This window comes from Notamacropus eugenii, chromosome 3, assembly GCF_028372415.1.
Source record: "Notamacropus eugenii isolate mMacEug1 chromosome 3, mMacEug1.pri_v2, whole genome shotgun sequence".
Classification (NCBI taxonomy): domain Eukaryota; kingdom Metazoa; phylum Chordata; class Mammalia; order Diprotodontia; family Macropodidae; genus Notamacropus; species Notamacropus eugenii.
In genome coordinates, this window is record NC_092874.1 from 52,645,203 (window position 1) to 52,757,375 (window position 112,173).

The 112,173-nt window shown below is 39.2% G+C and overlaps 2 protein-coding genes and 1 non-coding gene across 12 annotated transcripts; 2 read left to right on the forward strand and 1 right to left on the reverse strand.

The window, feature by feature from the left end:
* Positions 1-7,264: 7,264 nt before the first annotated feature.
* On the reverse strand, positions 7,265-106,343 carry CFAP69 (cilia and flagella associated protein 69). Of its 9 annotated transcripts, XR_011976651.1 has the most exons (26): positions 105,928-106,343; positions 99,859-99,921; positions 97,969-98,034; positions 94,783-94,892; positions 91,504-91,580; positions 82,646-82,744; positions 80,007-80,156; positions 79,708-79,885; positions 76,667-76,790; positions 74,561-74,609; positions 74,256-74,377; positions 72,033-72,249; positions 67,205-67,369; positions 63,785-63,897; positions 62,931-63,049; positions 61,468-61,549; positions 59,182-59,374; positions 54,337-54,474; positions 49,092-49,168; positions 46,204-46,401; positions 44,535-44,621; positions 43,039-43,143; positions 23,599-23,710; positions 19,622-21,449; positions 15,368-15,495; positions 7,265-8,009 (listed from the first exon to the last, which is right to left on the reverse strand). XR_011976651.1 is itself a non-coding variant. In XM_072651525.1 (24 exons), exons 1-24 carry the CDS (start codon positions 106,219-106,221, stop codon positions 21,679-21,681), a joined length of 2,973 nt encoding a protein of 990 aa, XP_072507626.1. In that variant the 5' UTR covers positions 106,222-106,343; the 3' UTR covers positions 21,664-21,678. The 9 variants fall into 9 exon arrangements, 8 of the variants coding, with proteins under 8 accessions (XP_072507626.1, XP_072507625.1, XP_072507630.1 ...); XM_072651525.1 differs by lacking the exons at positions 7,265-8,009; positions 15,368-15,495; positions 19,622-21,449 and adding an exon at positions 21,664-21,713; XM_072651524.1 differs by lacking the exons at positions 7,265-8,009; positions 15,368-15,495; positions 19,622-21,449; positions 23,599-23,710 and adding an exon at positions 30,928-31,457.
* FAM237B (family with sequence similarity 237 member B) lies at positions 7,631-9,071 on the forward strand. 2 transcript variants are annotated; one of them, XM_072651539.1, is made up of 2 exons: positions 7,631-8,028; positions 8,474-9,071. In XM_072651539.1, exons 1-2 carry the CDS (start codon positions 7,631-7,633, stop codon positions 8,541-8,543), a joined length of 468 nt encoding a protein of 155 aa, XP_072507640.1. In that variant the 3' UTR covers positions 8,544-9,071. The 2 variants fall into 2 exon arrangements, with proteins under 2 accessions (XP_072507640.1, XP_072507641.1); XM_072651540.1 differs by having other exon boundaries at positions 7,631-7,993.
* Positions 93,265-93,383, forward strand: LOC140497860 (5S ribosomal RNA). The gene has a single exon (XR_011964871.1). It is a non-coding gene; the product is annotated as a 5S ribosomal RNA (ribosomal RNA).
* Positions 106,344-112,173: the final 5,830 nt, after the last annotated feature.

The window sequence follows — 112,173 nt, forward strand, 5'->3', positions numbered from 1 at the left end:
AGCATGCTGAATTGTTCTTTCAAACAGTAGCCATCAGCAGTCCCGGACTCATAAAGACTACCATTTGTTAAAGATTCCACCTTTAAGTGAAGTTAGAAATTTGGAATTGGAACATTGGTTACACTCAATCTTTTGGTCATTTCAGATTCTGTGGTCCTATATCTGTTAGACTACAGCACTTTCAACGTGTGTCTATGATGTGGGGGGTTTTCTCTTGTATTTATGCACAGTTTAATTGATTTTTATTTTAGGTAAGAAGATGGATGTTCTGGTACCTTACCAGTACCTTAACGCTTTGATGTAGTTTAATTTGCCCTGTCCTTCTGGAATACTTAGCACTTTGGGGTCATGAATCAACTCATAGCAGTAGAAGTTTTTACAAGGACATAGGGGAAAAGACATGGAAATAGAAAAAGATAATGACTGCAGAGACCTGGAGAGCTCAGTGAGCTATGTCCCATCAAGCCTGGACGGTGAAGGCAATGATGTCTCTCTGATGGCTGAAGCATCACAGTAGCCATGGCCTGGGGTCCATGTTTGTTCCCATCCTTCCAAACAAGAACAATCAATGCAGCTCAAAGAGCAAGTGTGTAGGGCACCCAAGGATTGATTTCATGATCATTTGAGGCATGGAGAATGATCAGTGCAACCCCAAACCCGCTCCCACCTACCTGAGACACTGCTGTGAGTGACTGACTAGTTTACCTATCATAGCACAGAGTGGGGAGAGATTGATTAGATTCCAGATTGTGGGATGAAAGAGTAGGAAGTCGGGGGACACATTGGAATCCATTTGGGGGTAAAGGAGTGGAGAGTAAGAAAAGACAGTGTAGTTCAGCCTGGGAGGGTAGAGAAGATGATTTGGGTATTGAAATGTAAGTGATTGTTTTATGCTGTTATCTGTTGCTTGATGCTTCTTGAGATAATCATGCTTTTCCCTAACCTCATTAAACTGCTTTGCTTTACAATATGAAGGACAAATAATCTGTTAACATAAGAAGAGTGAATTTCCCCTGGGAGGGGGGACTGAGACAGTGTGTAACATGTTGAATTGAACCTGCATGTAGGAACAGGCACAGAGTGATCTGGCGTGCACACATAAAGAACCTATTACAAAGGAAAAAGGATGCAGTTGATAAGCTTTGATTTTATTTTCTTTAACAAAAATCCATAAGATGTTATCTTTAGTAGTTTTTCGAAATTCCAAGAAGACAGAAGAACATGGAAGGAAGAAACCTGGATATATGAACTTGGAAAAAAAAGATTAAAAGGAGTGACTTTTAGTCTCTTTCCAGCAGAGTCTCTCCCCCATATACATAACCCTGAAACCTTAGCCCCTAAAATACTTATGGACAACTACAAGACATTTCCTAGATCCCAAATATCCAACTATCATTGTAAATATTTATTGGATTCATTTACAGCCTGCATTAGTTTTTGTTTTTCCATGCGAAACTCATGAGGCTAAGCTTCCCTTTTTCCATCCTTTTAGGCCTACAGATGATGGCTAACCTCTGAACACGATAGGGATGAAAATGATTCCTAATACAATGAATTACCCTTGTAAGATCTGTCTGCTTGTTCTTTCATTTGTCTTTAATCTCTTCCTTCAAGCAAAATAAGCATTATTTTTCAGACTAAACATTTTCCCTCTTTCATTGTTTAAAACTTCAGTGCTTTCCAAATGTTGTCTACTTTCAACCTTTTTAAGCATCTGTCCAAATTTCCATTTATTTTGACTTCTATACTTGTCATTTTTTTCATTTCCCATAGGTAGTGTTTAACAGTCAATATTCAACAAGCATTTATCAGGAACCTACTCTATAACAGGTACTGTGTCAGGCATTGAGGATACATAGACAAGAAATGTAATAGTTCCTGCCTTCATGGAGCTTACCTTCTGTTAGAAGGAAACAGTACATGCATAGAGAATTAGATACAAAATATACACAGAGCAGATACAAAGTAATTTCTGGGAGGGAGCAGTAGAAATTGGAGGGACAATCAGGATGGGGCTGCTGAAGAAAGTGGCACCTAAACTAAGCCTTAAGTGAAGCTAGGAATTCCATGAGGTAGAGGGAAGGAATGAGAGCAGTGTCGGCAAGGGGAATGAAATGTGCCAAGGCATGGAGCTGAGAAATGGAATCCCATGGAGGGAAATGGCAGGTAGATCAATTTGACTGGAAAGTAGAGTGAAGGAGGAAAGGGATAGGGACTGGACTCATTGATTTCATAAGATGACATAAGGAACTTCCAGATGAGGAAACTATGAATACAGGTTGTCTGCATCTTATATATAGATTTCTATAATCCTTTTTTTTTTTTTTTTTTTTGGATTCCTGTAGTCTTAAAAGAGCTGCCTAGGACCCTGAAAAGTTAAGTGACTTGTTCAAGGTCACAGAACTGGTATGGGTTGGAGGAAGGACTTGAACCCAAGTCTTCCTGACCCTGAGGTCAGTTGTCTATCCACTGTGCCATGTGATGAAGGAGAACAATATGAAATAAATATAGAAAAGTATTAATTTATTAAGTTCCCTTAATACATTTATTTGTTTTCTACTGGGAATACAGCTTTTATAACTTTATTTCCTACTGTCTTTAACTTCTCCCTAAAGGTCCTTAATTACATTTGTAATAATGGGGTACTAGAGTAATTTTTCAATTGTTTTAAATTAAAGTCATTTAAAATGGAATCTCTTTAAGAAGTTGAGTTATTAGTCTTAATTCATAGCCATAGATCATTTGAGCTGTAAGGGACCCTAGAGGCCATTTACTTTAACCTCTTCAAACTGATTAGGCTCAGAAAAGTGAAAGGACTTGTTCAAGGTCTTACAGCTATTGAGAATATTTTCATAAGTATTTAGTATTACTCAGTCAATAGTATTTATTGGATGCCCACCGAGTGCAGTGCTTTCCTAGATCTCCTAAGTGGGGAGTTGAAAAGAAGTAAACTCTCAAAAGTCTTCTATGTCAATGGAAAAATGGAATTAACAGAAGTATGATCCAAGGATGTTAAAATACTTGAATAGTGACATGGGCAAAAAATGATAAAATAAGAAGGAACAAACATTTATTAAGCATCTATTATGTGCTAGGAACTATGCAAAGCACTTTATAAATATTATCTCATTGGATCTTCCAATCCCATTAGGCAGATACTATTATTATCCCCAATTTATAATTGAAGAAATTGAGGCACACAGAGGTGAAATGACTTGCTCAGAATCACACAGCTAGTAAATGTCTAAGCCCAAAATTGAACTTAGGACTTCTCGACTTTCAACACATTGTCCACTCTGCCACCTAGCTGTGTTGGTCACTAGATTAGCTATTGACCTAATTAAATGTAGGCTATTTCTGAAAGTCATGTAGGGAACACAATGTAGAGTTTTGATGGAGGTGAGTGTTATGGTTTGTCTCAAAAAAGTAAAAAAAGACTTTTAGGGAGAGGAAATGTCATTCATGGGCTATCAGTCAGTTAAAAACATTTATTAAATTTACACTCTAATCAATGCCCTAGGAAAGAAAGGGAGGGCATAGCCTGCAATCTAATTGAAAGATAAAACATACTTAAAGAGGCTGCCCAGGTGAGACTTCAACAAAAGCTGAATATCTGCAGAGGTTAAAAAACTGATACGTTGGAGGATAAAGGGCAAAGCCTTCAGATACAAAATAGATATTCAGACCCCAGACAAGGCAGATGATTTGAATAACTTAGTTGTGTATATAGATACCAAAAAGACAATTCATATAACTGTCCCTAGGCCCAAATATAGATCATCCTAAGGCAACATAGAGTTGTTTATAGAGAGAAGGGGTTTTTGAGGAGGGCAGGAAGAATTTGTTGAAAAAGAGAGGTGAGTCTTTCATGCGCCCAGTCAGGTCTAGTAGCCATGGAGCCTGGTGTGGAGCCCACTGAGTGACTTACCTAGCCAAGACACTGAAAACTGATTCAAGCCTAGTTAAACTGTTGAGTGCTTTCTGAGGATACTCTGGAAAGAGATAGTATATAAAAATCGTGCAGTTCCCAAGTGGTCAGTTTGCCTCTGCTCACATTTATCTCCAAGATTTGTGATTTGCTACCACTGTACTTTAGGCTATTGCCCGCTCTTTCCCCTCTCTTCAGCTATGAATGTATTTGTGGGAAGATGTGCTCTCAGTGTTGTGAGTAAATTGTATTTACTGTTCTTTCTATATACCATTACAGTAAATAACTATGGTTAAAATCAAATCTATCTACCGACTGATTATTAAGGGAAGCACAACTGGTTGGGGCTCATTAAGATAGTGTTTGGGAGGATAATTGCCTACAGGGTTACCCCTAGAACTCTGGGAGTAATAACAGTCACCCATGTGGGGCCAAAATTGATTACTGATAATGTGAGTTGGGTGAGAGGCAGGTGGGTTTTACACATGTGACAAGGTCAATGGCCTTTGCCCTGCATTCCTGTCACTACGCTAAGAGCCTGGGACTCCCTTCAGTGGTTGTGCAACTCTCTAAGACTATAAAGTTTTTTTTTAAATCACTTTGGTTATCTTTTGTTTTTACATCACCATTTTCCCAATCTAGTCTCCTCCCCAAGAAGGGAGGTAGGATGCGGCCCTGTGATTTCTGGACCTGCTCTTTATTAATGCATCATCTTCTTTGCAACTTACAGTGTCAAAGTTTAGAATAGTGCCTTGCACATAGTAAGAAATGTTTATTGCTTGATTGGAGAGCTACCTGGAGCATTGAGAGGTTGTGATTTGCCCAGTGTTGCACAGCCAGTATGTGTCGAGAGAGGCTTGGAATTAAGGAACTAAGGTCTTCCTAGCTTCCAAGATGGCACTCTTGTCACTGGATATGTTGCTTCTCTCATGTTATAATTAATGAAAGAGACGTGGGAGGGGGAGAAATCAGTCCATCAAAACTAACACATTAACCAAGTTTAACAATACATGCAGTATTCCACACCCATAACCCCCAACCTCTTTAAGGTCAGTCAAAAAGCCTTTATTAGTGACCTACTGTGCTGAGCTTGAGAGACAGAGAACAAAATAAAGTGTGATGTGTTCCCTCCAAGACCATAAATGATAAGACTTGTCAGTCTGCACTGAGGTCCTACACAGGTACTTCACGTCACCAAAGAAATCACAGGAACGTAACCAAAATATATCCGTTGCTGACACATTTCAGCTAGGGCTGGGAGGCAGAAGATGAAAAATAAAACAATCATGTAATTAGTTCAAAAATACCCAGGCACATGGGGGAGAGCAAACGGTGCGTCTGTGTATGTGTGTGTGCGCGCGCGTGTGTGTTGGCTGACCGAGTTAGCTGCTGAGATTTCCAAGACTGGAGTGGGAGGGGAGGGGAAGGAGGAGAAAACATCTGGAAGGATAATCAACCTTATCCGGCTGGAATTTCAAGCAAGTAACGGTGCCCAGCACTGGTGGATGTGTCCTAGCTGAGCACGGGACATCTACAGCCTGACTCAGCCTGAGGTGGGTGGACGATGCTGTCCCCTAGTAGCCTAGGTGAGCCCAGGAAGAGGGTGGGGCCTGGGGAGCACTGAGGCAGAGGAGGCGGTAGGGGTTGTCCTTCTCCTTTATCTGCTCTCCAGCGCTAGTCTCCTAGAGGGCACAGAAGCAGACGGAGGTCCAGCGGGTAAGGTCTGACCTCGCTGTGCTGGGAGTAAGACGAACTGCTTCTGGACTCCTCGACTCCAGGTAGCTGGTATTTTTCAGCCCTTCCCTGTTCGCTGCGGTCTCTGCGTCTGCAGCCGCTACCTCCCCACCAGCTGCCCTCCCGCCGCTCCAGCAGGTACCGCGCCCAGGTGAGCGCACGGAGGCGCGCGCAGGTAGAGCAGAGGTTGGGAGCACTGCAGAAGTCCTGGGCATCCTATAGGGCTGGAAGGGAACTTAAAGGTCATCGAATCCAACTCCCTCAATTCCAGATGAAGAAACTGGGCATCATGAGATTAAATGACTTGTCCAGTTTTATACAGGTAGTAATAGAATGAAAATTCGAACACAGGTCAGTTGCCTCCAAATCCCTGGGCTGTTATGAATAGTTTTAATTGTATAATACCACCTTGGGGAGGTATAGGTAAAGTTATAGCGGGATTCTGATTCAGGTTATAGGCCAGATCTTGGGTTCTTAAGTTAGAGTCTATGAGCTTGGTTTGTTGTGTTTTGGTTTTTGGTTTTGTTTTTTTTTTTTTTTTTGATAATTACATTTCAATATCCTTGATTTCCTTTGTAGTCCTATCTATGTATGTTAGCTTATGCATTTAAAAATATTATTTTGAACCAGGTCTATAGGCTTCTCAAGAGTGCCAAAAGGGTTCATGACACAAAAAATGCTAAGATCCCCTGGACAGAATGGTTCCTAGGTGCTTTCCAATGGTGATCACAAAGGAGGGGAGACACTTTAGCTCCAACTAAACTGGATTCTGCTTTTTTCTTTCCAGAACATGGAATTAGGGAAGGTACTACATCCTTCTCTGCCTGGGTACTGATATTTTCTTGGGGCAGGAGGGAGAGATTGCTTTCAGAAGCATTATCTTCATCCCGATAAGACCAAAATTGGAACCTGGCAGGTATCCTGCAAAATTCTAGGTAGTGTGAAATGCTAAACTGAAATTTATTTGAGAAGGAATCAGATGTGTAGCCCTTTCTCCACAGAAGTGGATGTGGGTGTGTTCTATGCTTTTCTCCCAGAACTCCCTCTCTTTCCGAAGACCTTGAAGGTTTCAGTCAATTTGTCATCTAATTTATCTTGGGACATCATGGGCATTTCCAGTTTTCTAGTTTTATTGATTTTTTAATTTTTAGAAGTCTGGGATTTCTCTGCTTTAAGCTGATTTAGAGATATTCTGAGATAGTCAAAGAAAAGAAGGCAAAGAAACATTTTTAAGTTTTTCCAAGTCCGAGTATAGGTAATGTATCCAACACTATAATTTCCTTATAGATCAACTTAGAATTATTCTCATTTCATTTATAACTAGAATGGAAACATCTGCAGGTCAAAGACTATGTCTTCTACTCAAGTAGTACATACTTTCCAAATCCTTATTGAATAGGAAAGAAGGAGCTTAGGCAGTTTAGAAACTAAAGAGTTAAAAAAAAACCCAACTATTTGAGATCCTATTCCTTTCCATGTTACTGAATTTGTGACATCTTGAAAAACCCTTTCCTTCTAAAATTTATGACACTATTTCATCATATAAAAGTATTGCTCCAATTGAAATGATTGCTTCTTAAAGGAAAAGTACAACAAAGAACCTTAATCTATTGGATTTTAATAATCTATAAATAGTATTTAGTTTAGCAGTTGGAATAGAGTTGTAATTCTATTTCCATTTTCACAGAAATTTTGAGACTAGACAATTTCACAGAGGAAAATACAAGGAATTATGTAGGAGGTAAATTTGGTCCAATTTTTAAAGAAATCAATCTGTATGATATATTGATAATAAATTTTGTGACAATATCCTTAATTAGACCATGCATACAATTATACATTAGAATTAGGCACAGTATTTGTATTTTTAAAATAATAAATCTTAGAATGGGGAAATAAATTTCATGTCATACTTCATTATAAAAGTAATAGATTATTGTTTCCCTGTAGGTACCTTGTTTTTACAGCATGGGCTGTGTCTATAGAAGATGGTGGTGCCTACAGCTGAGCTGCATACTAATGATGAACCTGGTCACTGCCAATTTTGAAATCCAAAAGCAAGCCCTTGCAAGTATCAGTTCAGGAAACCTGGAAGAAATTGACCATGAATGTTGGGAGCTTTGCTCCATAATGTTGATAGAAATGAAGAAACTGAAGGTGGCAAATACCGTTCCTGGATTCTGGAACTTTATGATGTTCCTACAGAAATCCAACAGGCCCCGCCATTATAATATCTTCATCAACTTAGCTCAGGATTTCTGGAGTATGTATGTAGACTGCGCACTGTCAAGGGCTCATGGAATGGGAAGAAGACAACTGGCAACCCCTCAGGTTTATTTCGACATTTCTGTGGAAGATAGCAGGAAGTAATTTTGATGTGTTGTTCCCATGAATAGTAATAAATTTCAGTAAAAATGTTTTCTCCATTTGACTCTTCCCCCAGTTTATCCATTAAATTAAAAAATGTTTCCTTACGGAGTAATTTAATTTGCATGGCTTTGTTTTTTACATGTCTGAATTTGTATCCTTGAGAAATTATCTTTAATGTTAAAAGGATTTGGTTTTAACTGATCTTGGTATATATGTTGGTAGATAATTCCAATGGTTCACTTATTTTCTCTAACAAGTACTGAATGAGAAAATCCTGTTATACTGTTAGCATTTTTATCCCATTATATTTATGTAAATGAATCTTTTTTTAAAAATTCAAACAGAAATATGTTTAGGTTTGGGGGACTAACTCAGGAATCTAATGAAGGGTGGTCTAACATCAGCAAGGATCACTGAACTTTTCCCTCTTGTCTTTTACAGGGTTGGATTTTACAAAGCATTGGTTCTAGAAGCATGGGGAAGAAGACTGTTAAAACATCAAACAGGGTGACATCTACAGTGAGATGACAGCTTGCTTCCTAGCAGGCAGATCTGAGCTGTCCATGTTCCTCAGTATCTTTTCATGAGTCCTCATGTTTTCTGACAGTATTGATATGTGAAAAAGTATCCCAGAAACCATGAATTTCCCTCCATTTAAAAAATACAGGCCATGAGCACTTTTTCCTCCAACCTCTCTTTGTTCATTTAGCTCTTTGAATTTAATATTTGTGTCCTCTCAGGTAACTCATTAGTATTAAATATCTTTATTTTTGGCATGGCCTTCTTTAAATGGCATCCTTTTGTTGGATAGAGAACCTTTAACTGCAATGGAAGTTTGATGTATTTTTATACATTCATCAATGAAGCAAAATGGCAATTGTTCTTGTATGAAATATTGTGTGTTTGAATATTCATGTCAAAAGGAAAGCCAGTTTTAAATTTAAAAAAGAGATCTCTAAACTTAAAGGCCCACGTGGTTACTGAAGCTTGTATTGTATCAACTGTTTAGTCTCGTGTATTAAAGAACTTTTTTATGCAATGAGGACCGTGAATTGTTCTTTAGGGCTGTGACTGAACTTTTTATCAAGGGAGTGTGTGTGGGAGGGGGAGAAAGGACGTGAAGGAATTTAAGCAAGAAGGTGGAGGAACTCTATTTAACTGGCATGGATAACATGCGTGAACCCCTCACAACCTAGCCAAGCTGCCTTTCCAGTTTTCTCTTCCTTCTTTCCTTCTTTTCCTTCCATCCTTCCTTCCTTCCCTCCCTCCCTCCCTCCCTCCCTCCCTCCCTTCCTTCCTTCCTTCTTTCTTCCTTCCTTTCTTTCCTTCTTCCTTCCTTCCTTCCTTTCTTTCTTTCTTTCTTTCTTTCTTTCTTTCTTTCTTTCTTTCTTTCTTCCTTTCTTTCTTTCTCTCTCTCTTTCTTTCTCTCTTTCTTTCTTTCTTCCTTCCTTCCTTCCTTCCTTCCTTCCTTCCTTCCTTCCTTCCTTCCTTCCTTCCTTCCTTCCTTCTTTCTTTCTTTCTTTCCTTCTTTCCTTCTTTCCTTCTTTCCTTCTTTCCTTCTTTCCTTCTTTCCTTCTTTCCTTCTTTCCTTCTTTCCTTCTTTCTTTCTTTCTTTCTTTCTTTCTTTCTTTCTTTCTTTCTTTCTTTCTTTCTTTCTTTCTTTCTTTCTTTCTTTCTTTCTTTCTTTCTTTCTTTCTCTTTCTTTCTTTTCTTTCACTTGTTGAGACCAGTGCTCTATCTACTGCACCACCTAGCTGCCCTTCCAGCTTTTTTTCACATTATTTCCCACTATGCACACTTCAGTAGAGCCAAACTGGCTTTCTTACTGTTTCTCTTATCTCCCCAATTTGTACCTTTGCACTGGCTGTCCTTCATGTTTGGATCAGTCTCCCTCACCTAATCTCTCATAATCCTGAGATTCCTTCAAAGTTCTGTGCATTACCACCTTCTACAAGAGGTTTCCTGATCCCACCAGATGCTAGCACTTTCCTCCCCAAAATCAACCTGCAAGTTTCTTGAACACAAAGATGGTTTTCAATTTTGTCTTCATATACCCAGAACAGCGAGTTACCATCTAGTAGGCACTTAAATAAGTGTTTCTTAATTGATTAGCTACATTAGCTAAGTTTCCTCCTTGTTTTTATGCACAAAAGACAAGAAACAATTAGCATTTGTGTTCTCCTAAGTGGCAAATATTTATACTTTTTAATTGTAAGAAGGAGAAGCAGTCACTTTCTACACATTCACGTCCTTTCCAGGTTACCTAATGAGACATTTTGGCCCTGGGACAAGTTTATGGTGGGGAAAATGGTGGGAGTGAATGAGGAAGGGTGGGATGGAGCAGAGGGTTGATGTGGTGGCAAATTGAGAAAACTGGGGAACTAAAAGTCCAAGGAAGTAGAAAAGGGTCTGGATTTGGTACGGGGTGAAAAAGACTGACTCAGGTACTGAACTAAATGGGCAAGTGGGAGCATGACGACAACAAGGATGGAGACAGGATGGAGTGAACTTTGAAAGAAGTAGTGGGGATGAAGGAATATTCTCATTCTGGTCTTGTGTGTCTGATGTACGAGAGAAGGAGCAAGCCAGTACTGGAGAGAATACTTAGAGAAATGATGTCCTCAGGAATAAGCTAGGTTTCAGAGATCACCAAAAGATGTAAGGAATTTTAGAAAAAGGAGAACTCTAGGGTCATAGAGTTAAAAGCTTATCATCAAGTTCATCAAGTCTCCATTTTCCATATTAGGAAACAGGCTCAGGGAAATGAAGTTATTTGCCTAAAGTCATGCAGCTAGTAAATGTCAGAGCTGGGCTTCAAACCCAGCTCCTCTGACTCTTCCTACCTCCTATAGTAGAGAAAGGATCCACAAGATAAAACGGAAATGAGGGAAGGAGAAGAGGGGCTAGAGACCACAAGGGTTGAGTTTAGGTAAAGGGATTGTAGGTGTGGGGTGGGGCAGAAGAGGACCAGAGGGCCTTTGGTGCTGAATCCTCTCCTCATGGATCTGTGCTCTTCCTGGTTGTTCTAACTTAGGTCGGGGCAGACAATCTTCCCCACCTCCAAGACAAGTCTAGAGTAGTAGAGAGGTGGAATGGCTATAGAACCATTGGAATAGCTGCCTCTAAAATGGGAGCCACTTTGTCATATTAGCCTAAGTAAATACTAATCATAATAACTTAAGTCTTATAGGTTTTAGGTTTATAAAGCATTGTGTTATCACATCCAACAGGTAGAATGAAGTTCTTGTGACAGATGAAGCAATTAAGGTTCAGAGAAGTAAGTGATTTGCCCCTATTCTCAAAACTACATGTCAGGGACAGGACTAAAGGTAAGATCTCATTCTGGACACCTGTTCTTTGCATTACCCTACCTCTGATGAAGGTAAAAGAGATATTGTTATGGCATATTAGACAAAATAAAATTTATGTTTCTTTTTTTCGTGGAAATCCGACTTGCTTCCTTATTTTGTTAGCTGGTGTACAAGGCTATGTCCTGTTCTGAGAAAAACATTTCCTCCTAAATTGGGCCAAAGGCACAGAGTAGGGGTTGAGATGAAGCCTAGAAAATGTAATTATTTTTGTTTTTTTAATGCTGTGTGGTTGTGACTTCTGTGACTGTCAGGGGATGCATAAAGTACATCTCGTGCTTTTGCTACATCCTACCGAAAGGCATGTTATTTTTAGACTGAATGACTCTGGTTGCTTTTTTCCAATGATCAGAGATGACATTGATTAATAGTCCATCAATTGAAAGGTTATGATGAAATCAATTTGGAACTTCTGAGTAATCGAAATTCAATATAGGGAATTGTATTAGGAGATTGGAGTTTAGATTTTGTCCTTGACACTATTTTGACCACCCTACCCCTTAATACTCATTGCAGGAAGTTAGAAGTCCAATTGTTCTGCTCCAATATAAAGGTCTTTCTTTTGATCTGGACCTTTGATTCTATTTCATTGGGGTGGGAACACCTTCTATCAATGAGACTAAGTGAATTGCTCAGGGTCACACAGCTGGTATGTCTACAAGACTGGACTCAAACCCAGCTCTTCCTGACTGTGAAGCCAGCTCGCTATTCACTATACCAAGCTGTCCCACAGAATGTTCTATATTCAAATGTATCTGTGATTCTACTAGTTTAAATGTTCCCTCCAATGTTTTAGGCCATGACCTATCCATGCTCACTTGTCTTGTAAAACTCATTTCCTCCCATGAGTCTACCACAGTCTACCAAATATCCTGGACACATTATTTATTAAAACATGGCTTTTAGAACTATGTTCAATGAATCAGTCTAAATAATAAGTGATTCTTTAGTGCCTCCTCTATACCAAGATCTGTTTTAGGGTCTGGGAGTCAGATCCATTGGATGAAGCTATCTCGTCTCTATTGAGATACAATGTGGGAGCTGGAAGGCATTGGAAAGAATATTGAAGCCAAATTTTGCATTTTACAAATAAAAAAAACTAAGATCCAGAGAGAGAGAGGTGACTTACCAAAGCCATATGAATGTTAGTATAGGAGATAAGATTTGAACCCATGTTTCCTGACTCCTAAGAACAGAGCACATTCCAATGTATCAGTGGGCCTCTGAATGTCCAGTGTTCATATTTACTAACTGTAGAAAGCTGGGAAAATCACTTGAGCTCTTAGGTGTTTCTACTTCTTTTGTAAAATAGAGATATTGCCCAAATAGGGATTTTTATACTTAATACTCTCTATCTTTCAGGGTCATTGTGTGGAAACTCCTATAAGAATGTGAGTTATTGCTATTGAACAAGGTCTCATAGCTACTCAGAGTGCCAGAGTCATGAAAATAATCCAGGTCTTTGCTCCTTTTGTCTTACCACATTTCCCTAAAGACACAACTCTGATGATATCACCCTTTAACTCAAAAACTTTGAATGATTGCTTATTGCTTATCAAAATAAAATTTAAATTTCTTATCCTGAAATTCAAGACCTTGCATGACTGGGCTATGACCTTCCCTACTAATTGAGTTTTCTACCATAGAGGCCTTCAGAATATTTGGTGAGTCCACAACCCACTCCTATCTTGTTGCACACTTGGGAGTATGTGGGTAAGAACTACATAAGATGGGCACGGATGGGGTATAATTTAATGTATTGGAGAGAAGTCCTAAAGAGATGATACCATAGATTCATGTGAGTATAGATCATTATCAAAGTAGCATAGTATTAGAGGGGGCAGAAGACTGGAATGTGATAGGTGGCTCAGTTAGGTTTGGAGGCTTTCAAGCTAAAAGAAATTAGAGTGAAGGCAAGGAAAAGGGAAGGGTCTGGTCATGTTGCATTTATTTATGGATGTTTAAAGGAAATGATTTGAAACAGACTCTGCAGAAGATGGTTTCTACTGTTGATGGGTCCTATGAGGTTGCCCATAGTAAGATTAGGTCAAAATGCAGCTCAGGACAAGAGGCTTTAGAATTGGAACTGCCTGGAAAATGTACTTTCAGAAAAACAGATGGTATAAACTAGAGAAAAGTAAATCAAGGGCAAAGGAAAGACTTCCAGAGATTCCAGTTCTTTGATATGACCAGGAAAGAAACCATGGAGGTGATTTCCATGGTCAGTGTAGGATGGTCAGAAACCAGAGAATAATTCTTTGGGGTAGAAAGAGGGAAATGCTTTCCTCATCCATGAGGCCAAGGACCAGAGAAGGAATCATAGGCAACCTGTGTGAATGTAGAATGGAAGTGTGCTGTATGTAGCCAAGGCCATATCTGGAGAAGACAACAACTCAGTTCTGGGAGGATTTGACCAGACCTGCCAGTATTGATAGCCCAAATCTACCTCAGGTCAGGAATCTGAGTACCTCTATAAAAACAAACATTTTGTAATTTGTACCCAGACCCATTCAATTGTAGTGTATCTGTACCCTTTCAATTGTGCTGTCTTCCCTCCATTGATTATTTCTTATTTATGCTTATTTGTACACAGTTATTTGCATATTGTCTATCCCCACTAGATTGTAAGATCTTCAAGTGCAAAGACCGTCTTTTGTCTTTCACTGTATCTCCAGAGATTAGCACAGTTCCTGGCACTTAGTAAATTTTTATTGATATGGGTCAGTGTTCGTGTCCATCCTTTGTTGCCAAAGAAGACCATGCCATGAGAGAAATAATGACATGCACCTGACTTTGTTTTGAGTGAGGGAGGGCTGTGCAGGTCACCAGCCTCACTTCTCCTCCAGAGTCATCTGAATCGTGACCAGATATTCATCAGGATGACTGGAGATGACCCAGGATGAGGCAATTGAGGTTAAGTGACTTGCCCAAGGTCACACAGCTAGTAAGTGTCAAATGTCTGAGGTGAGATTTGAACTCAGGTCCTCCTGACTCCTTCACTGGTGCTCTATCCACTGCACCACCTAGCTGCTCATGGGTCAGTATAGTAGATAGGGAACATGGATGCCCTGTCCACACAGGTACCAGCTACTTGATCGCCTAGGCCAGGGGTGGGAAACCTGTGGCCTCAAGGCCACATGTAGTCCTCTAGGTCCTCAAGTGCAATTCTTTGACTGAATTCAAACTTCACAGAACAAATTTCCTTAATAAAAGGATTTGTCCTGTAAAGCTTAGACTCAGTCAAAAGGCCACGCCCAAGGACCTAGAAGGCTACATGTAGCCTTGAGGCCACAGATTCTCCACCCCTGGACTAGGCTCAAATGATTGAGATTTTGGCAAAGGTCTCAGAGCCTTGAGTGTAAGACAAAATTTCAAAAGGACCAGGTCGAAAAGACCAAGGTCAAAAGGCCTCCTACTGGTTCAGAATCACTCTCTCAGAGAAAATTCTCATTTCTTTATTATATCTCCCCATACTTTTGTCTCCATGTTGTTCAATGCTACTGTTCTTCAATATCTTTCCTCCTGTTCTCTGGCATTCTGTTGTGCTCTCTGGAACTTCTGCTCATCACTGAACAAGGTTCCTTTCATCCTGGATCTCATCTTTTCATCATCCCCTGTACCTGTGACTGCTTATTCCTATACCTGAATGCTTTTTCTTTGATGTCCCCTGACACATGGGGTCAGGGAGAGGAATAAGCACATTCCTTGCTTCCCATTGCCATGTTTAAACCCTTTGTTTTTCATAATGGCTCAACAACTTCTCCTCCCTGAATTTCACTCCATCCATTTATTTCATTCATTCATTTCTTTACCACTGTGATTTCCCTGCCTTGAGGAGTTGAGCACCTAGTTTATGGTCTTCCCTCTAAAGATGAAGAAATTGCAGATCAAGGTGGTGACTTCATTTACGCAGCATTAAACAGACAGAGTACTAGACTTAGATTCAGGACAGTTCTAGAATGGGCACCTGCTATTCCCTGAATCAATTTTCTTGTCAGATCTTCATCTCAGACTGATTTCTCCTTGGATGGTTTCTGTGCCAGCTGTTTCCCTTGCTGAATTGTAAGGAGCAGAGGCTTGCCCATTCTAGACACCCTAGAAATGAATAAATGAATGATGCACTGAATAAATGAATGAATGAAAATGAATAAATGATCAATTATTGAGTAGACTGTTTCTTATTTCTTATAGTGTTTATAAAGAATGTGAGATAAAGAATCTTATCCCATCATTACCAACAGAGAAACTAAAGTTGACAAGTTCACAGACAAGTGACTAGTTCTAAACATCCACTGTAATAGAGCAGGGAATGGTCCTGATGATTACTTATTGAGTCTCTTGGGCAGATAATTAAAAAAACCATCATTCAGAAGGGGGCTACAATTTCTTTCAGGTTTGGAGAGGCTGAGAGTTTCCTTTAATCTAACTCTGTGTTTCTTGCTCTGTCATTATTTCAACATGCTTAGAATTGTGTTACTCATTGAGGCAATAAGGGACAGGGGAACAGAAAATTACATCTATACCAATGAATAATAGGAAATGGTGATGGGTTTATTAGAAGGCATTATTTACTTCAATACTCCAAGGATCTGTAATTTTTTCCAATGTGGGAGCTCACTCCATTGACTGATCAAAACCTTTCTGCAACTGACTGTATGCTCTTTGAAAGTTACTGTGGCCAAAACAATTCATCATCTTGTCTTCTTGAATGTAGGCTGGTGATGAGTCTCTCTGTACTTAGTGAGGGTGGTCCCTAGACCACAGATACACAGACCCTCAGTGGGTGACTAATACCTCATCATAGGGTCAAGATGACCTTGAGTTCCTAGGGTCTTTGCCAGCAGAAAGCTAATCAGTCAAGAGAAAATTGTTAAGCTTGTGGTTTGTTCTTCATTCTGAAGAGGACTGTGACTTCAGAACCTTCCTGATGCCACGACTTGCAAGTGAATTGGATTTAAGTGAGGGAGGGCTGTACAAAGTCACCAGTCTCACTATCTCCTCTACGGTATTCTGGGTCCAGTGACAAGATATATTCTGATCTATATCTTGAGATGATATTGGATGCAGTGGGAGACCTTGGCCTTTTAAAGTTAAGGTCCTTCTCAAGTCTCAGTTTGACTGAGGAAATGTGCATTCAATGATTAAGGCTAAGTAAGAAATTAGGCAAAGAATTCCCTCTTTTATGTAGTTAAAAAAAATCAGTCTGAGAGGAGAAGATCCTCAGGGTTTCTGGCCAAAAAAGAACAATTGCCATTTACACTCACTCTGAGCCATCAGGGTCCAAAATTACCAAGTGAGGCTTGGGCTGGGACCTATTGTTGGCCAATCAATGAAAGCCAGAGTGACCTGGGTTTAAGGCAAGGTCCTTAAAAAAAGAAATATAGCCCTTAAACCTCAAGCTATCATGCGGTTGAGGTCAGGGAACCATAATGTTGAAGTTTGGTGTGCTTGGGACCCCAAAATGCCAACACCTGGGTTCTGCCCAAACGAATTCGACCCAAGTCTTCTTTCAGCCAAAGTAAAACACAGTTTATTAAAGATTTGCCATTTTGGGTTGACTTAAGAAGCCTTACTACTTGTAAGACTTGTATTTACAAGTGGGCCAGATAGAATTTGAGCTAAATTGAATCTGAGCCAAATTGAATCTGATTAACTTCATGGAGATAAGAAGCATCTTATATACAGAAAGACTGTGTGAGGGATCTGGAGATGGTCTAGTAGTCTGGGATGTTAGGAGGAGGGGTTTAGGGAAAGTCTTGAGGAGGAGTCTAAGGAGGATCTTAATGGGACTAGGGTGACTACAGGTCAGAACCAAGAGAGTGGGATTTTAATGTGATCAAGGTGGAAAACTGCTGGAGGCAACTGAGGAGTTAGACAATGGAAGGTTTATAGAATCAAGAATGGGAAGCAGTCAGAGGCATTCTGGAAGTAAGAAACAATGGAGGATTTGGCTAAATGAAGGGTAACAGATCAGATTAAGTGGGAAGATTCAAGGAGAGTTCAAGGGAGTTCCCAGAGTCTGTACCCCATCATTGCTAGGTTGTAGGAACTGAAATTTATGTTAGCATCCTTTAGCACCCATCTCCTGTTCCCTTAATGTGGGTGCTAGCTTTGGGGTCCGTCCTTAATGCTCTTCTCTTTTCTCTCTAGACCAGAAGTTCTTCACATTTTTTAATGTAATGACTGCTTTGACAGTCTGATGAAGTCCAATATTCCTGTGGTTTGTTACCTACATTCATAATTGGAGGAAATGCCAAATTTAAGATTTGTTGTTGCTGCTGTTCAGTCATATCCAGTCTTTGTGACCCAATGGATCACATAGTTCATGGAGTTTTCTGGGCAGAGATTCTGGAAAGAGTCTACAGTAGATTAAGACAAACAGGAATTAAGTGACCTGCTCAGGTTCACACAGCGAGTAATTACTGAAGGCTGGATATGAATCCAGGTCTTCCCGGCTCTAGGCCCAGTCCCTCAGAATTCATCTGGTCCAACTAGTTGTTCATCTTTCATTTTTGAAGTAGCCCAGTGGCATCATGGCTGATGTCTTGACTTGCTCATGAATTGCAAAGTCAGCCTCACTATCTCTTCCTGGGTCACTGAAGGTCAATGGCAGGACAAAATTCAAGACAACTGGTGATGGTCCAGGATGCAGTGGATGTCTTTGGTGTCTTCAATGTCTGACCAAACCCAACCAGTACCTCAATAGGTCTGTTAGAGACACACTTGACACACAAAAATGTATCAAGGAAAATTTATTAAAATGGAGTTCAGAGGAGGGAAGGCCTTCTACGTTCAGTCTCTTGAATGAATGAGTAGTTTCCAGTATGGCTACCAGAAGACTACAACATGTTCAGAATAATGGAAGCTTCTAATAGTGTTCCAAATTTTGGATTCAGTGAGCCAGCATCCCCTGGACTTCATGTTCTTCTCTCTGATAGGCTTTCCCTCAAACAACTCATCATGCCTGTGCAGAAGTTTCTGACCTTTACCTGACTGTCCTAGGTCACAACTCTGATCACCCAAAACTGGAAACAGAACTTCCTTGTTTCCCACAAACTCCACCCTTTTTCTCTTTATTAAAATTTCTGTTTCCACACCTAAATCCAATTAGCACCTCTTTACTTTCTTTTTCCTACGAATTCTTCTCTTCATGTATCTCCCCTTTATATGAATATGGGAAGGGAGCCAAGTTGACTGACATATTGACAAATTACAAGGGGGCTGTCTCCTTTCATAAGTACAGATACAGAGACTCAGAAGAAAAAGGCAATTCAACTAATTGTCCTTTTAGAAGTTCCATCTCATATGGCAGTCTGGGGAAGAACATCATCTGATGCAATTTTCTGGTCCAGATGCTCGTTCAAGTTGTCATCAGCACAGTATCTCAGCATGTTGTCCCTTTTATTTTCTTGTAGAAATTCAGATGTCTACTTTCCTATAAAACTGACCTTAATGCAATTTTAGATTACTATTCCTAAGGTTTATACTCTTATCACTCTTACAAAATTAAAATTGGAACTTTGGCCAATTGTCATGTTTAAGAAATTCACACTGGAGCCCAGTTTTTACATTTTACAGTCCTTCACCATTTATTTCCTCCATCAGGAGGATGAGATTTCATTAAGAAATTAATAACAGACTTCAGTGCATACAAAGATACAATAAATAATCATTTTTAACACAGTACATATCATATCATAAGACAATTCCAACTTCTGGTCATGTGATGCTTCTTTTAAAGCATTTACAATATAGACCACAAACCATTCTTCTTTTAACATTAACCAAGACAATAATGATAATAACTACGTATGCTAATCTCACAGGCCCTTGACCTGATTATCTCCATACTATTACTAATAATTAAAGGATCCTAACTTATTGTTGTTGGTCTAAAATCCTAAGCCTAATATCTTAATTTTGGGGGTTAACTTCAGATGTTCCCCTACCAACGATCTATTATTTAATAGATATGGTATTATGCTTACAAAACTTTTGTTTGTAGGAAATTGCCACTAAGAGTAGGGACATTTCAGGGAAACAACATCTTCCTAACTTCATGTCAATTCCAGGCAGGAGTAAATTGTCAACTGGCATTCAGCCAGGCTTAAAGTCTTTCATGCGTCAGTGGGGAAATTGAGTCAGGAGAATCCTACCTCAGCTCAGGCTGAACAGTTGTTTTCCCAGCCTTCCCATGAGATAACCTTTCTGTGGTTCTTACCAGCATCTCACAGGCTCACTGGCATCATGGATCAGGGGCTCAGACCACCTTTCTTGCTATCCACACCTGGAGTTAGACTCAGAAGAACAGTCAGTTAATAGTCCCATAAAATCTTAAAATAGCAAGCTCCAATAATCCGTTTCAGATATAATTTCACATAGGTGAGGAACATTTTTAAAGAAAGCAAGTCTTAAGTAGCTTGCATGCCTTTCTATACATGTTCTAGTTCCTGATTTAATAACAATCATAATATTGCTCTAATAGATTTACATCTGCTTTCCAAGCTTCTCTATCCCTTTCTAACCATGCTCAGTCTAAAAGAATGACTTACACATATGATAAGTTTGAACACTAACTTCAACTTTTGTTCATGAAATGAACTCAAATCAAAACAGAAACATTTAACTTTTCCATCAGTGCAAAATATTACCAGAGGTTACCTGCCTTTGAAAAACTTAGACTGAAATTCTTTTTCCCAAACTGAAGATGTCTCTGATTTAGTCTCAGTAATTTGATTCAGTACATTGTATTTACCCAATTGATCTTTGTAACATGTCAAGAACTTATATTCCAAGTCAGGACCTTTGTCCCTTAACCCAAAAGAGTTTTAGTTCCATTTGTCTAAAAGGGTCTTGGAAAACCTCACCCTGAAAGTTCCTTGGATTTCCCCACTTGAACTGCCTCTCCCGAAGCCCATAAGCTTTTCCCTATCACTATGCCTAAAACTCTGTTCTATTTTCCATCCTTGATCCTGTCAGTCCAAATCATCAGGCTACCAGCCACTTCCATCAAGGACATGCCTGAAACCCCCAGACCACCTGGGGCCACCTCCAGACTCCGTCCTCAGTTCTTCTGTAGATAAGATACATCTTGTTTTAGCATTATAAATGCTCAGATTCCCTAAAACTCCACCCAATATTGAGAAACCTCAACAAACTTTGACTTTCTTTGGCTGAAAAAAGGCTTGGATTGAATTCATTTGAGCAGGACCCAGCATGTCACCATTTTTGGGTCCCAAGCACCCCTAACCTCAACAATTCCATACCATTACAGTTCAACTTTAAATTCCAGTCTTGTTCTTTGGAACAATGATTCAATATCACATTTATACTTTGATTTCCTTTCCTTTATCTAATTATTCCCGTAACATTCAGAAAGAATGTTTTATTTCAGGATTTTATCTTTCACAAGATTTTGTAGAGTACTCATTTATCCAATTAATTGAAAACAGTAAGATTCCACTAGGTGCAATGCTCTTACATCTTAAACTATCTGCTTTGATTATAGAAACGTGACATGAAGATGAAAAGCAAGACTCTAATTAGAGTCTAAAGCCTTCACTTTATAGTCAGACTCAGAAATAATCAAGTGGGAAAACATTCCTTTTCAGAGGAACACAATGGGGAAACTGAGCCAGAATGATACTATCCCAGGCTGAGGACAGAATTGTCCCCTTAGGCAAACTTCTGCCTGTAACAGTCATATTTCTCTTTGGTTAGAACATAATTAGTAATTGTCCCAGAGGTCTTTGCATCAGAGGGCAAGTTTCACTAATCAAAAATTTTACCCATACTTACATCTTAAAATTTGTCCTAAAAACCAATCACTAGAGATCATTTATCACCAAAACAAGTTCATTATTTAGGAACTCCATATACAAAAAGTTTACACTTTACATAGCGATTACAGCTTTAACAAAGTGAGTTCACCCGAGTCTGAAGTGCCACTGCTTGCTAGAAGCCTCAGATGCCATAGCAGCTTGGGTGAAGCTTTTCAGGCTTTTCCAGCCTTAGAGGCCCAGGGTGGGGTTGGCATCCCTCCTTTCCTTCTACAACAGAAAAGAGTTAACATCTTTTCTCTGAGGAGTTATGAGTTCAAGATTAGATCTTTAAAAGTCCTTCTGTAATAATGACTGGATTTTGAAAGTGAATGAGGAGACTGCCATGAGGCTGTTTTAAAATTTATCACAGAGCTTCTTGGAGTCATAAAACTTCTGGTCTCCTTCATCTTGTCCCTTATCTTCCAATCCCCATAAAACCCTTATATAACAAAATAGCTTACAAATATCGATTTGATAGGCCTTCCAAATATCCTGCAAAAAATTTTACAAAACATTTCTTCATACGATAAATATTTTCTTCTCTTAAAAACAGTTTACAATTTATTACAAAACTCTCTTGAACCTAATTGACAAAAATTACAAGAAAAGATCTAAAACCAAGGCCTTTGCACATTTACCGAACTTCCTTTCACAAGCATACTTTTGTAAATGCTTGATTTTATAAAAACAATTTTAGTTAAAATTACCTTCTTAATAGCATAAATAAACTTTTTAACATAATACATCCTTAGGTGGAACAGTCTTAAGAATAATAACCATATATAAAAATACATGCATTTTTTTCAAGGATTCTTATTTTCTCAATGAGAATTCTACAACAAAGAAATTCTTACATAGAATTTATAACAGCTTTTTAACCAATTCATCATTAATTTAACAATGCAATTCCTAATATAACAACACTTGGATAAATTACTTTTTCAACAATCTTATTACAAACTTAAAACAAGCCACTATCCATTCACGTGAATGCATTTCCACGTCACCTTGCATAGAAATTCATCTCCTTACCACCATGTGGACCCACTCTATCAACCTGATGATCATTTAATATAACTTTCTTAACTACAGAAATTTGCTCAAGGTCTTCAAAACTCTCCCCAAATATCTCACCCTGCAGTTCGTGTCAGTTGGCTTTATGATAACTCAGACAACTTATTCCTGTAATCAGAGCTTAAAATAATGGTAAATTGTAATTCCATAAAGTTTTAAATAGCAAATAAATACTGACTTGCTATCCTTTCAGATAGTCATCTCAAGTTTGATTGAGTTATTAACTATTAAATCAAGTTAACAATAAGATAAGATAGCTCATAAGTTATTACTTTTTTAACTCTCTGTAGTGGAATCCCATCCCAGCTTAAAAAAAGCAAAGAGGTTTAAGGCTAACCTTACGGCTTATGTCTCACAAGCTTGTTCATTCTCCCCTAATTATACTCACTCTGGAAGAATGAGATACTTCAGAAATTAAATCTTTTTAGCCAAGATTTCAAATGGAAAATCTACCATTATATAGCAAACACCAGCATTGTCACTGCTTATGACCAAATATAAACTTGAAATTATCAAATTTCTATCACATCCTTCTAAAACCCCGACCTATATATACATATATGTGTGTGTATGTATATATGTAAAATAACAAAATCAAAATTAAAACATTGCGTACTATTACATTAGATTAATATTGCATCTAACATATGCCCATCCTTGTGTCAAGAACTTCACAGTCATAAATGCTAAATAACAATATCCTTTTCTGCTTAACCCTGACAGGAAGAGCATCCTCAGATGCTGATCTTTATTTCTTCAGGGCAGATTTTGACTTGAATCATATCAAATCTGGATTTATAATCACTAAGGATATACATTCTAGCCATTTTTTTTCAGTCAAGTATTCTTGTTGCTTAAGAGAAAACTTCCCCTGAAGAAACACACGTATTGGCCATTCTCAGCTCTGAATAGCCTTTTCTCTTCTACTTCCTTAAAGAGCTGAAACGCCATTTTCCAGCTCCCCTTCCCCCTCCGAGGCTCATCAGGCAAGCTCTCCCTGTCTCATTCCAGCTTTTAAATCAGATTGGGGGAAGGGAGAGGGTAATCTCCTGTGGTAAAGAGCACATAGATGATTTGCTGTTCTACCCACATCATTCTCCCTTGAGAATTTCAGGCTATATGTTAAGAAAAGCATATAAAATTTTACAATTACACCTGTTGTCCTCAGGTTAGCTTAAAATATTTCAATATTTTTTTGATCCAGGCAGAGACCTAAGGACGCTGACAGGGCATTGCCAGTCTCCCCAGGCAGAAGCCTTCATAGTTTCAAAAGATGTAAATCATTGGCTGCCTAAATACTCACCCTCCTTGTTTTCATCCTTCAGAATCTGGAGAGAGTCAATGCTTCCAAAAGAAATCACCGAAATTCCAAAGTGAACTTGCAATTTTAAACATGCTCTCTGGTATCGGATACACTGCTCAAATTCAAACATAAAGTACAGAATTTAGCTTTGAGATCTCATCAAATCAAAATCCAGTCCTTCACTGCAGACTGTCTGAAGCTTATTTCTTCTTTTTTTTACTTGCTAATACAAAAGAGACTCTACTTAGGGCAGGTAGAGAATGGCCTGGTCCACCCCTATCTGAGGGGAAAAGATTTTCCCTTCCCTTATCTTTCTTTCAATATCCAAAACTTGGCCAGAGTTTAAAATGCAGAAAGAAAGATTTTTTTTTTGTATCTCTCTCTCTCTTCCCTGCCCCCCCAATCATTCCTCCAAAACTGCTATGGGGGGAAGTGGGGGAAAGGGAAGATAATGGGGAAGTCTTGCTGGATGGCTGCATTTACAGTCTAACAACACTTAACAAACACACACACACAGACACGACATTTAACAAAGCATTATCAATTTCAAGTTTGAATTCAGACCTGTTTCTAGCCAATTTTAAGGATTAAATTCTTCCCTAATAAGTTCACTCCAGCTTCCAGGACAAACAAGAACTAGAGGTTGTTTGTCTATTCTGATACCAGATGACTTAGGAAAATGCTGGTTGCTATTGGTACTAAAGTCCCTGGGTCCCAGCAACCAGCATAGTCCTTTTGACCTGGGAGCATCCTTCCAATATCCCCAGGGGGCTCTCCTTCCTGCCATTACTGGCATTTGCTGGATTCTGTCCAAGTTCTCTTGTTAGCTTTAGGGCCAGCAAGGAAATTCCTGGTCAGGGATAGGATCAACAAAGAGTTTGCCACACCAAACTTCACTCCAGTAAAAGATCGACCCAGAGTGCAAGTTCCTGTGGTGACCTGATCTTTGCCCAGTATACTGGCTCACTTGGTGTACCGGCTAATTTTGCTCCACAGCTCCTTTGAACTCTCTGCCTATGGTCCAATGCTGCATGCTTGAACTGGAATATATTTAACTTACAGGGACTGTAAAAAAATTTTTTTTTTTTTACAGGAGTGCTCCCTCCATATTTCCTCACTCTCTCAAGTCAGCCAGTTGAGCTCCACATTGGGCACTAAATTGTTAGAGAAGCACTTGACACACAAAAGGCATCAAGGAAAATTTATTAAAATGGAGTTCAGAGGAGGGAGGACCTTCTATGTTTATTCTCTTAAATGAATGGGTAGTTTCTAGTATGGCTACCAGAAGACTACAACACGTTCAGAATAATGGAAGCTTCTTAGGGTGCTCTGAATTTTGGACTCAGTGAGCCACTGTTCCCTGGTCATGTGACTTCATGTTCCCCTTTCTGATAGTCTTTTCCTCAAACAGTTCATCAGGCCAGCAAAGGGCCCCCTGTAATCTCTTTATGATCAGTTGTTTGACCCCCTTACCATCTCTGGATTGAGAGCTCCACAGGTTGCTTCTGCTGTGTGTGGGTGTCACAGACTTCTCTTGCAGACCTCTTAAGTTTTCTTAGGCCAAAAAAATGTCTCATCCTGGCATTTTGTTGGTTCTGATGCAATTCAATTTCAGGCATTATTTTAAGGTTTTTTGAAGGAAGATGTTGAGATGGGTCTAATCTGCCATCGTGGCTCCCTCTCAACATTTTCAAGATGATAGGGACAACACTAGACAGGACCTCAAGGCTTATCTAATCTAATTACAGGTAATGAAACTGAGGCCTGGTCATAGGGCGTGAATTACTCAGTTACACAGCTGCCAGCAACAGAGCTCAGTTCCTGGGATTTAAAATCACATTCTCTTTCCACCATATCATATTGGCTTTGATGCTTACTTTAAACATTTTGTGATACATCCTCTCTTTCTTGTCTTCACTCCATCTACTCTCGATGTTCATTTTTACCCGATCTCCCATGTACCAGTATGTGGGTAGGATGAGACACCCCACTGAGAATTGTTCTGGCTCTCAAGTCCTTCGGGCAGGCCAGCCCTAGATGCTGTTAAAAGATTCTTTGCACCTGGATCCTGCTTCATTTTCCAGTTGAGATGCAAAGCTCAACACCTTTTATATATTCTTAAAAGAACTAAATGACATTTGAGGTAAAAATAATATAAGATAGGAAGTGTTCTTCTTGATTTGCCTCCAGTAGAACATTTTTTCAACATCACCTTTCCTTCCCCCAAACTGCAAGTGGATAATGCAGTAAAGGCTAAAAAGCCCCTTCCTCCACCTCTAAATTCCTTATCCTTTTAATCTGTGCTCCTTTCTGTTAAACTGCCAAAAAGAGAATCTTATATTTCTGCCTCTGCCTCTTTTCTGCACCAGCCCTTACAATACAGCTTCCATACACATCATTCTGTTGAAATAGCTATTTCCATGGTCACTAATAGCCTCTTTACTGGAAAATCCACTGGTCTTTTTTTTTTTTCTGTTCTTATCCTCCTAGATCTCTGTGGCATTTGATAATATGGATTATCACTGCCTTATGAATACTCTCTCCCTTGACTTCCATGATACTTCAGTCTCGTAGTGTCCGACTTCTCTGATTTTTCTTTGGCTTCTTTGTTGAGACCTAATACTCTCCCAGTCTCTTAAATTTAGGTATCCTCCAAGGTTCTGTCATTAAGTCATCATATGAGGATTAGTTGGAAATGCTGGAGATGTGTAGCCTGGAGAAAATGCAAAGTGACATGCTAATTTTCCTCTGGTATTTGATGGGCTGACAAAGAGAAGAGGGATGTGATCTGTTCTGCCTGGCTCCAGTGGACAAAAAAAATCGATGGTTGCTAAGAGGCCAATTTCCTCTTACTGTGAGGAAAGATAATTCCCTGAAAATTGGAGCTGTCTGAAAAGGGAAAGCGTTGCCTGGAGAGATAGTGGCCAGTCCCCCTCCTTAGAGGCAAGATGACCATTTGCCACGTTGGTAACTGGAATTAAGGATGTGACAGCCAAGGACCATAAGAAGCAGAAGCTGTCCTGGCCGGGGATGGTGGGGGGAAAGCTTGAGGACTCTGAAACCCTAGGGTACAGACATATACATCAGACCAGTCGTCAGTGCATTGTGAGGGAAGGGCGCTGCTGAATAGTCATGAGCTATTAAATGAGCCTTGTTTGGCTCACTAACCAGGTTAATAATCTTTTCAGAATCTGCTTTTTCACTGGGACCTCTACTCACCTCCCACCCCCACCACCCATCCCCCATCATGCCCCTGACTTCTGCCTCATCAATGCCTGGCAAATTGGCCTCACTTTCAGGAATTGCCTGCTCTTTAAATCTTGCTTCTTTACCCTCTGAATTTTTATAATGGCATTTGTCTCCAGATAAGCTGATTTTTATTGGACTCTGAGTGTTTCTTATAAATGAATGGACCACACTATGTAGATATGTGGATTCTATGAGCCTGTCTGTGTCTGTGAAATACATGCATATGTGTGTTGTTTATATATGCAAGCATTGGCTACATATATATGTGTATACATATATATGCATATCACACACATATATACATAATACACATATACATGTAAATGTAGTGTGTGTGTTTGTTTGTAGCCAAAACAGGGTCTGTTCCACATAAAATTGTAGAATAGGGAAAATGTCTTTGGACCCTTCCACTTCTATTTCTTCCATTCCTTTTCTCTGCCCCACCCATGTTTCTCATGCTGGCAAGATATAAATCTATGGATCTACCTGACTGGGTAACTTTTAATTCTTTAAAATCTGGGATACTGTGATTTTATGTATCTTTGCAAATGTGTGTACAGAAAGAAGGTAGCAATACTCCCTCTGCATTCTGACCTGGTTTGACAGTGTTGGGAGTATTATATTCATTTTGGGTAGCATATCTTAGGGAGGATGTTGGCAAGCCAGTGCATGTCCAAAGCACAGTTAAATTAAAGGGACTCAGGGATGTTGAGTCTGAAGATTATTTAAAGAAGCAGGGGCATACTAATTTTTTTCACATATTTGAAAGGCTGTCATGGAAGAGAAATGAGATCTTAGATGTATTAAATTAGTTTTTCTTCAGAGGGAAGAATTAATAGCAATATGGAAGTCACTGAAAGTAGATTTTTGGCTTGATACAAGGAACACTTCCTAATAGACCTGTCCAAAAGCAGAGTGGGCCTTCTCGGAAGGGGGTTAAATCATCATCACTGGAGGCCATAAAGCAAAGTCTTGGTAACTGTTTTGGTGGGATATTGTAAAAGACTTCTGTTTGGTCATACATTAGACAATATTGTCTTATTTTCTTAACTTTTCCATAACTTTAGAAAGAAAGAGTCTTCAGGAAAAGGATAGTAAGTTTTCTTGCTCCAAAGGAATTCTACAGAATATAGTTCACTCCATGGCTATGACCTCCAATGGTGTGGTCTGAACCACCTTCTGAAAAATCTCACTCTACTTCTAGCATATTAACAGAAAGTAGGTAGAGACATGGCGTGAACATAACCCTTTTCCTTTACAGAGAAACAGTTAGAAATCTTTTCATACTAAAGAATTGGTCACTGAAATGAGGAGCTGACAAAGAATGCTGAGAGTGATGCTGGCTCTCTCTGCAACTGAAAGCTGATGGGCTTGTCATGGGAAGTCATCCCCTGGGTGAAGCCAAGATGGCAGAGTAGAAAGACACACATATGCAGGCTCTCCCCACACAGCCCATAAAATACCTATAGAGAGGGACTCTCAACAAATTTTGGAGCAGCAGAAGTGGAGAACAACAGAGTGGAGATTTCCAGCCCAGGGTGACCTGAAAGGCCCACGGGAAACGTCTGTTGCACCTGACACAGAGTGGAGCCTAGCCCAGCTTTGGCCACACGGTGCAGCTCTGGGAGGAGGACACCTTGGGGACGGAATACCCAGCCCCAGCAGCAGCGGTTCACAGATCCCTCAACACACAGGCGCCAAAGGTCAGTGATGGGTTTTTTTAGCTGGCCAGGAAGGGAGAAGGGCCTTCCCATAGCTCCGGCCTTAGGCAGAAGCTGAAGAGGCCACATTGGGCAGGCAGCAGCAGTTCCCATGGCAGCCCCTACAGCAGCCCGCATCCATTGTTGGATCATAAAAACCCTGGGGGCACCGAGGAGTTGATTATTACCTCAGCCCTGTATAGAGGCCCTGAGGGAGCTGATCTTTATCTCACACTGAATGATGGCCTTGCCCCCACAGCTTATCTGAAAATCAGCCCCCAGTGCTGGCTTCGCAGATCTAGAGGCCAGGTGGCTGCAGAGAGGAAACTTTGCTAAGATTCTGGGCACAAAAATCTCTCCCTGTTCCCAGACCAGTGTACATGCTTGCTTGTGCCACCTTGGAGGAACTGAGATCTTACAGATCCCCAGAGTATACCCTAATCTTGACAAAGGACCCAAAAGTCAAGTTACTGGTTGGGAAAATGCCCAAAAAAGGGAAAAAAAATAAGACTATAGAAGGTTACTTTCTTGGTGAACAGATATCTTCTCTCATCCTTTCAGATGAGGAAGAACAATGCTTAGCATCAGGGAAAAACATAACAGTCAAGGCTTCTGTATCTCAAACATGCAAAATAAATATTCAGTGGTCTCAGGCCATGGAAGAGCTCTAAAAGGATTTTGAAAATCAAGTAAGAGAGGTGGAGGAAAAACTGGGAAGAGAAATGAGAGAGATGCAAGAAAAGCATGAAACACCTTGCTAAAGGAGACCCAAAAAAATGCTGAAGAAAATAACACCTTTAAAAATAGGAAGTCCACCTTCACCCCCATAGCTAATCAATTGCCAAGTCTTGTTGAGTCTTCCACTACCACCGTTCTCCTCTCACTCAAATATGCAGCCCCTGGGTCAGGCTTCTCACCTGGTCTCCTGCGCCAGCCAGCTTTGACTCTATCACCTTCAGCCTGACCTTCACACAGCCATCTCCAGAATACTCTTCCTCAAGCCTAACTTTGCCATGCCATCCCCCCGCTTAGGTACTTTTGGTGATTCCATGTTGCTCAGACTGGCATTTGAAAGTCCTTCACAGTCTGATTACAGTTGATTTTTCCAGACTTATTTTATATTACTATCCTTTATATTCCAGACAAACTGGTTCCTTGCTTTCCTTGGAATTTGGCATATTCCACCTCCTACGTCCATGCTCTTACACAGGCTGTTCCACATTCACTCATGTTACCTCATATAGGGAACTGTTCCTGATGTCCCTAGTTGTTAGTACGCTCTCTCTCCTTGACCAACCTGCACTTCCTTATCTTCATAAATGCTATATTCTTCTAGGGGTGGGGAACCTGCAGCCTCAAAAGCTCATGTGGGCCTCTAGGTCCTCAAGTGCAGTCATTTGACTAGATCCAATAAGAGGATTTGTTCTGTGAAGCTAGGGTTCAGGCAAAGGGCTGCACTTCATGATATAGAGGGCCACATATAGCCTTGAGGCGATAGGTTCCCCACCCCTGTGCTAGCAGAATGTAAGTACCTTTTGATTAGGAACTGTGGTTTGATTTTGGGTTTTAAAAAATTTTGTCTTTGTATGTAACGTGATGAGGCAGCTGTGTAGCTCAGTGGACAGAACAATGGATCTGGAGTCAGGAAGACTCCTCCTTCATGAGTTCAAATCAGGTGTTGGACACTTACTAGCTCTGTGATCTTGGGCTAGTCTCTTAATCCTGTTTGCCTCGGTTTCCTCATCTGTAAAATGAGCTGGAGAGGGAAATGGCAAAACACTCTCTGTCAACAAAACCCAAAAAGGAGTCATGAAGAGTTGGACATGACTGAAAAATGACTAAACTTTCTAATGCAATGTCACAGGCCTATTATTAAATTCTTAATAAACCCCAGCTTAACAAATGAATTACATAGTCCTATATACTGTGTTGTGGCATTAGAAATATATTTTTCATGTGGTAGTTCTTATTCAACTCAATCTCCAAATGTGGATGAACTGCTTACCTTATGTAAGGACCCACAGGAGTAGCTCAAGGAAAAGACTGCTGGGATCCAAGGGGGAAATCATCACCCTGCTTGCACCAAGAAAGGGGAGAAGAGGCAAAGATGTATCTCACCCTGATTCTGAGGCTGAACGTCTTGGATGTAGTTGGCAGAAAACTTGTTGCCACTATGCATCTGGCAACCTCATCTGGGTCATGACCCTGGCCATATCCCATATCCCTCTTTTTGGCTGTTTGATTCATCTCTGCATGACCTTTGTATTTGGTGCTTTCAGTAAAGGGGAAATGTGTGTCTATGACCCAGACCCCTACCCCCCTACCTCATATGGAGAAAGAGGGGAAAATCAGCCTTTGTATGTAGATTCAGACAACAAGCTACTTTCAAAATAGTTTATTTTAAATTGTTCATCTAATGACAAATATTTCCTTTTATGGCAAGAACAATTAACTACCATATTTCTGTCATTTAGTTTTACACAGCATATTTATTCAGCTAGAACTTTTAAAAGACTGTCAATAAATTCCTTAAGTTTTTTGATGCTACATGTTATTGAAATGTTCAATCACAAAATATATTCATAGAACATGGTTAATTACACATATCCCCCCAAACCCCATACAGTACTTTGCTAGAGACATAATAAAATATTCTAAATGCCAGAAACATTTTGCATAAAAATATATTTCTTCACTAGAAAACTAGAAGCAGTATGTATTTTTTGAACGAGTGTGATGTTACAGACGGTAATAACTTTTTGGCTTGTCTTCTACTTTAATTTCTTTGACTCTTTGCAAAGCTCCTCCTCGAATAGGCAGCCTTTTCAAGGCAATGTCTGTGTCTGCTAGTGGTCCCCCTAGTAAGTACACAGGGGTACTTTCCACAGTTACCACTTCACCAGTGGGAACCTAGAAAAAGGAAATTCATTTTAATCTTTCCAAAGGAAAAAGCCCAACATCCTTCAGTCCAATTCTGAAGATTATCCCCAAAATATAATATTCAGATTGTCTTCAAGATGTCCCATTGTATAGTGGCAGGTCAACGTGTCAAATGGGGACACACCACTTAATGTTTAATGTGTCAGGAATCTCACCATGGGAAGTCTGGCAGGCTGGGTGGCAGTTCTGGTTTCTAGAAAAGTATGGTAGGTCAGAAGACAACACAAGTATCAGTGAGGACAGCACTGCTTGAGCTCCAGACCCCAGGAAAAGTAGGGCCCAGGGGTGGGGAATCTGTGGCCGTGAGGCCACATGTGGCCTCTAGGTCCTTGGGAGTGGACCTTTTTGATTGAATCCTTTTATTAAGAGGATCTATTCTACCAACTTTGGATTCTGTCAAAAGGTCACACTTGAGGACCTAGGAGGCCATATGTGAGGCAGAAGGTTCCCCACCCATGTAAGATGAAGGATCAGGTTCAGTTGGAAGAAACTCTTAGGCTGGTCAGTTCAAATGGGCTATAATTCTTTCAATCCAATAATAGTTTTACGAGTTAGAGAATTTAATATTTCTTTAAAAGTATGCAATATACGCTACTAACATTGTTTTGGATATTGTATCTCTTTATGGACCTAAGGTAGTTCCCCATTCTTATTTTTTTCAGCATTGTTCACAGCAGGGGTGGCTAGTATTAGCCCTAGCTGAGAGACATTAAGTGATTTATACAGAATTATCATGTACATCAGTCATCTGACACCAGAAACTCTTGTCACTACCCTTAATGTGCACAATGAGAGAGGAGAAGAAATGCCTCTGTGTACAAAAGGGTATTGTAAACACAATAGAGAAATGGTTATGTAACGTGAACAGTAAAAGAAAAGGAGAAAAATGAAGAGACGAGTAAAAGGAAAGGAAAAGAAAGATGTATACATATAGTAAGGAGTAATAGTGCTTGCCAACCATTGTCCATAGATTTCTTTTTTTGATGTTTTCCCCTGAGAACAGTTTCTACCCAGTTTACCTTGAAGAAGCAGAGATGACTCAGCCAGAGATGAGATAGGTTAATATTTTTTATCTGTAGGTCTTAGTCAATAATCCTTGGGTTTTCATTAATCCACTAAACATTTACTGGGTTTTTATTGTGTCCATGGGCAACCAATAAATAAAACACACATAAAGGGTGATTAGGAAGTAGAACACACAGTGAGGCCTCCAGGAATGATCCTTATATTGCCCATGTTTCCATGAATTACTTAGTTTTCATCTGATAACTGTGTGAGGGATGTTTTTGTTTTTTTCTTCAATGTACTTATTTCAAATGTATTTATTATTTTCATGTAAGAACTACCACCTTAATGTGAATGAGTAGATCAGAGTGCTCTCCTTCCTCAAAGAGGGAAGGGGAAGCATGGAAGCACTGGATAGAATAGGGGGAAGAGTCTGAGGAATCAGAGGTGAGAGACTCCCCTGTTTCACCATTTTGTGTGGAGTCTCTTGCTGTCTGCCTCAGCCTCTTGAACCTCACTTCTGACAAGCCGGACATGAGCTGGCTGTGGTGCTTCATGGGAAGTCCTTACATGGTCACTCTATCAGGCAGCATTTACTGTGCATGTGGTTCACACATGGCACTTCACTGGCCACCATGTCAGGACGCCCTTGCTCTTGTTTACAATTTCAGAATCCTGAGGCTGTTCTTCCACTATTTTGTGCAGGGAAGAATCTAATCAGACTTTTTAAAAATTTTATTCAGTGCCTGGGTCTGTCCACGTAACCCAGGCTTGAAGTTACTCTGGGCCTGGTCCCACTGCTGATGCACATGGGAACTCTGACTCACTCTATTTTGTTTCATTCTTCCTTAGGCGAGACGGTGGTCCCCTATTCCTAGCAGCTCACCAAATCGATGCCAAAGTGACTGCAAACATCTGGCTGTTTAGAACTCCTGAGATGGAAAGATTCACCTGGGAGCTGGGGCTAAAGCTGTGCACCCCCACACCCACATAGTCTGGGCCTCTTCTCCATAGTGTAAATTTTACCTCAGACAAAGTCTGGCTGTTGTTCCTCACTGCCTTCATAAAAAACAAGCATTTATTAAAGCAAGGCACTGTGTGAGGAGTTGGGTGTATGATAATAAGTAAGGATAATCCTTGTCCTCAAGGAACTTTGAATCTAACAGTAAAATGATGACAACATGAGTAAGCAGATAAAGGCAAAGAAAAGGTCCAGAAAGAGTGCCAATCATGACTCCAGAAGTCTGAGGAGTGAGGGAATGATGTCAGCTAATGGTGAGTGGATCCTCAGTGGGCCTTGGGGGAGGAAGGGCAGAGATGGTACCTGAACCTGGCTTCCCTTCCTCTGGAAAGGGCACCTCATCTACTTAACCAACCACAGTGCTTTCTTGGCAATGTCCACTCTGCCTACTCTATCCACTCAGTTCATCATGGAAGAGTAGGCTGGCTATTTGTGTCCTCCCACAAAACACAACGAGGGAACCTGAATTCTGCATCACTCTGAATTCTGCATCAATAACTCTTTGTTATTTTTTTGTGGGTTTTTGATGCTAAATATATACGGCTTATGAATTTTATTTGTGAAATTTGTCAAAAATTAAACAAGTCTTGTAACCATGATCTTATGGCAGTCTTGTGACTAAGTTTAGACTTTGTTGCCATCCATTTTATTGCCTAAAACTCTATGAGTTATAACCAACTCCACTGGCAGAAGGTGGCGATAAAGCAAAGTTCCCCAGAGGGATGGGTCTTGGAAATAGTGTGTTCATAACAGGATTCAGAGAACCCTGGGAAGATCCACACTGATGCAGAATGAAGTGAGCAGAACCACAATTTACACACTGACCAAAGGGTGCAAAGGAAAAACATCTAAAAGACCTCAGAACCTGGATCAGTGCAGTGGCCATTCATGACTTCAGAAGACTGAGGAGAAGCATGCTTCTCATTTCTTTGCAGAGAGGTGACAGAAAAAAGCAGAAGAAGGAGGCATACATTTTCAGGCAGAGCCAAAGTGTCGATTTGTTCTGATGGACTCTAGTTACAGGGGTGGGCTTCTTTTTGAGGTGAAGGATTTGTGGGGAGAAGAATACAAGAAAGAAAAGAGTATCAATGAAACATTACAAAAACACACAGAAAAGAAAAATAGCACAAGAAGGAAGTTCAGAGAGGGATAAGACATAAAAACCCTCCCAAATTTATGTAACTTAAGTCCCCAGGTTTATATATAATCCTCTTTTCTGTTTTTTACTTAAATATTAATGTTTGTTAAATTCATAATGAGAAAGGATATTAAAATAAGAGGAATGTTGATTGAACAGATAAAAAGAAACAGGGTGACCATAGGGAAAATGAAGTAGAAAGATAATGAATTCAGTTTCCAATATACTGAATTTGAAATGCAGGTAAGATATCTAGGTGGAAGTGTTGTCTAGGTGGTTGGAGATCTAGGTTTGGAGCAGGAACATGAGGTCAGGACAGCAATATTGATTTGGGATCATTTATATATATGATAGCTGAAGCTGTGGGAATGGCTGAAATTGACCAGGGGTAGAATGAAGTCTGTGTGTGTATATGTATGTCCTTTACTGGATTGGGAACTCCACAAGGACAAAGATGGAGCCATTTCTATTTATACCTCCCCCAACGTCTAGTATAATCTTTAAATACAGTAGGTGGTCAATTAAGGTATACTGAATTTCTAAATCTCAAATCAACATATATAATGTGATAAGGGATCTTTGTTAAAAGAAAGTTTTCTTAAGACAAGGACTATTCTGTCCCTCTTACCTCTCTGAAATATCATTTTCCTCTGGGTCTGGGGTGATGTTTTGGGGAGAGGGAGACTGGCAAAATGGTCTCTGTTGATCCAAGCACACATAAGAGGCTGACTGTCCTTGTCCCCTCATCATAGACAGTGGGGCTTCATATGGGTAAGAGTCCACAAGAAAGTAAAGAGAAGGATGAGATTTCTTTGTCAGGAGGGTGACTGGGAGTGAGCCACCACTGCATCTGGATCGAAATCACTGGGCCTCCATAATGTAGACAAGAGGAGCTGGGACATTGTAGAGGCCACTGCTGCTGCAACCCAAGTCTACAATAACCAGTGACTGAGATTGCCCAGGACTGGTGCTGTGAAGGTGATTCTGATTATGGTGCAGAGATGGGATCAGGAACCACGACAAAAGGCGATCTGTGGTGCTGAGAGTGTCAGCAGTTGTGAATACAGCTGGACTGGTGAGTTCAGAAGGTAAGACTGATTTCCAAAGATTTTTTCCTTGTTTGATTCAGAGACAGGGTCTTGAATTCACACACCTCTTTTACTTCTTTCCATGAGCTAAGGATGCAGGTGTTTCAGAGTTTCCTCCAACTGCCCCAGAAGACTTAAGAGGGCAAGCAGGAGCAGGGTCATGAGAGGGCCAGAGGCAGATGGATGCACAAAAGCTCTTGACTTCTTTTCATTTTTTCACAATGTCCAATCACAGGGCATCAAGGCCTGAGGATGTGGGTGGAGTCATGATGACAGGAAATCCCAGAGGGATGGGATACTAGAAGTATATGGTTTCTACAGCAGGTAAACGCACAGAGCTGTTTTGTATTTTCAGTCATATTTCATTTCATCTTTCAGTTGAATTCCAAAGCTGATCAGCACACCTCCACTTGAAGACACAGATTTTTGAGGAAAGCAGCTCACATGTCTATAGACTAATTGCCCCCTGAAGATCAGTGGGAATATTGCTTTCTTGGAAGTCTGCCTCACACACATGACAGAGAGTTTCTGAAGATACTACTGCACTAGTGACTGAAATAGAGGACTTGCTGGTGGGCAACTCCTACAATGTACTCCTTTACTACAACACTGACTTTCTGTAGGCTTAAAAAAGGCAGCATCTGAGCCACATGATCAAGGTACAACAGAGAAGCGGCTATAATGCCTACAGACATCACACCTAGACAGCTTAGAAGATCTGGTGGCCACCCAAATCCTAGATTTTTTCTGGACCATCTGTTTGCCTAGGTTTTTAGGCTTCACGGACATATGTGTAGAAAAAAAATTAAGTTCCTGTCTTAATGGAGGTGGTATGAAGCATCCCATTCCTTTGGAGGCCTTTAATGTGGTGGAGAGCTGAATGTTATGTTGATCCCACATTTTATTTGTTAGTGTCCCAGAATCTTGATTGGCTTTTAAATAATTCCCTACTAGATAGAGCAGGTACTAGAAAAATCAGTATTGTCAAGTATCTGATAACCTGCTTATTATGATGTTTGATTAATCACCTGTGTAAAACACATGCAGGGGAAGAAATTCTGAGCTTCCTCATCTGACGCCAACTATCCCCTTACTTTGTTCTCCCTAAGAAACCCTTCATACATTCCCATTGTTCACGTACACTGTCCTTGTCTGTTTGTAGTATACAACTGGTCATTTAATCTCTATCCTCTCACTCCCTAATTCGTCTTATAAGTAGTCTGATTTCTCAAATCACCAAAAAGACAGGATGAAGGGACTGATTCTCTCTAACTGAGCCTCATTCTACTTGCCTGATTACCTTTAATATGCAATGACCATTCCTCCAAATTTTCTTCATTTTCTCTATTTATGATGTTCTTAACTCTTCTACGCTTGTATCTGTTGGCACTACCTTTCAGCGGTCCTTCCCTTTCCATTCCTCCATTCTTTGAGGGATTCATGGCAGGGTTGGCCACTTTCCCCGCCCCTACTACTTTCTCAGAGCGATCTCTACTGCATCAACTATTATTTCCACAGAAGTGATCCTCAAATCTCCTGTTTGTTCTTTTTCAAATCTTTCTCAGGCTGTTATTGTTCTGAGATGCCTCACTACATCCTAACTCATGAAGATAAAGGCAGAAATCCTAATGTTTCCCTAACTTCTCTGTTATTATTGATGCCATCATGTTTCTGTCTGCTGAAAATAATACTTTAGGTTCCCTTCAGACTCACTGACCAAGTCAAGTGACTTCTCTGTCGTAAAAAAAGCTCATTAATTTGCCTTTATGTTTGTTCCATAATAACTTCTGAGGAAGTGATTTTGACCAAAATTGTTTCATCATTAAGGACACAGATGTGTATCTTTGGTTCAATGGGACCTATCTTGCAATAAAATGGCAGTAGGTAAAATGTTCATATAAACATATCTTCCATAATTTTTCATGGGTTTCACTTGAAAATTGGCAAGTGATGGTTATAAAGACATGTGACTAGTTCAACGATTTTTTCCCCAGACATCTGCCAAACTTTGCTGCTTCTACTTGGTTTCTGCTAAGTACAGCAAGGCTGACTCTCTTTTTAGCATTCACATGCAATCAACACCATTTTTCCTTGTGGATAGTAATAGCTAGCACTCATAAGGCATTTTACAAATATTGTCTCATTTTATCTTTACAATAAACCTGGGAGTGAGCTGCTATTATCACTCCCATTTCACAGATAAGGAAACTGAGGCAAACCAGAGGTTAAGTGACTTGTTCAAGGTCACAGAGCTAGTAAATGTCTGAGGCTGGATTTGAATTCGGGTCTTCCTGACTTCAGGCTTAGTGCACCATCCACTGTGCCAACCAGCTATTATCCTGGTTGTTTCTGAACACCAGTTTTCAGTGATATACACAGAGATGAGTCTTTGATGCCAACAGCCTGGACACCATTTCCACTGCCACACAACGTAATCCCTCCAATTTTGTTTTTCTTGACTGTGCTTCATGTACATCCTCCATAAAGGATCCTTCCAGTGCTCTGGAGCGTTCGGATTGCTCATCTGTCGTTTCTCCTGTTCTGACTCGTTGGTGCACCATGCTTCCTTGTGTGTACGTACTTGATGCTGTGTGACAGTCACCACTGGTAACGTGCTGTGGCCCTTTCAATGTCGAGATCACCTGAAATGCGGGTTCTTCTAAGTTCCTGGTGCTTTGTTTGTCACAGTCACAAATCCTGCTGTTAAAGAGCTGGGCTTTTTTTGGGAAGTGAGCATCTTAGAATCACTGAAAAGCATTTTGCAATTTTCTAAACATGATTCAACCCAAAGGTATGTGTGTATGTGTGTGCACGCATGTGCACATGTGTGTGTGTGTGTGTGTATAGGGGAAGCTTAATGGCAGGGTCCTTAATTAGTATATAAAACTATAAATGGAAATGAGATTAACATCTGCATTCTCTTCTTTTCCAACTTTGATTCAAAATGAAGGTGAAAGCTTTACTGAGGAGGGAAGTCTTTTTACTTGCTAAAAAAAAATGCTGCAAAGTGTGTTGGAGTAGAATGAAAGAAGTGGGACGAGCTGCCTGATTTCCTGAAGCACAAGAGATAGAACGGGAACAATCGAGCTACATGTTGTATAACGGTTCTGGGCTATCTGGGATGATTTGGTCACAGTCCTGTTGGGTGGTAGGAGGATAACTCTGAGGACTGATGTAGGGCTCTTCTACTTTCATTAAGCTTTAATAAATACCTTTATGCCAAACATTACTTCTACTACTATTACTACTAGTAATTTTTTGGATGTGTGTTTCCCCAAATATTATCATTACCAAGAACAAGCAATCAAGAGAACAATAACTACCAATGCTTATCCCTATTTTCATTTCTTCAATATCTTTAAAAGGATTGTTACACAAAAACTGAGGACATCTTTGATGAAAAATATGATGGAATTTTGAAAATAATTTTCTACAACAGACTACCTTCAGTAAATTGCCAGAAAAATGTAGATAATATTGTTTGTTGATTATAAAAAATCATTTGACACATTACAGCAAGATGTAGCTAGTCACAGAGATCTTCCTCCAACAAGGTGTCTCCCATACATAATTTAAGACAAGACTAGATTCCTTGATAGACACATGAGAGGCAAATGTGATCCACAATTCTCTAATTATTAACATGAGGCAATGCGCAAAAAGGTAAGTTATTTGCTTGCCAGCGTGTTTGCTTCTATCATGGAGAACGTTTGGTTCTGAATCTAAACACAAGGAGGATACCATATGCTCATGTCTGCAAATGGTATTGTACATAAATGAGATTTACTACCATTCAAATGAATTTGATCTAACAATCTATGCAGAAGACGTGAGGTCGATGATGAAGCCCTATCTGTCTAGACACTAGCTGGATGTACAGTTCATGCAACCCGCTATCGTGGACAGACATTCCAGATGGATGACGAACAGGGCCCCATACTGAATAGAGGAAAGAAAGTAAACGACCTTCACGGGAAAAATTACACAGTAGTTTTAATGAGCCCAAGCTTTTTCCTAAAACAGAAACTCAAATTCTTCTAGGTAAAGTAATTTTGCAAGTTAGAGAAATTAGACAAGTTAGAGAAAAGTTGATGATCTATGTTGGTAAGTGGAATTTACTTCCTATGAACTCCCTACACTGACCGAATCACAGGAACAGACAAAAAAAATCTCCAGGGATTCCTGCTTTCTGCCTATCAATCACAGAATGTTGCAGTCTCCAAAATCAAAATTTCAGATCAAACAAAAGGTAGTACAGACATGTATGACAGTATAGATAGACTGCAGAATATTGCCAAGGATAAATTATTTGCAAATGTTATAAAAGATATTATTTGAGATATACAATCAGAAAATGAGGTGAGGCACTCATGGAATGAATCAAAGATAAAATATGGAGGGCTGGCAAGCTGCATTTGCACCCAGGTAATAATAAAGGGTCAAGAAAAAGTCTTGGCACACTGGGTTGCATCACTCTCCCTATGAAGGAAGGACATGGATAAGAGTCAGACAAGATAAATCACGAATGGGTTGAAATCTGAATCCCTCACAATGAAATGCCCATAGACCCATTTATATATTAAGCAAAAACATTTTCCCCTACAGTGATTCTGACCAGAGGCTTTGAGGGAAGTTTTTGGGTGCCTAACCATCAACAGAAGAAGGATGCTGACAAATGTAGCCTGGAAGACATATATCGTACCACAGTAATGGCAAATGGTTAGGAATCCCTTAGCAGGATCCAGAGAAGTGTAGCCCAAAGCTGGAGATGCAGGTAGAACAGTGGGTGAAGTTAAGGTCTTCGAGAAAACTTGAATCTCTTTATGCCAGAGGAGATAAAATGGGAGATGGATCTGAGTCTGGATGAGGCCAAATAATTGGCATTTGTAGGATAAACTGGAAAGAGAAACTATGCCCAAAATGATACCTTACGTATGTCATCCTGGGTCATCTCCAGTCATCCTGATGAATACCTGGTCATTGAATTCAGATGGCTCTGGAGGAGAAGTGAGGCTGGTGACCTGCACAGCCCTCCTTCACTTAAAACAGAGTCAAATGCAAGCCATGTCATCATTTCTCTGATGGCATGGTCTTCGGCAAGGGACAAACACACATATACATATGCATGTATATACACACAAACATATAAACACACACATGCATGTATGTATACATACAGGTGTAAACATACACATACATATGTGTATATGTATATGCAGGTCCTATTTTTGATGGCAAATATTCGGCTGTACTCCACCAACAGAATGCTTTTCCAACTTGGATTCAATTTGAAGAAGGTGTGAATATGAAGATGAAATCTCTAGGTAAGACCCAGTTTACTGACAGCTTAAGATGGGATTACAAAAACTGAAGAAGGCTGCATGTTTTATGCTTTCACCAGTTTTCAAGTGCTTTTAAAAAGTCAGTGATGGGGATGGGGTGTCTGTAGAGACCTAGGCAGTGAGCCAGCTTCTTAAAGACCATGCCAGCAGTTATCTGCGCTGGCAGGCTCATCAAGCTGGAAAGACTCTGAGGAAGGGCCTAGTCATGGTGATCTGTCTGCTGGCAGAGGATTCGCCTAGTTGGGGTTTGTCACACTGGCTGTAGGATGATGAATTTTTTGGCCACAGCAACTCTTGAAGAGTTGTTTCAAATTGCAGAAACATTCAAATCGATGTTGGTGGAAGGAGAACTCATCACAACGAAACCACAGACCTTTGAAGTGCTGGGCGTAATCACTGATGTGTGGAAGCCTGGAAGACAAAAGCTCTAGTGGGACTAAATCCAGGCTCCTACTCCTAAAGCTTTGCATGCATTCAGCTTTTTCTTGCCATGTGATATTAGACTACAGAAGATTTTTCTTGCATCAGTTACATGACTCTTCTTATACTGAACTCTCTCTGTAGATATGGATGTGTGTATATACCTTTGTATACATGTGCACACCCATATATACTAAGTATATACACATATATTGCACTTGGTATCACTTTGCAGGTGCACTCATCAGTGGTAGCTTTTGTTTCTATGACAACTGTTCACTTTTAAGTGGTTGTGGTTTCAAGTGCTTTTAGCATTTTTTGTTGTGATTTGATTATCTTTTGTTGTCTTTTTTTTTAGCTTTTTGGTCTGAGCTTCCGAAGTATCCGTGAGAAAATTCTGTGTCAAGTCTTCCTGGTTGACGTGTTTCACGGAAACATTCTGTTGAGGAGCTGGGTCTTTTAAGGCCTTCTTTAAAGCGCTTCGCCCATTTGGTTTTTGTTCTATTTTTGCTGCAAAGAGTTTCCCATCACTGTTTTCCTGTTTTAAAATGTGTACACAAGGTTTTAGGAATAAGGTTTTGGGCTATGTAACTTTCTATTGTTCTATAAACGTGGGTATTTTTCTAAATATTTCCCTGCTTATACTTGTAAATATCTTTTAGAAAATGTATTTAGTTCAGTACTTTAATCAGTCACAAGTATTGTAAATATTCCAGCACGGTTTGAGGTAGAAATTATAAAAATGCAATTAAAGAGAGAGCACCAACCACTAAATAAACACTTGGCTGAATCCTGGGGCTGCAAGGACCGCCTGATACTTAAACGTCTCAAAATCACTAACAGGAAACACTGGATGAAGGTGTGCAGTAACAAGGGAGTGACGAGTACCTTTCAGGAGACTGGGGCTCTAGCTCTGTGAAATGCTATAAAGGCCAAACAGTGGATTGTGTTTTTCACATGAGAGGCAAGAACAGAGGCCTGGAGCTTTTGACTAGTTAGTCATACCTAGGAATGTCAATTTGACAGCTGTGAGAATGATGCATTGGAGGGGATTAAGATGAGGATAAAATCAGCGAGTGAATGTAAAGCATCACCTGACTGCAAGCTATGGATAGTATTATTGTTACGGTACATGACATGTCAAAAGAAGATAGCAAGGCCTGAGATGAGATTATTTGGGGTGGGAGGAAGCTAATCACCATTGTTAAGATGATGTGCCTGTTTAAAATTCTGCTTCTGCATCATCAAAACTGATTTTTGTTTCCATGGGCCTAGGTATGATATTAATAGACGTGTTATAATAGAAGAAAAGAAGTCATGCACACTGATTCCACTTCCATTTCTATGAGACCACCACTAGCCCCTCTTGTAATCTGAATCTGGGGTGGTGCTTCAGAGATAAACAAATCTGACTTCTGTGAGATCAAAAGAGAAACATCAGCAAAGCTTAAAACTGTTCAGAAGTTAACTGCTAGCTTGTTTGTCTAAATCTATGTAAAAGAACAGGTTCCCTTGCATTAAGGGAGAAAAATCTTACTGTTATATTAAGGCCTTTGAGGTCCGTTGAGTGAATTATGGCATTCTGTGGGTATTCTTTGGTTCTGGAAGACTCAATAGCCTTTTCCTGAAGCTTCTTTGCTTTCTGAAGATATGGAAAAGTTAAAAGAGAAAATAAGACAAATTTTTACAACAGCAATCACGTTAGCATGCGTTCAGAATGACAGAAAGACTATATTTTATATATGTCAAGTTTATTCTCTGGCTGTTCATTCACATCTGGAAGTTTTATTTACTTTCTAAAGGCATTAGGATTTTATTGGAAAGTTTTATCTTCAGTGTATTAAATAAGTCTGCAGCAATCTGGGAAAGTTAATGCCGTTTGTAAAGATGTCTGACTTGAAAATCAAGAAATAGGTTAGGTCAAGGGGTATCTGTCTTGATTCATGGAATATGGCTGTGTGAGGTTTTGGATTTAAATCTACTAATGCAGATTTTTATACTATTTGGCATAAATTTATATAATTTGCCTAAAGTTAATTAAAATCTAATAAATCAATATAATTTGCTGTAGTCATATTAAAACTCAACATTCACTGGAGGAAGTGGGGGAGGGGGAAGGTAAAGACTGATCTTCAGAGCTGAGTACTGACTCCTCTGGATCGCTTCTCAAAACTGAAAGAACAGCTGGGGATGATTTGCATCTAAGGTAGGAAGGGCTGTTCCCCAAGCCAGGTACACTTGGTCGCTCGGTGTTACCTTATTGCCTTTTTTTTTTTTTAATGCCAGAATTTGGACTAGGCCTGTTACTTTTAGGCAGGGATTTGATGCTTGAAATCTCATAGCAGGAGAGAGATTTGCAGTGTTGCATAGTGTCTCCAAAAATTGAATGGAAAAGGTGTAAAAGAAAAGAAAGAATGCACCTTTCTGAAATTGGGGTTGCTGCCTCCCTTACTTAAATAAACTCAGTCATTAGTCTGAATTGTGCCACTTGCCCTTAGTTTTCAGAAAGCAGAAGTGAAGCGAAGCTCTGCATTTTGGTGTGCCGATCAGCTTTTCCTACAAGTCCCTTTACCGTGTTTCATGGAACACTTTCTTTCTGTGATCACAGAAGTAACCACTAGTTGGGGAAGCAGGGGGATACAGAAGAATTGTTCCCTAGTCTCTACCCCTCACCTCAATGTTTTTGCAGAAAAACCAGCCCACTGATGATGGATGCAGGAGCATGACACAGCTGAAACATAAATATACTCTTTCTGTCCCTCATGCCCTCTCACTTAATGCTTTTACCATGACTTGCCTTCTGGTCTCTCAGGGTCACTCATGCCATTTGTATTCCTTCTGATAAACACATTCTATGAAACTCATGGAACTTTCTGGTGAAAGCCATTGCTAGAAACCTGTTATGTTCTGGCTCTATTGTTATTTTATAAAAATGCTACCAGAAATATGAACAAAAATTGCTTTTGAAATATAATTAGTCTTTGAATGAAGATAATGGCTTCTCAGGCTAGCAGAATTCTTTCAAGACCTTACCTTTAGAGCTTTAGCATTTGATGTTCTAGTCAAGAATTTTGCCCACGATTTATTAGCCATGTCTTTTTGCTTATGAGTGGCATGTATCTGTAATGAAAAATATTTGAAAAATATTAAAAATATATGCATACTTTAAAACAATTCTGTATGTGGGAAAGGAATACGGTGCTCGGTATTTGAATTGATGATGAGATATTTATTTAGAAAGCCCTAGATTTTGAAGGAGGTAATTTTTTCTCATTAAAGTGAATTTTCAGGCAGTTTATAAACTGGCTAAAGGAACCATACAGCTCAACATAAAAGACAGAATTCGTTTTGCTATGAAAAAAACTCCTTTGCTTTCTGTAAGGCTAAGATTTGAAGAGTTCACTATTTGAATTGTCAATTAAAAGGATATCAATATAAAATGACATGATTATTTTCATAACAACTCTGACTCTAAAGCAAGCATGATTACTCAGTTTTTTCCTTCCACTTTTGTGTTTGTATCCCTAGAGCCTGTCACATTGTCCATGTGCTTAATAAATGCTTATCGAACAAAGATAATCATATCTTCACTTTTATGTAATACTTTCAGGCTTTCAAGCACTTTCCTCAAAACAATATTGTGAGCCATGTAGTACAATTATTATCCCCATGCAGAGAAGAAACTGAGTTTCCTCATTTCTTAAGAAAGAGATAAATGGCTTTCCTAGGGTCACCAAGCTAATAAGTTCTGGGGTCAGGTCTGAACCTGCTCTTTCTGGTGTCGCACATCGCCTCCTTCTGAGCTTCTCACAGCAGTCTGGGCACAGCCTTTAATGTGTATTATATTGTTTCTATACACAACTAATTCCCCTATCATAACTCTATTCCTTAAAGATAGCTCTGGATATCCACGATTTAGGAGCATAGAAATTCATTCATTCATTCGTCCAATATTCATTAAACTACAGGACATCAGAGCAAAACCAGGGAGCTTAACAAAAGATTCGCCAGTTGAACAACTCATAAAACTAGTAATGGTATAATCACAGAAGATACATTTGACTAGTTTCACCTTAAAATGAAAACATTCCTTAACTACTCAGTTAAAGCATTTTATATATTTCTATGACTCTTATAACTCTGGGACTGTTGGTTGGTAACAAATGTTATTCTCCCAATTGTATAAAAGAATCAAAGCATATGCAGTTAAAATGACTTTCAGGTCATGCAGTGACGCAGTTAATAAAAGAACACAAAGCCTATGAATCTTAGGCAAATTCTGAGAAGTCTCGAATATCAGCGGTATTCTAGAAGTATCTGTGGTTTCACTGCCAATGTGGCCCATCATTCATTTATAGTAGGTCCTGCCATGTATATGTGCCAATATTGTCTCTATGGTTTATGAAAGGCAGGAGGTCCTCTGAGTTCTGATGTAATACTGTACCCATTAATTCTACTTCCATTTTATAAATAAAGAAAGTAGAAAATTGGAGTTTAAGTTACAGTTTCTTTAGAAAATGAAACTGATTAGAAGTATTGAAATGAGTTTTTCACTCCAACGCTTTCCCTTCAAACCTGAGGGATTTAGAAAAAAGTAAGAAAAAAAAGGAACCTTCTTATACATCTTAAATAAAGCAGCTTTGTACTGATTGGCCATGTCTGAGATGAGAATAGCCTTTTACTTGCAACCTCTCTAGCTCACCTTTATATATGCTTTCTGTTCACTGTGCATGTCTTGGTTTCTCTGGCTTTCAACCATCTCGCTCTGCAGAGCAGCCACCATTTTCCCGATGTTTTCTGAAGCTACTGTAATAGTTTCCAGTGTGGCTTTATCGGCACTGATGGGTCTGAATCGTTCAACTCTTAGTTCTGCATTTATTTCATTCCATATTTCTCCAGTCTTTTATAAGAAATTAAGCCTTATGATGAGTATAAATAAATGTTGGACTTTATCCCATTTGATTCAGTAGTACTACATTCTCATTCAGATTTTCTTCTATTACCTCTTGGGAATGTTAGGTACTTTTTATGGTAGTTACAGATTAGTAGGAATCTACTTGTAACAGAAGGGGTGTTCCATATTAAATGGTTTGCATAGAGAATAAGGGAATAAGCCAATTTAACCATAGCCTCATAACTATTACCCCAAACTTATTGCTATTGCTTTCTGCTTCATGACCCCCACTATTTTTTGAGTTGGAGTAGCAGCCAACCTTCTGCCTGGCTTCTGTTACCTTGTTTCCACTTCCCAAGTCCCAGGTGAGACCTGGACCCTAGGCCAAAGGCAGGCAGATTTAAAAATGATCATTAGAGGGGGATCAGCACTCTTCTGCTATGGAGAAATGCACTTGTACCTAGCAGGACGGTAAATTATTCTAAAGCAGAATAAACCCATTACACTGCACTTGTTGAGTATTAGAAAATTACTTAAATTAAGATAAAATCACATTAACTCAGGAAAGGAAAGAAATTTAATTCTTCTAAAATTGATGGAGAATGGATAGAGAAGATGCTGCTTAGATTTGTTTAGGAAAGAAGGAGAATGTTTACAGGAGCCAAACAACTTTCTAGTACCTTAGGAGTACTTACTTAAAAAAAAACAAACCCTAGATAATAAGAAAGGGGAAAAAATAAAGAAGTCAAAGTCTTTAATTGGTGCTCTGAAGTACATACATTATTTTTATCTATTCATAAAATAATGAATGTACATAACTGTGGAAAACTTTCTAGAGCTTAATTCCATTACTGACTGTTCAAAAGCATTAAAAAGAAAAAAGTACAGGGATATATATGAGCACGAGCAAAAGTCACTTTTCAACGTACGTGTCAAAAGATTAGAACAAAAAGTTCTCAAAAGGAGAATTGTACACTATGAAGAGCCCGTGAAAGAGCACTCCAAAATCACTACTGATGTGATCAATCAAAATCATATCAGTCCTCTTTCTCGTCCTCCTCCTCCACAGTCAAATAGGTGAAGTGCAGAGAGTGTCAACCCTGAAGCCGGGAAGACCTGAATTTAAATCTGGCTTCACATACTTACTGTCTGATCCTGGGCAAGTCACTTCACCCTGTTTGCCTCAGTTCCCTCATCTGTAAAATGAGCTGGAGAAGGAAATGGCAAACTACTCCAGTATCTCTGCCAAGAAAACCCCAAATGGGGTCACGAAGAGTGAGACATGACTGAAAAATGACTGAGTAACAACAACGAAGTCCAAAGGACACTGAAGATCCACCTCACACCCTGCAAATGGGCAAAGATGACAAAAGATTGGAATAGTCAGTGTGAGAGGGGTTATGGGAAGAGAGGCACCACAGCACCTTATTGTTAGAGTTGTCAATTAGCACAACCACGTTAGAAATAAACAGGAAATTATCTGAAATTGAACTGAGATTGAAATCAAATAAAATGACTAAAAGATACATACCCTTTGACCTAATATTCCATTTTTTGTTGTCATTGTTCAGTAGTGTCCAATTCTTCATGACCCCATTGGGAGTTTTCTTGGCAGAAATACTGGAGGGGTTTGTCATTTCCTTCTCCAACTCATTTTACAGATGAGGAACTGAGGTTAACAAAGTGAAATGACTTGCCCATGGTCATACAGCTAGTAAGCATCTGAGGCCAGATTTGCAATCAGAAAGAAGAGTGTTTTCTGACTCCAGGCATGGCACTCTATCCACTATACCACTACCTCTCTCTAAATATTCTATTATTAGTCTTATACCCCAGGGTGGCCCCTGACAACAGGATAGTCCCCATGGATATACCAAAATATTTATAGCAGCACTTTGTGTGATAGCAAAGAGTGGGAAACAGATGTCATCAATTAGGGAAGGGCTAACCAAACTGTAATACATGAATGTAAGGAGATATTACTACGCTGTAAGAAATGACAAATGGGATAAATACAAAGAAGCATAGGAAGATCTCTATGAACCCACCCAGAGCAATGTAAGCAGAACCTAGGAAACAATACACTCCAGGACCACAAGAGAAACAGAAAGAACCACCAGAAAAAAAAAACTCTAAAGTGAATGTTGCAAAATGACTAATAAGCTTGGCTTGGAAGAAGGGGTGGCAGGAGGTCCAGAAGTGTCACACACTACCAATGTTCTGATTTCTCTATGTTCCTGATCAGTTGGGTTGGTCTGTTCCCTCTTCTTCCTCTTTTATTTTGGTCTTTAATGAGATGGCTCTCTGAGAGGGGTGGGGAGGTATATTTTAGGAAATTATGGAGATGTATAAAACCCAACATATCTATGAAAAACTAATTAAAAACACTTAACTAAGCCCAGTCTTTGTCATTTTACCTTTTACATGTTAATATTTTATATTTGTTTACATGTTAATTCTCTATATCCTTACAAAAACCATGAATCTGAATGAAAAAGAACTAAGGTTGTCCTGTGAAGAGGATGTAAATTAGTACAGGTTATATTTTTATAATAATATCAAATATCCTATGGAAGCTAACAATTATGTGGTACATCCATAATGCCAGCATCCAGTACTCACAGCTACCAGTGGGTTTCTTACAGTGCTTGTTTTTTTGCAGCACATCAATTGTAGGATCATAAGAAGATACTCACTTTAAAATCAAGATATCTATGTATGACACAGAGTGTGACAAAATCTTCAGCGGACAAGCCTGGTAGATTTTCAAAATCTAAATGAAGTTTATAAAATAGGAATTACTTTAACAGCATGGAAGACATGAGAAAACACATACTTTTCACTGAAATGAATGCTGGTAGCTAACCACTTCTGGCCTCAACTCAATTTAACACCTTACTTCTGTGACTGACTGCTTTCTGCCCATGAATCTGTGCTGATTAGCTGCTGACAGTTCCTTATTTTACAGTAACTGTGGAGAGAAAAAAGTCTTCTTTCTGCTCGGTGGTTCAATTTTTAAAATAAGAGAATGTTTCTGAGCTATTTTAGAAGAATCTGGACAGGGTGTGGTGGTTTTATTGTATCTTCCCAGTACAAAAAAGACTTTGTTGACTAATATATCAGTCAGTCTAGGGACTCTAGGAGTGCTGACCTTGGGATTAGAAAAGCTAGAGTGGAATAGGTGTTGTGTAACTTAATGCCTGTGTGACCCTGGGGCCCTTACTTAACCACTTTGGGTCTCAGCTTCTTCATAGGAAAAGTGAAGGAGTTGGATCAGATGACCTCTAATGCTCCTTCCATCTTTAAGTCCTTAGACTTAGTCCATGATTGTGATTCCAAACAGGATGACCAGTTCCCTAGGTGGTAAGTAATCTTCAGTGGCATGGTTACTACTTTTCTCTATTATTATGACTCCTCATTCAGAATTGAAAAATTCTCCCTAATTGAATGGGAGATGCTTGAGTGCAGGGCCTATTCTGGAAATTTCCCTATAGAAGAAGGCTGCCCCAGTTTAGCTTCTGCAACTCAAAACAATGAATTAAATGTGCACTGTTGATTTATTCACATATTCAGTTGAATGCTTGCTGGCTACTGAGTGTAGGAGTGGAATAAAACAGAGTCCCTGACCTCAAGGACGGAACAATCTATTTGGAGAGGCACAGTAACGCAACATAAGGCTGTATATAGTTTGGCCAAATTAAGATGGAGACTGGCTAGATTTGCTCAGTGCTTTACATGTACATTATATCATTTGATCCTCCCAATGAGCTGGTTGGGTAGGTACTGCATTGGAAAATGGACAGTATTAATTTGTAATAGGCCACACCTGCATAGCTCTCAAATAGTATTCTGCAGCTGAAGAGCAAGAGAACAGAAAGGACAGTGGGTGAGATCCAGGTGCTTAGGACCTGCTATAGCAGCTGAAAATATAAAGAAAGGAAGTCTAGGGTGATGGTCAAAGTACAGTAGGAAACCATAGATTAGAGTATGGTGGGTAGGGAAGCAATGATGAAGGTAAAGAGTCTATTTTATAGATACTGGGAAATAGGAGAAGAAAACAACAAGAGAACTGCAGTTGAGGATGTGGGAAATGAACTTGACATCTAGGAGGCAGCAGGTGTGCCCAGGAAGGCTGGGGAAGTCCTTTCTCCCTTATGCTGTTCCCTGAAAAACGGAAGATGAGTTAGAAATCCCACCAGAAGGGGGCAAATTTGACCTCACTGAGACTTGGGGTGATCATGCCTCTCACTTGACTTGGAAAGCATCCTGTTTATTTAAAAGAAGCAAACTAGTTCCAAGTTTGTGGCAGGGTAGACTATTCTATACTGAGAAGAAATCCTTGTGTAGTTCATCCTCCACAATTGGTCTTCTGATTAGCAAAAGGGCAGGTGTGACTAGCTGGTCCCTTGGTCCTTATGTTTGGGGAACAGTGCCAAAGGGGATGGCCACCACACCGAGGAGCTGCCCACTCAGAGGAATGTTAGGAACCAGGGGGCCAAGCATGGTGAAGACTGGAGGGAGTAGAACAAGAAACAGTATTGTGCTGAGAGTAATACAGATCACCTGAACAAAAAAGGGGAACTAAATGAAGAGTTAGGGAAGGAGACTGCAGTCCCAGCAGAGACTTTATTACAGAGTAGTGTGGTGGCTTTCAAGTATCTGGACATTTGCTGAAGCTCCCTTGCTGCCATAGGCAAAGCAGCTAATAATTTTCTGAACTGGCCTTACTGTTAGTCTCATCTCTCAAAAGGTGCAGGAACCAAGAAGTTGAAATTCTATTTGGATCTGATTTTCCAACAAGGAGGAACTATTGCTGGGATGAAAACAGTGGTAACTTTGGGGGGAAGAGACCACTGCACATTCCAATTTATTATACAGAAGAAAAGGAAACTCAGGAAGAGTTTGGTGTGCATCCTAGACTGCAGGAGAACAAATTTCAGAGTTCAGAGAAAAGACAGGTAGAATTCTACAGATAAAAAAATCAAGAGAGAAAGTTGGCCCTGGAAGCTCTCAAAACCGAAAATCCCAAGACACAAAGAGAAACAATTCTGATGAGAAGGAAAAGGGAGAGTTGTCTAAGGAGATCACTGTGGGTAGTCTTCCTGTAACCTTACTGGGGAGGCTACCCATCCATTCAGGGGGAATGGACATAAATATTAATAAAGGCTTTCCTGATTTCACAATAGCTAAGGTATAACGTCTGAACTGGAAATGGCAAAACAAAATAGTCTGATGGAGAATTAAAATAGAAAATAAGCAAGGAGATAATAAAAGAACACCTGGAGAAGTTTTGTCACCAAGCTCAGATGAACTACATCACAGCATACTGAAAGAACTGGCAAATGTGATCACTAAACCATTGTCAAGGATCATTGAAAGATTCTGGACAAATGAAGCCATGCTATATGTTTAGTGAAGATCAAATGTCATTCTGCTTTTCAAAAAAGGAAAGTGCAATCTGCAAACTGGCGGCCAGTGACTCTGATTTTAATTCCTGGCAAGAAATAAATAAATAAAACATTAAAAAAAATAATTGTTCATCAATGCCTCCAGATAGAGGCTCAGAAAACAAAGCACCAAAAATCTGAAGCCTGAGACATTATCCCCCACACCCCAGGTACAGAGGCTGACTCTAACATAAAGTTAACAGTGAAGAAATAGGCCATTTAAAAATAAGTAAAAAACCAGACTGTAGATAGCTACTTTTAAAGCTTAAGAAAAAAACTGATCACAAGTCCAAAAAGAGTGACTGGAAGAGCTTAAAAAGAACTTTAAAAATCAAATTAGAAGGGTTGAGGAAAAATTGGAAAAAGAAATGAGTAATGTAAGAAAAGAAGGAAATCATGAAAAGAAAGTCAATTAGAAAAAGAGATCCAACAACTTACCAAAGAAAATAACTCCTTAAAAATTAGAACTGGGCAAGGGGAAGCTAATGACTTTATAATACATCAATAAATAATAAAATAAAATAAAAAGAATGAAAAATAGAAGAGAATGTAAAACACCTCATTAGAAAAACTGAAAAACAGATCAAGATACTATGAGAATTATCAGATTACCAGAATATTATTATAAAAAAGAGTCCAGAGACTTATGCAATAAATGACTTCAATAAATTATTAAGATGTTCTGCTGTGAAAAAAAAAATAAAGAGATGACTGTGGATGGTCCACACAAGGGAGCCACTCAGAAATTTAGTTTAAAAAAGTGTACAGAAGATGAAAACAACAATAAGCATGGCATGGTCCTGGAAGTTTGGTGGCCAAGTGTTAAAGCTCATAATTATCTGAAGCTGGAGAGAAAACTAGGGAGAACAAAAAAGTGGTGGCGGCAGCAGTGGTGTTCTTTTCTATCATGGAAAAGGAAGAAGATAAGGAACAGAACTGCTGATGTGGGCAAGTGAAATGATTATACCAACTGATGACGGCAGGAAGGCAGAGCAGTTCAGTTCTTACTGTGCTTCTGTTTTTCCTGCCAAGAATGACCTTCAGACAGGCAAGGCCCAGAATGGCTAAAACGGAGTTGATTTCCAAGATAAGTAAGAAAAAAGCAAAAGGGAACCGAGATGCTCTTGATGAAGTCAAGTCACCTTGCATAAGATGTATCCTAAAGGGGCAGGTGTGACTGCTGATCTATTGTTGATGATCTTTGAAAGGCAAGAGAGAGGGAGAGGGAGGGGGAGAGAGGGAGAGGGAGGGAGAGAGAGGGAGAGGGAGGGAGAGGGAGGGGGAGAGAGGGAGAGGGAGGGAGAGGGAGAGGGAGGGAGAGAAATGGAGAGGGAGGGGGAGAGAGGGAGAGGGAGGGGGAGGGAGGGAGAGGGAGGGGGAGGGAGGGAGAGGGAGGGGGAGGGAGGGAGAGGGAGGGGAGGGAGGGGGAGGGAGGGAGAGGGAGAGGGAGGGGGAGAGAGGGAGAGGGAGGGGGAGAGAGGGAGAGGGACGGGGAGAGAGGGAGAGGGACGGGGAGAGAGGGAGAGGGAGGGGGAGAGAGGGAGAGGGACGGGGAGAGAGGGAGAGGGAGAGGGAGAGAGGTACTCTAGGAAAGAAGAAGGGCAAATAGCCTGAATTTCATAAAAGGGAAGAGAAAATGGAGTCATAAAACTATATCTTAGTGAGCCTGACTTTGATTCTCAGCAAAATTCTAATGGATATCATTAAAGGGATGGTTAATGAATATCTAGAAAAGCAAGGAGTAATCACAAAAATAACCTGTATAATTTTGAAGAAAAACAGAGCTACAGAATACTATTTTCTTTTTTTGATCATATTTGGTGTCTAACATTTCATCAAAGCATTGGACAAAATCTTGAATGCTATTATTTGGAAGACGTAGAGATGTGGGCTAGGTGACAGTACAATTAGATTGAAGGGGATGTGACAGAGAAGCACTTCATAAGAATTTACTTTCTAACCACTGTGCGAAGGGTAAAGTGAAACATTCCTTGTTTTCAAAGAGCTCATATTCTAACTGGGGGAGATAACAAATCAGGACAGATGGAAATTAGTTGGAAGGACCACATTCACATCAACAGGGACTTAAAGGGAACTAGGCCCATAATTGTTAGGTGAGATTTTGGTGGGATGAGTAGGAGGTAGGGGGAGCAAGAGAGGGAAATGGGGAAGGCAGAGAAAAGGAGGAGAGAGAGAGAGAGAGAGAGAGAGACAGAGAGACAGAGAGACAGAGACATACAAAGAGAAACAAAGAGACAGAGACAGAGGCAGAGGCAGAGAGACGGAGAGACACACAGAGAGAATGCAAGCAACAGCAAATGAATGGACAAATGTTAGGCTCTTCTTGGAAACCACGTAACTGTAGGGATGGCAGGGAACAGAGGCACAGGTAGAGCAGTTAACAAGTTACTGGGCCAAGATATAAGCTCCATGGATTGTGACCCAAATGTCTTTTATCACTTGGCCATTTCCATGAGTTTGGCTAAACTCTTACCTAGTTTGCCTAATACAGCATAAATTTTTGCTCTGATATTTTCAGAGACCTCCATGATTGAAGTAGTAGGACAGCTGGCAGGCATTGGAATGACTTTTTGTTCTTCTTGAAAACTAGTCATTAGAGGTTTCTTTGCATCTAATGTTGAATATCATGGAAAATAAAACAAGAGAAAGAGTTACAGTTATTAGAATAATTATCTACTTTACAATGAATTGTATTTAATAGATTAATAACATATACTGTGAAGAAAAGAAAATTTTAAGTCTATGTTAGAAACACGCTTGACACTTCGTAAGGTATCAAGGAAAATTTACTGCAGCCGAGTTCAGAGGAACTGAACACTGGCTAACGTGGGCCCTCATCTTCTTTCAGGAAGAGGGAGCGCTGAGTACAGAAGTGAGATGAGCTATATACAGTTAATTCAAAACAAATCCTCCCATCGGGGGAGAGATTGGTCCGTTCCCCTTCAGGTCACTACCTCTTTACACACCCCTTACATGTCTCCTTCACAAGTTTCCCCTTCCTTCTCTAACATATGAAATGTGCCTAATTTTGTGCTTTTTCTCCCCCATGGGCAGAGAAGTTAATAGGCAAGTAGCTTATTAGGCAAGCACAAAGAAGAAAAGCTTTCTCCTGGTTCTTCCCAGTCATTTTTCTGAACCACCGCAGGCCAGATTGGCCCCTATCCTGATTCTGTGGTTTTCTGAAGGCCACTGTCTGTCTGCTGATTGGTTGAGTCCACCTGTAACCTGCTAACCTTCTTATTATCTGACTTACTCTCAATTACTCCATCAACTAACAACAACTTCTGTAGTAATTTAACTCTTTGCCATCTCTCACAGTCTATATTCTTGTTTTTTTTCATTGTTAAGGAGAAAATTTGAGAATTTTCAGTTTCATTCTTTAATACATGAAACTGATTTCAAAATGATTTTATTTAAAAGGGCTCTTCCATAGAACTATCTATCCTAATTTTGAAACTTATTAAATAATGTCAGGTTAAGAATGACAATCTCTTCTTGTCTATTATGTACTATGACATAAATAAAATTATTCTGTGATTCAATAATTCAAAATTAAGCACTAATAAAGAAGAATAACTTGTTATTTTAAAAGGAGGAACTCAAAGTTTGTTTAAGGAAAATGATTTCCATTTAAAGATGACTAAACAGAGTAATTAGGGTAATTAGGGTTTAAACAAAACTATAATAAGAATAAAAAGGCTGTTAGGAAAAAATATATATAAACATATATAGTATGATATCCTTAATGAACTCTATAAATATTACATGTCACTAATCTGTACTTTACTAATGTGGGATGTGTGGTAATTGAGGAATGGGGGCAAAGTATAGTTTGCTTTGCAAGGTGTTAATTCACCCAAGAAGGTGATAGTGGATATGACAGTGATATGAAAGTGATAGTGGACGGTGACCTGGATAGTGACAGGAATGGATAGATGGGTGAGAGTGCTTACTGTGTACCAAGCCCACTGTGCTAAGTCCTGAAAAATCTGGAGAATCCCTTATTGTCAAGGAGCTCTCACCTTGATGGAGTGGACAAAAAACAGAGAGTACAGCTGCAGGGCAGATGGAAAGGCCCAGAAACCTACAGGATTCAGTGTTGGAATGAGTGCTAAGGCCCAGGGGTTCTGAGGTTATACAGGACTAGAAACTGTAGGTAGAGATCTATGGAAGGAACTAGGCATGTTTAGAGAGAAAAAAAAAATGTAAGAAAGAGATGACAGTCATTTTCAAAGTATGAAGGGCTGCCAATGGGGAAGAAAGTAAACCTCCTTGGTTTGGAATTGGAGAAGAGATTTGGGAGCATGGAGTGGAAGATACAGATGAGTAAATTCCAGCCTAAAAAAACCTCCTTAACACTTGGAGGATTGTTGGAGATAATGCAGAAATCACTGGTAACTGGGGTCGGACTTGTGCAAGATGTCTTCTGAGGAAACAGACAACCCTAAGGTTGTGTGATTCAAATCTTTATGTTTATGAATGAGCTGTAGAAGCATTGCTTCAGAGGAACAGTAAGCTGCAGAGAAAAAGATGTTTTAAGAAGTTCTCATGTTCCTTTGACATTTTTATTCACTTATGAAAATTTTATATGTTAAATAAAAATCATTCTCATTCAATTGCATTCAATATTTGTTTAGTACCAACTATAATTAACCACTAAGGCAATACTTACTAGTTCTTTTTACTTTATAACACTATAGCTTGGGTTACTATATTACTAGAATGTAATATAAATTCATTTATTAAACTTACAAAACAAATAAACAAGGGGTTTTTGTGAAAAGATTCATCTTCACCTAAACGATTCCTTAAAGACTCCAACTTCTCTAATGAATTGATCTATTGACTTACTTATAATTAATTACATAGCATAGAAGAAGTTAAAGACAGGGAGACAGATGGAACAGAAAAATCTAAAGTCATAGCATCAGGATTCAATGACAAAAAAATCAGTTTAAAACAATGATAAAACACATTTGAAACAATAATGTAAGTCAATAGGAAAACCTGATTCAATTTATAAAAATTAATTTATGCAAACTTTTAAGAACACATTTATTTGGTAAAGTGAGGTGCCCCTAAAAAGTATTTATATGCAAAGAACAAATTCTCTTGAGAGATTTTATAGTATAAGGGTGACATAAAGCCCCTTTCAGATTTTTAGTGATCGATGTTGCACTTTGTAAAGATATTTGAAAGGTCCATTTTACTTTGTAAGATTCAGAAAACTCACAAAGGCTGCAAACATTTTCCTGATCTGTCACAGCGTAAACATAGAAGACTGAGAGTTTAAAAGCAAAGAAGCCTGCTGAGGAGTCCAGCTCTGAGGTTGAACTTACTGGCCCTTGAGGCTGGTGCCCTATGGCTCAGGATCTTGTACTAATCTTGACAGCTAGAACAGAGGGGATCCATTTACACATTTACCACATGTTTTTTAGAGGAAACAAAAGAAAAATGACTTTTCATTCAATAGGGAGGTATTGTGGAGAGTATTTTGGACTTCAAAGCCAAAAGACTTGGGGTTTGAACTTGACTCTGACCCTGACCGGCTGGAGCTATCTTCATTTATTGAAGGCAATAATATTTATACTCCCTATCTACAGGACTGTTGGAAGGAGAACTTTACAGACTTTAAAACTCAAACATAAATTTGAGCAATGACTACTCTTGGCTTCCTCATCTACATGCTGGTGGGCGTTGGACTACTATTTTCAGATCCTTTCCATTTCTAAATTCCACTTTGATGGGGAGAATGAAAATTGTCTTGAAAAAGCACCTGTCTGAGGGTGACATAATCTTGTCTTGGGGAGAAAACTTTGCAAACTTTGTTTGCAAAAGAAACAAACACCTGTACAAGAGATTTGCCAATAACTGGGGCTTCCACCAACACTCTGGCAAAAAGATCTACTGTATTTTCAACATGTCCTTAACAAGGATGAAGCTTCTTCATACTTTTCTGATACCTTGTGAAGAACTCTTTTATAAAATATATATTTTATTCATTTTTATTTTAATCCATTTACTGTTATCAATATGATTGTATTTAAAAAGCCATTCCCCAATTTTCATGAAGAGAAGTCAAAGCTATAGTCATAAGAAAAAATGCTCTAGATCACTACTGATAGAGAAATGCAAATTAAAACAACTCTGAGGCACCACCTCACACCTATCACATGGGCTAATATGACAAAAAAGGAAAATGATGTTTGTTGGAGGGGATGTGGGAAAACTGGAACAGTAATGTACTGCTGGTGAAGTTGTGAACTGACCCAGTCACACTGGAGAGCAATTTGCAACTTTGCCCAAAGAGCTATAAAACTGTGCATACCCTCTGATCCAGCAATACCACTGCTAGGTCTGTATCCCAAAGATGTAAAAAAAGGAAAAAGAAACTCTTAGTACAAAAATTTTTGTAGCAGTTCTTTTTGTGGCAGCTAAGAATTGGAAATTGAGGGGATACCCATCAATTGGGGAATGGCTGAACAAGCTATGACATATGATTGTAATGGAGTATGATTGTGCTATAAGAAATGACAAGCAGGCTGATTTCAGAAAAACCTGTAAAGACTTCTACGAACTGATACAAAGTGAAGTGAACAGAACAGGAAAATGTTGTACATAGTAACAGCAGTACTGTACAATGAACAACTGTGAATGACCATTATTTTCAGCAATATAATCGTGTGTGTATGTGTACGTGCGTGTGTTCATCCTTTGTTGCCGAAGAAGACCATGCTATCAGAGAAATAATGACATGACTTGCACTGGACTTTGTTTTGAGTGAGGCAGGGCTGTGCAGGTCACCAGCCTCACTTCTCCTCCAGAGCCATCTGAATCCAGTGACCAGATATTCATCAGGATGACTGGAGATGACCCAGAATGAGGCAATGGGGTTTAAGTGACTTGCCCAAGGTCACACAGCTAGTTAGTGTCAAGTTGTCTGAAGTGAGATTTGAATTCAGGTCCTCCTGACTCCTGCACTGGTGCTCTATCCCCTGCACCACCTAGCTGCCCAGGGGCATCTCCAGTCAACATCTCCAGAGAAAAAACTGATATTGTTTGAATACAGGCTAAAGAATACTATTTTTCACTTTCAGTCTTCTTGTATAAAATGAGTAATCTGACTAAAATGAAATGTTTCACATGATTGTACATGTACAACCTGTATCTAATTGCTTACTGTCTTAGGGAAGGGGGAGGGAAGGAAAGAGGGACAGAATTTGGAACTCAAAACTTTTTAAAAATGTTAAAATGTTAAAAAACTGTCAACATGTAATTGGGGAAAAAATGAAATATTAAAAAATATGCTTCTATTTACCAATTATCTTCCCATCTTCATCACGTTTTACACCTAAGTCTTTTTCTTCTTCTCTCCACAACTTAATTAAGAGATTGGCAGCTGTCTGGTCTTTCTTCCCTCGCCAAGTATTGACATGAACAGAGGTTTTGGGATTATCACAGAATTCCACCATTATTCCAAGAATGAGATTACAGAAGTTTTTTTGGTTTAACTTTATCAAGAAAAAGAGAGAAGAAAAAAGTTGAAAGAAATTCAAAGAGATATTGTGTTTAGAAGCAAAGTGAAATGTTTCTGTATTTTTTTTCTAAATGATTTTTTTAAAGATAGGAGAATCTAATTCAATAATATTTGGGATACTCTTCTGTTTAAATGGAAAGAAATCATGCATGAAGTGTAATGGAAAATATCTCTGAATATGTAAAAATTGGAGAGAAAAAGTCCTAATTCAGATGAAATTGCTGAATAGTTTTGTGTGGTTTTGGGCAAGGTATTTAACTTTCTGGGATTTCAGGTTTCTCATCTCTAAAATAAAAAGGTTGCATTCCTTGATCTCGAAGGTCCCTTCTACTTCTAAATCCTATGATTCTATGATAAATGTCACAGGAGCAAAAATCAGGTACTTTGACTATTGTTGGAAAATACCTACCTATTGAAACTCTGTTCATTAGAAAACTTATGACTATTAATTTGGTTTCTAAGTAGATTTTCTTACTGAGAAGAGATGACTAGCCAATATGAAAGTATACTTATATACACATATATATACTATGTATGCATATCTGTATATACAACATACTATATATGTGTGTGTATATATGTGTGTCTCATATATATAAACAAACACATACACATATTCAAATAATTACTGTAACTTAATAAGTTGTCGATCTAGTTTAACATGGATTCTTTTGTAATTTTGGTTAGAATAAATCTGTATCCAAGATTTCTTGGACAGGCTGATATAATTGAGTCTCGTGATCATCGCAGCAGGTGCTAACAGTTGGTATCCTTTTTCTCAACCATTTTACAGCCTAACACAGAAATCCTCTTGTTACAGGTTTTCTGGTCAGTATTCTACACTCACTAACCCCATTTTAAACACTATACTTTCTCATGATTTTCTCTTCACTCCCACGTAGTTGCTTCTCCTCATACAATTTAAAAAGAAAGCTTATTTTCCTTTTCCTGGATAAAATCAAGTGTCTACACTATAATGGCAAAGTCAAATACAGCAAAGCTCTGGCAAATGTGGCCATTTTAGGGCACAATTCAAAGTGAGAAAGTCTCAAGGAGTTGTTTTTTCCATTCAAAAAATATTCTTAAAGAAATTTGCCTCAGTTATTCCTTTAATCCAAATAATAAAAATACTGACATTCTCTGCATTTTATTAATAATAACATCCTGAACACTAGTTTCTCAGTAACGGAAAAATAGAAATAACTTGGCTAATTTTAAAATTATTCAGAATTAATATAATATCCCCTCAAGCCTATATTTATCTTTTAAATAACTTGCCAATTTAACTGGCTATAGATATGTTAGAAAGGAATTGGGAATTCCTTGGAATTTCAAAGGTGGTAGAAATAGTTAAGGAAGTTGATTTTGGATTTCCATCTCATCTTGAGCATGGAGCCCAAAAAGAACAGCCATGAGGCTTGTAGGAAATGACTGTACAGTTACTGCTCATGTCTGATTTCTCTGCAATGGCTGATCTGTAGTCTTTTTTTTTTTTCTGGAGGGGGAAGCAATTCAGTGACTTGCCCCAAGTCACACAGCTAGTAAGTTTCAAGTGTCTGAGGCTGTATTTGAAGTCAAGACTCTAGGGCTAGTGGTATATTCACCGCACCACCTCGTTGCCCCTGCAGTCCTCTTTACTATAGGGTGCTTCTCCCCATTTCTTCTATTTACTTTCTTATAAAGGATTACTGTTCATCATGGCACTTAATATTTGTACAAAATGCATGTTTTTTCCAAGTACAAATTCAGCCCTTAAACATTTCATATCGTGGGGGGGAAAATCCATGAGCTATACTTTTAGAGAATATCCAGACACTTTTTTTTGGTTTGATTTGTATTTCTTACAGTTGGGAGATATAATGGACAGAGAGCCAGGGCTGCAGTCAGGAAGCCTGTTTGCCTTAATTTCCTCATCTGAAGAACAGGGATAACAGCACTGAACTCCCAGGGCTACTATGAGGACCAAAATGCCATAACTGCCGAGTGCTTAGCACGTTGCCTGACACACAGTAAGTACTACATAAATGTTGGCTGTTGTGTTGTTATGGTTGTTGTTGCAATACTCACAGCTAGCAGGTCCAAAAGTAGAAAAATACCTTCTTTTTCAAGGAAGTAGTCTTCTAAGGTGTAACAGCCCAAAATACAGCACCTAAACAAGTTAGGGCACATTTGATTTATTAACAGACATTCTGAAAGAAATCTAAGTCATTCCCTTAAGCCAAAGAGTTGATGTTCTTGAGATATAAAAATAAAAGTTGGATGCAGGTGATGCAAAGTGTTTTTAATTTATTAAAAAGTGATAAGTATCTTTTCAAAATCAGTATTTACTTTCTCAAGATATGGCACTCACAATGAATGTAGGCACATAAGGGGAGAACTCAGGCTCACTGTCACAACTTATTGGAAGGAGCATATAACTACATACCTATTAGTTTAAAAAAATGCTTGTTCTTGTTTCAAAAGATTTTAAAAGAGATACATTTTAGAGTGAAACTGTAGGCTAAGCAGTCTGATAGTGTCGGGGACTTTCGTATGCTACTAGGATGTCAATGAATGGACAGGAAAGGGCACCCCACCAGTCAAGCTAACCTTTACCCCTAAAAGAGTATCGTACAATCTATGTATTCTGTATTAAGAGAACACAAGACATTATGCCCCTCATGCAGAATCAGATGAAAAGACTGAGTAAGTCACAAAGACTTGGTTTGTACCCTCCTCTAAATCTACTTGGAAATCCTACGTAGAGACTCATTTCACCAACACAATATAACAAACACTTACGAAGCCCAGTTCTGCACAGAGCACTAACACAGGACCTGGGTTATGACAAAACTTAGAGGAACAAGAGTCTGCTCCCAAGGAACTCAAGTGTTCTCTCTTCTCTCCAATTAAGGGATTGCTGGCAGGCCTGCCCCTTGCCCATGTATATTTGTAAATGAGTTTGGCAGTCCTGCAAATGACTGTTTACAGTGTATCTGAAAGGGTGTGATGAGAATTAGCTTTACAGCCATGTAGCTCATGTGAATTTAGTACACTGGAGAATCAAAGAGGAAATGTTTAGTCTTAAATAAGAAGTGTCATTTTCTCCACCGAGAAAATTAGTATTTAGAGAAGTTATGGGTGAGGTTAAGAACAAAATATCATTAAAATGTTGGAGAAACACCACTTATGAAGAGAGGTTAAAGGAATTTCTTCAGCCTATTGAAGAGGAGATTGATAACAGACTGTTATCTTAACAAAGTACATGGAGTATGAGTACTGGTAAACAGCTTTGTTTCTCTTGGGATGTGCTTAGATAATATAAGGGGGAGTTAGGATAGATATGGAAAGAATTTTCTGAAATTAAGACTGAGAGACTAAACTGCTTTACTGGAGGCACAAGGAAGGAGGTTTTAGTTCTTTGGGATTTTTTTTTTTTAAAGCGGTAGAGTCATCTTTGTGGCATGGTTTAAATGCCAAAGAATTCTCTAGGGATTATTTCCACCTCCCTCATCCTACAGGACCAAGACATAGTTACTGTAAATACTTACCACAAGCAGTCCAATGTACTAAAAAGAAGTCGGTTATGACCTAATCCACTCTGAAACTTTTTAGGGTCTACTTTCATCAGATGAAGAATTATGTCCACTCCTTCAGTTCCAAACGTTTCCTGTTTATTTAAGATTTATTAAAATAATTTTTATTTTTCCTTATCCTGTTTTTCTACCCTCAGTAAAACATTGTTGAGAAAATAACACATTTTTAATGTTGATTTTTTTTTAATTGGACCTTTTCAGTCATAAATATTGTACCTAGTTCTTTCAAATGAATAGCGTCAAGGGATGGGATTAAACTACATGACAACATTTCTGGAATAAAACATTTAATTCCTGTTTGTCCCTGTCTCTTTCCTTACTTTCTCCCCGTTATAGACAAAAGACCTTATACTGTATGCCTTTGTGGAGTACAGCTAAATCTAAGACTAAAATTCTGCAACCTTTTGGGAGTTTTGTTTTTGGAATAACTTTTACATGAATAACTTTTAAATACAAATATGATGATGGAAACAATCACTGATAAAGGGATTTTTTGTAGGGTGGACTATCCACTTGCTGCAGGGCTGCCTCTCCCTACTCCATTCCCTTTGCAACCTGCCACCTTCTACTATTTCTTGCTTCTACCGTTTCCACTCCTGCTGCTAATTGTTAAGACTTTTTTATCTGAGAAAAGGAATTTCTGTCAGAGTTCTCTGCCTCTTTGATGCACCAGGCTTTGGGATTCATACTTTTCTGTGAGAGTGAGCAAACTCCTGAACGACGTGTACTAATTCTGTCCTCCATGATTTTGGATAACTAACAGTTATGTGGTCATATAACATAATTTATTAATTCAGGGGAATACATACCTTCCTTTGACTATGATTTTCACAAATACCAGACAAGATAAGTAATATATCTGACTTAATTTCCAAAACAATGGCCTCTTCCTTAAGCTTGTTTACAGCGATTTTTAAGATTCCTGGTAGGATAAAAGTTAAAAGGTTGAAACTTTCAGATGTTACTTGAATTAACAAGATTGTTACTTGAGTTTCCTGAGACTGAAGCTTTTTTATATAATACTATCTAAAGAACAATCCCTTCTAAACAATCCCTTCTTGGGTTATCTTTCATTTTTGAAGGTGACCATGACATCAGGGAAATGATATGACTTGCAGCTGACTTTGATTTGAGTGAGGGAGGGCTATGCAAGGTCACCAATCTCACTTTCTCCTCCAGAGCCATGTGATGCAGTGACCAGATATTCATCAGGATGACTGGAGATGGCCCAGAATGAAATGGGAGACCCTGGCCCTTTTAGGCTAAGGCGTTTTCAGATTCTCACTTAGAGCGAGGTAATGCCCATTCAATGAATAGGCCTCTTTAAGAAGTGAATCAAGGGATAGCCCCTTTAATTAGAAAAAAAAATCAAGTTGGGAGGGGACGACTCTAGGGTTGTTTTTCCAAAGAGAAACAATTACTCCTGACATTCGCTAGCAATTGTGGTCCAATCTGTGATACTCAGAGTGAATGAATCCTTTGGAACAGAGGTACAAAGCAATCAGTACTTTAGTCTGTAATTTATTTTTGTCTCTTCCAGTTAAAAGTTCTCTATGAAATGACTTCAGCCATCTCCCCAACTCTATCTGTGACTATTCCCTTACCCTGCTGGGGTCCAAGTAGTTTATTCATGGAATTAGACAAATAAAAGGGACTTCAGACTTCAGTTAGTACAACTTGTTCCTGAGCAGGAATGCTATCTATAACCTTCCAGATAAGCAGTGATCTAGGATCTATGTGAAATTTTCCTGATGTAGCCCATTCAGATCAGGCTTCTTTAGCCAGAGGTGGCAAGACAACCCAGCGTGACAAAAAAACAAGCAAGAACATAACCCCTTATTCCAAAGGAGTTCTAACAATCCCACATGGTTAGCTTTATCTGACCTTATTAATGAATTCAAAAATGGCTGCAACTTGCTGCCCCCACACCAAAAGATCCAACTCCCTTTGTTTACTTCAGGACAAAACTGCATAGTCCCTAATATCTATTGGTCATTTGGTGGTCAGGCTACTATCTGGATAGATTTGACTTCCTGGGAGCAGCTGTATACATGCAACTATATCTATATCTATATCTAGTTTAATTTTTCTGGGTTAGAGAAATTCAGGTATCCAGAAGGTGGCAATGAAGTGGAAGAGAACACTTCTCCCTGCAACTTTTTTATATGAGTTTGCCCACATAGTTTTTATGTCATTCAACAAACATGTAATTTGAGCATGAGACTTTCTGTTCCTTTAAGTCCTGAAACTAAATCACATAATGAAGAAGACATTCCTCTTCTAAGTCATCTCATTCCATTTCTGGATAGTCCTAACTTTGGGGCAATTCTTTCTTCTATCAACAGCTTTTGCTCTCCACCCCTGGCTCTGCCCTTTGAAATGAGCCTAACGATTCTGACTCTGTGTCTCCAGAATCATTTCTCAAACGTGAATGCAGATTCCATGTACTTCTCAAGCCTTCTCTTTTCCAGACTAACAGTTGGTGACTGAGTTATGGATTCAACTGATCATCCTGCAGCATGGGTTCAGCCTCACCAGTCAATATCTGTTGTTCTCTTTATTTGCTCTACCTCAGGGGTTCTTCAATCTTTTTGTGTTTGTCATGGACCCATTCGTCAGGCTGGTGAAGCCCATGGACCTCTTTTCAGAATGTTTTTAAATGCATAAAATAAATTATAGGAACACAAATGAAACCAATCATATTAAGAAAGTGAGCAAAATATTTTAAAAAATAGTTTACGAATCCCAGGTTAAAAACCCTTGCTCTAGCTTGTCAACAATATTCTTCTTAAAATGTGCTCCTCAGAACTGAAAACAGTACTTGCATTTTAAGGGCTTACACATCACAGAACTGACTCACACTGAGGTTAACATTTATTAAGTTAGTTTTTTTCCCCCCACTTGAATTGCGAGGCAATGTGAGATAGAAGAATGAGAGACATGATTATTAATAACCAATGATTTGGGGAGATCCAGAGTCCTCCCTCTTTTTCTAAAGTCCTCATTTCAAGGTTCAGACTCTGAAGGAAGGACTGATGATAGCAGATAGGATTAACATTCTCCTCAATCTAGGTATTGCTACCCCATTCAACTGGACAAGGAATTTAATCTAAGGCCCACTGGGTTCTCCTCTGGCCTGGGTGGGGGATACAGAGCCTTGGTCTGGATTTCTCCAAGGCTGAGGGTGATCTGGAAGTAAATGACATGATCAATTAGTAAAAAAAAAAAAAAAATTCTAAATAGCACAGTTGGAAGTGGTGGTCATATAGTTTGAAAAATGGGACTTAACCATAGTACAGATTAAGAATATTGGCAAATAAATGAGATAAAGGAATCTAAATTAATTTATATATACAGATATATGACTTGAAATAATTTAAAGAAGACTAACAGTTATCAGCTTCTATAACTTAGTACAGTCAATAGTTACATATTAAAAAGGCACCAAATACTACTGCAGAAATTGTACAAGTTTTCTAGCTATCAAAGCAAAAAATATCAGATGGATATATATGTGTGTAAAACATATATATATATATATGTGGTGGGGTTCAGACTCTGGGAACCTCCTCAAACTCTCCTTGAATCTTCCCACTTAATCTGGTTTTTCATACCCAAATCTATTACTCTTAATCTAGACCTTTCAGTGAATAGGCCTAGCCCTCCATTGCCTCCAGCAGCTTCACACCTTGAACACGTCAGAATCCCACTCTCTTGATTTTGACCTGTACTCACCCCAGTCCAATTAAGATCCTCCATAGACTCTTCCTCAAGACCCTCCCTCAACTTCTCTTCTCATCACCCCAGACTACTACCCCACCCCCAGATCCCTCCCACAGTCTTTCTGTATATAATATCCTTCTTATCTCCATGAAGGTGCTCAGATTCTATCTGGCCCATTTAGCAGAGTCACAAATGATGAAGCTTCTTAAGAGTCAACCTAATATGGCGAATTGTTAACAAACCTTTGTTGTACTTTGGCTGAAAGAAGGCTTGAGTAGAATTCATTCAGGTAAGACCCAAGGTGTCAGTATTTTAGGGTTCCAAGCACCCCAAACCAACATTATGGTACCCTGCCTTCTATCTATCTATCTATCTATCTATCTATCTATCTATCTATCTATCTATCTATCTATCTATCTACACACACATATAGTATTAAAATAGTAAATATGGTCCTACATTTTAAAAAACAATTTTCACTAAGAGCATACTATGTTATACTTTACCTATCAGTTGCTTAATTGCTCCATGACCACAGAGATCCTCGTTTACAGTATCGTTACCAAGGGATACCATAGCTCTCAAAAGCCTCACAGTGTAGCGCATCTGTGCAAATTTGTTGCCACGGCCACCCGTGCCATGGAAACTGTTACCTTGACTAAAGAAGGTCTCTAAGAAGACACAAAAACCAAAATTTTATTTTGCTATATACCATGCATTCTCTGAAAAGCTGTCCTTGGGAAGAAGCTGTGTATTTAATGCTAAAAATCAATACTTTAAGCACAAAGAATTTTATAATGCTAGTGATTTACAAATTGAAAAATCCATGGAAGTTTAATGAGATTTCATTAGGCAGCTTACCAGCATAGTAACCACCAGCCTATAAATAGAAACAGGCTGTGATTTGACTGTTTGCAATTTCAATGCTTGCAACCTGTCATTTCACTGCTGTGTGGCACCCAAGTAGAAGACAATGCCTTAACTATAGGATCAGAGATTTAGTGCTATAAAGAACTAAGTCATTTTCCCCCCCTCCCATTTTATACAAAAGGAAACTGAGGTCCAGAGGGATTGAATGATTTGCCAAGAAAGGTAGTAAGTGGCAGAGCTAGGATTTGAACCCAGATCCCACATTCCTTCTACTTGCAGCTTATCTCCATGGTAGATAAAAAGGCATTAACTTCTCTAGGCAGGGCCTTGGATGGTTGACACATTACCTGCTCCATACTTAAAACTTTTCTGGCTTGCTGGCATCAGGGAGGGCATAAGCTCTACTAACATGAGCATTTGAGATCCAAAGGTCACCTCCCTCTATGTCAATAGGAAGAATCAATGTAAACCCTCAGTTCTCAAAAAGAATCTGAAGGGTTTCAAGAGACTTTGGAGATTATCAGCTTAACCCCCCTTCCTGACATGCCCTCCCATACCTATCCTCACTCCTTGTATGGGAATTCCTATTTGCTATTATTTTTACAACCACCCCGACAGTGGCTAATGCATGGATACTTCCAGGGATAAGGAGCTTACTACTTTTTGAAATGAGGCGCAGCTAGGTGGTGCACTGGATAGAGGGCAGGGCCAGAAGACTCATCCTCCTGAGTTAAAATCTAGCCTCATACTTATTAACCATGTGACCCTGGGCAAGTCACTTTATCCTCTTTGCCTCAGTTCTTTGTCTGTGAAATGAGCTGGAGAAGAAAATGGCAAACCACTCCAGGATCTCTACCAAGAAAACCCCAAGTGGGGTCACAGAGAGTCAGCCACAGCTGCAAAATGACTCGACAATAAGCACTTTTTGAAATGGCCTATTCCTTTTATGGACTGTTCTAATTGTTACAAAGTTTATCCTTATTGTGAGTTAACATCTCTTCCCATTTCTCCTATGACATAATTCCAGACCTCTCACTATGCTTGTCACCCTCTTCTAGAACGTTTATCAATGTCTTTCTTAAAATGAGGTACCCAAAAGTGAACATGATAATAGTCTTCAGGCAATCTGACCTGACTCCAAACCTTCAACAAGTCCATAATCTCATCAACACGGGAAATCTTTTCAAGAGTACAGATTCTAACCTATCAGTGCCTTCTCACCGCATGGGACTCTTGTTCCTTTCCTTTTCCAAATCTGTCCTATCCATTGCCCTGGAAGTCTTCCTTGAGGTTTTGGGAGATTCTGTGCACACCACTGTAGCACCAGGCAGTCAGATCTGCTGCACTGCTCTCGTGCTACCTAACAGGCTCGCTTCATTTCCCAATCACGATTTCTGCTGGTGTCACTTCTTACATGTAGGTCATCACTGATAATGGTCAATTTATGCCCTCCATAATGCTCTCGACTACATTTTGGCTCAGTCACAATTACGATTCTTCAAAATTGTGTTATTCCATGATTCCTAAGTCATATGGTATTGCTGGAAGTATTCCCCCTCCCCCCAAAAAATGAGGTTTTGAGATTATGGAGAAGCTACATTAAAGTACAATACAACCCCCCAAATATAACCCAATAAACCAACAAGCAATAATTAAACACTACGTGCTAAGCACCAATCCCTTCTTCCTGTTCAATTTTGGATCCAATTCATTGTCCTTCACTAGTAATATATTTTTATGTTGTCTAAACTACATATACTGAAAGACTAATTCAATGAGTTGCCTATCTAATCTGTGTCACAGACATGCTCTTCGTTATTGTTTTTTTCTTGTATATGCTACTGGGCCAGGCTTTTTTGAGTGGCCATGGAACTCTGCAGCAGCTTGATATGGTCAGCACAATGTCATCTGAAAATAAGGCAATCTGACAGACTTCACTATAAATAAGGAATCTTTCTTCTATGTGCATTCTACATGGGATATCTGCCACAGCAGTGGCAAACATTTTTGGTAGGCATATCTCTCTCTCCCTGTTTTGTGCCATGCCTGATATTGATGAGTACAACTAAATGTGAGATAGAGAATATTATGGGAAGTAAAACAGATAATTTTCATTACATGAAATGAAAAAGCTTTTGAATAAAACAAGTGCAACCAAAATTAGAAGGAAAACAGGAAAGTGGAGGAAAATTTTATAGCAAGTTTCTCTGATAAAAGCCTTATTTCTGAAATATATAGGAAAATGAGCCAAATTTATAAAAATAAGAGCCATTTCCCAGTTGATAGTCAAAGAATATGAGCAGGCAATTTTTAAAGGAAGAAATCAAAAGACATCAATAGTCGCATGAAAAAATGTTCTAAATCACTACTGATTAGAGATATGCAAATTAATAGCCATACCACTTCACACCTTTCAGACTGGCTACCAAGACAGAAAAAGAATAACAAATATTGGAGGGAATATGGAAAAACTGCAACAGTAATGCATTGTTGGTGGAGTTGTGAATTAGTCCAACCATTCTGGAGAACAATTTGGAACTACTCCCAAAGGGTTATCAAACTGTGCATACTCTTTGACCCAGCAATACCACTGCTAGGTCTGTATCCCAAAGACAGCAAAGAAAAGGGAAAAGGATCTATTTATACAAAAATATTTATAGCAGCTCTGTTGGTAGTGGCAAAGAATTAGAAATTGAGGAGATGCTCATTAGTTAGGGAATGGCTGAACAAGTTATAGTACATGACTGTGATGGAATACTATTGTGCTATAAGAAATGATGAGCAGAATGGTTTCAGAAGAACCTGGGAAGACTTATATTAATGGATGCAAAGTGAAGTGAGCAGAACCAGAACACTATACACAGTAAGAGTAATACTGTAAGGACGATCAACTGTGAAAGACTTCGCTACTCTGACCCAGACCAACAGTCCAAGACAGTTCTGAAGGATCCATGATGAAAAATGTCACGCACCTACAGAGAGAGAACTGAGAAACTCTGAATGCAGATTGAAGCATACTTTTAAACTTTATTTTTATTATTTTGTTTGTGCTTTCTTTTACAGCATAGCCAATGTGGAAATATGTTTCAAATGACTTCACACATATAACATATCAAATTGCTTGCCTTCTCAAGGCAGGGACAGAAGGAAAGGAGAAAAAGTGGAAGTTAGATTTTTAAAAAATGATTGCCAACATTTTTTTTTACATGTAATTGAAATAGTTAATGAAATAAAAAAAATTTTCAAAAATTATATTGTATTCCAGGATTTTTTTTTCAGGAATAGAAATCAAAGGCTTCTTCAGGTTAAAATATCAAGTTTATTTTCCCTATTTTACGCTTTAGGACTTCTACATCTATGCAATGTCTCCATCTCTGTTCCAAGTCATTTTTTCTTATCAATTACTAGTTTCATCCCTGATCAGGATATCAAACCCAATCTACTGTTATTCTGTATCTATGTCATGCCTCTTCTCTTCCAGAGTATCAAGTTTAACAACTGATTTGGACATTTTTATCTCCCTTAAATTTTCCTTGATCAGGACATGCCTAATGTATATCATTCATATATTTATTTTTCTAACACATAAGAACAATAAAAATTTCCACAAATGATAATTGCAAATATCTTACCTGCCAAAATTCAAGTCAAAAATAATCACATTTGTAAAAACACACTGGCCTGAAGAAAAAAGTTAGTATAAGTCTAGAATACATGTAAATGTCTTCAGTTCACCAGGCTATAATTTAGAACAATAGCCAGTATCTAGCATTGCTTCTGGATAAGGTATAATAAGAAAATGAAATCAGATGATACATTTAATATTTAAAAATAACTGAGCTGTAGCTCACCTTAATCATGTAAGTCTGATTATGAATATAACAGACTTTGCTCTGAATGTCTTTTGGCTACTTCAGAAATTCAAAGCTACCTTCAGGGGACAAACATTTACCATTTCTCAAGATATTTAAAATAATATGATGTAGGCTTTGAAGATAATTCCAAATAGGAACTCTAATTCACTTGTATCACCTGCAGTTATGGCCCAGACATTTGTCAATCTGTGGTCAATCTTTGAGTTCTGAGTAATTTTTTAAAAAGATAAAAGCAAAGGAAAATAAACTTGTTTGTCCATTAAAGAGACAGTGTGGCAAAAGCACTGACCTGCCAATTAAGAGCCCTGGACTCCAGTTCCAGTTATGGCCAACTGGGCTATAACTTGCTGTGTGATACAAGAGTGACTGACTTCATCTCTCTCTGGGTCTAAGTTCCTCATCTTTAAGGTGGGAAGTTTGTGCTAGAGATCTGGAAACTACCCCCAGCTCTCAGCTTATATGTTCTCTAGTCAACAATGCATTCATCTGATCAGTCCTCTTCCATTTTCTATCTTGCATATGAGAAAGTTCAGTCCCACTCTCTCTATTAGAACATCAAACCACAGTAGTCTTTCCAAAGTCCACTCACCTTCATTTACACACCATTCTAAAAACATCAGAATCCGAGCATTCCCATTGCAAGCTAGGTAATCATCTATCAACAAAGGGGCCACTGATGCTAAGGTTGCAATTGCATGGAGCTGTAATTCTTCATGTTGAGCAGCAGACCACTCAATCACTTTGTGTCTTTCAGTTTTTTTAACATAGGTAAACAAAGCTTCCACTGTTTTACCTTCAATTAATATCTACAATGAAAAAAAAAAACCCAAGGTACATGTATGTTTAAAGGCATTATCTTTGTAGAAAGATCAACCTTTTTTCTTTCCTCTTCCCATTAGTCTTTATTCTCTGTTTTTTGGAGCAGACTGCTTTCAAAAGCCTCCAGGTACAGATTCACAAACCAAATAGACTAAAAACCATTTAGTTTATCCTGAAATGAAAGCAGTACATAGTAAACAAATATCAAAGAGATTTTGGTGCAGTCTATTGTGTCCACATACATTTTGCCTATCTTTTAATAATAAATCAAAAGGAAGAAGAAATTTCAGGGAATTAAATAACAACTTACCAAAATGAATACCTAACATGTTAAAAATGAGAACCTTTCTGATGCTGAACAAATTATGTAAATCACAGTACTCTATGAAGCGTTACTACAAAGTAATATTTGAGATAAATACACCAGAATGGCTATCTTCATTTCAAAACCACTGTCTTGAGAAAAGTTTCTATGCCCAGACACCCAGTCTCATTACTTTATAGTCACACTTACTTTCTGATTATGAACATAACAGACTTTGCTCTGAATGTCTTTTGGCTACTTCAGAAATTCAAAGCTGCCTTCAGGGGACAAACATTTACCATTTCTCAAGATATTTAAAATAATATGAGCAAGTTTGGAAGATAATTTCAAATAGAAACTCTAAAAACATTTTAAGAAATTATTGAAATTGTTGGCATGTTTACCTTGCCTCCTATAATGATTATTTTGAAGGAGACGCTCATGTGAATATGTAAATTCTGATGCATCTGTTAAAAACACCATTATTCTAAATGTGATTATATACATATATATAAACACATATATAATACAAATTTTCATATAAAGATCATATTTTCTTAATCAAAATTGGGACAAATGGTCTGATAAAAAATATCCATTTCGCAAAGTTTTCTTAAAACTTTTTTCCCCCTTTGAAACTAGGGCTGTCCTAGAAAAATTGTGGTTGCTTATTTGTTATACCTCATATACACTGAAGACATTCAGGATATAAGTGATAGTCAAAATTTGTTTTGATATGTTATATTTCACTGTTATTGACTCCGTATGCATGTGTAAAGGGTGAGTGTAAAGGTACTGGAGGATGCCTTGGTTGTGGAGTATGTATGATTCCCAGTTTATATGATTTAGGTAATAAAATGAAAATCTGTAGTCAAGTTTTGAAATTTTTTATCATAGCATTTTCAAATAAAGGTTTGAGACTATGTAGGGGAAAAGCTGCCAAATGATTATTAGTCTGCTGTTAAAAATAATATCTGAAACAAAATAAAAAATATGGTCCAAGGTTTGTAGAAAAATAAGGAGCATTTTCACTTGAAATACCATGTGTACTTCACAGGAAACAGCTGAGAAGCATTCTCCAGCATGGAAATATGTAGGCCAAGAAGCAGCTTGATGGAAGTTTACAGAGTCATTAAAACTGTGGATAAGGTAAACACAGACTTACAGTGCCTGAACATTAGAACTAGGAAGAACCACATGAAACTTGAAAGGGCCTTTAGGACAAATAAAAAGAATAAAGAAATCATATAAATACATTTGTTGGTCCACATGGTGGACCAATTCATAATGGCTTTCAAGACTGTGGTCATGCCCTCCCTACAAAGCAGCCTCTGTTCCCACTGTCAGAGGATGAGTGAGCTACATCGACATTCGTCTAAAAGAACACTTGGAACTATTTATGAACCCACCAGATCCTAGTTTTCCCTTTTCCTTGGTTTATGCTACCTAACATTTCTTATTAGCAGTTAGACTGAAAAAATTTTAAAAAGCAGAAATTGACATCAGTTAATTTTTCTACTTGCTATGGCAAAAACACTCCATCAAGAAGCATTTATTAAGCACCTACTAGGACTCAAGAATACAAAGACAAAAAATTGAGAATGGACAAAGTCTATATATAGCTCTAGACTTCAAATAAAGTTCAATGATTTCATGCATATTTTACTTATCTGCTTGCTCACTTCTTACCTGTACAGTTGGCAAATCTCTACACAAAACCACAATGACGTTAAACAGCAATTTTTTCAGCTCAAAGTCTTCATAGTGATTAGAAAGTTTAAGTCCTTTTACCAAAGGATCTTGACTCTTAACTGAAAACAAAATTATAACAACATTACAACTAAATCCTATTAAAATAATCATGATCATTATATATATATATATATATATATATATATATATATATATATATATATCATAATATAGAATTAAGGACAGATCCAAAACACTGACATTTCAATAAATAAATGGAAATAATTCAAGGTTTTACTTACCTTCATTAAATGTTGCAAATAGTATCAAATCTCGGGTAAATCCACTTTCCTAACAAATTGATAAAATATATAGAAAATTAAATCATAATTTGGAATAAATACCTGGGAAGTAACACCCTAGGTAGGGATGTATCAGAGCCTCTTGTATACTCTCTTAAATGTACCTATAACTTGTTTGTTTATAAACAGGAAGTGAAAGGCAAGTGGTCAAATATGCTTGTCATTTTTTTTGAAGCTGTGATTTTTGGTCATTTTCAAAATTTCCCTTCTTTTCAGACTTTTTCTAGACTATGTTAGGATATGAGTATTTTATGAGCTATTTTTCAAAATTTACTGACTATCTAAAATGTGTTTTATCTAGAGAGGTACTGACTTTATCTTCTGCTTTATCCTCATCTGTATCACCAAAGGGGAACAAGAAGGAAGAAAGCAGCTTCTACTCTTCCTAGTTATTTTTTTTTGCCACCGAAAAAATTATTCCCATTACTGGTGCTTGTTCCACTATCAAATTCTTAAAGAAGAAAGCCTCAGAAATTATCTACTTAATGTGCAAACACTTGATGAACGGAAGAAGATATGAAATAGAACTTTAGTCCTAGGGTAACTACACCTGCCTAGTTTTTTTTCTAGTTATACTTTGTAAATTCTCTCACCTCTAATTTAAATGAGGGCTGTGGAAGCCTGACAAAGCCAGAACCAGTTCATACTCACCCTGGAGCCTCTATAAATCTATGGAGTACTAATGACTTTAGGAAGCTAGAGTTCAAAGTGTTAAGATTATCTTCTCTTATTTCAAACACTTATGGAAAACCACTAAGGCACTGGTTAAAAGGAACAACCAATCAGTCAACAAGCATTTATGAAACCAAACCCCTACTGGGTATGGGGTAGGCACTCTGCTAGGTGCTAGGGATACAAAGATGAAAATAGCCCCTTACCTCAATGTTGGGAACTAGAGCTTCCTAAATTGGCCTGGGGCTTACAGAGTCACATAAAAAGTTTACACAGAATACTGTTGTTTTTGAATCATTTTAGTCGTGTCCAACTCTTCATGACCCCATTCTGAGGTTTTCTTGGCAAAGATAGTGGAGTAATTTGCCATTTCCTTCTCCAGCTCATTTTACAGATGAAAAAACTGAGGCTATCAATGTTAAGTGACTTGCTCAGGGTCACACAGCTAGATCTGAATTCACAAAGAGTCTTCCCGATTCTAAGCCCAGGGCTTGAACCACTGGGCCACCCAGTTGCTATATAGCACAATCCTATTAAAGTAAGGTCAATTATGTGTGTAACCCTTTGCTTCTACAATGTGCTACCCAGAAGTGTGAGCCCGGGGCAGGTAGGTAGCACAGTGGATAGACAGAATGCTACACTTGGTAGTCAGAAAAACTTGAGTTCAAATGCTGCCCCAGATACTTACTGGTTATGTGACTTTGGGCAAGTCACTTAAGTTTCTATGAATCTGTTTCCTCAGTGGGGCTAATAATAGAACCTACCTCCCCAGAGGGTTGTTATAAGTTTCAAATCAGGTAAGAATATATGTAAAGTATTTTGCAAACCTCAAAAGCACCATGAAAATGCTAGCTATTATACTGTCTTCTGAAGTAATTATTAAACACTTGGATTAAATTTAACTCAACAACAATATATTGAATGACTATAGCTGCACACATAAGAAACTGCTCCTAGGGCTGCAAGGAATATAAAAATAAGCAGAGAGAGTCCCTGCTCTTAAGGGTAGATATCACAATCAAACAAATAACCACACTACATGGCAGCATGTGCTGACTGACAAAGAGAAGCAGAAACTAAGCGCTATGTGGCTTTCTTAAGGAGGAGATCACAAGCTCTCACAAGCTCTCTGGGAAGAAGGACAACAGGGCAAAGAAAGGCTGGAAAGCTGCCAGAATCTCAGTTCTAGTGCATAACTACCAGTTATTGTGCCACCTACAGTGAATCCCACAAAGATTATTTCACCGTACAATCTATGGAAAAGTGCAAAAATGTCACGTGGAAGACAAAGAAATGGATTGACTGGCATCCTGACAAATCTACTGCATGCTCTATGGAAGCAAAACAAAGAGCATCAGACTCATTAATACTTACAATCATCGGTGCTCCAGGGTTCTGTGCTATAATTGTGGTGATTACTAAGATGTCATTTCTAAGTTGACGATCATAATGACGATAACCTTTAGTAAACAGATTCTTAAATACTTCCTTCAAAGCCCTAGGAAAAAATGTATTTTTATATTCTACAAAAGTATCACTTTTATTTATATGAAATGATGCAAAGTGAAGTGAGCAGAACTAGGAGAACACTGTACAAATAATAGCAATACGTACTGCGCTATGATCAGCTGTGACTTAGCTATTCTCAGTAATACAAAGATCCAAGACAATTCTGAAGGACTCACGAAGGAAAATGCTATCCATCTCCAGAGAAGAGAACTAGAATCTAAACGCAGATCAAAGCAGACTACTTTTCATTTTATGTATTTTGTGTGTTGTTTTCCCTTTGGCTCTGTGTCTTCTTTTATAATATGACTAATGTGGTAACATGTTTTCCAAGAATGAACACATATAACCTATATCAGATTGTTTACCATCTCAGGCAGAGGGGAAAGAAAGGAGGGAGGTATAGAATTTGGAATTAAAAGTTAAAAAAAGTATTAAAATTGGTTTTACATGTGATTAGGAAAAATAAAATCTTTAAATGAATGTTAAATATTATATTTACATACAACTGAGAGGGAAATAAAATATTATTTAATTTTAAAATATTATTTTAATAACAATTTCCTTTTTAATAGTATGTTTTCCAACTCTAAAGTCTAATCCAAGGCTTGAATGCAGAATGGATGAAAAGCTGGCCTTTGTTAGAAAGACCTGGGTGCAAGTCATGCCTCTGAGTGACCTCAAGGCAAGTCCCTTAATCTTTTGTGCACCAGACAACTCTCTAAACTGGATTTAATGTTTAAAATCCCTTCAAGCTCCAACTCTATGATCTTGGGAAATCAGAGCTAGGAGCTGAGGAGGCAGGTATGGACTAGGTAAGTTAGATTTTTGGAGTAAATGGGATTCACAGGTCTTGCTCTTCAAAGTTCCAACAGGGAAACTGGGACTGAAATGCCTTGTTTTGATAAGGTTAAATGGCTAAAGCAGCCCTGGGAGGGATTCTCATGAGTTTGAAGGGGCTGTGGGATTATTTTTCAGTCTGAATACCCCAACAAGAATTCTAATTAGGCCAGAGGGACAATAAAATTAAATAGAAACAAAAACTAATCTTAAGTTATCTATCAGATTAGCAAGGCTAAGTAGTCTTATGTCTTTAAGCAGTGTTTTACCAGGGCAACTATTTAAATTAAAGAAATTCATGTTTAGTAAATATTCACCCTGTTATATAATAAAGATTTTTAATATAAATAGGTAGATGGAGAAACTGATAGGTGACTGACAGACTGAGCTTCTTTGGTCAGGTCAGGAGAGACTCTTTGTAAGTCTTACACTACCTATGCTTCTACTGCCACCTGTTGACAGCAAATATAAATCTCGTGGAATAACTGGTGTTAATTGGGCACACCAAGAAAAGCCCAATCTATTTTAGTGACCTCACCATGAAGTTCATTTACCTTTCTGCAAGGTTAAAATAATGCACCTGATTTTTAAAAAGTGGCAAAGAATGAAAATCCCTCCATCATTATTTGGGTTATTTTCTTTCATTCTGGGCAGCCTGTCAGTAGGAGATGGAATGATGGCCTGTTATGGCCACTGGGAGTAGCGGCTATTTCTGCCAAGACTATGCCTATGTCTCCCAGACTGTGATAACAGTAGCAAAGTAACACAGGAAATGTAATAATTTGGGGATCATTCTAGGATTCTCTTGTTTATATTTTGAACAATGTCAATTTCTACTTCAACAGACACTTTCCTTAAGTAGCTCTTGTCCTTATTATACAGAATCATTAAACTGTACTACTACTACTATATATGTTCATAGGATGATGTATTTAGAACTGGAAAAAGCATCAGAAATCATCTTATAGATGAGGAAACTGAGGCCCCTATGGCATTTTAATTTTTATGTTAACCACTTAATTCCACTTTCAGCCAACCCCCTCATCCTATGTGTCCCCTCTTCCAAATGGCTCAGGATGACAGATGTTTATTCCAAATTTAGTCTCTTCTTCCATACCCTCTTGGCACCTTTTCCATGTTACTTTAGGCCCACTGCATATTCTTCTCGGAGTTGTTTTGTACATGGTGAGTTTCAGAGAACCACTGGACAGCTGAAGACAGTTGGAAATGGAAGACTGGAGGTCAAGAGAGAGGTTAGGCTAGATATAGAGATCTGGAAGTCAAATGCATGGAGATGATCACAGAAGACAGGGCATGGATGAGGTCACCAAGATGGATAGTCCAGAAAAAAGAAAAGAGAGCAAAACACAAGGCTTGGGATGCTCACCAGAGGATGACAGGGATGGAGATCCAGCAAAGGAGACAGAGAAGGAGTGGTCAAATAGGCAGGAGGAGAACCAGGAGTAAGCAGTGTATGGAGGTCCAAAAAGGAGAGAATATCAAAAAAGAGAGACTCAGGCTAGAAGTAAAGGTGAGGGCTACCTGCATAGAGAAGAGAGTACATGAAATCACTGAGAGAAAGTGCACAGAGAAAAGAGAAGGGGGGCCACCACTTGGGCTGTATGTGTGGTCTGATGGAGGAACATGGATGATGACCTAGCAGGATTAGAAAGTACCTGAGAAATGTTAACTCTCTAATTTACACTCTCTGGGCCTCAGTGACCTCATCTGTAAAATGAGAACATTCAATGACCTCTAAGCTTACTTCCAGCTCTAAAATCAATGGGCCTATCAAATGTATATAGTAATTGGCATACATACATACCTACAGATAGATGCATAGATAGTGTTTTCCTCATACCAACCCTGATAATTCTGCATTTTTTCCAGTTTTACAGCTGAGTAAGCTGAGGCTGAGAAAGGTCATTTGGCCTCACTGATATGACTAACAAGTGTGGAAGGCGGGGCTTCACTTCTGGTGTTCTGACTCCAAGTCCGGTGGTCTTTCCACTACACAGCACTACCTCTGAGATCCCTAGGCTTTCTTATGTTTATCAGAAAAGACTTACAATAAACATTCCAAGTTACTAAGCTGCTTGATGATTTCCTCTTTTGAAGATTTTTCTAACAAGTTCCACAGGATTTCTGATGAACGGAAGAGAAGTTGTCCGGAAGGATCTGGGTTATTTAGGCAGGAGCAGATTTTGTTGGCTGCTTGTGCTTTTATCATTAAATTACAATTAACTTCTGAAAATACACAAAAAATATACACAAACCCTGCATGAAGTATCTGTATTGTGAAATCTTTACTTGTTAGTCAGAAACATAAGAAGTAGCATGAAAGTTGGTTATTTTAATAAGTACAAACCAGAAGTAGAGAGGTGCTGCAAAGTTTTAAGTAACCATAACTTTTCAAGCAGTTCAGTTTGAAGGAGGTCCCATGAAAGAACCAAAATTTCTGCCAAACCCCCCGATTCAATCATCTGGAACTTGTAAGCTGAAGTAACTTGCTGATAACCTATAAAAAGTGAGGAAATGTGCAGTTACTGCATGGAACAGAAGAGTACAGATATATGTGCATATACAGACACACATATAAATAGAACACATATATGTAAAATATACACATATGTATATATGTGTATACATACATGCACACACACACATATATGTAAACATAATTGCAGGCAGTTGGCCAATAAATACTTTTTTTGAAAAAGAGAGGGACTGGAAAATAGTAAAACAGTAAAATTTAAAAATCAGCAAATTTTATTCTAATAGATAATTCCAAAATTTCCTGAAATTTTAGAATTTTAAGAATAAAAAGGAGAAAGATCCTTTTGTTAATCTTCAGTTTGCACCTGAAATAGGGTTTAGTAGTTTTCCTACTGAGAAAGATGTGTGACTAGAAGGTATTCAAGGCCTGACATTTGTGTAGAGGTGACAATGTATTATCTAGTTTGCGCTATCCTAAGCTGAGACAAATCTAACAGCTGTCCTCTTGCATGCAGGGGATCAGACGAGCCCCCCAATTTACTAGAATGGGGCATCTTTTTGGTTCCTGTGGACCTGCACTTTGGGATGATGCAGTGATTCCTTACTGGTTCCCATGCTCCTTCCCTAATACGCCTAAACATGCCTATCTCTCCTCCTTTACTTCATCCATCCCCACTAGCCATGCCCTTTCATGGTTTAATTCTTTGAGGAAGTTACCTTACCTTGGCACCTCTACTTCCTCTCCTCTCACTTTTTCCTAAGCCCTCTGCCATCTGACTTCCAACCTCATTACTCAACTGAAACTGTCTTTTTCAAAGCTACCAGTCATCTCTTAAATGCCACATTGAATGGCCTTTTCTCAGCCTCCATCTTTCTTGACCTCTGCAGAATCAGATAATTCTTATTTTCCTTTACTGGATTTCCATATATGTTGCATCCCTTAACTGTGGGGATTGCCTCATATTTCCTATGAGACCTCTTCTCCATCTCTCCTATCTCACAATTCCGTGGGTTCAATGATCATTTTGATGCAGACTGACAGTCCTAATTGACAGTCCTAACTCCTCTCCTGAGGTCAGCCCCATGATGCCCACAGACATCACAGATGGCATGTACAAAACTTATTTTCTTTCTCCACAAGAACACTTTCCTTTTCTGATGTTCTTTATCACTGTTGAAGGCAACACTAACTATCCTTTTAGCCACCCAGAAGTTTTGTGATCTTGATGTCACTCTCCACACCTCACACTCACTCACCCCACATATCCAAGCAGTTTACAAATCCTGACAATATCCACCTTCCCAATCTCTCTATGCTCCCTTCTTTATACTCGCACAGCCACTGTCCTGGCCCAGGACTTTATCACTTCTCACTTAGACTATCGTAACAACCTTCTACTTGGTCTCTGTGCCTCAATGTTCTCCCCACTCCAATCTACCTTCCATTCAGCTCCTAAGGGATTTTCCTAAAGGGTAGTTCTGACCAGGTCATTTCCTTACTCAAAAAATTCCAGTGGATCTCTACCAAGATCAAATACACATTCCTGTTTGGCATCTAAATCCCTTAACCTGCAGACTCATTCCTATTCTTCTGGTCTTCTTCCATGCCCTCCATGCTCCAACAACACAGGCCTACCAACAATGCAACGCTCTCTCCTTGCCTTTTCACTGGCTCTTATTCTCATGCCTGGAATCTCTTCCCTCCTGACTTCTCCACCTTCCTTCAAGACTCAGCCCAAATCTTGTTTCCTGTAGGAGTCCCTTCCTAGTGCCCCCACTGCTGGACTTTCCTCTCTGGGATACTCTTCTATCAACTCGGTGTCTGACTTGTGAATGTACTTGGTTATTTATATGTGTGTCTTATGCTAGGATATGAGGTCCTTGAGGGCAGGGATTGTTTTTTTCCCCTTTGTTTTATTTTAATCTCCTCCCTAGTGCTTAGTACAGTGCCTGGCATACAGAAAGTGCTTAATAAATGCTAGTTGACTGACCTACTGACTTCGAGGCCTGTCAGATCGCACATGATTTACCAGGTTTTAACCCTTGCCTAGGTTACCAGTCCTGCTTTTATATAATGTTCCTTGTTCTGTTTGCTACTCATAGCCTGGTATAACCTATCCCATCTTTCTCCATTGATCTCCTCCTAAAAGAGCATAAAGAACCATTTCTATTCTAAAAATATCTGAGGATAGGGCTTGAATGTGACTACATTACTCAAAAAAGTGATAGAAGTATTATGTATGATTGTAAAGTATCCTATATGATTAAAAAATATAGCCTATGAACTCAGATAACTGATGTACAAATGGTAGATCATTAAAAAATTATGTTAAGTACCTAAAAAATTTTGAAATAAAAGGTACATAGAAAATCAATTTTTGTTTAAAACCAGTGAAGATCTCGAGGCTCTAGAAAATAATTTGTAAATACCATAATGATAAGCCTTCCTCCACTCAAAGGGATTTGCAATGGATAGAGTGCCATATGGTAAACATAAATGATATACTTCACCTGCAATTTGCTTTTTTAATGGCTCTGCGTGGTAAAAGTCAACAATACACTTACAAAGTTGTATCCTCAACTCAGAATTTGGTACCTTTATCAAGTTACCTATCAGAAAGAGAAAAGTACCATTTAAAAATATAATCATTACCAATCTTAAATAATATTTAGCTTCCAGTAATATGGCCAACCGTCCTAGCCATCATTTTTGTGATCATCACAAGCGCAAATTCAACCACTTTCAATCATCAAGCATTTCTTAAGTGCCTACTATGTGTTAGGTACTGGGGATGGAAATACCAAAGTGAGACAGTCCCTGTTTTCTGGGAGCTAACATTCTACTGGGGGTGGAGTGGGATCTGGCATATTCTTAGAGTGGTAGATTCAGACTAAATACAGGGTATCCCAAAAGTCTCTGTGCAATTTTAAGTTTTAGTAACTTAAAACTGAACTAAGGCTTTTAGAATACTATGTGTGTATAAGTGTGTCAGTGCACACATACATGTATATCTAGATAAAAATGCCTACATACGTATATATTATATACATGAACATGTATAAATACACACATATGTAAATACATGCACATAAAAATATAAAGTAAATGGTAGACAGCTACTGGAAGACTCATGAAAGGCCTTTTGAAGGAGGAAGCGTTTGACCTTCACCTTGGAGGTGGCTAAACTAAAGGTTTTAAAAAACATAGGCAAGGAGGGATAGCATTCCAGGCAAGAGAGTCAGCCCATGCAAAGGTGTGATGGCAGAAGAGAGAATGGACAGGTATGGGGAAAAGCGAGTGGGCCAGTTTGCTTGGAGGGCATGAGAAGGAGAGCATGAAAGCAGCCCGGAAAGCTAATTTAGACTTAGACTCTCACACTGTGAAGGGCGTTCAATGCCCAAAGTGGAGCTTCCACTTTATCTTAGGGACAAGGAAGAGCTACTGAAGCCTTGGGAGCAGGATGTGACCTATTCAAGGCTGGCTGGACAAAGAGGAGGTAATTACAACAGTCTAGATGAAAGGTGAAGAGGAAAAGGAGGATGGTTGTGGGAGTGCAGAGAAGGGGATAGATCTGAGAGAGGATGCAGAGGAAGAATGGAACAGGTGACTGGCTATGGAGGAATCACTGAGAGTAAAGATTTGTTTAACAGGTATTTGAAAAAATAATGGTACCCCTGAGAGAAATAAGGATGTCAGGAAGAAGTGGGCCTTTGTGGGAAAGGAGACAGTGTCTGAACATGTTGAGTCTGGGCATGCCTGTGGACATCTATTTTGAAAGGTCCAGCAGATAGCTGCAGATGTGAGACTGAAGTCCCAGAGAGAAATGAGGGCTGGTCATGTGGGTTTGGGAGTCATCAATATACAGATAAGTATTGAATCCACAGGAGCCAATGAAATCACTGAGAGAGTATAGAGAGAGAAGAGAGGGACTAGGTCAGATTCCTAGGGAACAGAGAGACATTATGAAAACTTATTTTGTGTACTCCAGGGCCTCAGCATGTACCAGCCTTGGGAGAATCTATGTGCATCCTCATGGATATCCTAATGGGCTAAAACAAGAAGGCCTCGGTATTATTTCAGTCTAACTCTAGGAGTCTTCATTCCAGGTCTCATAGAGTCTCCCTCTGAAGCCTTTCTCCTATCTGCCTCTTTCCATCCATTTCCCTTCCTCTCCTCACTTCTCACCTGAACCACTGCAATCACCTCCTGTTTGTCCTTTCTGTGTCTGTGTTCTGTCTGTCCTCTCTAATGTCTCCCCTGTCCAGTGTATCCTCCACACAGCTGTCAAACGGTGATTCCTAAAGCCCTGGTTGGACCAGGCCCCTCAGCAATTCCTTCACCCCAGGATCGATAGAAACTCCTCTATTTGGCATTTAAGGTCCTTCACAAGGTGAGTCCATGTTATCCCTTCTGTCTTTAATCACATGAAGTAGCCTGACCCAAGCTTCCTCATCTGGACAGACAGTGCCAAAGCTCTCGCTCAGTTCTAAATCCTATAGAAGCTTCTTCATCTCTGGGGTTAGGTTTCATCTTAGAGCATCCAAAATTTGCAAATTTGCATTTTGGAAAATGAAAAGTGTCAGGAATGTTTTCAACAAAATAAACAAATATAGAAGTAGAAGGGAACTCCATTTTCCTTTCAGTCCCCCTGAAGTTTAAGCTGTTCTCCTCATAGATGAGATATTAGAGGTCTACCTTTCGCTGTATTTAATACCCACTATATGCCATGTGATGAGTTGGCTCCTGAGTTACACATATCTTTTCTTGATCTGGAGGAAGTCTATTTAGTTAATTCTTTGGGCTAAGACCAATTCAATCTGAAGAACTGGAAATTATTAGTTAGCAAATAGCAATTAGTATCACCTCTGCATCTCACACCGTGATTCTTTTAGTTTAATTGTACATCTCTGGCACTTGAATCAATAAGGCATGGCCACTGACTGTGTGGGAGCAAGACCAGAAATACTCATCTTATATTCAGTCATCAGCGAGGTTAGTCTGAGCAAGGAGGTCCACGTCACTGTAACGTACCATAGTTGCTAACCACAGCTCTTAACTGAAGAATAAGCTGGCTATATGCTCAACAGATCAAGGCATTTAATCTTCCTAAATAAACGACCAGCACAATTTTCACATTTACATTGCTAGAAAGGAGCAACGAGCATTTCCAGAATTTTAATGAAAAAGAAAATCTATACTCTACAAATGGCTTAGATTATCCAATACCCTTCTGGCTTCCCTTTCTAACTCATACACGTAACAGACCCAGTTTCATGGAACCAGATGAAAACAAGGAACATTCCTAATCATTCCTAGACTCTGCCCTTTAAGCTACCTCATCTTTCCTCTACCACTGACTGTTAACTAAGAGGTCTGAAGAATGCTTTCTTCTAAGTCTAAAGGACTATTTTCTTCTAATTCTAACATTTTCTCTCCCATAGCAATGAGTCCTGCTGTTTCTTCCTTTGAAATGTCTGTAGGGTTTGCCCCATTATGACAGGATCATAGATTTCAATCTGGAGGGGTCATCTGGGTCACAACCCTCATTTTGAAGAGGAAAAAAACTGAGGCTAAGAGAGGTTTAGTGATGACATACATCATCCAGAGAGTAAGGGACATTCCCTTAGCTTCCACTGGAGATGTACTAGATGGAGATGTATTAGAGACAGGAAGGAGGTGCTCCAGAGTCATGCTTTCCTTGTAGAGCCTAGTATAAAAGGCAGTTTTCACTGACTGGCAATTTGATCCCATCACCTACCCAGAGAGACACAGACTATTTCCTGCGGATCTTAGGGAACACAAGAACAAGACCTCCTTTCTCTCTTTTATCCTCTCTTCTCCAAAAAGGGACTTGGAAGACAGAGCAACAACAGATGACTAAGCATTTTCCCCCAACATCTGGGGGGCACAGCTCCCCTCTACCCTTGAGGCCGCTGGGAGGAGTGGGCTCAAACTGAAAGCAGTCTCCAGTTATGAAGCTTCTCCTCCTATACCAAATCCAACTCTGAAAGTAACTTCACAGATGGACCTTGGCTCCCTCTGATCCACTGAGGTTAAGCAAGTGACTCAAGGCTTTGCTCCCCACCAGCTCAGGTGTGCAAAACATTCTGGATTGGACACCCATTAATGGATCTTTGGCTGTCAACTCTTCCAACCTTTTGAAGCTCACCAAGTCTCAGCCTAGTTCATTCTAAAAGACAGCTCAATCTACTGCTTGAATCGGCAGGAGTCACTAGCACTCTTGCATCTGGTCAGTGGAAGAAATAATCTCAGGCCCTGTGAGGACAGAGTTTCTCAGAGTACAAGGATTTCTCAAACATCCTTGTTGTGAAGCCAAAGGGTTCCCAACTCTGGCTATAGCCAGATGCAGGATGGAGATGTGTTTAAGGAGAAATGCAACCCTCCTGTACACTGCAAGTATCAGTTGCAGCTAGCCTCTCATGTATACCTGCATCCTGGATTCCTTGGGAGAGTCTTAGCTGAAGTAATAAAGACTTAGTGACAGCTGCTGACATTTTTGTCTTTCTTTGCATCCCCCAGAGCTCAGCACACAGCAAGCACTTAAATACTTATTGACTGATGACACACATAAAATGTCTCAGATCCTGTCAGAGTTCTGCTGGATTTATTCATTCACCCATCGTATATTTGTTAAGCGTCTGTTACAATGAATTGTAACAGACACTGGTGAAGATATAAAGCACTTGCCCCCAGGGAGCTTTCAGCCTAGAAGGAGAGATAAACCCTGTTCATTCACTTAAGTATTTTAAGGACTGCTAATTTGTTAGGTAAGGGCTGTCCCTCCACTGATACAGATCAACACCCTTCTATCACTCTGTAGACAGACTCAGAATTTTTATGGCTGAAAAATTCCTTGTGGTTAACCTGGCAATGAGCCTTTCTGAACTTAGCTTGCCTCGACCTAAGAAAAGGGACAGGGTCCATCACTGGCATCCCACTCAAAGTCTTTTCAGCTTGGTAGGAACTGCTAGGGCTTTCATTCTGCTGACTCCACAGAAATCCAGTCATCTCCCATGCCACAATGAGGCACTGAGTAGGACTTTAGTGGAGGAAGCCATGCACACAAATAATTATGATGCAAATTAGAGAATAACAAGTTAAGCAGAAAAGCACAAAGTGTCATGAGTCCAGATGAAAAACAGATTATTACAGACTAGTGAAGGGGCAGAGATGAAAAACTTCTTCCTGGAAGGGTTTGGCATTCTACTTACCTCCCAGGCCTGTCCAAAAAGAAAATGAGACTAGTCTGGCATGATGTCTTTAGTAAACATATGCTTGTCATCATTCCTCCTTTTCTAACAGTTCACAAATTAATTTTCTTAATAACTTCCTAGACTTCCACAGAGGACACTGACATCAAACTCATCAGCTTTACAGTTTTTGGAATTCATCTCTCTCTCTCTCTTTTCCTCTCCTCTCTCTCTCTCTCCCTCTCTCATATATTAGGCTGGTTTTACTCCTATCCAGATTTCAAAATGGCTCTCCTTTATCTGTCCCCTTGGCTGTGACATGTTTCCACCCTCGTCTTCTACTTTCCCTCGCGACTGTAGCAGCTAACCATTAACCTCTCATTCTCTTCTTCCATGTCAGAATGAGTTTAAGGGCTGAAGTTCTTTATCAATAATGTATCTTTTCTTTTTGTCATTTATATCAAGAACTCATCATCCACATCCTCCAAGGGGTTGTTGTCTAGTTATATAATGATCTCATTTCCCTTTGTCTTGTCTTTCATCCTCACCCAAAGCTTCTCTACCATGATTTCTTAGGTTCCTAGACTTTCACAAAGGTACAGATCTTCTTGATATAAAGTGTTGTGCCTAGATCTCTTCTAAGATCTAGTGTCTGTTTCTTCAGTTAGACTTTTGGCTCTGACAGCAGAGGCCATATTGTTTTTTTAGTAAGAATGAATGTCCTATGAATAATAAGGCTAATTTTACAAAATTTATGTGAATTTTTAAATCCAAATTATCCCTCAGAGTAGTCACCTCAGGAGGCTTGTATATGTTTGTTTTAGTGATGCAACCATTGTTTAAATATTGGAATTGCCAGCAAAAAGAGCTGATGAGTAGAAAAGTAAATTTCAGGACTGTATAATTACATTTAAAAACCAAGCCAAACACAAACAACTCCAACACTGTTCTTCAGCTAGCACCCACCTATTTCATCATATTTGGCTCCGAAAGGCTTTTGGCTAATGTGAAAAAACCAAATCTATCCTCGAATACAAAACTGTGAAGGTACTGTAATGTCGGGGCTCTCAAACGTACCCCTGATTGGGAAAGGTTCAAGTACCGGTTGCCTTTATCATACATGCAGGCAAGGCTACATCATAATGACTATCTCATCACAGACTGATGAAGACATCTGACATGGAAGGCAGCATCCAGATACCTCACAAGCGTTGCCGCCTGCCTCGGTTCTCCTCACAGTGGGTCAGCACACCAGCTGTGTCTTCCCCTGTACACCAAAGATTTACCTGAGTCACTTTCTCTATTGCTAGTAGACTAATTCTGATTAAAGACAAAAAAACTGTAGCCAGTGTTATGGCTGTCTGCAATGATAATTGTCCTCTCTTCTTAAATACATTAGTTAAATGCCATATTAAAAAACCCCACAAAACAAGATTTATTGGTGCCTTTTGTTTCTATAACACGGACATATCCGAGTATATGAACCACTACCTTGTACCAAAGAAAGTCAGTGAAGAAAAACAATTACTATAATGACTGTGCTTGACAATGTATGAAACATGAAATGTTCTGTCCCTCTGGTCCCCACCTCTCTGCTACAACAATCACTAAAGGTTCTGAATGAGGAATTTGTGTGTTAGAATGGTAGCACAATTACCACTACTGTAGCTGTAAAAGATATTCAAAAGAACTGTGAGTCATTTTCAGAAGGTCTCCAAAAGAGAAGCTCAAAATACATTTTTAGCAATAGCAGCATTGTTGGACCAACCATATGTCCCAGGTGGCTAGTTTGAGAAGGATAAAGTACTTTTGCACATACAACTTCTGCTATGTTTATTATTATTATTTTTAAAGAATCTGTCACATTACTTAGCTGTTACACTCTATATGGCATTCATGGGGCAACTAGGTGGTACAGTGCACAGAGTGCTGGGCCTGGATACAGGAAAATATGGCCTCAGACACAAGCTGGGTGAGCCTGCTTGCCTCAAATTCCCCATCTGTAAAATGAATTAGAAAAGGAAATGGCAAACCACTCCAGTATCTTTACCAAGAAAACCCCAAAATGGGGTCATGGAGCATCAGACACGACTGAAAACTGCTGAACAATAAATATAGCATTCATATGTACAACGGTAAGGAGAAAGGCCCTTAGAGCACTTATTGATTCATTGCTTCTCTGTTTAGTGGGCAGATGCTTCTTTATTTCACTACTATAAGCAAAACTCTTGGAATAAATATATTTTATGGAGGTCTCCATGTCCTTGGGGATGGGCCATTCTATCAAAAACCCTGCCAACCACATTTCCTGTCCACAATCACTCTACTTAGCAAACATTTTATTGATTTGGCTCAGTGTGTGTTTCCTGTTGTGGCTATATTTATGTCACCATCCCTGTAGAAAACAGAGTGAAGAAGATTAGACGGTATTATAAGAGCTGGGCAGGGACAATGGGAAGCAGAAAGCAGACAAGGGTCACTGTAGGGCCTGGGCTAGTAGTGGAGAGTGAAATAGAAAAGATGAGTTAGAAAGAAGGTCTTCTCTAGTCTTCCTTCCCCTACTCCAATCCAAACTAAATTAGGGTCACTAGCAGAATAATCTTAAACACACACACCCCACTCTCAGATTATTCACTATTTTACTCAAACTTCTTAAATGGCTTCCTAATACCTATTAAATACTTCAACACCAATGTAGGTCAGGACCTTGAAAATGATTTATAGTCTTAGAATTGCCTAGAGCACTAAGATATTAAGTGACTTGCCCAGGGACACACAGCCAATATCTGTCAGACACAGGATCTGAACCCAGATCTGCTGCACTTTGAGGCTGGCACTCTTTCCTTCTCCAACATTGCCTCTAACCAACATATACACAGAATCAGAACAGGATGATTTAGGAAGGAAGGAACTAGCAGCTGGGGATTTCAGTAAAAGTTTTATGTAGATGATGGTGCTTGTGCTGAGATTCACAGGAAGCAAAGAATAGGAGGTAGGTCATGAGGGGCTGTGTGTGAGGAACAGCAGGGCTGGAATGACTGGATTGTAGAGTGTGGGAAAGAAAATAATCTACACTGAGGTTGGGACCAGGCTGTGAAGGCTTTCCAGATGCTAACCAGAGGAGTTTATATTTGATCCTAGAGAGAACAGGGAAGTCCAGAGCTTATTGGGAAAAGGGATCTTGTCAGACCTGGGCTATCTTATACTCAGGACTGGCTGAAGCTAGTGGGAATATTTAGCCTGGAGAAGAGAAGATGTGGGGGCAAAGGAGGAGAATATGCTAGTTAGGTTCCAGTGTTTGAAGGGATGTCACCGATAGGAGAGATTCAACTTGCTCTGACTGGCTCTAGAGGAAAGACCTAGCAACCAGGGCTGGATCTCGCAAAGAAACAATGACATAAGGAAAATCTTAACAAACAGAGCTGTCTCAGAGTAGAATGGACTGCTTGCTGCAGTGGGGAGTGGGATCCCCATCATCAGAGCCCTTCGAAAACATGCTGGATGCCTTGTTGGGGATGCTGGAAAAGGAACTCCTCAGATATTGCTGATGTAGGTACAGCTGAGGCCACCCCTTCTGACTCTGAAATTCTACATTTCTCCAATTACAGCATCAGTTAAGAAGAAGTGTGATCAAGTATGGGCACTACAGCTTTTTCCCACCATAATCGTACCTGGCCATTCTTAATCCAGTCTGTATATATCTAGCTATATCTATATTCCCTTGAAGCATACTATCCTAGCTTCCTGTCTCATTCTTTTTAGTGTGTGTGACTATTCTTCTAATTTCCTAATACCATTCTGAATCTTTCCAATATCTAACAAACTCTAAACTTATTCTGAGTCTATAGTATATATAGGTCACTAATAATATTATTGAATAAAAAAAGTCCCTTAACTCATGCTCTGGCAAATTGATAAAGAGCTTTTGCTCATCACTTTAACAGTTCAACCTTCAAGCATGCCAGTTGCCCACCTACGTGCATGTATAGTACAGCTACGTTCTCCTAAACTGCCAAAGAGAACATCTTGTGAGGTGGCATCAAAACCGTATGGAAGTCAAGTTACTTCTTGACATTTGTTATTCTATTTTTCCTTTCTTCTTTGTGTGGCCTGTTCCACAGATTATCCATCACAGCCTCAAGGAGACTCAGACTCACCTAGAAGTGAAACTGCCTCTGAGATTTCTTTTGCATAGGTGATTTCATCTGATGTTTTTTTTTTCAGAAATGGTAAACTGAAATACAAAATGATGAATGTAATAGTAAGTTTTTAATCTGTATCTTGATCTTATGAATATTTATAAAGTAGGAAAAAAATCTTCGTTTTTCAATCAGTAAGAAATGGCTTCAGTGTGCTATTCTTTGGCACTGGAATTTCAAAAACAATTACACCACCCCAAAGTCGGGTCCTGCCATGCATGATTATATTATTATATTGCAGGGATCTTAAGTAGGCTAATTTAAAAGAATAAAGACATGTACATGGAAGGCATAGGTTGGAAAAGAAAGTCTTATTTAACACATTATAGAATATGACGAGGTAGAATTATTGTTAAAAAAGACGGTAACTGTAACACTGCCAAGGTCAGGGAAACCTTGGGTCATTTGACATGAACCACATTCAGGATTATTTACAACTTAAAAGTCCATCAAGAGCTTTTTCCTCAAAATGCTGCAAGTTTCGGTGAATGAATCAATGCTTTGCTTCTCCTTTAAAGGTCAGTGTCCTTTCCTTTATCATTTGGACAAGTTATCTACCCCTACACCGAATGGATGAATGAACGTCTTTTGCAACTCTAAGTTAACAAACAAACATCAAGGTCACACGGCATAGCTTGTCTACCTAAAGCTCTCAGTACTTGGGTCTTTGAAAATAGTCCAGTTTTGAGTCTTAGAAAAAAACATTTTAGGCTGTGGTTAAAAATTATTAAATTTTTAATAAGTTTTAGTTATTATTAAATAGTATTTAATAAAAGTCTATTAGAGAAAAACAAACAACATATAGAATTTAACATAATATTTATGGCATATGAAAAATACTTATTAATCAAGAAAAGGAAAATCCTGCAAATTTCAAAATATGTTTGCTAGTATTTGTTATTTGAGAAATTTCTAATATTTATATCCAATTCAACTCACAAAAAGCACTAGGAACAATTTCTTGTCCCAACTTTTCACTTTTTCTTTTTACTGGAGAACAAAGTTGTAAAACAGAGTTGGTATCAAATAATTTTCAACTAAACAGGAAGATGGAAAAAAATCAGTATCATGGTGTGAATTAAGAGGGAAAAGCTCACTGTTCCAGAGTCAAAATTAAAGTTTTAAAAAAGTCTGTGACCAAAATGACCTGGAAGAGGAGACTTTTTTGGGGTATAAGTCACACATCAACAGAAATTAAGAAAAAGAAAGGGATAAAAGCGATTAGTGTGACGGAATGCTAGTGTTCTGTAAGTAATGATGAACTGGTTGATTTTAGAAAAACATGAAAAGACTTGCATGAAATAATGAAGAATGAAATGAGCAGAACCAAGACAATGTTGTACACAGTAGCAGCAATACTGTCCAAAGAGCAGCTGTGAGGACTAGGTTATTCTGAGTATTGTAAACACTCAAGGCTGTTATAAAGGACTTTATGAAGAACTGATAAATAGAAGTACGCATAGCATAGTTTTACTAGTCTGGTTTGGGCAGGCTAGTGGAGGAAGCCCCTCTGGGAAGCAGCCTGCTGTCAGTGGCCAGGGAGTGGTTGGGCGCGAGAGTGCCAGCTGGTAGGCAGGGAGGGGCGCATGGTGTTGCCCCAGTGGACCAGAGACAGAGCTGGATTTGTGCTGGGCTGCAGGCAGCCCAGAGGCCCTAAGAGGCAGCAGCCTGCTGGGTGGCGGTTGGGTGCAAGCTCTTGGAATTGCCAGGAGAAGGTCTGGGCACGGCCATACCACCCTGAACGTGCCTGATCTTGTCTGATCTCGGAAGCTAAGCAGGGTTGGGCCTGGTTAGTACTTGGATGGGAGACCGCCTGGGAATACCAGGTGCTGTATTTACAAATTTACATAAGAATATATGTATAAATATGTATATATATGTATACATATAGTGTGTGTGTGTGTGTGTGTGTGTGTGTGTGCGCGCGCGTATCTATCTATCTATCCATCTGTGTCAAATGTGGGCCTTTGGTAGTGCAGGGTGGGGAGAGAAGCAGGGAGGGACAAAAAATAAATACAATTAAATAAAAAATTTAAAAAAAAAGTGCTTAGAAGACTTATACATAAAAATGAGGAAAGTGAAAAACAAAAGCATCCGTTAGATCAATTTATGAGGTTGGTAGAATGTTATATCAACATTAGTGTAGAAAATATACCCTATTTACACGGTCTTCCTAAACTTGGACATCCTCACAAACGTAAAGATTTTAGAAGGGAGGAGATTCTACTAAATAAACAGTAAATTATTTTGCTATACAACCCTCAACCAGACTGTAAACTCCTTGAAGGGATCATGTCATATATTTCTTCATTCTTCATTCAATCCTTGTTGCTTTTGTAACTATATCAAAAAAAGCATTAAATGTATAGATTGCATAAAGTTTTAGTGTAACCATCAAATAGTGAAATGCATCTCCACTTTTGATTCTAAAGGAATATTTAAAGATTTATTCTAACTTCAAGAAGATTATTTTACACTGTATTGTGGAACAAATGAGAATGAATTTTGAAACACAGACTTTCATTTGCCACTATGTGGCAGCAAGGAAGCACACTCAGTTCCTAGCTATCTATTGAGAAATCAGTGAAGAAACTCATTCTTTTGGCTAAAGAGTCTTAATTGTTAACAGGAAAAAAATATGCATGTCAAGTTCAACTTGTAATTCAACTTGCATCTTTCAAGATGTATGCCAACTTAAATTTTATTTTGAAAAATACAAACATTATCATTCTCATCATATTGATAAATTTAAACAAAATATAAGATGCAAAAAAAGTTATTAGATTCCTGAATTAATTTTTTTTTCTAAATAAAGGGTACAAAAGCCATCCTTCAAAGCTACTATCCTTAAAATTACCTAGTAAATCTTATCAATCAATTCACGCACATATGTTGTCCCACAAAAATTCTCTAAGGATATTATGGTTCCTTGGCTTCATCTAAAGTTTACATCTCACCTGAGAGCCATTGGTAACACAAAAACACACCTTAACAATACTTATTGTTTAATCCCTTGGTGTTGAAAGTCTCAGACCAATCGACTGTAGGTAACTGACTGCCCCGAGAGTCCCAGCTGTTGGAATCAAGGGATCAATTAAAGTTTTCTCAGTGTTGTAGCAAGCTGCTACTTACTTCATCAAAGCACTATGATGTACAACCTATTTGCTGCAGATAAAAATAAGATGTGATAAAATACATTGCTAATGTGAAATAAAACTCAGGAAAAAAAAAACTTACCGGCATAGTTTCAGAATTTCACATACAGGATCCAAAAAACTGGGCTGTTTTTCAATCTTTTCTGTACACAGACTCATGATTTTAAATATCTGCGCCAAATCCCTGAGAGGCTTTTAGTAGTTTTCATTAAGAAAATACACGTTTTCAGAATGATGGCAATTTCTGTTCTAATGGCACTTTTGTTGAAGGCAGACGATAAGAAGTCCTTAAACATGCTATGTGTTTGTAAGATCATTCTTTTTCTCTTCCCTTTGGTTGTTGCTCTGAAAACATCAATCAATGCAGTTGCTGCCTAAGTAATACCTGTCCCTCACAGGTGATGTTCCACTCCCACCCAGCCAGCTCCCTAAACCCTGGGCTCTGTTGGCAACTCAGCACTCTTCACTCTCTCCCCCCGCGCTCCAGGCCTGGTGCCTGGGAAGCTCTCCCTCCTCTGCTCCATTTCTGAGTATTCCAAGCTCTCTTCAAAGCTCAGTTCATGTATACCTCCAACGTAAGGCCTTTCTCGAACCCCCTGGGTTGCCTCTCCTTAACTCTGAAACTAGATCAAATTAGAAGTGATAATTTCATTGGAAAAATAGTTGTGAGAACCTTGGATTTACTTGGAATATATTTGATCATTACTTATGCACTTGCTGCTTCCCTCAATGGTATGTAAGCTCCTTGAGGACAGGGACTGTCTCAGTTTGTCTTTGCATCCCCAGTGCCTACCACAGTGCCCGGCACACAGTAGGTGCTTTAATATGCTTGCATAGCTGACTGACTGAAGACTGATGAAAAGTCTATTTCCAATAATTACTGTGACTCTTACATTTACCATATAGTCTTCATAGGAAGAAGAATGTGCCCTAAAACAGCCGCCTTTGCATTCTCAGGACCTGGCACACAGTAGGTGCTCAGTAAATGCTTGTTGAATTGAATAGGAGGAACTGAAAATATATACCTGTATTTGCATGTTAATTTTGTTTCAGATTTCTTATTCAAATTGAGAACTGTTCACATCTGCTCTAGAGCCCAGATATATAGTTAGATTATTTACTGCTTGGCTCATTTAATTTTTCATAGAACCACAGCTATAAAGGGACCTCAGGGGTCATTGGTTCAATCAGATGTATGAACCTCTTCTCTAAAATCCCCAAGAAATGAGCCTGTGGCATCCACTGAACACTTATGATGACTGGACACTCCTGAGCTTGGGAGTCATCTGTGATGTTCTCAGGTCTAATTGATAGAAAGGCCATCCTCCTAGCTGCCGAGATGACTTTTAGTATGATACTTGGCCTTTGGGATCAATGAGGCTTTTTTTTAATTAAACAAAGCTAACTTAGGGGTTCATCAGAATTTCTTAATACAATGTGTACATATGTATGTATGTATTTGGGAACAGAGCAACATAAGTCTTAAACTGTCTTGTTAAAATATATTTAATTTATTAAAATTAATTTTAGATGACTTTATCTCACAGTCAAGACAAACTATAAGTGATATCACACCATTTTTTCATTCATTCACGCATTTACTATGCACGCTTGTGCTAGGCATTAGAGTTAAGAAGATAAAACCAAAGCCAGTTCCTGTTGTTAAGGACCTGAAATTTTTGTAGATATAATATAGACACGACGTACGAGATAATTTAAGGAAGGAGAGAGAGTACGTAGAGGGGAATGAGGAAAGGCTTCTCCTGGGTAATGGCACCAGAGCTGAGCCTTGAAGTAAGCTAAGAGATAGCGGTAAGGAGGGAGTGCACTCCGGGCATGGGGGACCAACCTCAGAGTGGGAAAAGGAATGGTGACATTGAAAACCAGCAAGTAGGCCTTAACCTACAGTGCATGAAGGGGAAGGATGTGAAATGAGTCTGAGAAGGCAGGCTGGAGGCAGATGAAAAATCTTACACCTTATAAAAGTGTTCAGGAAATGCAGCTTTAAGTGGCCTTTAAATAAAAAAGAACCCTAATATTTTGTTATAAAAGCTCTACTTGCATACAAATAAATATCATCGAATTTTATTCATTTTTAAGAGCTGAAGAGGGCTCAGAAATGAATTAGGTCAATATCCTCATTTCACAAACAAGAAAAATGAGGCCCATTAAGGATGTGTCATGTATCAACCATGATCGAACTAGTAGGTGGCAGAGAATGGACCAGGACTCAGGTCTTCTGATTTCCACTTTTCATTACAAAGAGGAGGTGTGTGGTCCCTTGACCTCCCTAGTTGACTAGCTGGTGTCATCCTCCACTCCTCATTCTTTCTTCCCCCTCATCTGCTGTCACATCCTGTCAATTTTACCTTCGTGACATATCTCTTACACCCCGCCCACCCCTTCTCTGCACTGACAGCACCACCACCATCTGACAGCTGGCTGGCTGGCCACCCTGCTTCAGGTCTCTCCTCACTCTGGTCCATTTTCCAATCAGCTATTAAACTGATCTTCCTAAACTGCAGCTCTCACCATGTCATCCCTTTACTGAATAAGTTCCAGTGACTTCCTACATACCTCCAGCATCCAATATAAAAAGTTGTTTTTGGAGCTCAGAGCCCCTCCTAGTCTGGCCCCCTCCCATCTGTCCAGTGCTCCCACACCTCACTCCCCTAAACAAAATCTGTGATCTAGGGCATAAAGAGATATTGGCCTCCCTGCTGTCCCAGCGTTGGCCAATTCTGGGCCTCCTCACGGGCTGTTGACCATGTCTGCAATGCTCTCCCTTCCCATCTTTATCTCTTGGCAGTCCCAGCTTCCTTCAAGACCCAGCTAAAGCCCCACCTTCTGCAGGAAGTCATTCCTGACTCTGCTACATATTAGTGCCTTCCTTGTGTTGATCATCTCCAATTTATCTTGTATGCATCTTGTCCTTGCAGGTATTTGCAGGTTGTCTTCCCCGCTAGACTACTATTTTTTGCCCATCTCCAGTTCTTATAGCACAGTGCCTAGCACACAGTAAGTGCTTAATAAATGACTGTTCGACTGACTGACTAATTCTATGACTAAGGAAGATACCTTAGATCTTTCTGATTTCATGTAAATAGGCAGGACTTGTTTTTAAATGTATTACGGGTTAATTAATGCTCTTTATTCTGAGAACAAAAAAATGAAAACATTTTGTAAAAGCCCATAATGCAAATTATTTTCTGATTATCACTTGTCCATCTTTGGATAAGGAAATTAACACTTAATTTGTAAAGGATACAAATCCATTCTGATAACACTGCACCATCATCTTAATACACTGAAGTTGCTTTTCTTCTAAATCATCCTACAACAAATAATAAAGGGTAATTCTTTTGTATTGATAAGGTATTGGAAATGTTCTTTTGTTACTAAAGGTTAAAAAAATGGTACAGTCATTGATAAATCATGTTGTCAAATATACTGTGCTACTAAGCAAAATGTTTTTTATGACTTCACATTTTAGTTTTGAAATAGCGTATTCACATTACTTTATGAAATCAGTGGCAGAAACCATGGTAAAAAAGAAACTTAGTATAACATATTAAAACTATATTACATTAAAAATGCAATCCTCCCTACAAAGAGCAAACTCAGCATTTCTAGGCACTAAAATTTGATGTGAGATAGTTTGCAGTAGAGTTTTAATGACCAAGTTATCTTTTCCTAAAACTTCCTGACACACACACACACACGCCCTTGTACCAGACAATCACTGATAACTGTCAGAACATATAACTACAATCTCTGAAACAGGGGCCCACAAATAGGTCCTCATTTTAAATAGTGATTAGAAGCTTCTTCTGGAAGGCAACTTGGAGTCAAAAATGCCACTGTTCAGACTCATCCAGCCTTTGTTTTAATTTTTTTATAGGCATATGGCTTTAGATTTTAAAATGCTGCACAATTTTATCACTAAAGCTAGAGATAGTAATAATAAAACTCATTGATGCAATACTCAAGGTTAATAGCTAAGTAAATATTCCCTAAATGACATTTTTAATAATGACTTTATTTAAAGACTTTTTCACATTAAATTCTAGGATAAATTACTTGCTGAAATTACTATGATAAAGCACAACAAAAAGACAGTAATAAATTCCTGGTCTGGACTATAGATCGTGCCTATAATATGGTTAGATTTTTTTTAAAAGAAGAAGTTATTTAACATATATAAAATTTATTTTTTATTTAATTTAGATATAAAATATATATGCATATATCAATTTGTATACAATTTAATTTTTTCGTATCCTACTACTATGTGAACTATTTCATTGGAAATAAAAGTTACATGTTCATCCTAAACAATTTCTTCTGTTAAGTGTAACTGCTTCCTTACTAAGCAAATCATTTTGGTCCCAAGAGACCTTCCCCCCAAAGCTTTAAGGGTCTTCCTTCCTCTAATACAAATCTCTGATGCTATCTCAGAAAATGATTTTATCTCTCTTGAAATTTATATGCTAAAAAATTAACACCCATGACTGTAGTCTCCACTTACACATTTTTTAAAGATATTCTAGGCTATTCACGAATTTTGGCAAAAATGCCCCAGGCACATCTAAATTATTTTTTCACTGAGAGATTCACTACTGTTTTAAACATACTATGCCCAATGTATAAGATGATACTGACCAATGGCTCCAATATGTATTGTGATTGATTGGGAGTATTGCTTCTTGTGCCTGATATAATTTTGTTGCCATGAAGCTTTATATAAAGGGTCATCTAAAAGAATTCTGCTAACAAAATTTGCATCTTGCTTCTGAAGCAGGAAAATCTAAAATGAATCATTTGTCTAACATTTCCTCTTTATCCAGGGGCAGCAAACTCTTCTTGCGAGGAAGTTTTCCTTTTAGAAACTGATTCTTTCCCATTATTCCAACTCTTACTTTCTCCATCCTGCTTTTCCCCACTCTAATCTGATTCCCAGCCCTATACCATCCTTCTTTTATTTAGCATCTGGCTGTAAATTCACATACTGTATTTAAGGTGCCCTTGGATTTAGGATAAAATTCTTGTCCTTTCAATAAAAAGGGAGAAATCTGACATATTTGGCAAAATGCATGGTCCTACAGAACCACAAAATTTTATGATGTAATGTAATAATTTTTCTTCAGGGGATACTTACTTGGGGGTCTTCCATAAGTAGCCTAATGATGCTGTTAAGATCCATGGTCTTGAACTGCACACCCTACAAAAAAATACCAATCTTAGTTTCCCATGATTCTAAGATTTATAAACTGCCATGTTTCAGCAAATCATTAATTTCACTAGAAAAATGTATGCTTGACTTATGAAAAATCTCTAATAGAAATTTCCTTAAGGACAGGGGCCATTTTTTCTTCATCTTTGATGAGATATATTGCATAATACTTCACATATAGATGTTCAATAAATATTTGTTGTTCAGAGCAATTTAAAAATGTGTTTTACACCTAAGTGATACTGTGAGAGGGTGGAAAGCAGATGTGATACAATCCTCAGGTTCAGTGTATTATGGAGTCAGAAACTCCTTAATTACTCAAAGTATCTGACGTAAAAAAAGAAGTCTTAACAACATCACTAGCTCTGTTCTCCCTCTCTGGGTAAGGTACGAAGATGCATCTTTCGGAACTAAAGAGCTGACTGAACCCTCCCCAGTTTGATGAAGAGAGGAAGGAACTAAGCAGTTCAAATGAAGGCAGGGGTCAGGAATACAGAACAAAGACAAACATGAATGAGGTAAGCAGATGAAGAGGCAGAATGCTAGAAATGGGAAGAGGTATCTGAGATGAAACAGGATCAGAACTAGGAATCCCAGGAGGCTCAAGATAGAGCTAGTGGGGGGACAATGTCCGGGGGTGGTGGTGGTTATATTTCCTACCAACACTCTTATGTGTTTTTGTAATGTTGACACATCCTTACTCGGTTTTATATTCATCTCTTCATCTTTGTTCAAATTCTGAAGTCTTAAGATGAAAAAATTTCTTATGTTTAAAAAAATTTTATGTTAAAAATTAAGTACCTTGATGGGAGAAATACAATTTAGGTTCCTTAAAAATTTTTTTGACTTTATTACTGAATTAACTTTACGCTCCAGTTAGTTTGAGGATGCAAGGGTTCAATGGCAGGCATGGCAAAGAATGGTGATCTCAGTTTGTCCCAAGTGTCCAGTTCGTAGAGCATGAGTTTTGGACCAGACTCGCAAATTTCCTTCAGGTGGAGAGTTTCCATGGCTGTCATCTACTTGCATGAAATCTCTATAGTGAAGGACAATAACCTTATATTTAGCACTTCCTTTAGAATAGGAAGCTGAACTATCCTACGTTTATAGTAACCCACCATGAAAATATATGTCCGTATGTTTATAATAGCCTAAGGTAGAAACCATAGGTGGAAGAAGATGACATTATATGAGATATCTGGACTTAAGTTAGAGTAGAATCAAAACAGACTTGTCTGCAGCATAACGATACGATAGCAATTCAGAATCTTCAAAATTTTACATCTAATTTTTATTTTATTTTGTTAGCAGCCATAGTACTAACTGTGGTCCAGAATGTGATTTGATAGGGTTGACATGGCCAGGACATTAAATTTCCAGGCACCTGAATATCAAAATGCTGATTTGAGGGGAGGGGCAGTGTTTGATAAGTTTAGAATGAAAAAAATTGAAATCGAAAAAATTGAAAAAATGTTTGGGTGCTCTGACAAAAGTAAAGCACAATCTGTCAGTGCCTTAGGATCACTGAGATGAGCAGCTCTGAGGAGTCAGTAAGCATTATGATTTCACTAGTTCAACCTCTGGAGAAGCAAGTTCTGGGTGAGCAGGTAAAGGATATGGATTTATAGAATCTAACTCATGGAGAAGTCTGATTCTTGTAGCAACTGGCTCTCTGCTCTCTCATTTCTAGAGTGAGCTGTGTATATCTTGGCCCTAGGATCTTGGGGAGGCACATGTTATTTGTTGTGCGTGTGTGAGCAGGGTGAATCCTGCTTAATGTACCTAAGTGTCTAAAGATAAATGCTTATTGACTAAGTGGTTGTGTCAGGAGGAAATTGGGGCCGGGTCTTGGGTAAGCTGAGCTGTCAGGGAGCTATTACTGTCTGGCCAGAGAAGTGTCTTCTAGGTATCACCTTTCCTGTTTTACTCCTTTTACTGGTGGGTCTCAGAGTAGTGAGTATCAGACAGACACCTACAAACATTATGGCCTAGGAATCAACTCTTAACCCAGAACATCGATTGTTCTGCTAGACCAGATGAAGTTCCAATTTCCTTAAACCCCCAATAGAATACACAGACAAGCAGGGTGCCATACAGGGATATATGGATGTTATGATACACTTACCCTAGACCAAAGCTTCTTAACCTTTTTCCACTCGAGACCCCTTTAGCAACTCCATAAACTGTGGGTCTCTACCCAGAGCAGCAGTTTTAAACCTTTTGGTGTCAGGACTCAATTACACACTCTTAAAAATTATTAAGAATCCCTCTTCCCCAAAGAGCTTTTGTTTACATGGGTTCTATCTATTGATATTTACCATGTTAGAAATTACAATATCTTAGTTGTAATATAAAAATAGTTTTTGACCTGGCAGACTCTTTGAAAGGGTTTTGAGGACCTTCAGGAGTGCCTGGAGCAGGGGTTCCTGAGAACCACTGCCCTAAATCATTGCTAGAGCCAGGAAACACACCTCTCACGCTAAAAATGAGGAACCTGTAAACCAGACACTGCACAAGTGATGCTCATTAGTAAACCACATTCTACATTTAGCTTTGAAGACAGGGGCATCTAAAAATCTACATTCTCTGTAAATTCAAACAATTTCTTCAGTTTCAAGGTGTGAACACCTGTGTTCTTGTATGACATAAGTTCTTTGTCTTTCCATGCCAATGATTCCCATCGCACCACTTAAGCTATCTTTCACACGATAAAATCTCTTAAAATTTCTAAGTGGCCACCTAGTCCAGCTCATACTTGAAAAAGGCATTCTCTTTAACATTCCTCACAGTCTCTTTGGTTCTCCTTACTCTTCTTGGTTTGATTTCCTATTCTATTAGAACTGAAATTTGTTTTCTTATTTCTTCTCTATCAAGTGACTTTAACATGTGTCAACATCCTAATATAAATATCACGTAAAATAATTTTGTTTAAAAATAGCCATCAAGACAAGAACCATTAGCAGGCCAAGATTTGGGTACTTTAAAGTCACTGGTAATCCAAAGGGCATATAAAAGGGAAAAATGTGTTTTGAGAAACCTCAACTTCTAAATCATCACACCACCTATAAAATTTAGTATGACTATAGACATAATAATCATTTTAATAGATGGAAAAGGAAGCTCAAGCAGACTTTCTGTCCATGAATTATTCGTTGTGATGTAACAAGGGAAAGAATTAAAGATTTCAGATTCCCAAGATTTTGCTTTTTGAAAAATACTTTTTTGGGAAGCTATTCTTAGATCCATGCCAACAACTGTATTTCATAAGCACAAACCCTATAAATAATGCTTGCGTTTTCTATAATTCCATATAATAATACAATTTTAAAGTCCATAGCTATAAAAATGCCAATTTTTGAAACTTGATTACTCATTATGTTAGAAAAGACTTCTAGCATTTACTTCCCTTATCAATTTTACTCTTAAAAGATATTATTTGAACACTCACAAAATGAAGTGGCAGCTACTATGGAAGAAGAGCATCCCAGAAACAGCAGAAAATGGGCAGCGGCTGTTTATTTACTGCCTCGGGCTCCTCCCATCCCGCCACACTCACCAGCCTTGGAGCTCAAGGCAGGCCCCTGACCACACGTTATGGCTCTGGAACCACAAGGCTTTAACAATGACAACAACAGTAGCATTCACATAGTGTTTACTATGTGCCAGGAACTATGCTAAGCACTTTACAATTGCTATATCCTTAAAACAGCCCTTTGAGGAAAATGCTGGTATTCATCCCATTTTACAGATGAAGAAACTGAGGCAAACGAGCTCCCTCAACTGCAGGTCTGCTATGTATCACTCAATAAGGACAGCAGTAACAGAAACAGTACTGAAGGACTATGCAGAAGGCCATCCAGCCAGAGATCACACTTCCAGTAACTGGGCTGGGTGTCAGCCCAGCTCAAAGAACTCTGCTGACTTGAAAGGCTTTACTTGTGCAAATTCAAACCCCAATCCAAGGACTGTTCTGTCAAAGGCACCTACACCTTGCAATGAAATGGGAATGCTTTCAGGAATCTATAAACATCCCTAATCTTAGGACCCAAATTTTGTCAGGAACCCGCCCATGATGCACAGAATTTCAGGTAACTCCCTAGAATCAGGTCTGGTCAGCAGCAGTCCATGTGACTGGCTACATATGCCCCAAGTTAAACAACATCCCCTTCTCTGTCTTCTCATCAGGTTCTTGCACTTGGGAAATCACAACCTGGAGCCTCTCCTTTCTGTTTCAGTATCACCACCTTCCTGCAGTCAGCTTCCACTTCCACTTAGGCAGACCCCACCTCACAGTGTGAGGAGGGAGCACAGATTCCCTATTGTAGTGGGAATGGAAAATTCTGTGCCCTCAAAGCTTCTGTCCCCATTGGGTTGGAATATCTCTACAATCTAGGCCAAATTCCCATGATACTTACTCCTCCATATGTAAAAAAAGTACAAGCTGCTGGGTAAATTCCTGATTGCTCTGTGGCATACCGTAAACTCATCTCTGAAGCAGAAGGATGTCCCTTGTCTACCTTCAGCTCTCCCTCAGGCTTTATGATGCGGCCACAGAATGCGGAGCTCCTGACGCATCCTGAGACTGAGGAAGCCTCAAAGGACTTCTCATTGTAGCTCCACAGTGCCAGGGTGAGAATGCAGGGCATGGATCCCCCAAAGAATTCTAGGTTTGGGGATACGCGACAAAGGTCATTTGAGAAGCTGAGAGGCCTGCACTTTCAGGGAAAAAAATAAAAATAAAAGTCCAAATCAGGGATAGCAGAGGGTTCCAAAGTGAAATGACTCTTACATATTAATTTGAAGCAATTAGCTGAATTTATAGAGGAAGGAAAAAAACTGCTTCATGCTCCACAGATCCATGCTGTTAAGAATCAAAGGGAGAGTAACAAGAAACACTAAAAGATGTAAACTCTCCAGGGTTTTAATGCTATTTCTCAGCTCCCTACCTCCTTGAAGTCAAGTTTAAGACTTAGGATGAACGCAATCTCCTCCCGCCATGTGTTGGCTTTGAACCAAATGAGCAGAAGTACCAGGTAACCGGACTGAACAGTCACTGAAGACCATAAGGACATTTTATCCTAGGTCTAATGGGATGGAAGCTGTTCTCTCTTTGCCCTCCTTACGCCAAAGCAGTAAGTACTGAACTTGGCTGCATTTTCTCAAGATCTTGGTACTCATCAGTGAAGGTAACTCCAGGTAAGAAAAATCCCTCCTCCAAAGCTTATCAGGAACTTTGCCTTGTATTTTAGAATCTTAGGTGAAATGGAAAGTAACAAACTTTGCAAAGTGTTTTACATGTATTATCTCAGGAGGCAGGTGGTATTATCCTCATTTTCAAAAATGGGAAACTGAGGCTGAGAGATTTTTGCCTTGCTCCTCACACCGCTGGTATGTTACCAAGGGAGATGACCCTCCATGCCAAGCACTTTTCAACCTGGGGTTCACAGAATCCTTGGGGGAGGGGGCTCCTTGGACAGATTTCAAGGAGTCTGTGACCCTGGTGACGAAAAGACCCTACATCTTTAATTTTCCCTAAACTCTAGCAGAAATGTGGCATTTCCTTTAATCATGAATGCAGACATTCCGAGAAGGGGGTCCATGGACTTCACTAAACTGCCAGGGTGTGTGAGCGTGCCCACCACACACAAAAACCTTCAGAACTTAACATTTATGTCCTTCTGAAACACGATTGTGAGAAGGGTTCCCAGGCAGAAGGGTCTGTGAAGCACCTGGAATTAGGAACACTGGGAAGGATGAAGACCTGGGTTCAAATCCTGACACGAGCCCTTACTACCTGTATCACGTGTGGGCATCTTTTCATCTCAGCCTATTTTTAAGAAAATCTGTAAAATGGGGGTGATGACAAATGGCTCCGCTTTCACTAGGTTAAGGTTAAAATAATAATTAATCATAGTAAGAGTTGTTTCACGGCGCGCTGCCTCTCGCACTGAAGCCCCCCGGGCCTCCCCCGGCCCGGCCCCGCCTCGGCCTCACCTGGGCTAGCCCCAAGTCCGTGTCGGTGACCACCTTCAGCCTGACCACGGGGACGTGGCGAGGGCTGGCGCCGGACTTGGGTCTGCCGCCGGCCTCGGGGCTCAGGGCGGGCAGGGTGGAGTCCGGCGAGGCCATGCCCAGGCTGGATCTGAGCCGGGCTCGGCTCTTGCCGCCGCTGCCCGGGGTCCTCGAGTCCTTCCTGCGTTGGCCCGCGACACTGGATGTCCGCGCGTGGAGATGCATCATGGCCGAGGTCACAGGGCCCCCGGGGGTCGGGGGCCTGGCCGCGGCCATCGGAGCAGCGGGGGGTCCTCCATGGGACCGCCGACCACGCCGCCGGCGGCGTCCACCTCCGAGCAGCGGCTGCCGGGAAACTCAGCGTCGCCAACACAAGCCGGCGCGTTGCTAGGGGGCGGGACGGGAAGGGGCGGGGCCTGAGGGAAGAGAGGCTCCTACGGAAGCCCTAGAGACCCATTCCATCCGACAGGCGCGTATTTGGTCTGCGCGCGCAGCGAGGGCGGCCCCGGGGGGTGGGGGGGGGGTGGGGGGGGTGGGGGTGGGGGGGGGGCATCCTTGCGCATGCCCAGCTGTGGCCGAGGGGTGGGGGGCTGGCCGCGGCGGGTAGCCGGACGGTGGACCTCAAGTTGGGAGGTCAGGTAGATCTTGCGTCTCTCGTGGCATTTCTCCGTACGAGCCTGGAAACTCCGGGAGGGAAAAAAGCAAATAAACCCTCTCCTCCGGGACTCCCCAACGGGCCAGTCAGCCTTGCCCCTTTATTTCATAGAGAGGGAAACTGATGAGGCCTGGAGAAGGGGTCAGCCATCCCGTGGTGTCCGCAGGCATCCTTAACACCGGCAGGATTCGAACCCAGCACCTCCGACTCCAGAGCCAGCGTTCCTTCCATTGTACAGAGCCAGGCTGCCTCTGGGGCTGAGGTGGTTAAGGACAAGCAGCAAAGGTCCGCGGAGATCTAGTCTAACCCTATTTTTTATTCAGTTTTATTGTTAATACCTTATTTTGCAGGGTAAACATACTAAAGAGAAATTAATTGCCTTGCCCAAGGTCAGTCATTCAGTCAACACACGTTTATTAAGCTTCTGTCGTGGACCAGACGCGGTGACCCAGGCACAGGCTGAGGATGCAAAGAATTAAAGACAGCCACTGCTCGCAAGGAGCTCTGTCCGCATGGGTCAGACCCTCACTGAGTGGATCCCAGGGCTTTGACTTCATAGCTAGGAGAAGTTCCATTGCAGCACAGGTTCACTCTCCTAAAACCAGTTTAAATTTTATTTTATTAAATATCTGAGAAATGGAGATGCTCTCTCAAAATTGTGGAGAACAGCCATCATCATCCACTTATTATTTGTCTGTAACAGTGTTAATATTGTGACGTTATTACAGCCATCCTCATCATCCACTTATTATTTGTCTGAAACAGTGTTAATATTGTGACGTTATTACAGCCATCCTCATCATCCACTTATTATTTGTCTGAAACAGTGTTAATATTGTGACGTTATTACAGCCATCCTCATCATCCACTTATTATTTGTCTGAAACAGTGTTAATATTGTGACGTTATTACAGCCATCCTCATCATCCACTTATTATTTGTCTGAAACAGTGTTAATATTGTGACGTTATTACAGCCATCCTCATCATCCACTTATTATTTGTCTGTAACAGTGTTAATATTGTGACGTTATTACAGCCATCCTCATCATCCACTTATTATTTGTCTGTAACAGTGTTAATATTGTGACGTTATTACAGCCATCCTCATCATCCACTTATTATTTGTCTGAAACAGTGTTAATATTGTGACGTTATTACAGCCATCCTCATCATCCACTTATTATTTGTCTGTAACAGTGTTAATATTGTGACGTTATTACAGCCATCCTCATCATCCACTTATTATTTGTCTGAAACAGTGTTAATATTGTGACGTTATTACAGCCATCCTCATCATCCACTTATTATTTGTCTGAAACAGTGTTAATATTGTGACGTTATTACAGCCATCCTCATCATCCACTTATTATTTGTCTGTAACAGTGTTAATATTGTGACGTTATTACAGCCATCCTCATCATCCACTTATTATTTGTCTGAAACAGTGTTAATATTGTGACGTTATTACAGCCATCCTCATCATCCACTTATTATTTGTCTGTAACAGTGTTAATATTGTGACGTTATTACAGCCATCCTCATCATCCACTTATTATTTGTCTGTAACAGTGTTAATATTGTGACGTTATTACAGCCATCCTCATCATCCACTTATTATTTGTCTGTAACAGTGTTAATATTGTGACATTAACAATGTATCATTAATTAAACATTAACTTACTACGTACCGGGCATTGTGCCAAACTCTGGGCATACAAAAAGGAGCTCTCAAGGAAGCTCATGTTCTAATGGGAGAGATGAACATTCTATCAACCACGTACATGGAGAAACATTATGAAGGGGAGGTAATCTCAGAGGGCAGCACTAAGATTTATGAGATGGTCAGGTGCGGCAAAGAGGCGATCCTCCTGCAAAGGCTTGGTGGGTGAGATTTGAGCAGTCTTGAAGGAATGCTGGAGGTAAGGGTTGGGACCAGTGGAGGTTTATGTCACTTGCTGTCTACAGCACTTGAGTTGACTAATTACCATTCTAGCTAAAGAAAGAAATGAACAGAACCACCGAACAGTTGCTAAAAATGCAGAAAGAGGAATGAGAAAGAACATCTTACGTAAAATCTGCATAGTTTCAAAGAACTATTAACTTCTTAGCCTTTTAAGACAGGGGAGAAAATAGAAGGTGCCATTATGATGCCAAAGAAAGAACTTTGATTTGAAGCCAGAGGGCCTGGGTTCAGAGACCAAGCCTGACATTACCTGTGTGTCCTTGGACAAGTCACTGAACTTCTGTGACTCAGTTTATTAATCTGTAAAATGAAGTTGAGTAGATGAACTGCAAGGATCCTTTCAGCACTAAATCTAGGATCTTGTGATTGATAATTTGGATAAATGGTTTTACTTAAGTAACAGTCCAAGATGGATTATCCTAAGGTCAAAGTTCATTGTGTGTATTTCAAACGTCGGACTTTGAGGGTTCATAGGGTTTGAAAATAGAAAAGGAAAATGGCAAAGTCCTTGAGGGCAGGGACTATCTTTTACTTCTTTTTGTATATCCATTGCTTAGTACCATCTGGAACACAGTAGGCACTTAATAAATGTCTCTTGAATGATTGGAAAGTCCCAAATTTTAAATCATTTTAATAATCAGAAGGAATATGTCCTTGCCACAGTCATGTGGTACAGTGTATAGCGCCTCAAGCCTTTATGCAGCAAGATGTAAATCGAAATCCAGCCTCATTCACTTGCTGTGTGACTCTGGGCAAATGACTTAACCTCTCTTTGTCTCAGTTTCCTCTCTAAAATGGGGCTAATAACTGCACCTACGTCCAGGGGTTGTTGTGAAGATCAAATGTACTTAGTACAGTACCTGGCACCACTACTTAGCACAGTATCTGGCACCACTATATATAGTAACTACTAAATAAATGTAATTATTATTTGATAGAGGGCTATCTTGATTGCTGAGGAAGAGCTGGGTACAAGTCTTTTAACACATTCACCTGTGTAATCATGGGCAAGTCACTTAAATGCCTCAGACAGCTCTCTAAAATAAGTTATGGACAACTCTCTGAAATGATATTATAGATGAGTTTCTGTGGTACATTGGTGGAAGGAACTCCACACCTAGAGTTCTTCACTGAAAACATTTTTGTCTGGAGCCTCTCACAGTCTCTATTTCTCAGCCCCCTTGGGACCTTCTTTGCAGCAGAGAGACAGAAAAGGAGCAAATAAAAACATCACGATACCAAGAGCTGAACTGTACCGTATTTATCATCTTGTTCATTTTCAAATGATGGAATTGAGGCTGAGAGATGAAGGAACTTGCCTAAGGTCACATCAACAATGGCAGACCCCCAATTCAAATGTAAGAGCTCTTTCCACTATACATGCTGCTTCCTTATCCTGTCTATTCCAACTTCAAGATTTCTAGTGCTTCCTTTTTCTCTTCTATGGCCAGTACTGATGTCCTGGTTCCCTATGTCTTTACTACTTCCTGGGACTACTGTAGTAAGATTTTAACTAGTCTCTTAGCAGGCAAATTTCCTCCCATCAATCTGCTGTTACTGCCAGATTAATCTTTGTAAAAAAAGCTCTGATCACAGCACTCCTGTTCCCAAAGTCTTCAGGGACTTCATGCTATCTACAGAATAAAGAAAAATTCTCTAAGCTATTTCCTGGCACACCCAATTGTGAAGGAGGGATTCTTAGCTCCCTCTAAGAATGTCAGATTTGGCATCATGTACAAGTCACAACTTGAACAGTACTTCTATAAGGAATAAGGAAGTCCTATGTCTGATACATTGTAAAGCCAATCATCATCAATACATCCTCAACAATATTTCACTGAAAACTGCTGCTGTGAATGATTTCAAGGGTCTCATTGCATAGTATAATGAACTGTCTATTCAGCAACAAACTAAACATTGTTCAATAAAGTCTCAATTCACTCATAAAGACAGGGCTTCTGTCTGAGAAATGAACACAGATCAACAGACAGGGCTTCTGTCTGAGAAATCAGCATAGACCAACAGACAGGGCTCCTGTCTGAGAAATCAACATAGACCAACAGACAGGGCTTTGACATCACAAACATTCACTCTGTTAGGCCTTCCCACAAACAAGTTCCCCTAGGCCACTAACGGTTGCTTCTCTCTCAGCTCTGGCTATCTTCATATACAGTTCTAGTCAACATCTTATTGGCTAGAGCCCACATGTTTCTGACTGGTTAGAGCCCACTTGCACATGGCTGATTGGTTAAAACTCTCTCTGCAATATATATACTGTTTCTAGTCAAAGACTCTTGATTGATTCAATCAAAGCCAAGATTCAATCAGAGGCACTTGATTATCTAAAACAAAAGCAGCAAAAGATCCTACTTTGCTTGCCTTTACACACATCCTGGCCCTTTGACTTAAAGAAGTCACTTATAACCTCCCAGTGCCCGGGTAACTCAGGTTGCAGAGAAGTTGGCAGAGAGGGTTACTTACTGGGAGCTTCTTACCCCAATGAAATTGAAGGTCCAGTCTAAAAAAAAGTGCTTGCAGATAATAAATACTAAACAACAAAAGGAGGGAAATTGACTTGTATCAAATCAAATAGAAAATAACTGATTACTGATGAAGTCCCATCTGCTGTTGAACTGTTGACTAGTTAAAGCAAAAGTCAAAATCAATAGCAAGTTTTTAAAAAGAATGTAAGTGAGAAACTGTTCACTGTATAATTATGACTTCAATCTGATCTATTCAAATAAACTATTGATATTGACAAGTGGGTAATGCATAAAGGAAAGGAGTTTGACTGTTTCATTTCTTGTTTCCATTTCTACCAAGAGGGAGTTAGTAGAAGTATCCCTTATCACTGAGAACATCTTCCCCCAAACCTATGTGAGGATCATCTTGTGCTAACTGCATTCAGACCCTGAATACTCAGTGACATTGATGATAACACAAAAAAATGTACAAAATAACCTATCTAGGCACAATCAATAGCTACAGAATTCCTATTGCCTTCACTATGATATGCCCTTAGTAGAGAAAGTAGCCCATTGAGTTAGCCTAGGGGTGGGGAATGCATGGCCTCCAGGGCACATGTGGCCCTTTAGGTCCTCAAGTGCAGCCCTCTGACTGAATCCAAACTTCACAAAACAAATCCCCTTAATAAAAGGATCTGTTCTGTAAAACTTGAACTCAGTCAAAAGGCTGCACCCAAGGACCTAGAAGGCCACATGTGGGCTTGAGGCTGCAGGTTCCCCACCCCTGATAGCCCATTGGAACATACTATGTCTAGGTGCTGATAGGCTGAGGATTGAATAGGAGTATAAGAGAGTAACCTGCTGGTGTGTGGTAACTTTCAGTAATTCTCAAGCTGCTCCCAACACAAAGAAAATCCTTTAAAATAATTCTCCTGTTGATGCTACTTGGCTGACAATTGTGGAGTATCACTCTCTCCAAAGAATCAAAACTGTGGGCAACCCAAGAGCAGTGGAAATACATAGTGGGGATAAATAGGTTGTAGCTTGTTACTAATGACGACATACACTCAAGACATAGCATATAAGATATCATTCACCATGTATGTATGATCAGAAAGAGATGGGCCAGGAGAGCAAGAACTA

Bases quoted from the DNA above. Each gene is read 5' to 3' on its own strand.
- FAM237B (XM_072651539.1), top strand. From the start codon at position 7,631: ATGGGCTGTGTCTATAGAAGATGGTGGTGCCTACAGCTGAGCTGCATA. The intron at 8,029-8,473 runs GTAATTTTGATG...TGTCTTTTACAG, and splicing joins TCTGTGGAAGATAGCAGGAA to GGTTGGATTTTACAAAGCAT.
- CFAP69 (XM_072651522.1), bottom strand. From the start codon at position 106,221: ATGGCCGCGGCCAGGCCCCCGACCCCCGGGGGCCCTGTGACCTCGGCC. The intron at 74,378-74,560 runs GTAAGTAAAACC...TTTTGTTTTCAG, and splicing joins ATTTGCAACATTTAATGAAG to TTAAGAGTCAAGATCCTTTG. The intron at 54,475-59,181 runs GTAAATAGAAGC...ATTCAACATTAG, and splicing joins TGAAGATGGGAAGATAATTG to ATGCAAAGAAACCTCTAATG.